This window comes from Miniopterus schreibersii (genome assembly GCF_964146895.1).
Source record: "Miniopterus schreibersii genome assembly, chromosome: 16".
Lineage (NCBI taxonomy): Eukaryota > Metazoa > Chordata > Mammalia > Chiroptera > Miniopteridae > Miniopterus > Miniopterus schreibersii.
The window spans coordinates 21,267,369-21,384,755 of record NC_138116.1 but is presented as its reverse complement, the minus strand read 5'-3'; the positions used below and the strand labels follow the sequence as shown (position 1 = coordinate 21,384,755).

Below are 117,387 nucleotides of genomic sequence, written 5' to 3'. Positions count from 1 at the left end.
GCTCTCCAAACTCTCATTCTAACCAATGTCATGAAAAGCCCGCTTCTAGAAGGGCCAGGCAGGACAAAGTGTTGGGCTAGTCTGATTCTGGAGGAGCCATTCTGGGGCCAGGGTGGAGGTGGCGAGGTGTAATTGAAATACTCTGACCTGAGATCAAATTCTGAGTTCTGGTTCAGGTTGGGACCCAGCAGGGACCTATGGCGAGTTACTTAAAACTGAGTTTGCTCATCTGCAAAACGGGGCATGTGTCAACTGCACTTGAAGCACCGCGGACGCAAAGGCAGTTATTACGCACCAAAATAATACCATTTGATCTTAGTATCAGGTCCTATTGAGACGCCCGAGGGGCCCAGAGAGACCAGGCCTAGAGTGGGCGGGGCTGGGCCGCGAGGGGACTACAACTCCCAGGAGGCACCGGGCCGGCCGGCGCTGGGCGGTGACGTTGCGGGGGCTGGCGCGGGGCGCTGATTCGGTCGAAGCTGCCAGCGGGGTGGCTACGGCCGCGGGTTGTTGCAGCTGCTTAAGCAGCAGTGGCCCCCGCCCCCGGGCACCTCTCGCGGGCCCTCGAGGGCCCTACACCTCCGGCCCCGCAAGGTGAGTCCGAATGGGCGGCCTCGGGGTGGCCGAACCGGGACGCGCCTGGGGATAGAGGTGGGGCGGGAATGGAGGTGGGAGCTGCAGGGGGGTCGCCCGGGGCTGGAGGGGAGAGAGGCCGGGTGAGCGGAGGTGGGGGTGTGCATCGGCCCGAGGGATGCCCAAAGGCGAAAGTGGGGGCCGAGGCCGGGGGTGGAGCGTGGGGAGGAGCGCTAGAGCTCGCGCTTGGGGTGAGGGGCCCGGGGCGGCTGAGCTTCGGGGGTGAAGGTTTGGCCGCTTCCAGGGCTGGGTGAACGCGTGGAGGCGGGGGTGAGGCTCCGGACCTGGCCAGGCTCCGAGCGCGAGGTCCTAGGCTGGGGAGCGGAGCGGGTGGCCCCCCTTTGGTTTGAGGTCCCACTTAGAAAACCCAAACAATAGTGAGGACTCTGCCTCTTCTCTTCGCTTCACCTTCTCGCGGGCTAGTGGGGGTTCGCTCTAGTACTCGCCTTCTTTCTATTTCTACCGCCCTCCGGAGTCCAGAGCTAAGAGGGGAGCTACTGTGGCCCTGCGGGTTGAGGGGTGGGCAGAATGAAAATGGCATTGTGGCGTGCTGCCAGGGACTCCCCGTCGGGGTCCAGTTGCAGGCTTGGGTGTTTTGTGCTCCTTTACCCAGAAGGGAAAAGGTTTGTTACTTAAAAGGCTGCTCTGCTTGAGGGAGAGAATGGGAATCTCTCACCTGGCAGCTGCCCTGGGACTACCTGTGGCCTTGGCTTAGGTGTTTGACAGACACGCTGGGCAGGAATATTTGTGTTTGGAGGCAGGGGGAAGGAAAGGGAGTAGTGGGAAACAGCTACCAGCAAGAAAGTAGTTAACAGAACAGAGTTGCTGCAGGCTCTGGTTGAGGCAGGTTATGAAACCACATCAGGGACTGGTACAGGCAGCCACCTGCCAGCTATGGCCTCTGAACTTTTCAGTCTCAGATGTTGTAGATTTTCTTTACTTCTGCCAGCTTCTCCCCACATCTCTCCTTCTGGGCTAGGGACAATTTTGGTTATTTTACTAACGGAAATGAAATGTATGTACCCTTAGTTACACAAAAGGCTTGGAGTACTTCCTGGCTGCCAGTCTGTTTTCTTAGTTTATTGATCTGGTCTATCCTTTTTTGGGGGAAGAGGTCTCCGGGGATTTCTGCTCTCAGGGCAGTTAGTGTCCAGGCTCACGAAGAAGCTTCCCAGGGTGCCAGCTCCTAAGTGTAGCCCCCTCATAGACTCATCTGGCTTCATTGGATGCCCTCTTTCAGCCAGAAAGGAGTGTAGAGTGACCTGGGATTCAGCAAGGTCCTTGGCATTCCTGGACAAAATACCAGAGAGGGCTAGGGGTCTCTACTTCTACACCCTGTACGTCTAGGTTAGAAGTGGGGAGAGGCAGCAGCTTCTGGTAGACTGGGGAGCTGTTTCTCCTTAGTCAGTAGTAAGTCCTTCAGAGCCCTCAGTTCCTAACCAGCCCCATCTCTCCCCACCTCCCAAGGTGGAAGCTTTTGCATAGTAGGTTCCCAGGAGCTGTGTTGGGGTAACTGAAGCCCCAAGCCCCTGGGAAGGTGAAAACCCAGCCAGTCCTGGTTTTCTAGTTCCCTGAGTTTCTGTTGGGCCCAATTATCCAGCCTAATGGGCTGAGCTGATGTGCCCCAGGAACATCACTTCTTCGGAGATGCACCCTGGGTCATCTCACATATGTTTGCCTATTGGAGAAGTGTGTTGTGTGTCACATTTCCCGTGAGGTCTCTAAGCTTTGAGCTGTCTGAGAAGAGGAAACTCGTTTCCATTATCCTGGAGCTAAGGAACTAATGCTTGAGAAACCTGGTGCCTACACATGCTCGGCTGTGATCTTAGTCAGAGATAGATAGCAACGGAGTCTGGGGGGCTTCACTGCAGCAGGGTGAGGGAGGTGGCCTTCTGGGCACTTCTAGGATATACTTCCATCTGGGACCCCTTTCTGTGTCTCCAGGAAAGATGGGGCTGTTACCATGGAAATGACCTTAGGGTCTTTATCAGACAGGACCTTCCCTCAGCTCAGGAGGTGAACCAATACAAAGGCACCATCTGTTCCCACCTCCTGCTGGTCACAGGGCCCTCAGGGACCTGGCGACAGCAGAGCTCTGGACAAGAGACTGCTCATTTCCTTCCTTACCTGCATCCAGGAGTGCAGCTGAGTTGCATTGTTTCCTGGGCACCAAGGGCAATCCTGGTTTCTCCTACTGCATGCTTCTGCCATCAAAGCTGGGCAAGGGAAGGCAAGGTGCTACGAACACCTGGAAACAGGTGCTGGTGCTGAGAAAAGAGGCTAAAGTGAGCCTCTTTTGGTAGACTTGGGGAACTGTTCCTCTCTCCTTAGTCAGTAGTAAGTCCTTCAGAGCCCTCAGTTCCTAACCAGCCCCACCCCTCCCCACCTCCCAAGGTGGGGGCTTTTGCATAGTAGGTTCCCAGGAGCTGTGTTAGGGTAACTGAAGCCCCAAGCCCCTGGGAAGGTGAAAACCCAGTCAGTCCCGGTTTTCTAGTTCCCTGAGTTTCTATTGGGCCCAATTATCCAGCCTAATGGAAAGGGGGCAGGAGAGAGGCTGCAGGTGTGGTTTGGTGACATTGGGAGGGGTATGTTGATGTGGGTTCCAGCTATTGTGGGAGCTGTAGATGTTGGCCATGTTCTCTCTCCTCACCTCTCTGGTGGGGAAAAGGGCCCTGGTGGTTTGGCAGCAGAGTGGGTCACATCACGAGTGTTAGCCTGAGTTGCTGCCAAGTGGATAAAACATCTGGTTGGGTGGTTTTGTGTCACCAAGAAGGAGACTTCCAGGTCTGGGCAAAGGTTGTCCCTAGTCTGCTGTTTTCTCTTTTCTTTTCTCCCTCCCTCTTTCTATCCTGTCAGCCCTCCTGGGTCTGGATTGGTAGACCCAGTACTGGAAAATTAGGAGAGATGGGTAGAAGCAATGACACCTGCCTCCCCCCAATATTTTATCCAGTGGTCTCCTTGCAGGGCCCACATCCTTTTATTTCTTCTGATGGAGAAGGTGGGGAAAGGGTAGATGTTCCATATCAACCCTCGGTGAGACAGTCCAGCAGGGGTTATGCTGATTGATTTTTTAGGGTACAGGCTTTGTGAGAAGAGGGCCCTTGCGGGAATGCTCTGGACGATGAGACTGAGGGAGGGGTAGTGGTTTCTTTGCTCTGGGGCTGAATGCTTCTTGATGACCTATCCTCCCAGGCAATCTGCCTGGAAGGGGACTGTCCCAGTTGGATGATGTATGGTGTTTATCCCAGTATTGGGAAATGAAGAAAGTTCAGTCCACATGGACTTTCTTTGGCCTCCTTGTTTGTGAATCAAAACAGTAGAACTGTCTGGAATTCTTGGGGAGAACAGGATTTGGAGGGTGTGAGGGGGCAGAGAAAGTGGTGTGACCTGTCTCACCTGTGCTGCTTGTTTGCAGAACAGCGGCAGGAGGGGGCAGCAGGATGAACGTGGGCACGGCACACAGTGAAGTGAACCCTAACACACGGGTGATGAACAGCCGCGGCATCTGGCTCTCCTATGTGCTGGCCATCGGGCTTCTCCATGTCGTGCTGCTCAGCATCCCCTTCGTGAGCGTCCCTGTCGTCTGGACCCTCACCAACCTCATCCACAATATGGTGAGGGCCTGCCTGCTGCCCACTCCGATTGTGTGGGCTGAGGAGTAGAAGGAGCCCCCAGACATGGGCCAGAAGTCAGGGTGACATGCTGACAACATCTGTCACCAGAGTCCAGACCAAGCTCTCTCATCTCTGCCCCACTTCCCCTTCTGGGTTCCAGCCCTGTGCACTCAATGAAAGGACTAAAATCTGCAGATTTCTCCATATCTCCAGGATGAGATAGCTTGTGTACCTGAAAGATGGGCCATTGAGAGCTGAACTAAGGGTCCCAGAGTCCCCAGGACTCAGGCGCCTAGCCTGGTGCAGAAATTCCCCTTCCCCAAATTAGGATCTCAAACCATCTTTGACTCTTGCCTCTCTCTGCTCCCTCACCATCTGCTTGCTACCTTGTACTCTTTTGGTGGACAGGCAGGGGCCTAGTTCCTTCCTACCAGCTTGTCCCCTCCAGGCTGGCACAGGGAGGCTACTGTGGGACTGGAGGGCAGTTCTACGCTACCTCCTTCCATGTGTCTCCTCATGTCAGGCCTGCCCTCTCACCCTTATTCTCTTGCCAGGCTCCCAGCTGCTTCATCCTGACCTCCAGCCCACATGCCCCTGCCCACCAGAGGGAGGCTCCAGATCACCCAGAACCCACTTCTGTGACTAGGGTGGAGAAGCTAAGCTGGAGGGCCTTTTGCCTTTTGTGTCCTCTAATGAAAGCCCCTCCCTCCAGGGCATGTACATCTTCCTACACACGGTGAAGGGGACACCCTTCGAGACCCCGGACCAGGGCAAGGCAAGGTTGCTAACCCACTGGGAGCAGATGGACTACGGGGTTCAGTTCACAGCGTCTCGGAAGTTCTTGACCATCACACCCATTGTGCTGTGAGTGCCCTGGGTAGAGGAGGACTCTAGTAGTCAGGCCAAGGCCTGGGAGACCCTGGGGCCCACCAGGCTTAAACCCCTCGTTAGTTTGGCTCTTAGTATAGGAATGAGGAAAGGAAGGGAAGTTGGAGCATCTCTGGTCATATGTTGGCTCAGGCCTTGCACCTCCCTGGCCCTCTTTCTTTAGTTGGGGCATCCTTCCTGCCAGTGAGGTAGGCCCTCAGGCCTGGGGTAAAGCAGTGGGACTGGGTTGGGAGGGATCTCTCTATCTGGGAGATCTTGCCATCCTATTTCTGTCCTGGGGGCCTTTCCCATAACTTCTCAGCTGTCAGGAATTTGCCTCTCCCCACCCAGGGAGTGAGGGAGGGAGGGGTCCTCCAAACAGAGTCTTATACCTCTCCTTAATTTTCCACCAGGTACTTTCTCACCAGCTTCTATACCAAGTATGACCAGATCCATTTCATCCTCAACACTGTGTCTTTGATGAGTGTGCTCATCCCCAAGTTGCCGCAGCTCCATGGAGTCCGGATTTTTGGAATCAATAAGTACTGAGAGTGTAGCCCCTTTCCCTGCCCAGATGGCAGGAGAGGGGTAGAAGCCTGTGTTGTGTTGCTGAAGACAGAAGGAGCCTCTGGATACTGCCAGAGATGGGGGTTGAGCCTCTGGGCCCTAGTTTCCCCCCTTACTTCCCCCAGTAGCCAACTTGAAGTAGCTTGTAATGGAGTTGGGGTTTCTCCCCACCCCCGCCCCCTGGCCTCTAACCCTTCTGATTTTTTTTATCTTTTTCTTTTGCCTTTTGGATAGAGACTCCTGGGGGGTGGTCATGGAATTGGCTGGGCTTCCAGGCTGAACACAGGCCCGTGAGCTTGGGACAAGAGGCAAGGGAAACCCCCTGCTCACTTTCTCCTTCTCAGATCGCTAAAGCACTTTAACCCCTGTGAGGGGACGGTACAGCTTCTAGATTGTTTCACTTTAGTTCTGAAGCTCTTAGGACGACTCTCAGTGTGTGCTTGTATTTATGAAAGCCAGTGGGTGATGGTGCCTCATTCCTCTGGGTAGAGCACGTCTAATCAAAGCCTCATGCTTTTGGTGGCTCTCCTATAACCCACCCTGGGTAGTGGGTGGGAGTGGGGAGGGTAAGGAGAGGGATGGTAGAGCTGGGTGTGGATGGCCTGGTCCCAGAGGTGAGGGGGCCAGGATTGCTGCCATGCTGCCTTGTTGGAGGCCGGGAGGGTATAAGAGGGGGTGGGGATGGTGAGTTGAGACTCAGAAAAAGGGGATCACATAGCAGCAGACATTGGTGTGAGGGAAGGAGGGTGGGGAAAGAAGCTAGACCCAACCTCACCCTTTGGGAAGTGGTCAGGGAGGGGGGCATGCTTGGAGAGTTAATTTACCTACAGCATGGGGGTTGTAATAGGGAGACTGCTGTGAGTTTGAGGCTCCCAGGTTGGTGTGAGGGGGTGGAGATGGGTGTAAGAGGCCTGTGAGTTGTTATAAGCACAGGTCCAGTTTGACACTGCCTTCTGCAGTATTGTGAGGGGCATGGGGAAACTGGGACAGAAATGATGAACGGTGGGGCCCTTCACCTCACAGCCTCCCTGTGTAGCTGGCACTGGGGCAGGGCCTCTTGTGCGGCATGCACACATGGGGCTTTGAGGCCACCCCCAAGTGGGTCAGTGGGCTGCAGAGTCCTGCCTGGTTCCTGCTGGTGCAGGGCAATGGAAGGAGCAAGGAGTGGCCTGTAGGCAGTCTCCTCACCCTGAGAGGAGGAGAGGTTGGGCAGGAGCCCCAGCAGGGCTGGAGAGGAGCTGCCTTCTCCCTCCCCAATCTGACTAGGGCCTGTGTTACTTTTGAAAAGGTGTGGGTGCCCGTGCCCCTTCCCAGGGCCCCGAGGGACAAGGGGACGCCATTGGCTCTGTTTTCTGCCTCTTGGTCCCCTGGCGCCCACCCCATGTATCATAGGGAACTTTCACCTCAAAATCTTTCTAAGCAAAGTGTGAATAGGATTTTTACTCCCTTTGTACAGTATTCTGAGAAGTGCAAATAAAGGACAGTGTGTTCCTGTTTCCCCTTGAGTCTGGCTTCTGCTTCCTGGAGGGCCCTGGGGCGGGGGCGGGGGGCAGGGGCGTGGGCAGCAGCTCCTGCTGAGGGCAGTGTGGAAGCATCAGTTGGACCGTCTGCCTGGATAGTAGAAGGGACCCTGTGACTGCTGCTCTTCCTACTGTCCCAGCAGAGCAAGGAGCTGTGAGGGAACAAAGCAGCCACAGGCGGAGAGCAGAACTCTGTTCTGTGACTTTACCTGGCTGTTCTAACCTCAGGACAGAACTTCCACCTCTGGGCTCCACTGGTGGCGCTGGCAGGAAGATGGCTTATGCCATGGCCAGGGAGGAGGTAAGTCCAGCAATTGCTTCATAAATGAAGCTGGAGGTGCCCAATCCTTTCCGCTGAATGCCTTCCCCCGTTCTGACTTCTCTCCCGTCAGTCCTCCCTCCCCGGGAGGACTGCATCTCCTCCTGGCCTATGTGTCTTAGAGGAATCCTCATGCCGCTTTTCCCTGCCGTAAGGATGAGTGGGAGGGGAGAAGGTAACCCTCAGGACTTACTTAGGCTCACATGGCCAGGGAGGGAGGAGTGCTTTAGCGAAGGAACTTAGCTCTCTGAACTCTTATCTCCAAGCTTCTTAGTATTTTAGTTTGTTCTGAGCAGTAATCATCTGCTATTCCTAGGACAGGTACAAAGTCCTGGGTATAAGGAAGCGGCTCCTCTCTGGCCCTGGCCCAGCATCACAGTGTCCTTGGAGTGGGTGTCGGGAAGAGTACAGGATCTTTTCCCAGGCCCACCTACCGCTGCTACCCCTACTGCCCCTGAGTGAGGCCCACACAGCACTGGGAGGAGAAATGCAGCCACCTGGGCTCAGTCCTAGAGGTGGGGTGTCTGGGAGCTTCTGTAGACCTACAATAGTGCAGTCAGCGCCCAGCTGGTGTGGCTCAATGGTTGAACATCGACCTATGCACCAAGAGATCGCTGGTTCAGTTCCCGGTCAGAGCACATGCCCGTGTTGCAGGCTTAATCCCCAGTGGGGGGTGTGCAGGAGGCAGCCAAATGGTGTTTCTCACACAGATGTTTTAATCTCTCCCTCTCCCTTCTCTCTCTCAAAAAATCAATAAAAAAGTATTAAAAAAAAAAGTATAGTCCGGCGAGGGCCTGGGACACATCGGCAATAATTGGTTCAAATCCCAGCTCTGCCACTTACTGGTTTTGTGGCCTTGTCAAATTACTTCTCTGAGCTTCAGTTTCTTCCTCTGTTGTATAAAGATAATACCTCTTAGGGCTATTGTGAGGATTAGCACAATGCCTGGCATGTAGTAAACACTTAATACATGATAGGCATATTAGTATGATTACTATTACTACCATCATCATCTCCTGAAATGTTCTTTTTTGAACTGAGGGAGGCAGGGGCCAGAAGACAGGATTATCTCCGACCAAGGGGTGGTCCCTGAGGTCCCTCCCTGGAAAAGGAGGTGGGTAAAGAAGACAGGTGCCTGAGAGGGCCACATGGGAGCATGTGGTGGGAGCGAGGCGTAGTTCTCCCCTTTGACCCAGCCTCTGAATCTTCAGTGTTTCCCACCATAGCATGGCATTTGGGTAATTGTTCTAGCTACATCACTCATATCCCTAACACAGCCATAGCCATTGTCTGCTGGCACTTGGTTGGTACCCACCTGTATTCTATTTATTTCAAACTCACTGAGTTGCATGGCCTAGTGTGCCTTTTTCTGCAGCATTCCCTGGCCCAAGCTTGCCTGCTCACCTAGAATATTTATCAGATATAGATAGAGGTATACCACTTGCTCCCTGGGTTCAAAAGGAGGGGGAAGTTTCTTACCTCTTGCCTTATTTGCCTCCAGCCCAGCCCTAAAGTGGCTTATCTAAAGGTCTGAGAGGTGGGGCACCTAGCCCTACACAGCTTTCCAGTTCCTTTCGATTCCCTTGTTATAGCTTCCTCAGATGCTGTGGCAAGGAACTGTGCAGAGATCTTACAGAAGGGATTCTCATAACCATTTCTGGTGAGCAGCTGAAGACACAGGAGAGGTGGGTAGCACCTGAAATAGGTCTGTGGGCCCTTGGGCACTGCCTTTCCAGACACCCAGAAGAATTCCTAGGTTGGGAGTGAGTTGAGAGTTGGACACCATGATAGGGGCAGGGACAGAAAAGGAAGCACTTAAGGGAATGTGGTCAGAGGAAGGATGGGGAAGTAGAATCCTGGCCTCAGGAGGGAAGCAAAGGAGCCTGAGGGAAGGGAAAGAAATCTCAAAAAGAGGAGTTGCCGAGTGATTGATAGAAGGGGAGAGGGTAAGAAGGATCTGGAGGTAAGAGAGCCTGAAAGGCCTAATGTGGTGGGGACAAAGAGCTACTGCTGAACAGAAACGGGGAGGGAGCAGCTGTGTCAAACTGGACTGGGGATGAGCCTGTGGAGGGTCCCACAGAGTGGGGGACATAGAATGGTTACAGGGGCTACCTGTAGACCAGGAGAGGGTGAAGGGGAAAGTGGGTGGGGGAGATGCCCAGGTGGCATTTTGGAATTCATTTTATTTTACCAAGTGTAAGGAGACTCTTCAGAAGGTGACCAGAAACTGAGGAGAGAGACCTGGAGGGGGGCTGGCCAGGCTACCCAGCTCCAAGCCACTCTTGCACTCCATCCTCTTAACCCCCTCGTTAATCCCCACCCGAGGATATTTTTTCCATTGATTTTTAGAGAGAGTGGAAGGGGGGGGGGAGAAAAAGAGGGAGGGAGGGAGGGAGGGAGAAAAGGTGAGACAGAGACATTGATTGGTTGCCTCCTGCATGTGCCCTGACCAGGGGCCGGGGATCAAACCTGCAACCCAGGTACGTGCCCTTGAAACCTGTCAGCATCAACGATGCTTCTGACTTCAGTCGAACCCGTGATCCTTCGGTGTGTGGGCCGACGCTCTAACTACTGAGCAACATGGGCTGGGAGCCTTTCTCTTTTGTTTCCTTTTGAAGTTTACTTGGGAAATGGTTGGTAGGGGTACCCATGCAACTGCTTTGCAGAAGACAGCAAGGGAGGGAGGCCCAGGAGTCAGAACCAAAGGAAGAAGTAATCATTTGGGGTTGGTAATGTGAGGCCTGGCAGCTATGCCCCTCATCCCTTCCTGGGTCCTCTGTTTATCAACACCGGTGAGAGTCTGGCTAGGGGATGGTGGGCCTGCCTTCCCATCTCTCAAGGTCCCTCTGGGCAAGGGGACAACTCTGCTCTGGGAGATACAGAAAACAGGTCTCACTTTCCATTTGGGACAATCACTATTCCATCCCTCCTCCAGAACGGTTCCATGAGGGGCAGAGGAGAATCAGCATTTGTGGTGATCACTCCTCTTTAGTGTGTAGTGACCACCTTACCTTCTAGAAACAGGGAAGGCAAATAATCCCAAGTCCTGGTTGTCCTAGAACCTTTGGATCTTCCTTGACCCCAAGCTGCCAAAGGTAGATTTAAAAACCTGAATATCTCCCAAACTGAAATTGGCTTTCTTTTCCCAGTTGGTCCAGGCACAATGCCCAGTATATTTGAGACCATCACAGGAGCTGTGGTCCATGAGTTGGATGCTGGAGGCGAGACGATTGCAGCCAGAAGCATCATTGATGCTGACAGGTTTCGTTGCTTCTGTCTGGTGACGGGGAAGAGAAGTTTGTTGGGACGCCGCCATTACTACAGTACAGGCCTCACCCTAGAGGACATACTGGAGAGAGAGGAGGATAAAGAGCAGTTTGAAAAATTGGATTCTGGACCCCAAGGTCAGTATGAGGTACATGAGAGATAACCAGCCAGGAGACTTTGCCCCCGCCTACTCTGCCCCACCCTCAACTCCCCATTGCCAACAACCAAGTCAACCAGTCAACAAAGAAACTGTGGAATTTGTATGAACATGTCCACACACCTCAGTTTAAGAAATACACAGAAGAGCTGCAGGGGAGATGGGAATGGGGGAAGTGGAAATTTGTTTTTCTTGGAAACTATTCCTAACTAGTCTTTTTCGCCCCCATTTTTTACGCCTGGTGGGCATGGGTGTAAAATAATTTTTTTAAAGCTTTGTAAAATAATTAATTAATTAATTAATTAATTAAATATATCTTTATTGATTTCAGAGAGAGAAAAGGAAAGGGAGAGAGAGAGATAGGAACATCAATGATGAGAGAGTCATTGATCGAGCCCACAACCCCGGGCATGTGCCCTGACCAGGAATTGAACCCCGATCGCCTGGATCCTAGGTCGACGCTCAACCGCTGAGCCACGCCCGGCCAGGCTGTAAATAATTTTTTAAAAATATGTTTTTATTGATTTCAGAGAGAAGAAGGGAGAGGGAGAGAGATAGAAACATCAGTGATGAGAGTCATTGATCGGCTGCCTCCTGCACACCCCCTATTGCGGATTGAGGCGAGAACCTGGGCATGTGCCCTGACCGGGAATCAAACCATGGACTCCTGATTCATGGGTCAATGCTCAACCCGGGTATAAATAATTTCTTTTAAAATTAGCTGATGTCTTCCCATGTGTTTATATGTTTATCATTTAAGTGGATAAATAAATAGAGGTTGTTTGCTTAGCAGTTAAGAAAGGCTTTAGAGCTGGGGGCATCTGGTTTCTCAGCCTGGTTCTGCCACCTCCCAGCTGGGTGACCTCTGAACAAGTTTGTTTCTTCATCTGTCAACTCGAGCAGACTGTTGTAAGAATCAAATAAGATAAATTACGTAAATCATTTATCACGGTGCCTGCACAGAGGGAAAACTCAAAGTTCGCCCCAAGCGTCCTGCTGTGGCGGTTATTATTTCATCCCTTCGTGTTCCCTGGAGATCATGACTAAGTGGCTGGTGAGCAGAACTCCCCAAGGGCTTGAGGGGATTCATAGAGGAGTATGTTCCATCCCCTGCCTCACACATAGCTATTCTTGGGGTTTTTTGGATTTGGGAAGCCCCAGGGTAAGTGTTGTTGAACCCTCATTTGGAGACTTATATCAATGTCTCACACCTCATGGAGAGGAGTTTTACAGTTCAGACATCTCGGCTCCCACCCATTTGGGCCTCACCATGAGATGGGAGAGAATTCTAACAGTACCACTGTACAGTTTCAGAGCACCTGCCATGTGCTAGGCACTGCTGTTATGTGACTAAGAACGGTGTCCAGATTACTCAGAGGTGGCGGGTGTTTTCATATTGGAGTTTACTTAGGAAAATTTCAGATTAGCATTTTTCTAAGACTCTGAGTCAATTCTCTGAAAAGCAAATTGCCAAGAGCCAGCTTACTAAAAGCTAGTTCTCAATCAGTTTGCCAAATGACCTGTGCCCTGAAACCAGGACTTAGGATGTTTTGCCACGATCATAGAAATTTGACTAAGTCAGTTTAACTTCCTTTAAGGGAAAGTCTCTCTGTTTGCATAAAACATTCAGAGGCAGAGGTGAAACCAAACTTTAAAAAAAATCCATAAGAATGAAGTGAATTGGTAATTTGAATTTTTAGCAACTTGACCTGCTCCCTTTTCAAATGGGTTATTTTTTTTTAACTACATGGTGCTGATGGTGTTGTTAAAGTGTGCCTAGGTTTTTTTGGTGTTTGCTTGTCCTTACTATCTAAAGTCCATACTTCACTGAGATTATCTTAATTTATCTAAAGTCCCTTTCCTGTTCCAGGGCCCCATCCAAGATATCACATTACATTTAGTCATCATATCTCCTTAGGCTCCTTTTGGCTGTGACAATTTCTTAGACTTTCCTTGTTTTTGACAGTTTTGTAGGATGCCTCTCTACTGAAATTTCTCTCTTGTCTTTTTCTCATGGTTAGACTGAAGTAATAATGGGTTTTGGGAAGGAGGACCATAGAGGTAAAGTGCTATTCTCATTACACAATATCAAGGGTACATACTATCAACATGATTCTCACTGTTGATGTTTATCTTGGTCACCTGTGACCTGCCATAGGCCGAGGAAGTGTTCATCAAGTTTCTCCACTATAAAGTTAGTCTTTTATTCCCCTCTCCATGCTGTACTCTTTTTTTTCCCCCCCTCTCTAACATTTTTATTGATTTTTAGAGGGAGAAAAAGGGAGAGGGAGAGAGACAGAAACATGGATGTGAGAGTGAAACAGCAATTGGCTGCCTCCTGCATGCTCCCATCGGAGATCTCCCATTGGAGATCAAGCCTGAAACCTGGGCATGTGCCCTGACCAGGAATACAACTGGCAACCCTTTGGTATATGGGATGATGCCCAACCAACTGAGCCACACTGGCCAGGGTGCCATGCTATACTCCGTGTGCATAAGGTTTGATTTTCCTTTTCTCTCTGATAAAGTACATACAAACTTTTACACTGCTCAAGAGACAAATGGGTCCTGAGATGTTAGTGTCGCACATACAAGACTGATTCCAGGCACTATTTCCACTTCTGCCATGTCTCGCCAGTTCCAAAATGCATTTTCTCTGGAAATTCAGAGATCAGTGTGACCTTTACCCTTCTCTTTCCAGGTCAAAGGGCTGAGTTCGAAGCTGTGGATCAGGTAGACTCAACGGTGATGTCAGAAGTGAAATTGCCCAAAGACATTACAATTGAAGGGAGCTTTCAGGAGTCCCACGAGCATAACATCATGATTTTGGTGTCCAGGATACCCCAGAAATATCTGAATTCCCTCCAGAACAGGTGAGGTTGGAGGTAGGCAGCAGTGGGGAGAATGAAGAGAAGCCCATTTTGGGCACCAAGAGCACCTGGGGGGCGGGGCAGCCTCACTCCCCGTGCCCAGCACTCCTCCAACCCACTCCTTTCCTCAAGCGTGCTGCCTCCACCTCCAGGAAGTTGTCTCATTCTCCCAGGATCAGCCTCCAGGAAACCTTCTTCTGAAGCCCTCAATTCACTCACATCCCTGCTGCCCTCCAGGGTGACTGATTTCTCTGGCTTGAACCCTAACCTACTGGTTCCAAGAGATCACTCTCCTGTTTTCTTATACTGAGTGCCCAAATCTGTATTTTGTGCTTTTTTCACTCTGCTTTGTGGCAAGCCAGAGGTTTTCATGCCCCTCTCTTTCACTGGACTAGGAACAACTTGTGATCAGGGACTGACTTTACTAACCTCTCTGGGTTTATCCCCAGCATCCAGCAGGTTCTCAGTAAGAGAGCTGAAGAGAAGCGAGCACAGTGAAATTAAAGCACCTCTGTAGAACATTTCCTGCACAGAAAGTGCCACCACCCCACCCCAGTGCCACAGAGGTTCTTCCTCTGTGGAAGTACCTTGGTGATGTCCTTGAAGTCCCTCTGATAGCTAAGGTGCTTCCAAGGGACTTAAAGGACATCACCAGCCTTCCCCTCAGCAATTGTTTTTGTCGCTAGTGTTGATGTTTTCTTCCATAACTGGAATTGTTGGAAACTGTGGAGCAGCTCAGGAAAGGGGGCCTCAGGGTTAGCCCTCCCTGAATGGGTGGATTTGTTTTTCCTTTTTAATTAGAAAATGAAAGGCTTATAGTGAAATTTTACTGGTCCTTTGACCAGTCCTTTGAACTACCTCTCCCCACCACAGTATTGTTGGGAAGGAGTCTTTGGAATTTTTCTAAGGGAGCTCAATTTTTTTCTAGAAGGCCTGTTGTTTCTTGGGTGAGGTTAAGTGGTTTGTGCATATAGAGTTGGGGGGCAGGGTACTAGACAGGTAGAGGAATGTCGGCAGAGGGAAGGATGTAGGTCTTCTGTAAGGGTCTTTGATTGCAAATACCAGAAGTTCCATTAGGCATTTAGTCACAAAATGAATTTCCTTATGGAATTGGAGATGCCTCCTGGAGCCCAAGGGTGGACAGTGTGTCCAGGCCCCAGAAACCAGTTTGAGGAGGTGGAGCCCTTTCTCAGAGAAGGGGATGTTGTGTGCTGGGTAGATGCCTATCTCGGTGTCATGGGAAAGGTGCACACTTTGGACTCATACAGAGCAGGGTTTGAATCCCAGCTCTGTACTTATTAGGTGTGTGACCTTGGACCATTCATAACCTGCCTCCGAGCCTCAATTTCCTCATGTGAAAATGGGTGCAATTCTGCCTGCATCATAGGGTTGTGGTGAGGGTGAAATGAAATGGCATGTGAAGGAGCTTGCAGTGCTGGCACATTCTCCCATAAATGCTAGTGAGCTCCCTTCCGACTTGCCTCCTCTTGCCCCCATGGTGGGTAAAGTGCACTTAATCACAAATAGGAACTGGCTGATTGAGAGCGACAAATGTCACTGAGAGGTGAGGCCCCTGAGATTCTGAACTTTCACCCCCTACACTCCCTCCAGGAAGCTGAAGAGTCAACTACCTCCTTTGTTTCTATCAATGCAGAGAAGGGGAGAAGACCTGTATCTGGTGACAGAAACTCTGGAGACAACAAAGGAGGAAACCCTGAAAAATAAACGACAGTTTACATTTTGGAACCAGCTGAACTTTCTCAGCCTCAAATATGAACGCAAGGTTGGGATCTTGGGGAACAGGGCCTGGGGGGAGAGCCAGCCTGGGCCCACCCACTGCCGGTGGAGGAATCCCAGCCCAGACTCCAGGCTCTTCAGCTCTTCCTCCAGGCCTCCCTGAGCAGGCTTGCTCAGGCCTTCTTAGGACTTCCTTCCTTGCCCAAGAAGATGTGTGTGCATCGCTAAGTTCTTCCCCTGGTACTCTCCAGTGATACCCTGTGCTCATCTGCTCCATAGGGCTTCCCGCGGTTCATCATTACATGGGGGTTTCTCTTATTCATTGTTCGCCCCCTGTTCTAAGAGGTAGGCGGGCAGGAGTCACAGCACCTGGAACAAAACAGGTCCTCAATGAACATTTGTTGAATGGACAGTGGAAACAGCATGCATTTTTAAGGTCAGATGTGTGTTCAGCCCTGGCCAGTTTTGCTCAGTGGTTAGAGCGTTGGCCCTCGGACTGAAGGGTCCAGATTTGATTCTGGCCAAGGGCATGTACCTTGGTTGCAGGCTCGATCCCCGGCCCCAGGTCCAGGTGTGTGCGGGAGGCAGCCAGTCAATGTGTCTCTCTCACATTGATGTTTCTTTCTGTTCTCCTCTCTCTCCCCCTTCCACTCTGAAAAGCAATGGAAAAAAATATCCTCAGGTGAGGATTGGGGAAAAAAAAGGTCAGATGTGGGTTCAAATTTCAGCTTTGCTACAGTTTTTAGCTGTGAAACTGGCTGACCTACTGACCCTCTCTGAGCCTCAGTTCTCTCATCTGTAAAATGGGCATAAAATCTCTACCTCCCAGGATTGTTTGGGAGGTCAGGCAAGATAACTATGTAAAGCACCTAGTAATCAATTAATGGGAGTTCCTTTTTCCTAGCACCACAGGACAGTGACTATCCCCCGAAAGACAGTCCTGGGCTATCGAATAAAGCAGCTCTTCTTCCCCAACATGGAAGGAATGAGTAAGCAAGGCCTGGTGGGGGCAGGGTAGGGGGAGCCTGACACACAAGTGGGGTGGGGGTTGATTCAGCCAGGCTCTGTGTCAGCCTGCAGGGGCCTTGGGCTTGAAGGTGCTCACCAGGAAGGAAGAGGGCGGGTTCAGAGCTGGGAAGAAGGACTAAGGCTCCTTGCTCAGGCACCACTGAACCAAGGATCTGCTCCATCATGACACTAATTCTTCTTTAGAGGCTTTAACTCCCATCTCTCTCCCAGTATTTCTTTATTTTTTTTTGGTGAGGGGGAGGGCGTGAGGACTGGGGAGAGACTAGAAAGAGGAACTTAAAGAAAATTGGTCTTTCTGATAACTGTTCTCTCTTTCTCTCTCTTTTCGTGTTGGTTTAGATATTTGTTTCTCCGGGAAAACAAAATCCTTTCCAGAAGGTGAGTGAGCTTCTGGGCCTGTTCATCATTCCAGAATGGGCAAGGATGCTATTTTTAAAAAGAGGATAACAAATAACAAATGGCCTAGAAATATAGAGTTATTAAGACTAAGAATGTAATAGGATGCACCAGGGGTGGAGACTGTGGGGAAGGCAGGAGAAAAACGTGTCTGTTGGAGAAGCAGATTGGATTGCATGTTGGCCCAGCGTTTCCAGGCTCTGACAACTTTGACTTGCTTTGTGGGGGTCAGTGTGCTGGATCCCCGGGTCACAGCCCTTACTGAAGCCTTATTGGCCTACGAAGCATATTTGAATTACACGGTCAGTGCCCGTATGATAGCACTGGTTGTAAAAGGAGCACTGGATTAGGGAGTCAGATGGCCTTAGGGTCTAGTCCTGTCTCTCTCACTCATTAGCTCTATAGCCTCCGGAGCCATGGTTATCCTGACTTTAAAATGAATGGGTTAGACTAGAAGATCCCTGTGATTCTGAATGTGGCTTCCTTTGGAATTTCAGAGTCTTTCCCTGGATCCCAGGAGAACTGTACTGCCTAATAGGCCTTGGGAAGGGGTAGTGAGGTCTAGGTGTGGTTGAAAATTCAAGAAACTCCCAGGAGTTGTAGAAGTTACAGGTTCAGTCCTCGCAAGGCCTTGCTAGCTCAAAAGGGTGAATCTCTGTCATTCTTAAGTGCTGTAACAGAGGAGTCAGGAGGTGGACTCCAGTTCCTGCTCTGACGCATAGTTGCTGAGTACTGAAGGCATGCCGCACCCTCCTGGGCTGCTTTTTCAGTCATCTAGGCATAATCCTCTGGCTGCCTATCTCTGAGGATGTGGAAATGGGTCTGCAAATATAGTGCTTTGTCATTTATACACAATGATGAGGACACAGGCTCCCTGACATGGGCAGTGAGGGCTCAGAGTCCAGGAATGAAAACTTTCATCACCGGGGGAGAATGTCCACAGGGGGCTGGAAGTGACCTAAAGACTGAGACGACTTTTCCTTACTTTGCAGAGGAAGGTGATGGTTCATCTTGTTTAGGTAAGGATGGGAGCCAGCTATGTTCAGGGTGGCTGCACCCCTTCACCCTTGAGCCCTCTGGCCTCAAGGACTGCTGTTCAGGTGAGGTAGCTGAGTATGTATGTGTGTGTGTATGTGTATGTGTGTGTGTGTGTGGGGAGGGCCCAAAGCATGTTTCGGCTTTAGTCTGGAGGTTGCATCTGTCTCCTCTAAACACAGTGGTTCCATTGGTTGTACATAGACATCACCTGGGGGAACATTAAAAGTAGTGATACCTGAGTCCCACCTCCAGAAATTCTGATTTAATTGATCTGGGGTATGGTCTGGGCATCAGGATTTTTAAAATCACTCCCCAGGTGATGCTCACGTAGTCAGGGCTAAGAACCACTGCTCTAACTTCCTCTAAATCCTCACTACTCTTAGTGTGATCTAAAGACTGTACTTTGAATGGCAAGGACTCAATAAGTTTTGATTTCCTGGAGGTGGAGAAGAATTTGGGGTTGGTACTAGACTGGGGATGAGCTAGGGAGATGGAAGTGGGGCCAGTGCGAAGCAGTGATGGTGGATGTCTGGGAAGAAGGATGCTTCATTTTAGCAGGAAGAGATTAGAAGAGGGGAAGATGCAGGAGTGGTCTCCAGAAGAAAAATAGACGAAGAACAGGGCCTTGGTATGGGAGCCTGTTGGGCTGGGTAGGTTGGGTTCTTAATTGCTGCCTCTGCAGGGAAGTCCTTGAGCTTGGTGGGTTTCAGAAACATGAAGGAGATGATGCAGGACACAGTGAGAGGCCTCCAGGATCTGACTGAAAAGGAGCGAGAAGACATGCTAAGCTGCCTCACTAAGTGCCTCACTGAAGATAAGCAGCTGCTGCAGGATCTAGAAGGAAGGGTAAGAGGCCCAAGAAAGAACTGGGACAGAGAGAGGGAGAATCCAGAGTGGAGGGCCGTGGATACACTGCAGGCAACCTGCTCTAGCAGGACTAGTGCTCATCTCCCTGTCCCCTGGTCCTAGGTGTCTGAGGTCCTGACCTCTGGTGAGCTGCAGATGGAGGGCCCAGGAGGTCATCTCATGAGTAGCCTTTTTAATGCTGCTGGGATCTTGGTCAAGGAACGTGGACAAGCCATTCTGGACTTCCTGGATGCCTTGAAGGGTGAGGAGGAGTCTGGATGGACGCTGGTGTGGAAGACATGCTGAGCCCAGGGGCCTATGGGGAACCAAATCTTGGGAGGAAGGTGGTACACCTTGCCTTTACCTTTGGTGAGGAATAAACCATCACATTTCAGAAACTAGCCACCTTCCCCAGGGCAGAGATTGAGGGACTGCCTCCTCTTCCCCCTTGGCACAGTCTGTGACCTGCCGTAGGCCAACAGGGAAGCAGGAGCCACAGCAGGAGCCCACTTGGAAATACTCCCATCTCCATCTCGTGCTGCCAGGAGTTCTCTGGAACTTCCTCTCATATTTGTCTTGGGTCTGATCAGACACTGAAGCCCTGTCCCACTATGTGCCTCTCCTCTCTGCCAACTGCCCTCTTTTTTTACCCTCAGAGCTGTCTGAGGAGAAGGAGCTTATAGCTGAGACCCTAAGGAAGGGGACCCTACCCCTGTTGAAGGACCAGGTAAGAGAGCCCAGGCTGAGGGCCAGGGTCTTAGTAGAAGCGAATGCCCATGCTCTCAAGGGACCCAGAAGTCTCAGGATTCTCCCCCTTCTGACTTCATAGTTCTTTGTCTGCTCATGTCTATCCAGCTGGTTTGTGGCAATTCCCTGGGCATATAGTTTCCAGGACAATTAGGAATGGGCAGGAGAGGGGGATATAAAACTGTTAGTCCCAGGATGGCAGTTGGCACCATCTCAAGTGCCAAAAGGGTTGGTTAGCAGTGTCTGTCACTGTGCTGGGAGAGTATCAGGCTCTCCAGGCTCCGCAGGAGAGGGCCACACTGGATGACTGTGTCTGCCTTGGGCTCAGGGTTAAGGAGTGTGGCCAAGTATTATCCATTGCTGGTATATTTCTATGTTTCTAGCTTTTACAGTCTGGTGAGTTTCCTTCCAGGTGGAGTCTGTCCTGGTGCAGAACTGGGGTGAGGACCTTGATGTGGATTGTGACCCTGAGGCACAGATCTTCTGTGCCCTTTACGTTGCTGTCTCCATCCTGCTGCAGCTGAGTGAGAAGCCTGCCTCTGTGTCTTCCTGTTAGCTCTTTAACCATCATCCCCACAAACCTCTGGGTGCTCCCCTCCCCGTCCATCCTCACCCCGCACCCCATCCCCCGAGTTGCTAGAATGAGGTCTTTAAAGCAAGCAGCTGGCTCTTCTTCAATTCATCCCATTCCCCATATGATCATGTACAAAACCAGCCTGCACTGTATGCATAGACTTCTGATTAAAAGTGGAAGATTGAGCATATTTATTTCCTCTCCTCGAAGCTTCACTAAATGACAGTAAAGCAATAGAAAAGACATAAACCCACAAGAATAAAGAGAGTGAGGTAGTAGGTAAGGGATTTCAACACATCTTTGGAAGCTAGAGAAACATTAAAGGAGTGCAAGCCAGGAGGTGTGGGACTGCGGGGTGCAGCAGAGATGGCTGCTTTTCCATCATAAGTCTTTTAGTTCTATTTATATCTTTTAAGACAATGCAATTAAAAGTAAAAGACATATGCTTGTTATAAAGTATTTCAAATATTTCTCAAAGTCAAAGGTGAGCCTCTTTCCCCTCTAATATATAACCACTATTAACATTTTGGGGTATGTTAACATTTTTCCTGTGCAACAGTTTTTAAAATGGTAATTTAAACATGAAGCTAGGATGATGTAACATAAATTTGTTTTGTATCTTTTGAACTAGAGTTATTTTTCCTTTTAAGATTATAAAAATATTATATGAGACGGGAATTCTCATACATGCTGCTGGGAGTGTATATTGGTCAGCCACTTTGGAAGACTGACGGTATCTACTAAAGCTAAACATGCCTGTGACCCAGCAATTCCACTTCTAAGGCATGTATCCAAGAGAAATGAGTGCATGTATTTACCAAAAGACATGCACACACAAAAATGTTAACATAAGAGCCCCAAGCTGAAAACTCTTCACATGTCCAGTAACATTAGGATGGATACATATATTGTACATTTATACAATAAAAGAGAACAAATTACTGCTATACATAACAACATGGATGACTCTCACAGACATATGCTGAGCAAATGAAAGAACTTTTAAAAAAAAATTTATTGATTTTATAGAGAGAGGAAGGGAGAGAGAGAAACATAGATTTGTTGTTCCACTTATTTACACATCATTGGTTGCTTCTTGTATATGCCCTGACTGAGGATTGAACCTGCAACCCTGACATATCAGGATGACACTCTAACCAACTGAGCTACCCGGCCAGGGCAAAACATTCAAAAAAGCATCTATCTACCTGCTGACAAAATAAAAGAGCTCAAGCCAAAATGTAAGTATAAGGAGACCCAGGAGATAAGTGAAGTATCAGAACACTAATAAAACTTTACCACAGGTAAAGGGGGTTGAGATTTGCAAATCCAAGCAAGCTGGCCAGTCTTGTGGATTGATGAGTCCAGAAGTCAAGGCCAAGGACCCACCCAAGCTGGGGAGTCTAATAAAAGGTGACTTTCTCCATATTAAAATGGAATCTCATTAAGGTAAGCGTGAATCATCAGTAAATCCACAGCTCTTGCCTCGCCTGCGGGCAACTATAGGGAAGACTTTTGGTATTGAGTAAAGAAGAGGTTTATAAAAAGGAAAGGACAAAAGTTCTGAAATATTGTGGCCATAGGCTAGTCCTTTCACAGAACTTAAATTTGAGTTTCAGAGCATCTCAAATTGCAAACTTAGTTTGTGAGGGAACAGGAGTGGCTGTGTATCTAGATACCTGTCAGAGCCAAACACAAATCTTCTCTGGAGAAAGTTATTTTCATTTCCAAAAAACTTTTAAAGGACAAGAGTGCTTCCCAGTAAAAAAACAACAAAGCATACAACGAAATGACACCATGAACAAGAAGCAGCAGAAACTACAAACAGCTCAGATGTAGATTCTCATGCATAAATGGGCACAATATTTGGGAGAAGTATCATTATAGATTAGTGGGGAAAGGCTAGACTTTTCAATAAATGGTCCAGGACAATTGGATAACCACATGGATAAAAAACAAAATTTGATTCTTACTACACAGCATATATAAAAATTCCAGGTTGATTTTAGATCTAAGTGTGAAAGGCAAAATTATAACTATATTAACATTAAAGACTTCTGTTCATCAAAAGATATAAAGAAGTGAAAAGACAAACCACAGAGTGGGAGAAAGTATTTAAAACACACATAACTTACAAAGCAATAGTACCCAGTATAGGGAGCTTGTATGAATCAATAAAATAAAAAAAATGACCCAGCCCAGCTGGGCATGGCTCAGCAGTGCCTACATTCTGCAAAATTTTCTAAGGAGAGAGGAAGAAAAGTCAACTCACAGCTGGCATCAACAGAAAGCAACAGGTGGCAATCTTGTGGTAGTCAGCACTGCTAAAAGAATGAAGAGACAAGCCACCAAATGGGAAAAATATCTGCAAAACACGTATCTGATAAAGAACATGTCTAAAATATACAAAGACTTCTTAGAGTTCAACAGTAAGAGAAAAAACAATCCAATAAAAGAAATGGACAAAAGGCTGAACACCTCACTGAAGAAGATACACAGATGACAAGCATGTGAAAAGATGCTTGGTGTTGGATGTCGTTAGGGAATTTAAAATGAAAACAACAATGAAATACCACTATATACTTATTAAAATGGCTAAAATCCCCAAACTGAAAATACCAAAAGCTGGTGAGGATGAGGAGCAACAAGAACACATTCACTGCTGATGGGAATGCAAAATGGTAAACCAACTGGGGAGACTGTCAGTTTCTTACAAAACTAAACGTAATCTTATCATAATCTAGCAATCATGTTCCTAGGTATTTATGCAATTAAGTTGAAAACTTATGTCTACACAAAAACCTTCATACAGCCCTGGCCGGTGTGGCTCAGTGGTATAGCGTCGGCCTGAGCAACAAAGGGTCTTGGGTTCGATTCTCAGTCAAGGGCATGTACCTGGGTTGCAAGTTGATCCCAGGCCCTGGATGGGGAGAGTGGCACTTGTGGGAGGTGTCACACTAATGCTTCTCTCTCTCTCTCTCTCTCCCCCTCTCCCTTCCACTCTCTCTTAAAAAAAAAAAAAAAAAATCAATGGAAAAAATATCCTTGGGTGAGGATTAGCAAAAACAAAAAAACAAAAAACCTTCATGCAAATGTTTACAACAGCTTTATTCATAATTACCAAAAACTGGAAGCAACCAAGATGTCCTTCATACATCCATACAATGAAATATTATTATTGTTGTTGTTGTTAATCCTCACTGGAGGATATTTTTCCCACTGATTCTGGAAGGGAGGGAGGAATAGGGGGAGAGAGAGGGAGAGAGAAACATTGATGTGAGAGAGACACATTAATTGGTTGCCTCCCCACATGCCCCGACTGGGGTTGGGGATTGAGCCTGCAACCCAGGTACGTGCCCTTGACTGGGAATCAAACCTGTGACCCTTTGGTGCACGGGTCGACACTCTAACCACTAAGCCACGCCATCCAGGGCACAATGAGATATTATTCAGCAATAAAAAATTATCAAGTCACAAAAAGACATGACAAAAAGACATGGAGGAACCTTAAATACATATTGGTAAGTGAAAGAAGCCAGTCTGAAAAATTTACATACTGTATGATTCCAAGTATATGACATTTTGGAAAAGGCAAAATTATAGAGACAGTAAGAAGATAGTGGTTTTCAAGGATTCTAGGGCAAGGGGGAGAGATGAACAGGTGAAGCACAGGGCATTTTTAGAGTGGTGAAGCTATTTTGTATGAAACTGTAATAATGGTGGACGCATGGCATTACACATTTGTCAAAACACATAGAACTGTATGACACAAAGAATGAACCTTAATGTAAACTATGAACTACAGTTAATACTGTATCAAGGTTAGTTCATTAATTGTACCAAATGTATCATATTAATGCAAGATGTTAATAATAGGGGAAACAGGAGAAATGAGGGTATGGGCTAGATTGAGTATATGGAACTCTGTAATATCTGTTCAATTATTCTATAAATATAAAACTGTACTAAAAAACAAAGTCTATTAATTATGTAAAAAACTAAAAGCAAAGTCAGAAAAAGAACTTTTTGCTTCTAAATATGAAAGTGATATATATGCCTTTATATCATGTAAGAGCGATTTCAAGCAAATTAATATATGGAAAGTACAAAGTTTTTTATTGTATTATACTTTGCTACTCTTCTTGACCTTAATATAGTCTTAGGTACAGAGCAACAGATTCAGGTTGTAAACAAAACATATTTCATTAAAAATCATCCACTAATACACTTTCTTTTGTACACTGGAGATACTAGATTAAATGCCTTCTTAGAAATGCCATGTCAACTATCCTTTTGTATTTTTTTCAGTTTCTAAAATGTATGTTTTCCAATATTTTGGTCTCGTTGATCTTAGTGAAACTATGATGCTCTGGGATGTGTACAAATCTTATGTCCCCCACTTCCACAAGCAAGTAATAATGCTTTCGCCTCTAGTCTTCATACTGCAATTTTTGTTTGAAGTTTAAGGGCAAGCTTTTGCTCCATAGGTAAGGATGGAAGTGCAGATCTGACAAGTAACACCAGCATCAGGATTAAAAGTTCCAGGACTACAAACCACTGCAGAGGAAACACATGGAGTAGATTATTATAATTTCAGTTAGAGGTATTTTATACCAATAATATAAATCTGCCTTTAATATCACAATATTTCTATACCTACGATATACTAAGTAGTGTTCAAATAATTAAGTTGTAGAGAATATTTATGAGTTTCAAACATTGTAATTTAATGATTTTAAAGGTAGGAGAAAGTCAGAATCCTATTTTTTACATTAGTATCAGCATTTTACAATATCTTCTGCAGTGCCCCATTTATGAGTTCCTATTTCTAGTTTTCTAGTTCCTATTCCCAATTCTGTTTTCTAGGTAGGACCATTCTGGTTCTTTGGTGTGTTTTTTTTAATCCTCACCAGAGGGTATTTCTTCCATTGCTTTTCAGAGAAAGTGGATAGGAAAGAGAGAGAGAAACACTGATGTGAGAGAGACACATTGACTGGCTGCCTCCTGCACACGCCCCGACAGGGGCAGAGCCTGCAACTGAGGTACCTGCCCTTGGCCACAATCGAACCCAGGACCCTTCAGTCCAAGGGCTGACGCTCCAACCACTGAGTCAAACCAGTCAGGGCAGGGCCATTCTGTTTTCCTTCACAGTATAGTAGCTTAAGTCTGAACACTATAGAAATATAAGAGTACATTAGGAAGAATTAATATACGTGAAGATAATTATATTTAGAAATTTTGTCTTTGAATTTTTACTTCCCTTTGGCTAAATATAACTTTTGTAAGAAGATCACTATAAAGATTCAGTTCAATTATCCTAAGTGAATTATTCATTTATTCTTCTGACTACATACCCTAAATATTTAAATATTTACATATTTTTAAAAAATTTTATTGAATTTATTGGGGTGACATTGGTTAATAAAAGTATATAGGTTTCGGGTGTACAATTCTATAATACATCATCTGTAGGTATTTATATTTTATAATTACCGCAACAGGTAGCACAATTATCATGTAGACCTTCATTTTTCCCAAAGCCTGGACGACAGCTATCCATACGTGCCATTTGAAAACTGTGGTCTATAAAATGCATAGCTGGTAGAGATTTATTATAGTCATGGTAGAAAATATATGCTTGGCTCCGGAAAAATTCTGCTGTTCGATCTCTTGCCTAGATTTTAAAATACCAGTAAGAAGTACAATGACTAAATTGTGAAGCAATTTCTCCTTCTGCATCAGAGATAATGAAACATAAGCACACTCATGCCATCCATGTTTTTACACAATTAGATGAATTCCTGAAAAGCTGTTTGTTAATACTAAAATTAGTCTAGCCTTGACCTTATCAGTTACTATCAATTCATATGTACAATGGTTAAGAAAAATTAAATTGAGGTTAATGAACTCTTGTTTTGAATTATTTGCAGCATGTATTCCATTTGTAGATGACAGTTATTATTTCTAATTCCAAAGAGCCAAGTAAAATGGAAAGTAAAAGTTTAATCAGCACTACAAACTAATGATATAAATTTTCTTTTATTTTTTAGCATAGAGTTTAATAAGTCCTCATATAAACTCAGTGCTTCGCATAATCCATGTACAATATAAAGGTTATGGGCTCAGAAACTAGACCAGGGGAGTGAAGGGATTTTTTTAGACTATGTCCTTAGCCACTGATGATAATTAGTGATGATAATCAGAGGAAGCAGCAACTATTATTATAATCATAGATACAGTTTTGAAAAAAATCACTGGTTTAACCTAGGATGACCTGATTGTGAGGTTGTTCTTCAAGCTATTGCTTAGTTAACATTTGGGAAACAAAAACCAGGGATCCATCCTCTGTCATAGAAAAATATATAATATTAACCTGGGGAGCTATAAAATATTCCACATGTACTATTCCAAAACAAAGCATCTTGAAATAGCCAAGACTCTCACAATCTCAGTATAAACAACCAAAATCAAAAGTCAATAATACTTTATATTTAAGTTTTTAAATAAAAGAATAATTTAAATCTACTTGCTTAAAATGTCTTTATTATTGATAAATACAACATGGAGAAACAGATTTTTTAAGTAGTTACAAAATTTTAAATAGCTTTATTGACTATTCAAATACTTTTCCCTTATAATGAAATTCTCACCTGGAGGACATTATGATTAGTGATATCTTCACAGCCAACAGAATCATTGCATGCTTTTGGTGCAAAAGGAGTAACTGGAGAGGAAAAAAATTGTATCTTCACTAAAGGATTCTAAAAAGTTCCAAACATTCCAAGAAAGCTCTAAATACTGAATTCAGTATGAATGGGTGCACATGTTTAATCTATCTAATCCTAGTAAGAAAGTTGCATAATTTGAATAATTTATACATTATGATTTTACTCCATCTGGGGGCTAATGGAAGTAACTACAAGACTTTAATAGAAATAAAACAAAAATAAATTTGGTTTGGTTCCTCCCTTTTATTAAGTTCTCCAAATATAATTTAAAATTCTATTAAAAGCTATAGTAAATGTTAGCTGCATAGTTAAAGGCCATATTTATAAAATAATATTGACTTCTAAAAAACAAGCAACAGTATATCACAGTTGAAGGTAAACAATACGTTAATTTTTAAAGCTATAACCAGGCTAAGACCAACAATATACTTTAGTGCTTAACAAACACTTAAGGCCTACTATTTGTAAGACAGCTCACATTAATATGGTAATTACTTTTGTAACTCTGTCATGCTTCAAAATTAAATTCATAAAATTAAAGAAAAGTTAAATTTTTTTTTTTTTACCTTGAAAGGCTATAAATAGCTCAGGTATGAGGCCATGATTTGGAAGTTTGACAAAATGGCATTTATACGATGGTTCTATGATACGGCATGACAAGTCAGAGATTAAATTATCCAAGATTTTCTTCAGCACTGTAAAAAGCAGTTCATTATATTTTCCTACACAAGATTTTGTGGTAAAACGTACAGCTATCTGATAGGAATAATCAGGTTCCCGATAGGCTTTAAAAAAGATAAGAATAAAAACAATTGTGCCTAGCATTAATTTTCTGTAACAATTTTCAAATAACATGTAACAGTAAATTCATCAGTCTTGCAAATCAGCATAGAAACTTATCCAATAAAAAGTTTTATCAGTTTGGTCTCATAAAACTATACAAAGCTAATAACTTTAAGGAAAAAAGTTATTTTCATCTGATATATTATTTACTCAGTACAAGTAAAGAAATGGCTTCTGTGGGGTGGCTTATATATATATTTAACAGTAGCAAGGAAAAAATAAGTTTGGGGGAAGGGTCTTCATTGGAAGAGTGTCGTTGTCAGAACATTTCAATGAAAGGGATCATTAATTTGCTTTTATAGAATTAAACATCAGTTTTTAAAATACCTGTCAAAATTATGATAAAGTAGATTGCATACCTAAACAGTGGGAAGTGGGAGATTGAAGGGGGATTATTTAGGATATACTATCTTAACATTAATTTAAGAGTTTGCCTGGTCAAATACATCCAAAATACTTTGTAAGTTATAATGATTATATAGGGTGTCCCAAAGATGTATACACACACTTTGAATAATTATAAAGGCAGTGTTTATGAAAATACATTTCATTTTCAAAATCGAGCTGTCAGCTATTAAGGTGTATATACATATTTTGGAAACGTCCTGTATATAACTCATTTTCACTAAAGAAACCATACACTAAATTCTGATCCAAACCAAGTATATTAAAATGTGCCTATATTCTTACCAAACATCATAAAGTCATAGCTAAGCTTTACCATCTTTTCTTTTTGGGTTTGTGCGTTGACAATCTTATAAGAAAGAGTACATGTATAAAGTCCAGATGAAGACTCCAGAAAATCTTTCACCAGCAGCTTTCCTGTTTCTGTTATATTTATTCGATAATTTCCTAAACAGAAATAGTAAATTACTTGGTTATTTAATATATAACAATTCAAACATTATTTAGTAAACTTAGGGTTACCAATAAATACAAAAATTTAAAAATTAATGGACTATTTTAAGAATTCAACAAAATCTTAATTCTGTCATATTATTCTATGGAGAACCACATGAGATAAGTACACCTTTGAAATAGGTTTTGGTTTTCTTTCATTCATTTCTTTTTTTTTTTTTTTTTTTTGATCCTCACCCAAGGATATTTTTTCCATTGATTTTTATTTTTTAGAGAGGGTGGAAGGGAGGGAGGGGGTAGAGACGGAGAGAAACATCAAGGTCAGAGAGACATATCAATTGGTTGCCTTCCACTCCCTCCCCAACCAGAGTGGGGGTCAAACCTGCAACAGAGGTATGTGCCCTTGACCAGAAATTGAACCTGAGACCCTTTGGTCTGCCGCCAATGCTCTAACCACTCAGCCAAACCAGCCAGGGTTTTAATTCATTTCTTGGCATCTAATTTCAATTGGTTTATGCCAGTAACTCAGTAAATAAAATTACACGGCCCTGTAATACTATACAATTTCTTCACATAAGACAGAAATTAATGTTTATAATCCAAAGTACTCTTCTAATATCATGAAAATTACATATTAGATACTTCATCTCCTTTTACAGGTGCTATAAGGATAAATTTTAGGTTTTATAAAATTTTTTGAACCAATACAGCTCTGGGGAGTGGGATGCAAAATTACTGCTTCAGTTTTTTTATAAGGAGAAAATAAGGCACAGACCAAGGTATATGATTTGTCTAAGTAAGGAACAAGTGAAACTGAAATTAAAATTAAACGTCAATTTGTTCATCCCAATAAGTGACAGTGCTTCTCTAAAAAATGTTCACATCATTAAAAAAGAAGGTATTAAAATCAAGTAATTTACCTGTTAATATCTTTTCATCAGGCCCAATCCAAAAGTAGGTGGGGTCCACTGTTTCTTTATTAGCAAGTTGTATATCCATACAGACAAGGAATGGGCTATTGTGGTGTAATTCTACATATATCTTCACTGTGACAAGATAAAATAACATATAACATTATATAGCAAAATTAATAAATGCACTACCTACCGTTTTGTCCCAAAGATACTCTGATTAGTTCTTTTCAGATTTCACTACCTATATTTTAAAAATCAGCATATCATTCATTATAACATTTAGAATGCTAAAGCCCTTTTTGTTTCTCATAGTCTTTAAAACTCTAGATTACTAGTCAATAATTTTCTCTTTCTGTGGCATAGTTTGGCTTATAAAAATGTACACGATACAATGTGCAATGTACAAATTCAGAACTCGCTGCAATCATAATTTTTTGAAGGGTTAATGGAATCCATTTAAAGGTCAGAAAAGGGCTTGGGTTTGGTTTCGAAACTATTTTAAAGATGATCATTGTCACCTCTAAGGTAAACTTAATATTTAAGTATAAATGTCGTCTGTTGGGAACAATAATTAAGCTTATATGGAGCATACTAAGTCGATTTTCTGCAATTACCAATTCTGTTTCAGATTCGGTGGCAGCAGCAACAATCTGCTTGGAACCAATGTGGCCCAAGATACTAATTTCAAAGCCTATTGAATGCCAGGTTCCGAACATAGAAAGACGACACCGTCCTACAATTTCTTGGTGGCGGGGAGGGGCAGGGCTCCAAACCTTGAGAGATTCCAAACATGACCAAAGCTATGAACCGGCCCAAAGTGTCTAAAGTTAGCCATGTGACTAATTTTCCATGGGCTGTGTGGGAAAGTTTCATCACAGTGACAAAGGGCATAAAGAACCTTAAAAGATGTGTAGCAGTTCTTCTAGATAATAAGAGGAGAGACAAGGGCGCTCCAAAGAGATTAACTTCCAGTCCTGGAAATTACTCCTCTGAGTGGGCCTGGTACGATGCAAAGCAGCAGAGACACCTGGAAGTGAGGCGGCGTCAGAGAGAGAGATCTGGATGGAATCCTAGTTCCTTATCCTTATGAGCTGTGGGGCTTTAGGCAAGGTGATACAACTAAGGCGCTGCAGGGTCGATGGCGGACGGTCAACAAGCATTCGCTGCCTTTCCCTCTACGGGAACAACTTGAGCAGGTCCACGGCACCCCGGTTCTTCTGATGGGCGGTGCAGGCCACGAGGTCCTTATTACCTGTGTGTCCTGGCTTGCCATACACGAAGCCTTTCTCGGTGAATTCAGAAAAACGCTGCCATCCAACTGCAGAGGAAAGAAACCACTGACATTTTAGGTAAAAGAGGAGCCAGGGCCTCAGAGTGGGGCAGGGCGGGGCGAAGCGCCGGAGGTAGGACCTGCGAGACGGGAGAGTCCTGGAGGCCCGACGGGAGGATACCCACCTCCGACGAGGTGCCAGAGCACCGCGCAGACTAAGACCCACGCTCGCATTGCCGCTCAGGGGCTGGCGTCGCGGGAGGCGTCGAGGAGCCGGCTCCTTCCTACCTTGGCCCCGCCCAACGCCTCCCGATCTCTCCAGCTCAGAGCTGAGCAAACGGCCGCGGTCACGCCCAGGGGCGGGGCGAGCGGGCTCAGGGCGCGAGCGCGGGAGGCCAGCGCCCCGCCCCTCTCGTGCGCACGCAGCCGCAGTCGTGTGGTTGCCTCGCGCCTCCCGTCTGGCGCCATTTTCCCGCGGGATCAGCGGGCGTCTTAGTTCTCTGAACAGCCCTTGAGGGAAGAAAAGAGGAAAGGAGAAGAACCCGAGGCTTGGCGTTTCGGTCACTTCCTTAGTCCAGGGGCTGAACAGTAAGATGAGAAGAACGCTGCGGGTCCCAAGTACGGTGGTGGGATAGGGCGGGTTGAGGATTCGATGATGTTAGGGCCCGGCGATGGGAGAACCTTATGAGAACTTCCTCCTCGGAGGGAGCAGAGAGCATTTCTTATGCCTTTTTTTCTTGTGAACAGAGTCCGAAACTGTGTCACAACCCTTTTCAAACCCTTACATCCAATTTTCACCCAACTGCATTCTTCTACGCACAAAACGAGGAACCCGAAGAACCCCACTAGTGCACCATCATGGCGCCTCCAGGCCTTCCCACTCTAGAGGAACATTTCATCTTCATTGTCAGCTTAATCAGACGACATGAGAGACCTTGCATGCAAATTTGTGTAGGGTTGTGTAGTAAACATGCTCTTAGAAATGGGCCCTGTTGAAAGGCAAGATCCCCAAATCTGCTTTTCCTGTGGGAATCGATAAGGCAAGACCAGAGAGCTCCGAAAGAGACCATGCCCGCGTCTCTCATGCTTCCTTTCTGGCTATTAATTTGGTGGCCTGAAAACCTCTGTGTGTTGTCTGTTTCTTAGCAGCGGGACACCCTCAGTCGTGGTTTTGAGTAGGCTGGTGGGTAGAGAGCCCAAGGTTCAGACAGGGTGCAGAATGATTATTTTGGGTGAGATCAAGAGGGTTTTTTTTTCTTCTTTTTTTTCAGTTTTATTTCCTTCCAGCCGAGTCAGTACTTGGACTATCTCAGATGGTCCGGGAGCAACCTTTGTCAGTGATTTCGTTTTTAGTCACTGTTAATTTTACCTACATAGCATAAGCCATGAAATGTGATTCAGTGAGTCAGATCCACCCCTGTCAGTTACCGTGTCTAGATTCAGTTTAGCCTCAACTGTTCCTTCTTAAGGTGATGATAATGAAGACAAATTATCTTTGATTCCCTAGAAGTTTATCGTTCCAGTTTTAGTCAAAGTACGTTATAAATCCAGTGCTTTATTAGCTTCCAGTTATAAGTAATTGATCCTTGTAAATCCTGTATGAAAAATTTGAATACTATCAGAAGAGACTTAACCAAATTAATAGTAGTTGTTTGTTGAAAGTACCTGTCAACTTTTAAAATAAACTTTTAATTTTAGAGCAGTTTTAAATTTACAGAAAAAAAATTGCAAAGATAGTACAGAGTTCTCATGTACACCCACAGAGTTTTCCCTACTATCAACATCTTACATTAGTATGGTACATTTCTCACAATTAATGAACCAATGTTGATATGATACTATTTTTAAAAGCCCATCCTTTATTCAGATTTCCTTAGTTTTTAGCTAATGTCCTTTTTCTGCTCCAGGATCCCACATTACATTTAGTCATCATGTGTCCCTAGGTTCCTCTTGGCTGTAACAGCTTCTCAGACATTCTTGTTTTTGATGACTTTTGACAATAACAGTTTTGATGACACTGAGCTGACCATAACTGGTCAGGCACTTTGCAGAATGTCTCTCTTGGAATGTGTCTGATGTTTTTCTCATTGTTAGACTGTGGTTGTGGGGTTTTGGTGTGGAAGACTACAGAGGTAAAATGCCATTCTCATCACATCGTGTCAAGTGTACATTCTGTCAACATACCTTATCACTGTTAATGTTACCTTGATAACCTGGCTGAGGTAGTGTTTATCAGGTTTCTCTACTATAAAGTTAACCCTCCCTTCATATGGTACTTTTTAGAAGGAAGTCACTATGTGAAGCCCACACTTAACATGTGTGGAGTAGCTACATAAATTATTTTACCCATTTACTTTTTATCTATTGCCTTAGATATCACTTTCTGGAATCTGAAGTACTCAATTCTGAATTATTTAAAGAGTAGTAACACATTCCAATGTTAGTATAAAGAACATTGTCATGGGAGATAAAAGTTTTTCTATAACTTTTTAATAACCAAATAACTATTCATCCTTACACCATCCCTGTGAAATTTTACAGTTCCTCTTCTGCTACTTTTGATGTGCTATTTTTGCTTTTAGAAACTAACAAACAACAAATTTCCCCTTTCAATACTAAAATTAGACCTGGTGTTTAGAGTATTTCTCTGAAATTGATATTATCCTGTAAAACTCCAACCTGTACAAGTTATAGAGATGCTGCCAGAGTACCATGATCTTAAAACAAAGCCAATCTAAGGTATTCACTCATTCAAAAAAATCACACACATACACAGATATGTGCATATATATACATACATGTACACATATATGTACATATATGTTGACCTATTCCAAGGCATATTTAAAATAAACTAAAATTCATAAAATTGCAAGCATACTTTAACTTGTATGAGTGGGTTTCTTCTGATAAGGTCTGCTGATGCAAACTCCCAACCTTAAGTTTCAGATCTATTTATAAACACTAACAATATAAATTTATACCAAGGGTGGAAGTGACCTTTTTGAGAATTACTCACATGTCCAGTTCAACACACTGGGTATCTTTATAAGGGCTAACCTGAACATGTCCCTTAGACATCAGTGTGGAGAAAAGCTCTGCTTGTGAAAAACTGTTATGTGGTCACTTCCCCTTTCCTTTCCCTACAGTGCTTTACTTCTATAAAGTGGGAAGGATGTTGGGAAAAGATGCTTACAGTACATTTTTGTGTACTAACATCTTGGAGTTAATTTTACTATCTTATCACCCCCCCCCCCCACACACACACCCTTAACTCTACTTGTTAAAATTACTTTTCTGATACATTATATATGTATTTTAGTAAGCTGTCTCAGGTCCTGTTTGGAGGAAAGTAGGGTAATAGAATATTCACAGGCATGGAGTGTGTAGTATTTTGTGAATGATAGCAAATAGACTAAGCAGTTCCAAGAAAGGAAAACCAAAGTGAGAGAATTGCTCTCCCAAGATGAAAAAGTTGATAAAAGTGCCAAAATCCATTTTGAGTTGTGTTAGAACTTTCTGCAAATTTGGACCAAGAACTTTTATCATGGGAAATAAAAAACTGAGGAAGGAAAACATAATACTTAACATGAAGTTAGTTCTCCTCATTATTCATGGCTATTATCCCCGAATCTAGACCAAAAGTTCCAGATCTTGCTCAATTTAAGACAAACCTCTTTTAACTCAAACTTGCAAGAAAGCCATGCAGACTCCCCCACCCAATGTGCTAGTACTCTCCTGGCCATATCCTTCTAAAATAGACAATTTGAGACAATTTACTGATGCACCATTTCCATCCTATGAGGGTTCTCCGTTTTGACATTCAAAAAGGGGATGGAGGCGCGGAACCTCCTGCGCTCTTTGGTGAGCGTCTTTTAAAGCCGCCGCCAGCCAGCGCCGCTGTAACCCTGCGCACCGGCGGGTCGCGGGCTCCTGCCCCTTTCGATCTGCGCCGACGCAGCTGCGGATCCTGGGGACTCCCCGCGCCAGGAATCTCCCGCCAGCTGCACGCTGCATCCTGGCGACGGCAGAAGCACGTGGAGTGGCCGGGTAGCAAGAGCTGCTGCTCCAGCCCAGCCCCGGGAAAAGATGGAAGGTGAGCCTCCAGCCCGCTTGTTTTGTAAGGGGTCGTTGTAAAGCTCGACCAGGGCACGCAGCAGAGAGATTTCCTTCTGAATCTCGGTTTTGCTTCTTTCTTTTGTCAAAATATGAGGCATTTCAGAGGGAAAAACGTGTGGGTTCTCCTGCATCTCTCACTTGCCTCCCCTCGACCCCTTCCCAACTTTGGAAAGTGGTAACTTCTCCGCAATTTTATTTCTTTAGGGGGTGTCAAATATGAGAGGTTAACTATAAGTCTGCAGAGGAAGAGTACTTACACGGGGCGTCCCTGAAATGGCAGCAAACCTGGGTTGGAATAAATAATCCCTTTGGATGTTTTTTTCATCTATGGCCTCAATGTCTGTTGGAATTAGGCTAATCTGAGTGGCTTGTTTAGAAAGAAAGGTGACTTTTTTTCTAAGAATAAATGATGTCACATGGGAAAGGTAAATTTTAAAGTGGTTGGCACTTGCTGGTCCCTTGGAACTTGATCTTCTAATGATCCTTCTTTACCCAAAGCAAAAATCAGGCTCACATTGATTTTAATTTGAATTAATTTTGAAAATCATAAAATTATCTTTGCTTCTCAAAAAGAAATTTTAGTATGTACTTCCTTGGGATAACTAAAGTTTCACTCTACTATTGTAAACTTTTCAATAGTCTTTCAACAAGTGTTTCTAAAATCTTGAAAATGGCAGATGCATCTCAAGTTGGGGGAGGTGGTAATATTTAGAAAATCAGAATTTATGAGAAATGTATTCATTCAATTAATAAATGAGATAGTGGCACCTAATTAAAATGTTAATTTCATAAATAATATTAATAGCATGGATATTTTCTTCGTAAAAATCAAAGGATCTCTTATTGCCAATGAACCTTGATCTTTGGGAGCCTTAGGTTTAGAGTATCTGAAGTTATTGAAGTTAGATTAAATACTTCAGGACATGAAAATAAATATAATAAAGCTTTTGTTTCACAATATAATTGAGTAGAACAGTATGGTCCTAAATCTTCAGTTTGTACATGGGTTTGCTGACAGTTTTTTTAACTGCCTTGGTCCGTATATACTTTTTTATTCTCTAAGTAGAATGCTAAATAATAAGTCAATGAACAATAAGTAAATAAGTATTTAGTGTGTTCATAGAAACTTTAAAATGGCCATTATTGAATAATGCTTCAAGTGTTTTCTCTTACAAAAAATTCTTTATGCTTTTAAATTTTTTAATTATTAGGGTTTAAAAAATAACTTAAAAATTGGCACTTTGAATATTTTTAAATGGTTTTTGAAGTGTAATTTTTAACATGTAAAGGTTTCACTGGCCAAGGACAGGAAAAAATTAAGTTGCTGTACACTATGAAAAAAGAATTTTAAGAACTCTCATGCTTTATTATAAATGAATTGCTGAATTTGTTTTTGTGAAATTATAAATCAGTACTCCAACACTATTTTTTCCTAGTCTTAACCATTTCACTTCTCAAGAATAACATACAGAATAGTATAAATCCGTGGAAACTGGAGTGATTCTCTATAAATGATACTACCAAGTTCATTTACTTAATGTGAAGAAATTATTAACTAAATAACATAATTTAGGAAATTAATGCGATAAATACGTTTAGGTAAGCCTGGATGAAGACTATCTGAATAAGGAAGGAATGAAAACTTATGTAGAATTTAATTCAGAACATACAGACTATATGTGGAAAGAGATACAATGTAGACTATAGATCAGTGATCAATTGTGAGGTTAGACAACTAAATTCATAAGTTCATGGAGATAGATGGCATATAGTAAGCTTAATGCAAAAACTTCAATACTTAAAAAGTAAAAATTTAAAAATGGTTAATGATGTAAATTAGGCTGTTCTAACATCAAGTCCATGAGGACAGCGTATTTAATGTAGTAAAATATCTTGTTCATTCGTAGCCACAAAAATTGACTAATATGGCTCATGTGTGTGATAAAGTATTTTTATATTATTTTGATATTTTGGTCTCAATCTAGCATAGAGGTTTGATCTATATTGTATACCTCTCATTTCTTGACATTGTAAGAAAGTGGAATACTTTATGGAATATCTTTTTTTGTGTGCCCAATTTGTTAGCCAAATTAATATGCTACAGTGTATTGTGAAATGTGAAGTTATATAGTCAGTCATTTCTTTAGCATACAAAATCTTTTTTTAATTCATCTTTTTATTCAACAGACATTTATTGAGACTTTCTTTGTGTGAAAATGTCAGATAAAATAAGCTTTTGAAATAGAAATCTTGTTATATAAAATAGTCAATGCACAAAATAAATCAGAAGCTATAATTTTTTTCCTCACAATCTGTGCTCCTAAATATATCCTTTTGTTTGTTTTTCAAAGTACATATTTTATTTATATAGAATAGTGCAAGGTGAGCACAAATAATGGTTTAAATTCCAATTATACAGCATTATATGCTGGTTATATGTCCTGACAATCCTAAATATTTTCTATCAAAGACTCTTTATGTTGCTAAATTTTGTTATTTGTGTTGTAATATCCCATCTACCTGGTACGGTTGAGAAATGAGGTGTTTCACAAATATGAATTTCACAGGTATTGGCATGTTTCTCATTTAGTATAAAACCTTTCTATTTAAACAGTAATAGAGATCTTTCTAAATGTATTTATTAAACAGCCCCCTGCTTTATAAACAGGTATATAAGAGATAACTTTATCTTGGTGACCCTGGGTCACTATTCTGTCCATGAAGTAATGTATTGTACTATAGTATATTCTCATGGGGGTTTTGAACTATGCAGAGGTGAATGGCCCTACACTAAATAGTCCCAGGTTATTGTGTAATTTTTGTCTCCCTTTAAAAAAAAAAACTTTATTGATTTTAGAGAGAGGAAGGGAGAGGGAGAGAGAGAAATAGAAACATCAGTGATGAGAGAGTCATTGATCAGCTGCCTCCTGCATGTCCCCCACTGGGGATCGAGCCCACAACCCAGGCATGTGCCCTGACTGGGAGTCGAACCGCGATCTCCTGGATCATAGGTTCATGCTCAACCACTGAGCTACTCCCAGCCGGGCTTTTGTCTCCTTGATGTCATCTCCTTACCACGTTGCTTTTGTGGAAGCCATTTTTCATGGTTGAGATTTACAGAGTTATAGCCTTTGAATGGTGGAGTGTACTAGCCCTCCATTATGAGCAGATGAAGGATGAAATGATAAAGTTCAAAGGAACAAAAGCCACAGAAAAGCCATAGGGTCCTGGCAGAACATAATTTTAGAAAATTTCCTATAACCCAATAAAACATACTATTTCACACTTCTATGTCTGCTAAAATTTTCACCCCTTTCTTTACCTGGTTGTGCCAACTCATCTTTCAAAATTCTGCTCGGGCATCATCACCATGATCTTCTTTTGATGACCTTCCCTGGTGCCTTCTGGTAGTTATCCTACCCAGTTCCTCACCTCCCTTAGCTAGGCTAGAGGCCTTTTCCTTTCTGTGCATACTTCTGCCAATTGTACTGAAATTATTTATTGATTTAAGTGTTTATTTCCCCATTGGTTGTTAAGCTTCTTATTTTTGTGCACTCAGTGCCAGGAACAGTTCCTGGTTCATAAAAGACCCTCGGAGTTTATTGCATCCAGTTAAGAAAACAGTGTTGAGAAGTAATCTTCATTATATTTATTATGATGCTTTTTAATTAATTTTTGCAAGTAGGGGATTGGTGCTAGTAATTCTTTGATAGAACTCAGAAAATTCTCAAAATATTTAATAAAATGGTATAATAGAAAAAGAAAGCTTAGAAAACAAAAATGTTACTGTTGTGTTTTTTTTGGCTAGACTATCACTTAAAGCCAAATCTTATCTATTAACTTTACATCACCAGATTTCAGGATCACATATTAGTCCATTGAAATACAGATCAAATATGAGCAGAAATTTGTTTTTTCAGTCGCTAAGATATAGATGGTATCATAAAATTAGCATAAAAATTTCCAGTGATATCTTTTAAATACCTTATTATAGACTTGTTATTAATATATAAATGTATGTATACTTATACTTATTTATGACTAAAATATTATTGGTAGATCTTTTATCAGACATACAATGTTAATTGGCTCCTGACTCAGGCTGTAGTTCTTAGACCATGTATTAGTACAGAGTGATCAACACAGGAACCTGCATATAGTAAGTGCTCAATAAATATTTTTGTGTGCTAAGAATTCATTAATTATTGTGAAAAGAGACCCTAAACATCACAAGGATGTATAGTGCACTCTGCTATCTAGGCTTTTAAAAATACAACTCTCACCCGGCCAAGTGTGGCTCAGCGGTTGAGCATCAACCTAGGATCCAGGAGATCACGGTTTAATTCCCAGTCAGGGTTGTAGGCTCAATCCCCATTCCGGGGCATGCAGGAGGCAGCTGATCAATGATAACTTTCTCATCACTGATGTTTCTATCTCTCTCCTTCTCCCTTCCTCTCTCTGAAATCAATAAAGATATATATATTTTTAAATAAAATAAATAAAAATACAACTTTCCATTAGGTGGTACATTCATAATAATTAAAAATCATAAGGGTGACCCTAAGGCCTTTTAAATCACTACAAAAAGGTGAAATAATATAAAAATGATTATAATACATTTCTATTATACATATATTATTTGAAATATGATCTGTGTATAATTCTATTCATTATTACAATGTAATCTCTCAAAATACTTTAAACCCCAGTGATTATGAATGAGATAATTTATGCAGCTTTAACTGAAATCTGCTTTTTGCATCCAGTTTTTAGAGTCCAAAGTGGCATGGAGTAAGTCAAAATAATATGGAGTTGATACTATATTATATTGAATATCTGTCCCATATAGGAGAGGTAAAAAAGTGTTTACTAATGGATATGAAATAGAATAAAATGCATTTATAGACCAGTATTCTTTACTCATTGCCAATAAATTCAAAATCAGCTCACCTCCTGACATTTTATATCAATGAAATTGGCAACACACATATACATATCACAAATTGTATTTATTAAGTGTTTTTAGAAATGACATTTTTGGCACATCAGGTTATTTGTGTGTTTTTAAAGGAAACTTTTTTTAAAATAAGAGAAATAGAAAACATTTCAATAATACCACAATTCAAAGCTATATTTTCTACTCTTAACTCTTAATTATCTAAAGATTATTTAACGAGATTTCTTGCTTATTTTGGACATTAATATACCTGTAACCTCTCCTAGACTGTCACGTTCCAAAGTGTTGGGATCTTTTTTACCACCAATGATAATTAGTAAACAGCCCAGTCTCCAGCACATAGTAGGAGTGCAGTCATATTTATTGAATGAATTAATAGATGAGTTGCCTGTATGTTCGGTCATTTGACCATTTGTTTGGTTTTTATGGTAAAAAGAGTAAGGAAAATAGTGGCTTTGAAAAGAATTCATTTTGCTCGTTAATTTATCAGAGATACTGTTAAAGATTTGGTGGATTTTGGAATGTTGGCTAAATCCAATAGAATGATTGCTACCATCTTTCTAATCCAACATTGACTCTGCTCTGTGCAAAATAATATAACGCCTTCTAACTTTTGAATTTGCTTTTAAAATTTGCTACATTATTTCAGTGAAGCACTGCAATTTCCACAGTAAACCATTTCTTCACAACTAATATTTTCATTCTTAAAGTTAAGAATAATATATTTCACTTGAATTCTCTATCACTATCAGTTCATTTGCAATGTGATGTCTATTTGGGAGACTATTAATTTATCAGAATATTTGGCATATCAGTGCAATTTCCTGTAATAGTAGTTATATAGACACTGGATATGAAAAAAATATAATGCTTAGCAACCTATAAACATTTCTAAAGATATGTAGTTACATCATAGTGATGTATAATAGTTCCAGTTTGAAAACTGAGGTAACTAATTTTTATAATATTAGCAACAAATCATTTTTGCCATATTTTTTAGTAATTATATATCTGAACTTGTTATAATTATATAAAGATACCCCTTTATCTGTTCTGTGTATGGTACTTTATGTAAGATTTCATTTGAAAAAAATGAAATGCCTCTTTCAAAAAAGTTTAGAAACTACTGGTATATTGTAGTCACTATGGAAAACAATATGGAGATTTCTCAGAAAAGTAATAGAATTACCAAATTACCCAGCTATTCCACTTCTGGGTATTTATCTGAAGAATACAAAAACACTTATTTGAAAAGACATATGCTCCTCTATGTTCATTGCAGCATTATTTACAATAGACAAGATATGGAAAACAACCTAAGTGTTCATCTATGGATGAGTGGATAAATTACACACACACACACACACACACACACAAACAAACACAAACACAAACTCATAGATACAGAGAACAGATTGGTGGCTACCAGAGGGGATGTGGCCGAAATGGGTGAAGGGGATCAACTGTATGGTGATGGTACTAGACTTTTGGTGGTGATAGCTTTCTAGGGTATATAGATGCCAAATTATAATGTACACCTGAAATTTCTATAATATATACCAATTTTGCCTCAAAAAAACCCCCACCAAAACACACAAACAAAAACAGAAAACTAGTATAGGGAAAGATACTTTCCTGCTAAGTAGTCTCTGGAAGCCAGTATTCTCTAAGATTCAGCAAGTTCTGTGGAAATTATGACTGTCAGAAATTAAACCCAGATCCCTTTGGCTATATAACTTTCTTGTATGCCAGAGCTTCCTAATTTTATTTTGGTACTATGGATGTTATGCTGTACCACTCAGAGTTTGAGAAATAGATGCCCCATTGGACTACAAGAAATATTTGTCTAAAGCAGTTATGTGCCATGGATTCAAGGAGGCCAGCTGAGAGATTAATTATAACTTGTATAAACCATTGATTCTCTACCTCTCTTGGTTTGTGAATCATTTCAGCAGGACAAAATAGTGTATGGACCATCCTAACCAACACATTTTGCTTGCCACCATAAAAACAAAATTTCCCATAATTAATAGGAATATTTTTGTAAGTGGACAAAATAATTAGGAGATCATTGTAATGTTTTTCATGCAGTCTAGAAATAAAATTGTGCACTTGTTTGGTAAACAATAAAATAGACCCTTGGCATTTATGAGTATAATCTATTTTGACTCTTTGTGAGTGACTGAAAGAATACAATACATGGTAATTTGTAAATGTTACCATGGCTTTTGTAAAGATTTAAATAAGACAATTGGTATAAAAATCATAGCTCAAATTTGAATTAGTAGGACTGAGAGACTGGAATACACAAATATATAGTTTCTAAGTTAGCCAAGCCAATAGCATCCATGCACATCTTAATAAGAGGAATTTGGAGATTCTCAAAGGACCCTACAATTATCTGTTGTAAACATCAATGACCAAATGTAACCCTATTTGCCCTAAACCTAAACAACTAGAAATTTTTTACAGATAATCTAATTTGGGGATGGAGGCACATTCTATTCAGGGGTGGACAAAAATAGATTAATAATAAATAATACAATAATTAATAAATAGTGATACAAATATAAACTCTGTGTTTTGCATACTCACAGCTGTAAACCTACTTTTGAGCACAGTTTATTCTCGTATTATTTATTGTATTAGTCATTATTATTATTAACCTACTTTTGCCCACCCCAGATAATAGGACAAATAATAATTAAACAAACTGATACTAAAAATTAATATAATGCTTATAAATTTTATACCTATTATTCTATACAGTGATACTTAATGATTGTATGATGGCCCCTTGAGATATTCCATGGTCAGTCTCTCAAGAGTTAGATGAGACATAAAAACAAGACAAAATTTTTTATCAACAGAATGCCCTTTTATATTCAAATCTTATGTGGGACAGATCCAAGTGTGATATTACATTTGAGATGGAGGAAGAGAGCAAGAGACCATTGCTAGGCCTACCTAGCCTGTTGGCTCTTTCCATCCTCTGCAACAGATCAGCACCCGTGGCAGCATCCTGTGTTCCCTGGACTTCCATAGAACACATTTTGAAAACTGCTGATTCAGACTGCTGATGTTTTTCCTACTGGTAACCCTGTATCTAGACTTGCCTCTTTTCATCCATTTTGAGTATTGCTGCCAAAATGATCTTCCTAAAATACCAAGTTACTCCCCTACTCAAAAACCATTTTAAGTATTTCTTAATTGGGCATTTCGGATGATCATTCACAATGTAGCTTCAGTATTCCTTGCCAGTGGTATCCTTTGTCCCCTCATGTTATTCTGGACTGCTTAGTTTTTCCTGAACATGCATTACTTTGCCTAACTCCTCATTTTTCTAATGCTGTTCAAACTCAACAATCCAAAAATGAACTCGTCTCTCCAACCCAAACCAACTTCCGTTTTCTACACTGTTAATATTATCACCATCATGCCAATTGAAATCCTCACTCATCCCTTATGGTCTATCCCAAATGACATCTCTTACAGGAAGCCGTCCTTCATTCTAAGTTGGAATCTCTCCTTGTTTTGATACTCAGTAACATGTATGTCTAATGACTGCTAGAATCTAACTCCATTTTATGTGATAAACATGAAATATTTTTGCATGGTTTTAATACAATCCAAATTGTCTAAGAAGCAACTACTATATAAATTACGAGATGATTCTTGTTTATATCAGAGCCAAGACTTCGGCCCTTATTGATGCAACCTGTATCCTGCATTTTTAGCTCTTGCATTCATGATGATTCTACAAATATGTCTGACTTATTATTATGTCTTCTAGAATAATTGTTCTGGTACATTTACATATTGAAATACAAATTACTTTATCAATTTCACCTTTATATTATAGTTAGGGCTTTATTTTTAAAAACTATGTGTGGATGAGTTATGTTCAATTCATGATGGTAAAAGAGATATTATAAAATATTTTTTCTAAAAGGGTGCACTTGGTAAGGTTGAAAACCACTTTAAGTTTACTGCAAGAGACCAGCCACAGCTTAAATAACATAACATTTATGAAAATCACCTTGCATTATACTAGACACAAAATTAGGGTCCAGCAAATGTAAAGTTTGGTTCACAAATTATGTACAAGGATTCTTTGGACCCTTGTTAATCTAAGTATGGTCTCTAGACCAGCAGCAGGCTACATCTGGGAATTGTTACAAATGCAGACTCTTAGGCCAGACTTGCTGAATAAGAATCTGCATTTTAACAAGGTTCCTAAGGAATTCTTATGCACATTGTAGCCTGATAAGTATTGCCCACTGTTTGAAAAGTACCCATGAAATTTATCACTCTTACAGCATATTATGGATTAGTAGTGGGTCATCTTTAGATACATATTTAGAATGTATTTTTATTGTTTAAATGCTGACTTTAAAAGATAATTGAACAACAAAAGCTTTATAACATTTAATTTTGATGTAATACAACGTAACACAAGACATTTTTATTCAAAAAATATTTATTGAATGCCTGTTACGTGCTATGTATGCAAAAATATTAGCAATACAGTGGTAAACAAGACAGACAATGCTTTTGCCCTCATGGAATTTATAGACAAGTAAGAAAAACAGGCCCCCAAACAAGTAAATAACAAAAGAAATAAAACTATGCTATGTATTATGAAGGAAATTGAAAAAATGCTAATGTGGAGAATAGTAGTGGGGACAGGGGTTGGTGAACCTCTCCTCTAAATAAGAGGCTGGGCTAGAGATAGAAATTTGGTTATCCTCAACATGTAAATGATTCTTAACGCCATGGTAATGAATGGTGTCGCCTAACGAGAGCATGTATTGTGAGAAGGGAGCTCAGAATTGAGGCCTGAGAAACATCTTATTTAGGTAGTCAGGTAGAAGACAAGGGGACAGCAAAAGAGAAAGCTGCAGGGCAAGACAGGAGGAAAATCAGCAGAATGTGGTGTAACGGAATTCAAGAGAGGAGTGTTCCGTGAAGGAGTGGGTGGTCAGCAATGTTGAATGTTACTGAAAAATCAAGTAAGGTGAGGACCAAAAGTGTGGGTTGGTTTTGGCGACATAAAACCTGATAGTGACCTTAACAAAACTGGTTTTTGTGGAGTGGTGGGGATGGAAACCAAATTGAAGTGGTTAGAGCAGGAATGGGAATAGAGGAAGTGGAAACATTGATACAGACCATTTTTTTCCAGAAGTTTAGCTAGAAGGTGAGAAGCAGAGAAGTAAGTGGGGCTGGTGCTGGAGAGAAATGTGAATCAAGAGATTTCATTTGATTGTTTTTAATTTCCAAAGATGAATGGCAAACTACGGGTAGGCTAAGTTTACTGAAAAAAAAATCAAAGACCCCAAAAAATCACATAAAAAATCTTGAAATCTCAATTCTCAGGGAAGTTTGATTGGGGAATTAGCTATCACTGAAACTATCTTCATATTTAATTGTCACATGACATGTAAATAAACTTTCAAAACATGAGAAATTTTAAGATATATAGTGCCTTTTCAGTGGATGGTTATGTAGATATAATCTATAAAAACTATACAAGAATCATGAAAAAATCCTTAAAATTCAAACTTTTTGCAAAAGTTGGAACATACTGCTCTAATTGCATTTCTGAGGTTTGGACTTTTAGATATGTGAGAATGTTTGAATGTTCAATAGATTTTTTTAAAATTAAGGAATAACTTATACAATAAGTACACGTCTTACGTATGTAGCTTGATTCATTTTTACCTATATACACACCTTTCAGATCAAGATATGGAACATTTGCATCACCCCAGAAAGCTCCCTTGTGCCCATTATAATTAATATGTCCCCTTTGCCCCAAGTTAACCACTATTTGGACTTACATCATCATATATCAATTTTCCTGTTCTTGAATTACATGTAAATGGAATCATACAGTGTGTGCTTTTTTAGTGTCTGGCTTCTTTTTGCTCAGTATACTCTTGAGATTCATTCATATTATAACATTTATTAGTAGTACATTCTCATTTACTGTTGAGTAGTATAAATATACCACTATTTGCTTATTCATTCTATTGTTGAGCTGAGTAGTATAAATATACCACTATTTGCTTATTCATTCTATTGTTGATGGACACTTGATTGTTTCCAGTGTTTTTCTATATTATGGAAATTCTTATGCATGTCTTTTGGTAGATATATACTACTCATTTCTCTTGGGTATAGATATAAGACTAGCATTTCTGGGTCATAGGGTAGGTGTATATTTAGCTTTAATACATACTGCCAAACAGTTTCCAAAGTAGTTGGGCCAGTTTACCCTCCCACTAACAATATCTGAGAGTTCCAGTTCCACATCTTGCCAACATTTGCTATTATCAGTCAGTCTTTTTAATTTTGGCCATTTTGGTGGGTGTGTAATGGTATTTCATTGTGGCTTTAATTTGCATTTTCCTGATGAATAATGATGTTGACTACCTTTTCATGTTTATTGGCCATTTGGATATCATCTTTCCTGAAGAGCCTGAATAAGTTTTCTATGCACTTTTTAAAAGTTGGGTTCTTTGTATTTTTAATTGGTTTTGTAGGTATTTAAAAAATATTTTGGAAATGTGTACTTTGTCAAAAGTGTATTGTAAATATTTTCTCCCAGTCTGCAACTTGCTTGTTTATTTTCTTAATCTATTTGATGATTAGAATTCTTAATTTTAATAAAGACTAATTTATCAAATTGTCTTCTTTGGGGATTAAGTGCATCTTATGTCCTGTTTAAGAAATCTTTGCCTACTCCAAGGCCATGAAAATATTCTCCTATGTAGAAATTTGATTTTAAAAATTTTCATTTAGGTATATTACCCACTTCAAATGAATGATTCTGTTTTTTACCCCAGTTATTTTACCTTTTAAAAACTAGGCATTTTCCAGTTATAAAATGAAAATTTTACTAGGAGTATGCTGGATTCATTCATATTAGCAAACATTTTTTAAAAAGTAGCAATTCTTCCTTTTCTCTCACATGTTCATTTAGTGGCATGTGATATCCATGGTAAAATTGAAATATATTTATCTATAACTTCAGAGTAACTGACCTTTCAAGGGAAAATAACACTAGATGTTAAATTTGCTGTTTTAAACCTGTGCTCCACAGTCTATAATTTCTTCATTAGACATTTAACCTAGGAGGAAAATGGAATACTTTATTTTTTAAAAGGGTAAGGTAGGAAGAATTGGAATGGTAACATGGGCTGTATTTGATCTGGTATCCTCAGAAAGTAGTCTTGATATTTCTTAACCTTTACCTTAATCCAAGGAAGAAAGAATTTCATGGTTGGAGGGATTCTCTCATTTTAAGGCATGCTCCTTGTTTTTACATTTTCCTTTTCCTTCAATCGTAGTCATTTAAAGTATTTGAAATTAATTGTGTCTGATTCTCTTTTATTTCCGACCTTCTAAGATCTATAATCTGGTACTGTAATTAAAACATTATTTAAGTTCTTTGAAACAAAGGTAAAACTCAGGAAATTAATCCTGCTTCTCTCCTTAATATGTCACTGACATTGTACCCTTGGACAATTAGGTACATTCTTTGTGTTGTGAATTTTGTCTGTAAAATGGGGAGAATAATAAATGGCATTATACCTGTTTATCTTCCAGAAATGCTATGAGATAATATGAAATTTCATTTGCACTACTGGGCTAAGTGGTTGATGCCACCTTTTTGGAGGACCACAAGCAAACAAAACCAGGTTGAGAAGAAAACTCTCACCACGGTTAGGGAACTGAGTGGTAGCATCTGAGTAATAACTTATCTTGTATGTTCCCAGAAAGCTGAACTAGGACCTGAAATGGACATTTCAGCAAATATGAGTTCAGCTACATTTAAGGAGGAACTTTTTTAACCATTAGAATTTTTCTGAAATGGAAAAGAGTAACTTCTATATTATTGGAAGTGTCTTAACCAGAGGCTGACAACCCAAATAGGGAGATATGGGAGGAAATTCAAGGATCAGGTGGCAGAGGAAGGTCACTTTCGCTAGTTAAGATACCCACTCCATTTCTAATATTCTAATTTCATCAGTTTTAGGGATCATTTTTCATTATCAGAATGCAGAATTGTTCTTGTGATGCCAAGATTCCAGAAATTGATTATATGTGCTAGTAATAAAAAGAAATGGTGAAGGACCTTTCAGAAATAGTAACTAACACTTCTGTCCTGAGTGTTAATGTTGCAATTGTGAATACATTTTTGTAGTGAGTGGCTCAGTGTCCAAAGCTTTTGGTTAAAAAGTAAAAGTGGACATTTTAGATAAAAGAAACTATTTTTTTCAAGAGGCATGGGGATTGGGGAGTCAGTTTACTCTTACGAAGATAAAAAGGGATGTCAGCGTTCAGAGACAGATTTCTGGCAGCCATCAGGCACCAGTGCTGCTGGCAGCTGGCAAAGTCAATGGAGGAGTCTTTCTGAGATTTTACATTTTGCTCTCCTTTACTACCTACACTTCCTACTGGGAAAACAGAGCAGCCAGTGGAAATCTGATCTCTGAAACTTAAAGTATAATTTTGTTAGCTGGTATTCTCAATTGAATAATAATTACTTAATAGTATCAAAAATGAAGCAAATTCATAACCATTCAAGTTAAAAATATAGTCACAAATTTTGTTGCTAATGTAAATATTTGGTTTTGTTAATAGTTTGTATTAGAGCAAAGAAGTTAAAACATTCACATGTGAATTTTGATGAAATCTTAATTAACCAGGATCTTTCCATTTCCAAATTTAAGTTTTAGTTGTAATTTACTCCCGTTAATTTTGCATCACAAAATGCTAGAATCTCTGAGAAAAATATCGGTATCATAACAAAAATTCTAACTAGTGAAAAATTTTAAAATGGCATCTTTGTCAATGAAAAGAGAATCTGAAGGAATAAAAACAAATTTGAAATTGTCCTCTCTCAGTAAGCATGTGATGAAGTCTTGTTTTCCGTACTGGTAGAAAACAACTTGAGATTGCTAGTAAAGCTTTGTACCTGGGAAGTGCTTTGGAAAGCTACAAAAGAAATAGCCTTTAACTTTTATAGTCTAATATATGTGTCAACTATCTTAGTAATAGAACAGTTACACCTTTTCCAAGATTTGTTATTTAAGAGGTAAGGTGTCAGTGGAAAACACTATGATCTAATTAAACCTTAAAAAATATTAGATTGAGTATTTAGTTGTGGGAAGGACAGGAGGGCACCTAATATGAATGAGTGTTAACTAGGGTTTTCTGCTAGTTTATAATTTTGGCTTTTAAATGAGATAAGAAAATTTGTTTTATCTAGTGATACCAAAAAATCCTAATGGAAACATGATACTACATATATATTTGTACACACACATATAAGTGCATTTTAAAATATTTTATGTGTGTTTTTTTTTTTAGCATCTGAAAAGTCACATTAATTTTTCAGTTGGTCACATTTGTAAAATACTCTGTATGAAAGGTGCTGTCTAGGTGATTTGTAACTGCATTAGGAAATCACAACTTTTCCCTAAAATTCCAATTATAAGAATTTTAGGAATATTGATAGGAAATGGACATTGTGAAGCTGTTTCCTTGGTTGATATTTAATTTTTTACATGGTTTGATTTACTTTTTTTTTAATCCATAGTTTTCATGTTTTTTTTATAGTGATAGCTTTGTAGTAGTAGTATCCCAAGCAGCAGTGAGATATTCTAAAATCTATAACGCACTGTTGGGTAGAACTCTCTGAGATGATCAAAATGTTCTTTTTGCTGTCCAATAGAGTAGCCACTAGCTACATGTTCTTTGAGCACTTAAAATGTGGCTGGTGTGATTGAGAAACTACATTTTTAATTTCAATTAAATTTAAACTTAAATACCCCAAGTGCCTAATAACTGCTTTATTAGACAGTACAGTATTAGTATTAGAATAGTATTACTAATAGATCTAAAGCAGAGCTTGGCAAACTTTTTCTGTAAAGGACCAGATACTGAAAGTTTTAGGCTTTGCAAGTCATATAGTCTCTGTTGCAGCTACTCGACTTTTCCGCTGGAGTATGAAAGCAGCCATAGACAACATGTCAGTGAATGGGTTTGGTTGTGTTTACAATAGAATTTCATTTATGGACACTGAAATTGAAGTTTATATAGGTTTCAAGTGGCACAAAACAATATTTTCTGATTTTTTCTAACCACTTAAAAATATAAAAACCGTTCTTAGTTCACAGGCCACACAAAAACAGATGGTAAGCTGTAGTTTGCAGAACCTTGATTTAGAGTGTTCATAAGGATCAAGAGATGTAAAAAATCATGCCCATCATGAGTGGGCACTATTTTGGGAGCTAAAGACACAGCAGAAAAGCAATAAAAAATACAGACAACATCCCTGTTATCATAGATCTTACATTCTGGTTGGGGGAGACAGATAAAAATAAAAATGACCAAAAATATGTCAGGAGGTGACAATTAAGAAATTTTATGAAGAAATATAAAGCAAGGTAAAAGAAAACAAAGTGACAATGGAAGATGACATTTTATATAGGGTAGTTAGGTAAAGCTTGTTTGGTAAGGTGACTTTTGAGCACACACCTGAATGAAGAGAGGAAGTGGGCCAGGTAGCTAGCTGGGGGAAGAGCATTCTGTTAAGAGGGGAAGGTAAGTGCAAAAGGTCCTGAGCCAGGAGCATGCTTTACCTATTCAGGTAACAGGATATATATATACCCAATTGATTTATTTTTCAACAAAATCAACCTACTTTGCAATTCTCCCCATCATCTGTACCAGATATGCATAAACATCAGTACAGGAACTATATTTCTATCAAAAGCAATATATGGACTCTTCCTCCTTAGTTTTTTAGAGCGTTCTTTTGGAAAATATTTTAAAGCTATGTTGACTGCCAACATATTAAAAGACTCCAGTAAATCCCATCAAATGGAAACTTTTTGAGGGTTGTTTGTTTTGTTTTCTTACTTAAGTATAAGAAACTACAGAATGGTCCGTTAAAAACTAAAAAGTTTTTGCTGCACTTAAAATATTTAACAGGATTCTGGTCTTCAGTTGGGAATTTCTTTACCATATATCCACTACTGGACTTCATATTTTTTATAAAGACCTTGAGTTCAGGGGGAGAAAATGTACTTCAATCTATTTTGTTCTTGTGTTTTAAGTATTTTTTAGTACTTAAGAAGAACATCATGTAGCCTGATTATACATGGTTTTAATGTCTCCTTTAAGTTCTGAATACTAAGGTAGTCAGAATCTTCTCTTATAAACTATACTCAGTTACTTCTGGTGTTATTTACATCACACAAAGGCTCTTGAAAAAATATCGAGAGCTATTTAAATGTCATTATCAGAGGATTTAAAAAGTTCAGGAGACCAGGACCTTTTCCCTGTAGGTCACCAAATCAAAAGCCATCTTGCTCTGTAGTAACTAGAAGACATTTTCACATGAAGGTTGTTCATGTGAAACCTTTGAGCTAGGTTTCTTTCTTTCTTTCTTTTTCTGTTAAGAATCCCTTTAGTATGCAATTAAAAGTTTCACAGGTACCTTTTTTTTTTAACTTTAAAAAAACACACACTATCAAACTTACAGAAAAGTTGCCATACAGTACAAAAAAATGATTTTTTCCGGAAATTTTGAGAGCAAGTTGCTGACATGTTACCCTATCACCCTTGAATACTTTAGTATGTATGTTCTTCCTTCTCCTACTAAACAACTTCAAGTCAGAAAATTAACATCGATACATTATTACCATTTAATCCTTGGACCTTGTTCAGTTTTCTCCAATTGTTACTCTAATGTTCTTTACTGCAAGAGGATTCAGCTCAGAATCACACATTGTATTTAGTTGTCATAACTCTTCACTCTCTTTCAGCCTGGAACAGTTCCTCAGTCTTTCATCACCTTGATACTTTTAAGAATTATAAGTCAGTTATTTTTTAAAAACTTTAATTTTTTTACTTTTTAATCCTCACCTGAGGATATTTTTTTCATTGCTTTACAGAGAGAGTGGAAGGGAGAGAGAAAGAAACATTGATGTGAGAGAGACACATCATTTGGTTGCCTCCTACCTGGGGGATTGAGCCTGCAACCTAGGTACATGCCCTTGGCTGGAATCGAACCTGAGACCCTTCAGTCCGAGGGCTGAGGCTTTAACCACTGAGCCAAACTGGCCAGAGCTACAAGCCAGTTATTTTGTAAACTTTCCCCCAATTTGAGTTTAGTTTGCTTTCTCCTGGTTAGGTTTATGTTATGCATATTTGGCAGGAATATCACAGAAGCGATGCTGTATTCTCTTCGTTATCAGGTGGCACATAATTTTCATTTGTCCCATTACTGATGATCACTTTGCTCAATTACAGTGGTGTTTGCTAGTTCTCCATTTTATGGTTACTCTTTTCATCTTTGTAATAAGTATTTTGGGAAGAAGCCCTTTGAAACTATATAAATATTCCCATTTGTCTTCAGACTTTCCATTTATTTACTTATTAATGTCAGTATGGACTCATGAATTTCTGTTTGTTTTAATGAGTTATAATCCAATACTATCATTATTATTTTGATGCTCCCTTGTCCCAGATTTGGCCAGTGGAAACGCATTCAAGATGATTTCTGTGTCCTTTTAACATTTCCTCTTCATTTTTGAACACTTCCTTGCTTTCTGACACAAAATGTTCCACACTCATCTTGTGCTTTCCCTACCCCAACCCTGGAATCAGTCATTTTTCCAATGAGCCTGGTTCCTTTAAGTGGAGAATGATATTTAGAAGTTAGTGTCTGGATTCTAGAAGCTGTTTGTGTCACTGCTCCCCAGGTGCTTTCAGTGGACAGGGCTAGGGACTATATGTATATGTACCCATACATACACATATACCTACATTTACACCTATATTTTATATCTTTATATATAGTAGAAGTCATGCGTTTATGCAAGTACCTCCATTTCCAGTACAGCACCACACATTTTCATATTTGTAACTCCTCTGACAGAGAAAAACCTGGCTCTCATTATCATTATTTGTTGTTGTTGTTAATCCTCACTTGAGGATATTTTTCCATTGCTTTTTAGATAGAGTGGAAGGGAGAGAGGGGGAAGAGGAGGTGGGAGTAAGACAGGGTAGTGGGGTGGAAGGGGGAGAAAGAAACATCACTGTGAGAAAGACACATCGATTGGTTGCCTCCTGCACACACCATGACCTGGGCTGGGGATCAAGTCTGCAACCAAGGTGTGTGCCCTTGACTGGAATCAAACCCACGACCCTTTGGTGCTCCTGCCAATGCTCTAACCATTGAGCAACACTGGCTGGGGCACATTATCCCTAATATTGATACTTATTTGATCAGCCCTCCTTTATATAACCATCCATTGCCACTACCATATCCTTCTCAGTGTAGATGCTCTCCTTGCCTCATTTGGGTTCTGACATTCTGTACCATAGCCGCTGTTCTGTGTGGACACACTTCTCAACTGCTTGGATTCTGACGTGCAAGGCTTACTCTAATATGTGGATGCCCCTTTCAATGGCTCCTTCACCCAACTCAAGTTCTGACACTTTGCATTGGGCTACTCCCATGCATAGAGGCTTTCCTCCATTTTGGTTCTATGGTGCCAGCCTCCACTGTCCCATGTGTGGGGGTCTTGCTCACCCTGTTTAGGCTCTGAGACTCTACACCAGACCACCTCCATGCATAGATGTTTTCTTCACTATACTCAGGCTCTGACTCCTCAAGCTAATTTGTCCTTTAGCTTGGTTACCCCCTTTATCCCTTTCGAACTCCATTACTCCAAGTCAGGCAGTTCTGCCTGAATGCCCTTCTTACCCTGCTCAGGCTCTGACTTTCCATGTTATCTTCCCTCCATGTAGAATCCCTCCTCTCTTCATTCAGACTGCCCACCCCACGTAGGCACACTCTTCATGCTGGTTTGTCTCCAGCAGGCTGCCCTAGATTGCCCTCATTCCTTGCATGGACATTCCTCTCACCTATCTTGGGTTTTGATACCCATACCAGGCTATATTTTGCTCATTTTTAAAGTATGTGTACTTTTCCTGCCTTTATGTTTTGCTGCTAACATCTAATGGTGATGTGTTAATTTTTAAAATTTAGAAAATATAAGTACAGCGACTATATATTTCAAAAATTTGGAATATGACTGCATTATACTATGTAATATTTGAAATGAGTATTATCCTGAACATTTTTGGGTATATGGTTACCCTTAAAATAAAGAACAAAGATTATCAATTTTTTTCTTTTTTAAAATTGAATTTATTGGGGTGACATTGGTTAATAAAATTATATAGGTTTCAGGTGTACAATTCTTTAATATATCATCTGTATATTGTATTGTGTGTTTACCACCCTAAGTCAGGTCTCCTTCCATCACCATTTGTCCTTCCTCTTCTACCTCCCCCGAAAATTTTCAATTTCTGGTAATGGAGGAGTACCTCCTATTATTGAACCAAACTTCCAACAGATAACAATTATGGATTCTGGACAAAATATGAAAAAAAAAATCTATTATCTGAAAGCATTGAAAATAACAAAACCAACTTGTTTTTATAGCTTTTTTTTGTCTAAGTGCAGGCCCCAGTTTTAGCCTCAGGGTGACCAAAACTTGGGTAGATAATCCACAGATTTACTGGCTTAAAAAACCATAGCAAGCCTGGCCAGCATGGCTCAGTGGTTGAGCATCAACCTATGAACGTGGAGGTCACTGTTGGATTCCCTGTCAGGGAACATGCCTAAATTTCAGGATCGATCCCCCTTGTGGGGCATGCAGGAGGCAGCTGATCTATGACTCTCTCATCATTGATGTTTCTATCTCTCTCTCCTTCTTCCTTCCTCTCTGAAATCAATAAAAAACATATTTTTAAAGAACAAAAAAAAAAATAGCAAGGCCCTGGCTGGTGTGGCTCAATTGGTTGAGTGTCATCCCATGTACCAAGAGGTCAGGGTTCAATTCCCGGTCAGAGCACATGCCTGGGATGTAGGCTCAATCTCCAGTAGGGGGCATACTGGAGGCAGCTAATCCATGTTTCCCTCTCATTGATGTTTCTCCCCCCCTTCCTCTCCCTCTAAAATCAATAAAAACATTTAAAAAAAAATAACAAAAAAGAACATAGGAAGCGCAGCAACTGGGAAGTAAATAAGGAGAAATCCTGGAATGAGAAGGCAGGGAGAGCTTTTTTTGTGTATAAATTCTCTGGCTGATGCAAGTCTGTAGCTGATCCTTGAACTACACTTAGATGAGTCACAGTCTGAGCAGCCCATCTGAACACGTTCTGGGAAACACTCAATCCTAGGCATACTGGGACATCTGTTTACCCTAGCTGTTGCCTACCACAAATGAGACAGAATTTGAGCTTGAATCCAGACAAGTATTTGCTTTAAAAAGTAAAATAAAGAAAAATTCTCATACTCTTCAAAGGAATATAATAGAATCCATAAGTTCTGTAACATCATTTACAATGTCCAGGGTATTAGCCAAAAATTTTAGTTCAAATAAAGAAGGAAAATGTTACCTGTACTCAAGAGAAAAGGAAATCAGTGGTGACTGACCTCAAGATGACATAGATATTGGAATTGGAAGACAAGGATCTTAAACAGCTATAACAATTATACTCAAAGATGTAAAGGGATATATGTATGTAATGAATTAACAAATAGGAAATTTCAGCAAAGAAACTATAAAAAAAGGAACAAAGCAGAAAGTTTTAGAACTAAAAATTATAATGTATGAAATTTCAAAAAGTTCATTGGACAGGCTTACCAGCAAATTAAGATGACAGACAAAAATAAGTGGATTTGAAGATCTATCAATGAAACTATTCAATTTGAACAACAGAGAAAAAAACATTGAGGGAAAAAAGAACAGAGCATCAAGGAACTGTGGGGAAATATGAAAAAGCCTAACATACATATGCAGTTGAAGTCCTAAAAGGAAAGGAGCAAGAGAATGGAGGAGAAAAATTTTTGAAGAAATAATGTTTGAAAATTTCTCAAGTTTGGTGAAAAACATAATTTTACAGATAAGAAGTTCAATGAACCCAAGTAGGATAAATTCACATACAATCACAACTAGGCATATCAAACTGCTGAAAACCAAAGGTAAAGAGAAAATATTGAAAGCATTCAGAGAAAAAGAATAATATATAAATATTATCACTAACTTACCAGAAACAGTAGAGGCTAGAAGATAGTGGAATGCCATTTTTAAAGTGCTAGAAGAAAACTGTCAACCCAGAATTCAATATCAAGTAAAAATATTTTTTAAAATTGAAGGCACACCCTGGCCAGTGTGTCTAAGTGGTTAGAGCATTGGCCAGCGCACCAAAGGGTTGTGGGTTGGATTCCAGTCAAGGGCACGCACCTTGATTGCAGATTCAATCCTCGGCCCAGGTCAGGGTGCATGTGGGAGGCAACCAATCGATGTGTCTCTCTCACATCGATGTTCGCTCTCCCCCCCTCCCCGTCCCTTTCATCCTAAAAACAATGGAAAAATATCCTCAGGTGAGGATTAAAAAAAATTAAAATTGAAGGCAAAATAAAGATATTTCCAAATAAATGAAAATTAAGTTGTCACTCACATTGTGGCACTACTAAAAATGCTGAAGGAAGCTCTTTAGATTGATAGGAACTCGGGTCTTCATGGAAAAAAATCAGAAGCACCAGAAATATTAAGTACGTGGGTAAATGCAAAGCACTAATTTTTCTTCTTAATCTCTCTCTTTTTAAAAGGACAATGTAGCAAGTTTTTCTTTTTTTTAAAGTTAATTTTAGAGTGGGGAGAGAGAGAGATAAAGAGGGAAACATCAATATGAGAGAGAGATGTAGATTGGTTGCCTCCGGCATGCACCTCTACCAGGGATGGAACCCGAAACTTAGGTACATGCCCAGACCAGGAATTGAACTGAACCCACGACCTTCCCTCATGCATAGGACAACACTCCAACCAACTGATCCACACCAGCCAGGGCTCTTCTTAATCTCTTTAAAATACAATTGCTGTGTTGCTAATACCTTTTATTCTCCTCAAGGCACTTTTTTGGGGAGGATATAGAGAAAGAATAGTCCTGCTCTGAAGAGGAAAATCTGCCGCTAAAGCTTCCAAAATGGTATCCTTATTAATTTTAGGATCCTCAGATCTGTAAAAAATTTACTCTAGGCAGCTAATATTTATCATATTTTTTCTTTTCAGATATAAAACCAAATGTAGAACTGAAAAGCACTCAGGAGCAGTCTGTGGCCACAGGTAACATCCGTTCTTTCCTATATAGAACTATAACTTTACTGAAAATACTAAAAAAAGAGGAACATTTTGATTGCAGTAAACCTGAGATCCTCTGGTTTCTGGGCCAACGCCCTAACCACTGGAGCAACACTGGCCAGGGCAGTTTGCTGTTTATTAAGCATGCTTTTATTATGTCTGCTCTTTCTCACTTATGAACTCCCATAACACTATGTATTTCCCTTAATCTTTTGTCAGAGTCTACCTTATAGACTTCTATTATTTCTTGTCTGAGTCTTATATTACAGTTGTGGGCTTGTCTTACCTATATTTGCAGAGTATAAGCTTCTTGGGCACAGGAATTATAACTTACTCAAATCTGTGGCTTTGTCAGCATTTAGTACATATTTGAAGAACTCAAGGAACTTGAGGACCGATATGTTTTCCACAGAATCACATTTATAATGTGAACAGAAAAGGAAAATAGGAAGCTTACAGGCTTCCTCTAAGGAAAGCATCTTTCCCAAATTGGGTTGTGTTAGTATTTCTCATCACTGCATATCAATACTTCTTGGTCATAAATAACAATAACATCCTACTGAATATTGTGAGACATCCAAAAGGAGAGAGAATTTCTGTACAGAAGGAACCTGAGTTCATTTTAACTCAGGTGGAAGAAATAGTCAAGAAAATCATGTCTAATGGAAAGGTGCATGATCCCTGGATATATTTCTAAACCTCAAGAGTTTTCACATATATCCTACTTGGGGTATATGTGAAAGGGATACTATCACTAAGGGTTTATGTGAAGCTGAGATGGGAAACTACTTAATACATGTTTATAAAATTTTTTTAAAGTTGATTGCATAGTTAAAATTCTTTTTATCTCCTAGAAGGTCCAGTGATTTTAAATGACTACAATTTAACCAAACCTCATGAAACAGAAAATGTGGACAGTGCCGAATGCCCAACCAATGAAGATGAAGATATAGGAGGTGAGCCATAGTGTACAGACTAATAACTAATGGTTATAGATATGGTCAAGACTAAATATGAAAAAGAAATCAGGAACCCTCCAAGAAAAATTTGCATTTGTGGGTTGAGTTGGGAGTAATTCATTTTTATTAATTTTACAAGTAATTATATTTAATAATTTGCTATATAGGATATTAGCAAATCTTGAGAACCTAAGGTGTTTATTCAGTGTTCAAGTTATAATACATTTATTTTTTAAATGTTATTTTTACTCTTTTTCATTATAAAAATTATACATGATCATTGTAAAAAGATTTGTCTGCGGTGTTTTCCAACACCAACAACCAGTTCTCCAAACCTTCAGACACCAACTGGGCACCCAACAATGCAATTTTCATACTAACTCCTGGAGTTAATGCTGAACCCACAGGCTAAGTGGTCAGTTTTACATGACTGCCCTCACTTCAGATGCCAGTTGTAAGTACCAGGTCCCCTGCTTACCTGCACTTCTTCCAGCTTGGCTACAAATTCAGGGTTTTCCACAAACCTCTCTCAGATTTGATAATTTGCTAGAATGACTCACAGAACTTAAGAAAAGTGACTCACTTGACTTACTATTGCCAGTTTGTTATAAAGGGTACAACTCAGGAACAGCCAAATGGAAGAGATGCATAGAGCAGAGTATGGTGTGGGAGAGCTTCCATGACCTCTCTGGGCACACCTCAATGTGTTTATCAACCCAAAAGTTCTCTGAATCTCATTGTTCAAAAGTTTTTATAGAGCTCAATCTACAGTCCCTTCTCCCCTTCTTGGAGGTTGGTGGATAGGGCTGAAAGTTCCAACCCTATAGTCACTTGGTCTTTCTGGTAACCAACCTATCTTGAGGCTATTTGGTGTCTCCACCTTAAGTCACCTCCGTAGTGTAAACTCAGGTCTGACTGAAAGGAGGTTGTTATGAATAACAAAATATACTCCTATCACTCAGGAAATTCCAAGAGTTTAGAAACACTGTGCCAAGAACTGGGGACAAAGACTAAATATATTTTTGTACTATACCACAGTTTGATAATTCATAGAAGTGGAAAGAAAAAAGAAAAACCCACCTCTGTCCTACCACTCAAAGATAGTCTCTATTAGCATTATGGATTATTTCCAGGCTCTTTTTGTGAATTTTAAGCACAATATTCATATCAACATTGCACACATTTCGTGTTAATATTTATGTTGATAAATCTGTTCACTGTTGCTTTATGAATGTCACTCAGATCTCATCTTAGATCTCATTTCTTCAGAGAGATGTTCCTTGACAACCCAGTCACTCTTTTTTTTTTTTTTAAATATCTTTATTGATTTCAGAGAGAGGAAAGGAGAGGGAGAGAGAGAGATAGAAACATCAATGATGAGAGAGTCATTGATTGGCTGCATCCCGCAACCCGGACATGTGCCCTGACCAGGAATCGAACCCCAATCGCCTGGATTCTAGGTCGACGCTCAACCGCTGAGCCACGCCCAACAGGGCCCCAGTCACTCTTTTGACACAGTACTCTGTTTTAATTTTCTGCATGGCACTTCCCATAGATAATTTTGGAGTTTTATTTATTTGTTTATTGTCTTTCTCATCCTACCCTTTATGAAGTAGGATCTTAGGCTTTTTTCTTTTTGACTGCTAGGTATTTGCAGCCTCTTGAACAGTACTTGGCCCATAGTTGGTGCACAATAAGTATTTGAGTAAATGCCTAAATGAATGCCTTAGTTTAATTGTATGTATTTATATATGTGTTTATTAAAGGAATAAAAGAAAAAAGTGGTTTCTTGGGATCTTTTTCCTTTGTGTTAGATTCTTAAGGGATCAAGAAATAGAGTTCTATGTCTAAAACTTCTGAGATTCAAATCACAGCTTCAACTAACATTCCAGCTCTGCCTAGCTATACTTTAATTTGTACCAGTTCTTAACCACAGAGACTGAAAAATGCTGCCTGGCACAGGATGTGGTCATTTGTGCTGAGGAAAGGCATATGGTGTTCTACCAGCTTCATGCAACTTCTTGAAGGTGACATCCATGGAGTCACACTCAGAATGAGGCAAATGATAACTGTGCCTTCAGCTTGCATTTTTCTGACTTATAGTTTCTGAGTTCTGGTAGGTAATGCCATTAAGTGTATGTTTGAAATGATGGTCCCTATACAACATTTGGTCTGGGAATTTATAATTTATGTTAGAATTTGCTCTGGGATCAGAAGTAGTTATGAGTTTTATGTTTTCAGATAGTTGGCAGGAAAATAGGTTAAATACCCAAAGTAAAAAAGAAACCAAATAATTTCTATTCAACAGTAGGAATTTAAAACAAATATAAAAACTCATGTGGTTCAGCACTTCCCTAGGAATCTATACAATAGTTTGCAGGCCTCTGAATTTGACCCTGCTCTAGAAGTGCTTCCAAGAAGAAAAGAGAGAGATTCAACCCCTGTGGTTCACTTGTTTTGAAGTCATCTTCAACTGCTGTAGCTGCCTAAGCCATTTCTATCACCTGACCTCTAATACATGTCAGTGGATTGATGGTATATCTGTGAATTTTTCCTCAGTTGTTAGGGCCCTGGGAGTGTCATGCAGTTCTTGGTATAAACTAGAAGATATAATCAATCATTCTAAATAATTTGGGAAAGAGAAAAAATTTTTCTTTTCTCTAAGCCTGACTTAGAAAGAAATGAATAGGTTAACTTTAGTGTTGAAAAACAAATCCATTATTTCATGATTAAATTCCAAACTGATTATTGTACTATTAATGTTGGCATTTAATCTGGATCACATACCTTTGGAAAGGGTTGTAACCAGGCCCCTGCCTTTTGTGAACAGCATAATCAAATTATACATGCTAAATTATAAAATATAGAATTGAAAAGTAGCATTGCCTGGTATACTATTGCATAAGTAACTTCTGCAACATGCAGCATAGGGAAACATTAAGACTAGAGTTAGAATTATACTTTTAAAGGTAATTGGGGAAATTTAGCTATAATATAATAATGATTATAAATAACTTTAAACATGCTTTAGAGTATTTTATTCTGTTTAAGTTTAATGGAAGCATTTTTAATGTCCTCTCTAAAGTTCTAGAAACTAAGACTAAACTAAAACTAGAATGTTTTAAATTCAGTATAATTGTAATCATGTTTAATTTATATGTTAAATAAATGAAATGTCATGTGCATCTTTCCCAATTTCCAGCCCTTAGAAAAATGTTTTATAGAAAATTTCAGGCTCCAATAGCTACAGTCACTTTATTTTTCTCTTGTGGAAAGACAGGTTAAATTTTTAGGTGGAAAAAGTCTACCTAACTAGAATTGTTGTTTGAGAAACAAAATAAAAGATTTGGAAAAAACTTTTTAAAAGTATTAATATTTAACATAAGTTCACTTATTTCCCACCCTACGGATATAGATATATTTTTATATATTCCTAGGATACTAGTGCAGGAGTTAGCAAACTTCCATAAAGGTCCAAATAGTCAAGATCTTAGGCTTTGTGGTTCATATGACCTCTGTTGCTGCGTCTCAACTCTGCTGTTGTAGTATAAAGCAGCCGTAGAAGATACATAAATGAATGCAGGTGGCTGTGTGCCAGTAACTTTATTTACAAAAACAGGCAATGGGTCAGACTTAATCTGTAGGCCATAGGTTGCTGACTCCTGGTCCAGTGTGTACATTTGTTGTGTGATGAGCTCAGAAAGCTTTTGGTCCTTGAAAGGAACAATGTTCATATAAACATTTTGAAAAGATATCAGTGGGGAGTCTAACACCATTATTTTTAAAATTAGGAAAAAAAAGTATTATTAACAGCTCTGTTTATCACACATTGAGAGTGTATATAGCTCTGTGTCACTGCAGGTTACATAACTTAATTGGTCACAAATAAAACCATATGTGGATTAAATATTGTTTTACCATTGAGATGGCTCCTCCTTTCTTTATGAAAATTTAAATCTCATAGACTAATGCACTGGAGATATTTACATCAACTCAAATTTATTTTCTCCATGAGGCCTTCTTGCACTATCCCAGCTTCCCGAAGTGTAGTGTTAGAGCTGAGTTTTTGGACTGTGTTTGATTGGTGCTTGTTTAAGCACCTAATTATATTCTGTCTGGAATTGTTTGTGCATGACAAACTTTCACCCCTTATAAACTTAAAAAAAAAAAAAAAAAGTCCTAATAGCCCACATTTGTATCTTTCTAAAATACTCATCTATGAAGTGATATAATCTACCTGAATTGAAAAGCACAAGAAACGAAGAAGTTCAGAGTTCATTTTCCAGCCTGTTCATTGACCCCTATGAACGATTATTATTTCTCTTGTTAGTTGTGACCTACTGTAACTGTTGTCAGACTGGTCTTGAGCAGTAAGAAATAACCCAGGGATTTCCAAGTCTTTGTTTTTCTGTATTGTTGGATGAACGCTGGGGTATCATAGACATTTCACTGAATACAAAGGATATTGGGACCTTCCTATTGGATCTAAAATGTCATTGAGGCACCGTAATGTCAAAAGCAGAAGTTAAAGCAATATTTAAAACAAATCACGAGAAAGAATATTCCTACTATTGTATCTGACTTGTGTTCACAGAGGAACACAATAAAATAAAAGCCTCTGGGTAGTAGGGCTAGGGATAAGATATGTTTAATGGTAGTGTACACAGGGGTATAATTAGGTAAAGATGAGACACAAGATGATGGAACATCATCCCAGCAAGGCCCTGTAAAAGAGAAATGCAGTTAAGGGCTGCATAACTAAGGTAGAACCTCAGCTTTTTGTTGTAATCCTTCCTCTGAAATTGGATCCTCATCTTTGCCATTTCCCACTTAGAATATGGAAAGAAAGATTATGTCCTGGACATGATTGAGGTTGTGATTCTACATGCATATGCTGGTGGCATTACTTTTCTCTCTTTGAATAATTAGGGAATATGTATTTGGCTACCAGCTCCCTGCGTTGAACACTTGAGTGGCCCCATTTTCAGCAGCCCCCTACCAACCACCATCCCTTCCTACTTATACTAGCCGTTTGTTCTGGAGATACTGTGGGGCAAAAAGTACACAGTGTACCTCAATATCCATCACCATCAGCTATTTACCCTTCCTAAGTTGCACATTTACCCTTTGTTTAGTTTCATAGGGCTTCTACAACAAATTACCACAGTGGCTTAAAACAACAGAAATTTATTCTCTTACAGCTCTGGAAACTAGGAATCCCAAATCAAGGTGTCAGCATGGCCATTCTCTCTCTAAAGGCTCTAGGGAAGAATCCTTCTATGTCTTTTTCTAGCTTCTGGTGGCTCCCAACAATCCTTGTTGTTCCTTGGCTTGTGGTAGCATAACTCCAATCTCTGCTTCTGTCATCACATAACCTTCTTCCCTGTCTTCTCTTCTTGTAAGAACATCTGTTATTGGATTAAGGGCCTATCCTAATCGAATGTGACCTCATCTTAATTAATTACATCTATAGTAACCCTATTTCCAAATAAAGTCACTTTCTGAGATTCTTGACAGACATGAATTTTGGGGGGACATTCAATGCACTATACCCTTCATCTCCTGAATCTACAACTGAATATAAAACATACTTGGTACTCATTATAAAATAGATTTCTTTTAAAAATTGTATACAGTGGTGATCAATGAGTGTATTTATTGAAGTACTTTTGTTGTCTAAGAGTTAGGATCGTACCTAATTCCATGAGAAAAGTTGAATTTGATATTTTGAAAGGCCTTTTCTTTTCTCTATTGTGATACCTTATATGAAGCTTAAAGATAAGAACTGTAATTAGAAAGTTTGCTGAAAAAATAATTTTTTCCTCTTAGGAGATGTAGCTCCCATCTTCAGTAGCTTTCCATGTCAGTCTCAGTCTCTTTTGAGCTGTACAACTTTTTTGCACTCATGAGAAATACAAACTACTTTGATGCATCTGAAAAGGGGAAAAAAACCCCAAGCCACATTTGTGGTTTATGGATGCTAATTACTGCTACATTCAGATGTGTGAAGGAGGGGCCTATGGCTGGAGCAAGCTGGGAGAGACCAAGTCAGCCTCGCCTAGGCGCTCACTGAGGTTCCAGCGGTACCGCTCATACACGCAAATATATGCTTCTAAAGGAAGTGCCGTTTTTTATCAAAATATTACATCTCTCAAGCCCAGATCAAGACCTGTCGCTCATGGGATGCAGGGGTTATCTTACAAAATCAGCAGTACTTTGCTGCAGAAGTTCACTCACAGGGGATTTCTGTAAGTACTCACAATGGGCAGAGAGGCTTTATGGCTTCTACTGTGTCAGATGGGTAAATTCTGTTGGCGATAAAACCCAGACACTGCTCCTTAAATTTTTTTTAACAAAAAACATCATTTCTGAATTTTTCTTAACCAAGTTGTGTGAACTAAAAGGAACTTACAAGAAGATATTTGGCATCTGCCAAAGAGAAATGGACTGCTGTAATGGTTGACAGAAAAATGGGTCTTTCCACTGTCCTTAGTGGGTCCTCCAAGACTCTTCCTCTCCTTTTACTTTACTTTAGCTGTGGAGCAGTAGTACTGGTGCCTCCTTGCAGTAGAAGCAAGATGAGTGTGAAATAAAATGGATTCCAGTCCAGTTGGTTAGTGGTTTGTGAAACACCCATATGTTCCTGCTAAATTTCACAGCATCAGCTCTTGCTAAGTGCTCAAAGTTTGACACCAAGCATGGTGTCCTGGGCCATTGTGTACCCTGGTACAGTTTGGTAACCACATGAAGGCACTCTGCTAAGAGATAAGTGAGGAGTCCTGGTGGTGTGCCAGAGTCAGCTCATAATCAGTTATTAAATTTTCAGGAATTTTGTGAGCTGGCTGACTTCACATTAGTAGCTTGAAATGGGCCATGGTATTTATACCACTGACATCAGCAGATGCTACAGAAAAAAAGCTCTTCCTCCAATCTTTGATAGTTAAGCATTTACCAGCACACTGCTGGGCTGAGGAATGAAATCCTGTTCTGGCTCACTAGGTCATTGGTTTTCACAATTTGTCAGAGGGGCTTTTTTTTTTTTTTTTTTTTTTTTTTTAATTTTCACGAAAGAGAATAGTTTTTGAGATGAGATGATTATATGAGATCTCTCCACAAAATGGTAGATAGGATTTAGAAATTTTATCTTTAAAACATGGGGATCACATTACTGTAAAGTTAATGAAATGTAGTTTTGGCTAGATACTGTTAGAAAAAGCATAAAGCAACAACAGTGAAGTTTAGACTAGACAACTGACCATACATCAAATTTAAAAAGTCCCAAGTGATCATGAGGCAGTTACTTCCTAGTGAATCCCATAAAGAATTTTAGCTTGCTCCTGTCAGAAAAGGGAGGAGCAGTGGATAACTGGAGGCAATCACCAACCCTGTTAGATCCAAATTCATACATATCACATTGTGTCAGGGCCTCACTGTACTTCATTGTCTCCCAAAGTGTTGAGATGACAAGGACAGAGGTTTTTTTAGTTTTATTCTTCTTTTATGCTAGAAATTGGAGTATACAGTAAATGCTCAGTATTTACCCATTTTTCTTTCTGCCTTTCCACCCATTCATTCATCCATCCATCCATCCATCCATCCATCCATCTGTTCATTCATCCCCTGCATTGTTCCAAGTGCTCACTAAATCATTGTTGATTACGTAAAGTGAAGAAGAGTATCTGCATACAACTTGGCAATGGGATCTTTTTTCCAGTGTTCTTCAAACTGCAATAAATGGAAGACTTTCCAAGAATTATGTGAGTGTGGATAATTTTAAGAGAATCAATTGCCAGGATTTTTATTTCAGTGTGTTTTCTTTCCTAAAACACTCTGCCTTATAAGGATGCTATAGTTGAGGTTCTCCTTTCCCTCCTCCCCTTTCACAATGATCCTTCTTCATTCTATAAAGAAAGGCATCTCTCTCACCCATCCCAAATCTTACTTCTTTGCCATGAAGTGTACATACTTCCAGGATGCCAAAAAATGGGTCAATTGGGTAATTCCTTGAATCAAAAATCTTTCATAAGTGCATTTCCCTTCATCCATCTCATTAAGAGATACATTCCCCAAATTTTACTTTTTATATTTAATAATTATTGATCAAGATTTGTAATGTACCTATATTGTTTTATCAATTATATGCTAATAATTATAATAATAAATCCAGAAGAATTTTTTAACACACAGTTCTTCATGTAGCAAATATATATATATATATATATATATATATATATATATATATATATATAATTATTGTTGTAGAGACATGTGATAGGATGAGCAATAGAAGACTCAAGCCTAAAAGAATAGTATAAGGATAAAATTCTGTGAGGAAAGTGAAATGAAAATAAAAATTCAAGGAGAAAATTTCTGATTTTTTAAACAACTTATTTATGTGTTTTAAAATTTATGATTGAGTAGATCAAATCAGTAAAATTTATGTTCCATTAGATACATTTGAAAGAGTGCAGTAACAGTTTAAACCATCATTATTTACAATAAAAACTTTTGTTTTATAATTTTTTCAAATTATGAATTTAGATGGCAACTTAATATCCATTTAATGTTCACTCTATATAAGGGAGAAACATAATTTTTCAAAATTCTTTTGAGGTACTTGAACAAAAAATTTAAAGGCTAACCATTGTCATATAAAGTATATAAAGTATAGCACAGAAAGCCTTCAATTTAAACCTCTGCCTATTTAGATGCCTAACACAAAGATTCTCAACCTGAGATCTCAAGGTTTGAGAAACCTATTAAAACTGTGAAATTTTGTGTTTATGGACATGTGTATACTTTTCTGGGCAAAGAGTACAGTTCTCAGAGAGGTCCAAAACCCAGAAAAGATTAAAAAGCTCTGACCAAAGTGTGCAAGGTCTTAAGGCTTTTTGACTTTGCTGTTTTTGTAATAGTTTCATATGTAATATGTAATGGACTATAGAACTGCTTCCAGCATAAATAATTTTGGCTCAGTTTTGTGTGGGCATAAAATAATATATACTAATTATGAAAAAATCTTGTGATAGGCACAATCCCCCTTTCTTCATCACCGACCTGAAACCTGTCTTAGAGCAGTCTTTTGATTTTGTTCCTTGCTGATTCAAAAGTCTTTTCTTTTTCTTAATTTTGATGGGGAAAGTTGCAGATGCTTCATCATTAGTAAAAGGCTAGCGTGACTGGGCTTGGCTCAGCGGCTGAGCATTGACCTAGGATCCAGGAGATCGCGGTTCAATTACCTGTCAGGGCACATGCCCAGGTTGTGGGCTCAATCCCATTGGGGGCGTGCGGGAAGCAGCCGATCAATGATGACTCCCTCATCACTGATCTCTCTCTCTTCCTCTCTCTCTCTCTTTCCCTTCCTCTCTCTGAAATCAATAAAGATATGATTTAAAAAATAGTAAAAGGCTAGATGGAAATTTGGAACAGTTTTGAAAAGAATAGACATCACCTGCCTCTGACAATTCTGTTATGTGGTTTCTTCCAGCATCTAATACTCAGCAGTCTAGTAATAGGTTGGCATAATGTTCAGGCTTAGAATTAGGAAAATTACATTTGGAAGTTAGTGACAACACGGTAGTATTAAAGCTTTGGATTTTAAAGTGTCACACACATAGCAGATGAATGAAGATGTCAGAGCCAGGCCTAAAGGAGGACCCTGGTAATCCACCCCTTGGTGTATAACCTTCAAATACCAATAAACAAGATTATCTGGATTAACATGTGACCTTTCTCATTCTGACTGGTAGGTCCAGATGTTTTCTCATTCAGTTGCCTGGTTGAAATCTGCTTTTTAACCGACAATTACAATTGGATCTAGATTTGAGGTTGCAGGAATGACAGTATTAAAAATTTGATTCTGCAGTGGGTGATGCTATCTAAACAGTAATATATGGAAACCCATGATTTAATAATTAAAAGTAATTTATGACCATTAAAATATTTGTTAATTATGTCAACTGAGTATGGGATCGTAGTAGATATTTCACTATATTAGTCAGTCTGGTGGCATTAAAGACATTGACAAGATTTGTTAGAATCAGCTTTTTCTGCACCTGCGTCTACAGAAGCAGAAATCCCAGTCATGCTTTTGTTATCCTTTGTTAACCTCAAGGAAGTTCATAGCAGCCCTAGAGAAAATAGGAAAGGCCCTTAATTAGATTCTCTTAAGTCAGTCTAGGCTTGTGGCTATGATTCTCAGTCACCAAAATTTGGACACAACTTAATGTACCTTTGTTACCTCTCTTCATTGCTTGGAGCCCAGAACTATTTCTGGCATTTGTATATGAACTGTTCCGTACTCATCATCATCTTGATTTTCTGGTTCTAGTTTTTCAGGTTGTACTAGTTCTCTGAGACTGTATAGAGAAGATAATTTTTTATTTTCTTCTTTTCTTATGGGAGCCTGAGTGAACCCTCAGAGAGCTTCACCATGGGCTTTACACTACTGCTGACTTGTAGGTCAAAGGTAGTGCTCATTAATTAAATAATAATCAAAGCATAGTGAAGCATACTAAGTTATTAAGAGTAGAAAGTGAGGCATAAAAGCACACAAAAAGACATAAAAAGCACAAAATATTACAAAGAAGTAATATAATTAGAAAAATATGGATGTTTGTGGATTTTAGCAAAATTTAAAAAGAGCAAAAATCAGTAATTACTTAGATATTCTCTGAAGTTGATAATAAAGTAATTAAGTATGGGAGATGTACCGAAGACAACTCTCTTACAGTTGATTATTTCAGCCTGCACCTTCTGCAGCTTGTGTTTTTTAATGTAACACTTAACTAATTCCTTTGAAAAGGGCATGAAATCAGTTGTATAGGAATAAAAGGAGTTACAGATAGTCTTATGAGGATTTGTAATATGGGATAGCTCAAAAGGCTACACTTGGTATGATGTTTCTTATAATAGTTGGTGAATGAGTAGCTAGACTCTTTTGAGACACAGTATTATCTATCAGTTTGGTTTTCTAAATCCTTTTAGGGGTCTTCTTCTTTTTTTTTTTTAACAGGTTTAGTGTGGTTATAACTTACATACTTTTAAGTGTTCGATTCACTGATTTTTTAGTAAATTTATAGGATTGTGCAACTAGCACTGTGTTTTAAAACATTTCTTTCACCAGTTTGTAGTCAATCCCTATTTTTACCCTTCTGCCCCAGGCAACCACTCATCTGATTTATGTCTCTATAGATTTACCATTTCTGGCCATCTCTTATAAAAGGAATAATAACAATGTGTAGTCTTTTTCTTCTGGCTTTTTTTCATTTAGCATAATGTTTTATTTAAGTTTATCTAAGTTGTTGCATGTATCAGCATTTTGTTTCTCTTCTTTCTTTTTTTTTTTAAATCCTCACCAGAGCATTTTTTTTTCCTATTGCTTTTCAGAGAGAGTGGGAGGGAGAGAGAGGAGGGAGGGGAGAGAGAGAGAGAGAGAGAGACATTGATGTGGAAGAGATACATGGATTGGTTGTCTCCCACACATGCCCTGACCGTGGCAGGGGATCGAGCCTGCAACCACGGTACATGTCCTTGGCCAAAATTGAACCCAGGACCCTCCAGTCCCAGGGCCAATGCTCTAACCACTGAGCAAAACTGGCTAGAGCTCTCTTTATTTCTTATTAGTATTCCATTGCATTGATATAGTACATTTTGTTTATCAATTCACCAACATTCTGATTGTTTCCATTTTTTGGCTCTTATGAATAATCCTGCTGTGAATATTTGTGTACAGGTCTTTGTGTGGACATATGTTTTCATTTCTTTTGAGTGGATACCTAGGAGTGGAATTACTGGGTTGTAGAGTTAATTTATGTTTAATTTTATAAGAAACTGTCTATATTAGTGCCCTCTGCCAGGTAGTTCAGTTGGTTAGAGCGTCATCCCGATACGCTAAGGTTGCGGGCTCTATCCCTGGTCAAGACATATACAAGGAGCAACCAATGAATGCATGAATGAGTGGAACAACAGAATGATGTCTCTCTCTCTCTCTCTAAAATATTAATAAAAAAATTTTTTAAAGAAACTGTCTATATTGGTTATCAATTGCTATATAACAAATTACCCCAAACCTTAGGAGCCTAAAACAATACAAATTTATTATCTCAGAAAAACAGTCACAGTTTATCTGGGTCCTCTGCTTCACAGTCTCTCACAAGGCTGACATCAAAGTATTAACCTGACTGTGGTCTCACTTGAAGGCTTGAAGGGGGAAGGATCAACTTCCAGACTCACTCATGTGGTTGTTGAGATTCAGTTCCTTGAGGGTGTTGAACTGAGGGCCTCATTTCCTCACTGGAGGCTGGCTAGTAACTGCCTTCTGTTCTTGCCATGTGGGCTCTCTATCTTTGTCAGAGAAGCACCAGAGAGAGAAAATAAGAACAAGTGGAAGTCACATCTTTTATAACCTAATAACAGAAATTATTTCCCATCACTTTTGCCATGTCCTGTTAATTGGAAGCAAATCACTAAGTCCAGCCCACATTCAAGTGAGAAGATTATACAAGGATATGAATTCTAGAATTCAGGGATCATTGGGAACCATTTTAGAAGGCTGCCTACTCTACTGCCAAACTTTTTCTAAATGGCTGCACCGTTTTACATTCCCACTAGCAACACATTAAGGTTCCATTTTCTTCACATCCTCACCAACAATAATTGTTGTCTGTCTTTTTGATGGTAGCCATTCTAGTGGGTGTGAAGTGATGTCTCATTGTGGTTTTAATTTACATTCCTTTAATAACTATTGATGTTGAACATCTTTTCATTTGCCTGTTGTTCATATGTATAATTTCTTTGGTGAAATGTCAATTCAAATTATTTTCACAAGTTTTAGTTTGAGTATTTGTCTTACTGAGTTGTAAGATATTTTCATTTATGAATCATGCTTTTGGTATCAAATCTAAGAAATCTTTGCCTAGCCCAAAGTCACAAAGATATTATGTGTCAGCCACTATCCTAGGCCTTTACATACATTACTTTGCCTAATTTAATTACTGTAACAACCTTATTAAGTGTAGATATTATCATCATTGAAGAAATGAGAAAATTCACAGAAGTCAAGAGACTTGCCGAGATCACACAGCTAGTTAGTACAACTTGAACTTACATTTTGTCTTATTCCAAAGCCCATGTTCTTTCATCAGAACTTTAAAAAAAAGAAAGACATTCAAATCTATTTTTAGTGGGCAAAGGGAGAGGGAAATACCATATTGTCCCTTCCTTATAATACCAATACCTATTCTGATGCTATTTGAATACTGTTAGGAGAAACCTCTCTATCTGTGATCTTAAAAGTTGCCTTTTGAAATGAAAAGGGATGTGTACTCTAGTTTGTTAGTTAGATTTCATTCTAATTTTATTCTGCCAATGTTTCCTCCACAGTTTCTGGTGGAGCTAGGATGCATTTCTGCTTGCAGTCTCGAATTGTTACTGGGCAGCTGTTAAACAGTTGTTATACTTTACCTTCAGGGATGAGCATGTTCCAGTGACAAGATAGCTTATTCCTTTATGTGCTTTTAACATTGTACATTCACCTAAGACAAGTCAGTACTGAGTTTCTTTCATGTTTCTTAGTGCTCTATTCAATTATTTGAAAACCAGAGAGAGAGAAATGGAGGAAGCAGAGAGGAAGAAAAGTCCAAATAATATGTAGCAGATGGTATAAATTTTATATTATTTGTAAATATTTTGGCTTTTACCCCAGAACCTAAAACACTCTCCTTATTAGAAAAGATGTTAAGCCATGCTCCCAATAAAAAAGACTTGTTATAAGTGATAGTTGAAGTCCTTGGGCATCCATTGACTTCATCCAGTGTGACCACTGAAGAATCTTAGATTTGTCTAAGTACTGAGCGTGGTTGCAACCTGAGCACACCAGTTGTCAATGTCATCTGTCACTAAAGAGCAACCAATGGGATGTACGGCTGCTGCTGTTGTTTGTTTGTTTTTAAATTGATTCTAGAGAGAGAGGAAGGGAGAGAAAGAGAAATAGAAACATTGATGTGAGAGAGAAACATCAATCGGTTGTCTTCTGCATGTGCCCCAACTGGAGATTGAACCTGCAACCTAGGTAGGTGCCCTGATCAGGAATTGAACCCGCAACCTTTTGGTGTACGGGATGACGCTCCAACTGAGCCACACTGACCAGGGCAAAAAAGAGCAACAATCTTTTAATTCTTAATTCTTATACTCATTTCCATCTCTTCCAAAAATCCTTTATACCCTTTGGATTTGGTTGACATACCTTAATTTAGAAATGCTATTTGTTTTCCTCTGCTGTGGCCTAATATGGTAGCCTTAGGCAAAATTACAATCCTTGAAATTTTTTAAAAACACCTCTAACCTTAATTTTGTACTTGAAGTAAAAAACAGAATAATTATTTATTCTGCCTTCCTTCTTGCCTTCTTTCCTACCTTCTGTTCATTTGATAAGTAGTCACTGAACTGTATGCCAACCACAGTACTAAAGGTTAAGGTGCAAGTGGAATAATATTGACATCAAGCAGCCACTATGTAGAGGGAAAATGGGGAATACTATAGGACAAGCAGATTTAGAAAGGAAGTAAAAAGGAGAGAAATAATGAACTAGGTTGCAATTTTTTGAGTGTGAAACAAGTGTAAGAAATCCAAGAAATGATTGGAGATATCTATTGGGCTCAGCAAGAAAGACTAGGCTGGAAATACAGATTTGAGAGTCATCAGCAACAAAAAGTTGAATCAGGAGAATATGTAGAGTGAAAAGACAGAAGGTTCAAGAAACAGTCCACTGGAAATCATTCATACCTGAGATGGAGAAAGAGGAGTAAACAAAGGAAATAAATAGATGAGGCAGGAATAGAACTAGGCATGGATAGAGCTCAGGGAAGAGGTTCCAGAGGCAGGGGCTGGTCAGGGGCATCCTGTTCCAAAGTGGTGGAGTAGGAGAGGCAGACGCCAGACCACTTCTGGCACGGGAGTCAACTGGAGAACTGGCTGTCACTGTGGGGCTTGGGCCTTTCTGTGATGAGGGGAAACTCTACATACTACAGCTCACTTTTAAACTGTTGTATAGACAAGTTAGGGAGTGGTACACCAAATTGACTTACTACTTCTTCCCTGCCTGGTCTTTTTATCATTAAATTGGTTCAAGTTGTCCAAAGAGTTCATTCATTCATTTATTCATTCAATATCTATAGTAGCTGGGCCCTCTGAAAGATTCTGGGGTCACAGATATTAAAACCTGGCCCCTGCCTTGAAGATCCTCCTCGTCTATATGGGAAATAAACATGTTAACTGCCATATAACACAACACATACTATGTATATCAAGAACTTCTTAATGCTCTGGATATAGAAGATATTTTCATTCCTCCCCTTACTCATGATCCTGAGTTTGGTGTCGTGACAATGTTTTTAGCCAATTTAATTATATTCGGATGACAATTTTTTGAAGTTTTTTAAGAATTATATTTTAATATGCTTTAAATTTTTAAATTGAATTCTGTTCAAAGAAAGAGTGAATATTCTCTACAAGGTTATTATGAAGGAAAAGAAAATTTTTTCCTCTAGATTTATAAATGAAATATGTACTAGGTGCGTACTTTAGTCTTTCCTCCACTATGTTAGGCAACAACTAAAATCTTAATCTTATTACATGTTTTTTCATTCATTAATTTTCAATGGATAACAGTTTTCAGAATAATATAATACATAGGTTAAATGATCAATAGAAAAAGTTTATAGTTATAATGGACAGAAATGAAAAATACTTTATATCTGTGTACTTTTTTATAGTTTAGAAGGAACTTTCACACCATGTTTTTCAAGCCACACAATTCAAGATAAAGAATTCACTTGGTCCCATGATATCTGAAGAGCTTAGCCCAACTGAGCTCAAACCTTACCTACTGCTCATGTGTAATGTATTCCTGTTGTTAAAAGTAATAAATCTTCTCTTGTCCAAATGAGAAGTCAAAGAATTGCATTGAAATTATTAAACAAAATTATTTTTATTATTATGGCAATGAATGAGCTATTTGATAGTTGGATAATAAAACGAAGATGAGCCTGGCTGGAGTGACTCGGTTGGAACGTTGTCCTATGCACCAAAAGGTTGCCTGTTGATTCCCAGTCAGGGTTGTGGGTGGTACGGAAGGCAACCAACCGATGTTTCTCACATTGATGTTTCCCTCTCTCTCTCTCTCTCTCTAAGCATGTCCTCAGGTGAGTATTTTTTAAAGAAGACAAAGATTAATGTCTTTAGTAAAATTGCAGGTGGTTCCTTTGCAACTGAAACTTTCTTCATGTTCTCACATTAGGGTTCTTGAATTTGCAGTGACATGCTTTACTAATTACCAGTTTAAATTCTTTAAGGGCAAATTTAAAAGTCAATGTTTTAATGAGAACTTAAGAATATGTTTTAATGAGAACTTAAACCAAACTAAATTTATACTGCTATCTCTTATTTCACCATGACTGAGATATTAATATTTTATCTCTTATTGCTCTGATTCACCTTTTACAGTTTTTTCCTAACTTTAAAATAGGTGTTTTAAAAATTACTAGATGTCATTTTAAGTGATAAAGAAGAGAAAAATGAAAACATAGTGGATAATATAAGCCAATAACCAAAAGTTTTATTTTCATTGAAGCTTTATAATTTTACTGGTTAACAAATATTAAAACTTCTTATTCTTTAGTTCTCAAAATATCACTGGTTTTTTTTTCCTCCTCACTTTACACATAAAAATGTAAATTAGAAAATGAAAATGACCCATAATTTCAGTGTTCTTGTTCATAATACAAAGAGGCTATTGTGGGAAAGGAGTACGGACATGAATTTTATAAGGAAAACTGTTCTAGTTCGTCTGTTTATGCTATGTTGGGTCACAGCAACAAACTCTGTAGACTAAATGCCTACAATCCATGTATCTCCCATTTTGCTCTTTAGTGCTTCGAGCTTCTAAATCCTATTAACAGCTGTCAAAACCTGGTAAACTATTTAGATGCTTTCACAATTTGTTTAATTGGATAGTTAGAAAATGGCATGCTAGAAAAGCCCACCCCCCTTTCTTTTAGCCTGGCTGAACATCTGTAGCATTAGGGCCTCATTATCTCTGAATTGGCATAGCAAATCAGTGGCATCATTAAAATGCCACATTAAGATGATTAAGCTTCTTTGTTATCCAGTTGACTTTTGCATGTGCTGAGGATTTCATGGTTATGACCCCCAATCCTTGTAAAACACTTAAACAACATCGCCCTTTTGTGTCTTCCCTGCCTAACAGCCTCTCTTGTTTTGTCCCCTCACAATATCTCTGGCAAACATGAGGCTGTTACTCCAAACTTTGTCCTTCTTTGAGTTGGATTCTGAGATCTCATAGTTCAGAGTGGAAATTCAGAGCCCGTTTTTACACTGGGAAATTCCTACTAACAACATGTTTTCCAAGACACCCAAGTTGCCTCTGTTTTCCATCTTTGATAGGTTCTTCTCTTTTCAACTGAGCATTTTATGTGCCTGTAAAAACAAACTGAGGCACAGTTGGCTGAGACTGCTATTGCCCCTGAAGGATTTAGATGTTGGATCCTTTCCAATACCCATTGTTTTTGCAGTGTCTCAGGTGAAACCAAAAATGTCTACTCTGGAGTGCAAGCCTTTCATGTGATAACCATCACCCCAGGAAATGAAACCATGTGCATCAGCCCCAGTGAGCCAAGCCTTTGTTCTCTTCAGCCTACAAAATTGTCTCTGGGGTGTGTGTGTGTTAGTGTGTGTCATCGTCCTAAGAGGCCTCCAGAACATAGACAAAGATGGGAGCAATTGTACCCCAGAGTAGCTCCTTTAGAAAGAAGTTCAGTTTAATCTAATTTTCAATGGGTTAGATTCAATTTAGACATCTTTTGCCCCCCTCTGGGAATGTTTAGCAATTACCTTTATCAGCAATTTGTGGTTTGTTGATAAGTTTCTTTTTCTTTTTCTCCATAAGTTCAATTATAAAATAATTATTCAGGAAGCCTTTAACATTTTTTATTATGGTATGTATCATACATACAAAAAGGCAAATATAAATATGTGTATAATTTAGAGAATAACAAAATAAGCATCCATGGACTCACCACCTGGCTTAAGAAGCAAAATATTGCTAGAGCCTATGAAGATTCTTGATAGTCTTTCAAGTGGCAATTTTAGTTGTATGTCTAAGAAATTTGAGACATTACAAGAGACTGGAATTTACAAAATTAAAGTTATTCAAATTACAAAAGGTATATTCACTTTACAAAAGACTTCAGGATACTGTAGGGCAGTTCCTCGTGTATACACAAGTATTTCTTGCTAGATTTTAAAAATTTTCTGCTTTTAGGTGTTACTAGTCACTGCCAACTGAAAACAATGAAAAATGAAGATAAACACACCTCTGAATGTATAATGTAAATCAGTGGAACAATATTATTGGTTTTACATGTAACATTTTATGAACACATCAGCTATACAAGGAGAATCTGTAGAGGTTAATAACATCATGCTTAATATAAAGTAGAATGAGGTAGGCATATGAGAAAGCACAGAAACCAGATTTTTTTTTTTCTAGTTTAGGGTATCAAAGAAGACTGCATGGAAGAAAAGGCATTTAAACAGCATCTGGAAGTTTGAATAGAATGTTGATGTGCGGGGAAGACTGGAGAAGAGGCTTTGAAAACTGATTAGTCACATTGCTACTGTGCTTCTCAAACTTTAATGTGCATAAGAATCCTTGAGGATCTTTGATAAAATGCTAATTCTGATCCAGGGGTTTTGGGGTGGGGCCTGACGGTCCGAATTTCTAACGAGCTCCTATGGCATGCTGGAACTGCTGATCCAAGGACCTCACTTTGAGTAGCAAGGTTCTAGTCTTGGGAAAAGGATGATTCAAGGAGACTAGTGAGAAATGAGATGATTAGATAGGGTTGGGGCAGGTTCTGGAGAGGCCCTTGAATGTCTCTAAGGGGTTTGGAACTTATTCTGTAAGCAAAATGAAATCATTGCAAGTTTCTGAACTGGGTGCAACAGGATGGTTAATCTGGCAATAGGATATCATATAAATAGAGGTCACATACTCTGTGGGCCAGTTAGGAGGTTAGTGCTGTGATATATTCATGTACTAAGTGTTTATTTGTATGTACTTTATGCAGAACACTATGTCAAACTCTAGAGCAGTCTAAAATGCCATTGTGCATAAGATTTACCTAGAGAGCATGTTTTAAGTGTAAATTCCCAACTAGTAGATCTATGGTGAGACCCCAAAATTTCTATTTTAAAACTACATAACCTCTGGTCTCACATATATAGGTTAAGCAATGTTCTAGGGGATACTAAGTTAAAAAAACAAGCAAACAAAAACCTGTGTATCTTCTAATCTCAGATAATTTCCATGTCCATTCAAGAGATGAGGCGAGTTTATTACTAACTCAGAGAAAGAAGGAATAGATTTTTTTACAGCTGAGGGAAGGCATAGTGGGGGGAAATGACATATTAGTTTGGCCTTAAAAGATGTGTAGGATTTAGATCTGTGGCAATGTGGGGAAAGACCTTTTAGGCAGTGGAAATAATAACATCAAGAATACTTAGAAGTTGTTTAGTTTGGTTAAAGACATTTAGTAATCAAAATCAATATTATAAAGATCGGTTGGGGCAAAATATTGAAAGGCCCTTTAAAGTCTTTGTTTCTGAGTTTGGATTTTATTTTGTTGACAATGCAGAATATTGAAGAATTTTGACAAGGCCATGATATACCAAAGCTATCATTTAGGAAGAACTACATTTAGTGGTAATGTATAGTATGACCCGGAAAGGAGAGAGAAAGGCAGAGAGGACAATGTGGAGGCCACCACAATAGATTATGGAGAAGGTAATCAGGTCTGAGATTTAGGATAATGGGCATGCAGATTGGAGAGAGGGTGCAAAAACAGAAGCCATAGGTGATTAAATGTGGGACACAAACAAGAGAAAGGAAAGATGACTAAAGATTCTAGTCTGAGTAACTGAGAAGATACCAGAAGGCCTTTGGGACTAGAAGGAGAGAGAGATTACACCTGGAGATGTATATTTGGGGATTATTCATATAAAATGCTAGTTGAGGCCTTAAGAGTAGATTAAATTACCATAGAGGAGAGGGTGTAGAGGGAAGAAAAAAGAGCGTTGAGAACAGTATTTAGGAGGCAGAGAGAGGAAAAGGAGCTATAAAGAAGCAATCTGAAAGGTAAGGAAAGAAGGTAGTTTCATTGAAGCAGAAGTAGAGGAGAACAAGGAATAGTGATTTATAGTGTCAGGAGATACAGAGAAGTTGGGGAGAATAGCACACAAAAGGCCATTGGATTTAGGAATCAGGAGATTATTGATTTTCAGGGGAGCAGATTCAGTGAAATATGCAGGTTGGAGCCAGATTACAGGGAATTTTATACCAGTATTGAGGCTGTAGGGGCAGTAAGCATAGATTACTTTTGTAGTATGTCATCTAGAAAAGAATAAATCATGTAGAAAAGAATGTTGAGAGAGGATGAGTGTAGATATGATGAAATGATAGGCTGAACTAAATTGCAAAGGGAATGGAAAAGGGGAATTGGCATCTAGAGAGCCTGAGGACATAGAATCGATAGGTCCTGGAGACTGATTTGATGTGAAAATTGAAAGGAAAAGAATTCCAGCTTCAAGACTTGCAGACTGGAAGAAGGAAAATGCCGTTTGTAAATATAAAGAAGTCATACATTAGAAGCAGGTTTGGGTTCAAAGATGGCAAGTTTCATTTTAGATACATATTAATATTTTCAGGAGATATTAAGTAGAATGCCCTCTTTTCCTCTGTTCCAATAAGTCTACCTCCCAAGGGATGGAATGACTCTCTTCCTTAGAGCAGTCTAGTGCCTTTCCTGATAGTTTTGGTGAACTATATTTGGAGGCTGGGTGCTAATCCCAATAATCTCTCAGGAATACCAGTTATATCTCAGATACTAATGTATTCTAATATTTAACTCTGTTTACCTTCACATGGTAAACCACAATGAATTGTTGATCCCCTGTAACCATACAGAGAAGCCATCTAGATCTTTTATTTAAAATTGGTAAGACCCTAGCCCTGGCTGGTGTGGCTCTGTTGGGGCATCATCCTCTACGCAAAAAGGTCACAGGTTGAATTCCTGGTCAGGGCACATACCTGGGTTGTGGGTTTGATCCCAAGAAACTTCTCTAATGCCTGTCCATTTTCCTTAGGTCTTCCTTGTTTTACAGCTAAGTCCTAAGGGAAAAGTGCCAAGATTTTATCCTGAGCCTGGTCAGTGTAGCATTGAGGTCTAAGTCAAGTTCATCAAAGCCAAAACCCTGAGGGAAGGAGCCAACTCATTGTGTTTTCAGAAAGACCCAACACATTGATCTTACTCATTTTTAATTGTCACTGACCATGGAATGGCCTAAGTCTGTTCATATTAACATTTATAACCCAAATTAAAAGGATCCTTTTCTGCTGGCCCTTTTCTATTTGCTGTGTTTTGGTTTTCTGTAGCTGAAGTTTTCCGTTGAGGTTCTTTTCAACGCCTACATGCAAACTGAAGAGCACTCAAGCTTTGGTGGGATATCACCCACAGCTGGAGTGATGGAGGAAGGGAGGAGAGTACACACCTCAGGTGCATCCTTCTCTAAAAAATTTTTTAAAAAAACAACAAAAACCGCTTAAGCAAACAAATTCCACTTGAAAGCAGGCAAGACCTGTCCAGAGAATGGAATGAACCTTTTTCCATCTAGCAAAGGGATATCAATTCATATATAATTCATATGCATAGGATGAGCAAATTTGAGACATGTTGGACTTATCGTACAGCCCTGCATCTCTTTTAATCGAAGAGTGAGAGGTTGTGAACCATGAACCGTGGTGAGAATCAGTGGAACAGTGTTGCAGCAATGGCTCCTCTGTTGGTGGTTAGGCTCTGTCTTGCTCTATTAAGCAAGCACAGTTAATATAGATGAAAGGTAAGCTTGATAGAAGTGAAAATTGAAACTTGGTTGAAGGTAGCAAGCCAGGCACAGCTGCAGTTGTACTTCCTCCTATGTGGCAACAGGAGCTGCACTCACTGGTGTTTTTGAAGGGATATATTTTTTTTAAATAATCTTTTCTTCAGAGTGTTTTGGTTTTTAATGTCTACACCATCGATGGGAGAGTGTGGAATATGTCAGTAATGAGCCACTTAGACTTTATGTGTCTGATGTGTGAGGTCAAATCCAAGTTCAGCATTCTAATCCTATCTGTTATTAACTGGCCCTGTAACCTTAAACAAATAACCAAAACCATCTCCGTTTCCAGATTTTCTTATCTGAAAAACAAGAGGGTTGGATTAGATAATCTCTAAATTCTCTTCCAGTCCTAAAATTCCATTGATTTATGTTTCTTCATGGAGAAGTACAACTTCCAATTTCTAAGAACAAATGTTTGAAAAAGTAAGCACTTATGTAGCGTGTTTTAGATATGAAAAATCCCTTACAAATGTTTATTATTATCACATCAGGCAAATATTTAGGTTTTTGTTAGTGTCAGTACATAAATTTGCTTGGTTCATTTCTTATGTTCTTACGTTGCAACTCTTTTAAAGATAGTACCTGGTCAGCCAACTCACTTGGACCAGACCCTCCTTCCTATCCAGTCCTACAATTCTTGGATCTTGAGTTTAGCTCTCCCTAACGTGGGTATAGGTGCCCTTCCCCTTGCTTACATTGAGCTCCATTTACCTATGTCAATGAAAGTGATTCCTCAGAAGGCTATGTTAAAGATTACTTCTCCTTTTATCTTTCTCAACAGTATTTCACTAGTACTGCCAGCTTCCTCTACTTTTAATGTTGTCTCTTTATCAGTTCCAAGAGAGATAGATAAGACTCATTTTAGCAGTTCATCTACATGGAAGGGGAAGAGACAAAGTATGGCTTAAAATCAGAAAAACTGTAGTAACTATTCAACTCTCAATCTTAGTGGCTTAAAATGGATGCATTGGAAGAACTAAAACAGTATTTTCTTCTTGAAACCAAAGAGCACATCACATTGCCTTTTAATTGAAGCCACCAAAACAGGTACTAGATCTGAAAACCTTTCTTCTCCCCCAGTACTGGATAAGAGTTGCTCAAAATGATTTTTTCATAGATTCTTTGAGAAGTCATATCTAAAATCTATTACATCTAATTTTCTGGATGGCCTAAAATGCTGTCGTGTGCGTGTGTGTGTGTGTGTGATGTGTGTGTGTTCCCCTGACTATGGTTCTAAATTCCAATGATGAGTGATCATCTTAATGGTGTTTTCTTGTTTTATATATGTACAATATTATGTTAGCTTCATTTGGTATTTAATTGTCAGTTGCGGGTCTGCTCTCTGAGCTGCTTTGATAGATCCAAATACAATCATTGTTCATTTTTGCATTTTCCTTCCTGCAGATGATTCGATGAAAGTGAAAGATGAATATAGTGAAAGGGATGAGAATGTTTTGAAGCCAGAGCCCATGGGAAATGCAGAAGAGCCTGAAATTCCTTACAGCTATTCAAGAGAGTATAATGAATATGAAAACATTAAGTTGGAGAGACACGTCTCGTATGATAGTAGCAGGCCGGCCAGTGGCAAGATGAACTGCGATGTGTGTGGATTATCCTGCATTAGCTTCAATGTCTTAATGGTTCATAAGCGGAGCCATACTGGTAAATAGTCTCCTTTATCCATTCTTCTGAGAACTGTCCTAATGCAGCCATGTAAGAAATGAAGGGTAGAATGTGGGATGACTTTTGATTACTTTCATTGATTTTTGCTATAATTCTGATGTATCTCTCTCTCTCTGCATTTCCATTTACCCAGTAATTTTTATTTCTGCTTCACATGCATTTGGCAAACATTATAAATGCTATGAATAACAAAAGGAGTGTGTAGAGAGCAGTGTTCTAGGTCAGCCAAATATTTTTTCTTCAGTTAATAAGTAGGAGTTGAATTGTGCGATATACTTCTTAAGCATCTTTCTTAGATTTTTTACATAACTTTTATGAAAAGCAGATCTCATTATATTGGGTTCAAATTTGGTAGATGAAAGGATATCATTTTTATTACCAGTTTTTAAAAACTTACCTTCACCCAATAAACAGGCTATAGAAATGCGTACAAGTATAATAGTCCCATTGAGCCCAATAGATTTCCATCTGTTATGAATACTTTTAAAAAGCATTTCTGGCCCTCAGTAGCTAGTCTGTGGCTCTTTTTTCAGATTGAGATTATTTTTAAAAAGAATGCTAAGTAGTGTAAAAATTTACATCTAGAAAGCTCTTCTAGAGCTACTCTTGTTTTTGTTTTTTGCTCTGATTCAAGACAAGGTGATACCTAAAATAGCCTTACTAGGTGAGTGCTTTTTCTCTTCTAGAGGGAAGTTTCCATAAGGAAGTCTTATGTTTGCCTGGAAATACAGCTCCCAGCTGACCCCAATAAGAACAGAACTGTCTGAAAGATAAGCTTTTGCCATAGGCGTCTAATCTGTGCACAGGCTTAGCCACTTGCCAGTGATCAGAAATCTCCTTTTTGTCCTTTTTAAAGGTGAACGCCCATTCCAGTGTAATCAGTGCGGGGCATCTTTTACTCAGAAAGGTAACCTCCTCCGCCACATTAAACTGCACACAGGGGAAAAACCTTTTAAGTGTCACCTCTGCAACTACGCATGCCAGAGAAGAGATGCACTCACAGGTCATCTTAGAACACATTCTGGTAAGTGAGAGCAATGAGCATTCCATATCTAGTAAATGTATGTTCCTCAGTGCCCATTGCGAAAATGAGAAAGAGTTAAATATGGAGGTTTTCATCTGTCATTCCAGTTCTGAAGGGTTACAACAGCAGAGACCTCTAGGGCTAATTACACTTCCATTAAGGCATTAATTGCTCTCCGTCTGGCTCAATGGGGATGATCATCTCCTTACCATTCTTGCTGCCCTAGAGAACAACACCCGACAGGAAGAGCCTGCCCTATAAAAATGCCTTTTTAATTTTATTTTTGGTGCCTTTTTAATTTTTGCGAAAAAATGATAGCCATCAGTATTCTCTTATGGTGAACTTTATTAAAAGATTATTTTCCTTGAAAACACACACCTTTCATTCAAAAGTCTGGGCAACTCAATGTTGTGTAGTTTGTAAATTATGTAAAATTGTAAACTGGATATAAATCATTGGTAGGTGGTTACTTTTGGCTATTCTGAGCTAAATTTGGGGTTTTTTTTTGGGCCATTCTGGGCCAAATTTCTTTTTTATTGAACTGTCATTGGCATAATATATCATTGTATTAGTTTTAGGTGTGCATGGGCTAAATTTCTTAAACCCAGCTTTCTTCTTGATCAGCCCATTTATTTTTAATCTCTAAAAGAGGAGTAGAAATAAGAATTCATACAAAACAATGTTCTGTCTTAATGTTTTTCACTTCTGATTTTAACCAAGCAAGATAATAAATTTGTTTTCAACATTTAGAATTTCCCTCCTACAAAAATAAAACTGACTTTATTTTTCAAATTTGGGACCTCATGTTCTTGATGTTATCTGTCAAAATTTTAATTGAAGAAAAAAAAAGATTTGTTTTTATGCCAATCCACATACTGCTTTGACTAAAACCCAGCCCCAAATCCTCAACTGGTCACAATTCAGAGACTAAGGATTAATCAAGTCACCCCCAACAAAATCCACCGTAAGACGTCGTAAGTGGCAAAAGAAGAGTTTTGCTCAAAGCTCAGTGTTCAAAGTAATGAATCTGTTCCAAAAAATTAGAATAGTTCTCTTCTGTTGCTTTTTTCAAGTAAGATCTAACAGTATTAGTCATTTTTAAGACAGATTCTAGAAGACACCAATTTATGCAGAAACTTAACATTTTTAGCCCTGGCAAACCTACATTTATTTTAATTTGGGATTCCATATTAAAGGATCTTTTAGTGCTTTAAGTTCCAAAGGTTCTGTTTTATTTAATTTGGGATTCCATATTAAAGGATCTTTTAGTGCTTTAAGTTCCAAAGGTTCTGTTTTAAACAGAGCAAGAGGATTAGAAAATAAAAATCTCAGTTTCTAAAACTCGATGACAAATTTATAGGGTACATTTTATCAACAAATCATAAAGACCAGCCTTGTACACAGAGTTGAAGTTGTTATTTACATGTTTTAAGCAATAGAACATTTGGAAGAGTTGGGACTATAAAGGGCCTGAACTGTATGGATCAACTTTTGAGGAAACCTTTATTTTATCTTAGAAATTAAGGTGAAGTTATTTTTGCAATTTGTTCTTATTTCTAATTATTCAAAATTATCCTTAGTTCATTGCTCAGTTTTTGTTGATTTAGTCCAGACTTTGCTATAACCACTTGGCAATGATGAGCTGAATTTATCCAAATATGTCAATGCTCTAAAAAGGCTATCAATTTCTAGCTGAATGGCTAACTCTCACTAAGTACAGCATTCTTTACTTACAACCAGATGGACATCACAAAATAAGTGGCCCTTTTCTGTTTCACTCTTAAACCACACTAACCTCCTTGAAGAATAAAAAAGCCCCATGTTATTCTCCAAAGAAGCAAGATTGGATCTGGAGTCAAACCTCTATATTCAATAATAATCATTAAGTCTAAATCCTTTCATCTGTGAAAGGAGACTGTCCTTTTGAAGAATACTCTGACATAATAATCCATCGTAGACCTTAACCTTACTTCAGTTTACTAAATTTAAAAGTAATGCAGATGCAGAAGTATCCAAATTCTCTGGCTGCCCTCAGCAGTCTCATTCCTAGTAGGCAGTTTTCACAGAGCTCCCATACACTATTTGTTCTAATCCTGAGGATCACTGAGTGTCCCCTGTGCTCTCCTTATAGTTGAGAAACCCTATAAATGTGAATTTTGTGGAAGGAGTTACAAGCAGAGAAGTTCCCTTGAGGAGCACAAGGAGCGCTGCCGTACATTTCTTCAGAGCAGTGACCTGGGTGAAGCCGGTGAGTTTATTATGCAACACTCATTCTTCACACATCTACTGTTCTGGGTGGTGGGATACAATAGTAAATAAAAAGACCAAAAAATCTTGCCCTTGTGGAGTTTAATATTTTCATGGGGAAAGACAAACCATGAACAAAGTAAATAATGTATACAGTGTATTAGAAGGTGGTAAGTAGTATCAAGAAAAATGATGGGTAGGGGGAAGATAAAGAGTGTAAAGGGGATCAAATATATGCTGATGGGAGGAGACTGGGCTTCAGATGGTGAGCACACAATAGAGTATACAGAAGTTCCATTATAAAGCTGTACACAAAATTTATAGAATGTTATTAACCAGTGTTACCCCAAAAGATTTAATAAAAAATAAATAATTGGGGAGGGGGGGAATGAAGCAGGTACTGGGGGCTGAGGGTGAGTCAGGGAAAGCTTCAACCAGGTGACATTTTAACAGGCTTAAAGGGAGGCAGAGAGAGCCCTGTGGATAACTAGGAAATAGCAAATGCAAAGGCCCTGAGGCTTGAGTTTGAAGAAGTATAAATAGTCCTGTGTGGTTGAAGTGAGTAATAGGACAGGAGGCCAGAAAGGAAATGGGAAACCAGATCTTAACAGGCCTTGTAGGCCATTGTAAAAACTTTTACTCTAAGTGAAATTGAAAATCTTCAGAGGGTTTTGAACAGAGGTGACATGATTGGGCTTCTCCTTTGAAAAGAATCACTCTACTTGCTATTGAGAATAGATTGTATTTGGGGCAAGATTGGAATTTGGAGAGTCTGTTTAGGAGGCCATTGCAATCATTTGAGCAAGAGAAAATTGTGTCTTGGTTGTGGTAGGAGCAGTGAGAAGTGTTCTAATTCTATATATATTTAAAGGTAGCACCAACAGGATTTCCTAACAGATTGGTGTAGGATGTGATGAAGAATGCAGTTGCCATGAACTGAAATAGGAAAGATCGAGAGTAGAGCAGCCTGAAGGGTGGCTAGGGCAGAGTTGATTAAAACCGCAAGGATTTCTTTGCGTAAGGCCCCCAAATCATATACTTCTCTAGTCATATTTTATTCAGTGTTTTGAATTATATGCCTACCAATGATAGGTTGAAACACTAGATTCTTTCCATATATTAGTTGTGGTTTTATTTCCTTTTCATTCTTCAGTGGAAACAGCCTGAAACTTTTTGTGTTGCATCTCTGCAGCTGTCCTTTGTCCCATTCCATTGACCATTAGCCTGGTTCTGCAGCTTGGATTGTGTGACATTTTTATTCGGTCACTTGAACCACTTGCTTAGGTATAAATCCTCATGAGATTTGATGTTTGACAGTAATAGTTGCAGTTGAATAGTTTGGACATTCTAATGCAGAAAGATTACAAAAATATGACAGAAATAATGTGGAACTCAAGGAAAATGGATTGGAAATCATGAGTTTAACTGTACCCATTTTGAGTGAGAGGAAACTTTTATTGTATTAGGAGCTGGCCAACTGAATTCTGTTGGTTTACACTGCTTCTGCTTTTTATTCTGATGGCATCTTTGGTTTTATCAAGGAGTTGGATTTCCTCCTTATTTCTAAAGAGAAACATTTACTCTCCTTAAAAGAAACCTACCCAAAATGTGGGTTTTGACATCTTAAGTGACATGCTTAAGGTTAGTCAGGCAATACCTGGGCATCTTTGCTTGTAGTTCCATATTTCAGACCATAGACAAAGCTCTTACTGTGAGAAATTCCCAAGTTATGAAAATCTATTATATTCCAAATAGATCATTAATATTTAAAGCTAGAAAGATTAAAGAGAGCATCTAATCCTACCTCCTCATTTTAGAGGTAAGGAAATTGAGATTCATTAAAAATTCAGTGACCGACTAAAAATTCACTAGAACTTTCATTGTTTTCATGATTAACAATATTTTTTATTTTCAAAAATTTATGGAAAGCCTTGGCTGGGCAGCTCAGTTGGTTAGAGTGTCATCCTGATAAGCCAAGGTTTTGGGTTTAGTTCCCGGTCAGGGCACATATAAGAAGCAACTAATGAATGCATAAATAAGTTGAGCAACAAATCAATGTCTCTGTCTCTCTTTCTCCCTTCTGCTCGCTTTCTAAAATCAATCAATAATTTTTTTTTTAATTTATGGAAGAATAATTCACATACCAAAAAATTCATACTTTTAAAGTGTACTATTTAATAGTTTTTAATATATTCACAAAATTATACAACTATCACCACTAATTCCATAACATTTCATCACCCTGAAAAGAATCCCTGCCCCTATTAGCAGTCACTCCCCATCTCTCCTCTTTCCAGGCCCTGGCAAGCACTAATCTGCCTTCTGTCTTTATGGTTTTGCCTATTCTGAACATTTCACATAAATGCAATTGTATAATATGTGGCCTTTGATGTCCAGGTTCTTTCACTGAGCATGTTTTCAGGGTCTGTCCATGTTGTAGCATGTGTCAGCACTTCATTCCTTTTTATGGCCGAATACTATTCCATCCTATGGATTCACCATGTTTTATTTATTCATTCATTGGTTAATGGACATTGGGGTTTTTCTACTGTTTTCACTTTTGGAAAACATGGCTATATTTTTAAAAGGTTATATATTATTTGATTAGCAAAATAAATATAGTAACACACATACTAATAGACACATACATATGCATATATGTATGTCTTAATTCTCCTGGAAGTAGGGGGAAAATCAGTACCCTACCCTCTATGAACAGTAAGCTCAAAATTATTGATTTTGAAGTAAGGTTACCACCTTCTCACTCCATTACTTTTTTTAGGAATTTCAAATTAGAATGTTATCAAAAGAAATATTTTAGCTATCTTCTGTGGTAGAAGGTGATTCAGGAAATGCTAAAATATAAAGGTTAATTCGCATTTCATAAAGGTGGTTTGATGGATGCATGCAGCATACTTTAAGTCTCAGCAAAAAAAAAAGGGGGGGGTTAACTAAGCAAGTTTTGATTTTTTTTAAAAAACCAAATATGTTGTAATGGCAGTTTCAGGTTACAAAGTGTATAAAGTCACAACTTAATCAGGTATAATAAATACTGCATGTCAGTCAATATATTACTCTTATATTTCAAATAGTTCTTATGATTTTTCCTGAAGTTCAAAATGTAAAGAATGTTTAATGCAACACAAGACAATCATTTAATTATTGCCACTTCTCTCTATATGGTTTCCTTTTCTGTCTCCTAAAATTGGGAGTTCCTGTCTGGACGTGGTGTTCCATTCTGAGCCTGATGATTAGAGTATCACCAGTGGTGCATCTTATCCCTTCATCCCTGACTTTTAAAGTGATGATGCTCCATATTTACTGTGAATGCAGCACTTATTCATCAAGTGCTTATTGTAAATTGAAGTCCAGCCTAGTGTGAGAGCCCAACCTTGGGACCAATCTGCCCCCATCAAGAAGCAGACCATTATGGAAGCAGAACAGAAAAAAGGCCTCAGACTGGAGTCTAGTCTGCAAAAGAAAGCTGTGCTGAGCAACAGGACCTCTGGCCTTACTACTCATTTTTCTTTTATTCAGATAGCATTTGTTGTATTCCCTATGCGTCAGGCTCTGTGTCAGAGCTGTTTGTAAGGATAAGTGAAGGTTAACCCCTACTCTTGAAGAATCACAATCCAACAAAGGAGTGGCCACTTGATCTATTGATATAATAGAGATGTGTGATATTGCTACTTCAGCCACGTTTCTTCACCAGATGTCACAAGTGACATCATGAAGGTACTCAAATTCTGCTGTCTTAATGCAGTATGTATGAAAAGAAGAACGAATATAGAAGCCCACAGGTTTTATTTTCTCATTAGTTTGATCCTTATTCCAGAAAGGGACTAACAGCTGGCATAGAGATTCATTAGCCTCATTTCACACAAATTATGAGCACTTGGAGCAGGACATATTTTTGTATGACAAGTCCTAGCAATAAAAAGATTTTTAAAGTAATTGTATAATTATATTTATTAATCTAGGAGTCAAAACCTTTTATCTTCACTCACATTGTTTCAGTTGAGCTAATACAAGCATGAGAGTTTCCAAATAAACTTATATTTTTTCCAAGTAGCAGACCAAAGAAAAAGTTTTAAATGTTTTAAAAGTCTATTTTCCTGCCCTGGCTGGTACTGCCTAGTGGTTAGAGCATCAGCCTGTGCACCAAAGCATTGTGGGTTCGCTTCCCGCCCCCCTGGTCAGGGTGAGTGCCGGACACAACCAGTAGATGTGTCTCTCTCACATCAAAAAAAAGGTCTATTTTCTTAAACTGATTATTTTGCTTAAAAATCGATACTATCTTACAGGTGATATTCATTTTACTTGCTCAAAAAGGCAATGATTTTTATGTAACATTTTTGTTAGAACCTGCCCCAGTCTTTGATAGCAATCTCTTGTTAGACAATTCTGATTGCACAATAACACCCCTTTGTTCCACTCTCCATTAGCTACTGACACCATAGAAGAGACAGGAAGCATGCCTCTTATTTGAGCTCCATTTAACACTTCAAGATCTAATGAAGGATTTTGAACAAAAACAAAAATACAACAAATTACATATTTAAACCTGCAATCACTTTGAGATAGAAATGGCATCGTGGGAACAGGTAACTAAAAACCAGACAAACTATTTCAGACTTGCACAGAGATTAAAGGTAGTAATCTATTTTGTAATTAAGACTTCATATTCATTTTATTATTTTTCTTCAACATGTCTTTTAAATAATTTTGCTGATGAAAATTGATATAGCCACTATACAGTAGGCAAGTGGAATGAAGGGGAATTGATCCAGAATTACAGTCCTACTCCTGTGCTTACTCGTGAACCAAGTGTGCAGATAGTTCCTTGCCACCATCCCATATCCCCACACCCACCCCCTTGCAACATTAAACTGCCAAACACCACCCAGGAACGGATTTCCTATTTCGTCATTTAAACCCATTATCTTGTTCCCTTACTATCTTGCCAAACTAGTTTCCCTCCACTTACATTTCTGAGACACGATGCAGCAAGATAACAAGTCTAGACTGTTTGTATAAATAGACAGTTGGGTCTTAGAGTGAAGCAGAGGACCAAAAACCAGTAGTCTCCTTTTCCTTTCTTTTCTGTTATTGCCTAAACTCTTTGTACCCCAAAGATTGTCTAACTCTATAGCATTTCTTTATTTTAAAGGGCACTCATTTAATGGTATCGCACAGCAGCTGTACAAGAATTGCAAGGCAAAGACTAGCAGTTTGGGAAAGAAAATGAGAGTGCAGAATATTCAATTAAAAGTTTAGCCTTTGCCTTGGCCAGTTTGGCTCAGTGGTTGGAGTGTCAGCCCTCAGACTGAAGAGCCCTGGGTTCATTTCTGGCCAAGGGCACGTATATCGGTTGCAGGCTCCATCCCCAGCCCTGGTCGGAGGTGCATGCTGGAGGCAACCAATAGATGTGTCTCTTTCACACCTATGTTTCCCCCACCTCCTCTCTCTCTCCCCCTTCCATTCTCTGAAAAGCAATGGAAAAAAATATCCTAGGGTGAGAATTTTAAAAAAAGTTTAGCCTTTGCTTAACTTGCCAATTAGAAAACACAGTTAACTCAATAAAAATCTCTAGAGTGTATTCACAGGTACAATGAGAGTTTGGCTCTTGGAGTTGGTATTTTGAGTGAGGGTATGGGTGGATGAAGTCCTCTAGTTGAGTTTCAGATTTCTTTCAAACTAACCAGAATTAGGAAAATGGAAAAGTCTCCACCCATGCCTCAAATTACCTGTCTATCCATAACCTCCAGAAGTTTGTGTTTTAAATGTGAGTCATTTGGTCACTGATTTACAGGGTAAGATTTATCTAGAAATAACTGTCAAGACAAGCATGGTGAGTAAACAGGGATAAAAAGGTGATGTTATCTCGGAGGGCTGCCATTTAGTGACATGCCCTAATTACATTATTTAGGTCAATGTGTCCCCTGCTTTAGCATCCTCCCAGATATAGAGGATATTGAGTATGCGTCCTCAGACAGCTGCTGTGGTAATTGATAGTGACTTTGGTAAAATGTAGACAGTGGCTACTGAGAGACAAGGGGGAAAACTAGACTAACAGCAGAATGCTTGGAGAAAGGCCTGGGACTAAACGGACATACCTCTGGGTAATGACAGGGCCATTAGAGGAGAGACTGAAGAGACTAGTAAGAATAGTGCTAAAATGGGGATAAAGTTAAAAATTTCCAAAGTACTGTTACTTTATTCTCATTTCACTCTAAACCTTTTTGATCATAAATACAGAGTGGTCGGGGGAGACTTACCTGGATTTAATCCTCTTCAGAGATGTTCAAACCAGGATGAATGTCCCCAGTCAGACCACAAACTTAGCTGCCTGTCTGATGCTTCTGAGAAAAGGCCTCCATCTAATAGCCTCAGGAACTTACTTCAAATCCCAGGCCTTTGTCTTTCATCTCTCTGCTCTTGGGGATCTGGATACTACCACATCTGGCGGTGGTTTGTGTGAAAGGAAATTATATATATAATAGTTTCCTGTTTGGTCATTTAAACTTATCCCTGTGCTGGACAGAATTTGATCCACTTCACTCAACAGCAGTGTCCTGTCACTAAAGTGACAGTTGTTTACAACGGTTGTCAGCCAAAGTTGCAATACTTCACCACTAGCCCCAAAGCTGCCAAGCCTCTTACTCTGACCCTGTTTTCATTACACAAACAGTATTGTTGATAGCTTAAACTGGAGTCTGGGATTTATTTCTTTAGAGCATAGAATTATTTTTGATAGGAAACTCACAAAGTCTAAGTAAATATGGTCATTACTATCATCCTCTTAATCATTTTTGGAGCCAGATTTCATTTTATTTCTGATTTTTAAAAATTCTGAGTTTTATAATTTATTGTGTAATGTTTGGCATAGGGTTTTAAAAAAACAAAACCAAAAACATGCCAATAATAAAATAAAGAATATTTAATACTTTGATTTATCTTTTTCTAATTTGTCTTTTGTTCTCTTGCCCTGACCATACTTGACAGCCTTGCCCTGGAGGCCTTTTTGTCTCATTTACTGCAGATGTGACCAGTGTTCTCTTTGGATATGTCCATTTGTGGTACTGAATGTCTGAGATACCATGGAATTGGTGACATTATTTCCATATATTAGAAACTCTTCACACAGCAAACTCTTCAACTCCAGAACAAGCACTGACAGTTCCTAAGTCTGTATATATAGCTGGGGGGGAAATCTATTCTGCAATCATCACTTGCTTTTTACTATCATCATTTAATTTCAGTGTCTTCTTCCTTAAAGACATTAGAAATGTATGGATCCTTCATTGTAATTAGGACCTCCTGAAATGCTTATAATGAAACAGAGAGAAATGTTTGTAGTATTACAACATATTTGCTTAGGGCAGGAGTGAGCAAACTATGACCCTCAGGCCAAATGTAGCCAACAGCCTGTTTGTATACATGGGTTTTTACATTTTTAAAGGGTGGTGGGTTGGGTTAAAAACAAAACAAAACAGAGACTGTCACCCTGACAATATGTGTTCCATTAAAGTTTAAAATATCTGGCCCTTTGCAAAAAAGTTTGCTGATCTCTAGCTTGGGTTAGCATCATGTGTTAAACTTTAAAGCCTTATATTTAGAGCAGCTTGTATCTCTGAACTTTAAACATGAACTCTTATTGGGGACTGCTTGCTGTACAAGGGTAAATTATACTATATTCCTATTAACTATTTAGTTGATTAGATATTCTTCTAGAGGTTCTCAATTCTGGCTGCATTTTAAAATCATTTGGAAAACTTTAAAAATACTGCTGCCTAGGCCCCTACACCAGAGATCCTGATTTAATTGACCTAAAAGAGGGGCCTGGCCATAGGTGAGTCTTACATGGCCTTTAGGTGGTTCTAATGTTCAGGCACGTCTGAGAACCACAGGCCTACACAACTGGAAGTTCTGTTCATGGATTGATAATTAGACCACTTTCTTAGGCAGTTTTTATTCACATTTTTCATTAGAAATGTAATAAAAATGCATTATACAAATTGCTCTTTAATTTCAAGACAGAAGTGTTGCTCAGGGAAGTTTTAACTGAGACAGAGAAATAGAATTTTAAAAGATAGGAACTGAAAGAAGCATGCTGGAAAAAAAAAAAGAAAAAAACCACTCAGAATTTCAATACACAAATCACTGAGTAGATTTCTTGCTGTCTGGGTAAGTGTATCTATTTTCAAAAGTGCTGTTAACATAAACAGCAGTAAATCTGGGGCACCATACTTTTTTTTTTCAAAGTTGTTAAGAAGAATTATATCAGTCTGCAGGTGTCACACGCAGTTACTCAGAATCAGAAAGAAGGCTGATCGGAGGTTAGAAGATCTCTGTCTATCTTTTTGCAACCAACCACGTCCAGTCTGTTTATTTAATACTTCCTCTTGCTAATGAAGGTACTGTTTGGGGATGGGTTGGGCTTTCCCATCTCAGCATAAGGACTGCAAGATTTGAATGTGCCCTGGTGCTGGCTTCACTGACCACAGCAGGTCCCTCAGGCAAGAATCTGAGCAGTAATAACCGGTAACAAGAGTGTGCATCAGATCTCTGACACTTTTCCTTCCAGTTTATTTCTTCTGCTCCCATTTACCAACCTTTTTTCCCCTCTTCTTTTTACATTTTCCCAAACCAGCAAGTGCGGAGGCAAGACACATCAAAGCAGAGATGGGAAGTGAAAGAGCTCTCGTTCTGGACAGATTAGCAAGCAATGTGGCAAAACGAAAAAGCTCAATGCCTCAGAAATTCATTGGTAAGAATAAAACCCTTTTTCCTGCTGCTGTTAGCAGATAGTTTGAATGAGATAACATAGGATGCTTACTACACAGGCCCTTCCTAGCTTAATCTCTGTTAAAATAAGGCAATTGCTTTTTCATTGTACACGTTTATTCTTCATGATTCATTCTGATAACTAGAGCAAATAGAATAAAATGTTTTAACTAAAGAATCTTTACAGTTGAAGACAGGAGTATTTGGTATCCAGTTTCCTAAATGGAGTTGGTGTTATAAATGCTGTTCCTTCTTCTTTATTCTGAATGACATATGTTGCATGAGTTTATGCAGTGTACACCAGTAAGATGTGCAAGATAACATTTTTGTAATTATATTTTACAAGTTGGTTACATTATCATGCTCAAACTTTTTTCATGCTTTAAAATGTATTGGCATATTTTCTTGAATTTGATTCAAAATTGGCTTTAAGAGAAAGTGGTTGGGAAAACATAGATTTAAATAATAAGACTTGATTTAGTCATTTATCTTACTGGAGTTAATTTTTATGCCATTGGTTTTCACATTGTCAAAAAATACAACATAAGGAGATGGCTAAGAAATAATTATGTCCATTAAGGTATTAAGACTGCCGAAAGGCAGAGATATTTTGCTGAACTCTCCCAGATGCTTACAAAAATGTGACCATGATATTTAAAATAGATTTGTATTTGTGAAGTAGGCAGCTAAATTGAATGTATCAATTTTGCTATAAATTGAAAGTCAGTGCTATTGAACAAAAATAGTTATCACATGAAAATAGACCTCCCTCAGCACCGATGATATTTTAGAAATCTCTTGGTCTGTTTTTCCAAAGCTGCTGTTGCTGTTGATTTCTGACTCCCGTCCTTTCGTGTTTATTCTTGCCAATAGCTTTTACAGATATGAAGTGCCTGTCTGGTTAAATCTGGTTAAATTTTATTCTGGTCTAGATAATTTTTTACAGGCTGGTATTTTATGTGAATTATAGAGATATGTTGAAAGAACCCATATATTTCAAAATTACGTAGTTTGGTATTTATGCTTATTAGTTTTGAATAGCTGAAAAGCGTTTGCACCCTTTTAGTCACTTTAAGAATAAATCATGTCAGACTAAAGTTGTTGCGTTTCAGTTCGGGGAGACCCCCTCCTCCTTCCCATCTTTCCTCTCCTTGGTGAGAGATGTCAGGGGGCATGTATGGGCTTCCATATGGAGTTAGGCTCAGTGGACTTAATTGTGATTCCAAGACATTATCTTAAGATGTTGCTCATATCTCTCTTGAGCTTTACATGTATAAAGTAGTTCTGACTGGAGTACAAAAGAAAGCTTGAATTGTTATTCTATGCCATGAATGTAACTTAATTTGGGGAAAGTTTTGAGTCTAGAAATGGCTGTAGCTGATGTGGGGAGGGACATGGGAGAAATGGGCAAGAAAAAGGATGTAAAGTGACTTAATTTCAACCTAGTCATGGTCAATTCATTTTGGTCTGAGAGAACTAAAATATGAGAGAAGGTACCTAATTCTTATAGCTGCCCCATGCCTATTGTTATGCTAAGGCCCTACTTAATATAATAAAAGTTGCTTTGGTATTTTCATGGATTTAAAAACACATGTTTCTTATGTCCAAGTCCATGCCATTTTACTCACTGCATCAGGGACTCATGTTCCATTTGTTTGTTACCATTATGGCCAGAGGATTTTTATGCCACCATTTACAGACTCATGAGAGATGCTGATCTTATAGGTTGATTTCTCTCATCTTCTGAACCATCGTCACATTCTCTCTGTGTGGAATCAGGAAACCCAGTAGCATTAGCTCTCGATTTGCACTGAGGTGGCAACTTCAGGGCTTCGGGGACTCCAAATAACTGGGGGAAATTTTTTTCGGTAAATTGTGGTATAGTGCAATAGGAAGAACCCTGGATTAGAAGCCAAAAGACCCAGGTTCTGATTCTAGCTCAGTCATTTCTTAACTGTGTGTGTGTTTAGACAAATCACGTAACCTATCTGGGCCTCTGTTTACTCATCTGTGAAATGAGGAGACCGAATAGGTGATGGAGTGATCAAGAAGGTCCCTCTCTACGAGTCTGTGAGATGAGTTAGAAAAGGCAGTAAGTATGAATACCCTTTGTGTTTATCAAGCCCATTTGTGTAACTTCAGATAACTCTTTTCTCAAGGTGGTACAAATATGATGTTTATGTTAGGAACCATATCATATATTTTAGGGGTTTTTTTTAGTAAGATGAATCTGAGATTCTATAAAACAGCTATGTTAGCTCAACAGTTATATATTTGACTTAGGGCATCACTATTTGTTCATTCACTCTTTCATCCATTCGTTCATCCTGAAATGGTTATAGAGCTCCTGCTACGCCTGTGATATTCCTGTTCCTGAACATTGCTCTAATCTTCTAGCATTAGCTTATATCCTGAACCTTTGTTTTAGAGATATTTTTTAAAATAAATAAAGCTCTTGAGTCATTTAACTGAATCAACCTTTTTGATAGAAAATAGAAATATCAAGGGGGGGCAGGGGAAGGAACACTATGACAGTGTGATATGAAGTGATGTAAAATATATGGGGCTAATGTTTCCCTCCTCCCCTCTTCTCTTCTCTCTTCTTTCTCCTATATTTCCTCTCCAAGTCACCATTTTCTGAAAACATCAGCTGCCAGGGAAATGGCAATGGGTAAAGTGTGAAGGAAGAATGAGTCACTACCTTTAATCCTTGCTGACAGTTGCACAGCACTCAGACCAACCTTGGCTTCCCTGACCTCTTGAACTGTGAGGGTAAAGGTGAAATTATACCATCAGGTCAGCCTGATGCTCTCCCAGCAGGCTAGAGATAACTACCAGTAGGTAACATTTCTCATCCATTAGAATCAAACTGAGGAAGAGGGACCTATTGGATTAAGTCTAAATGCATTTAGAAACAAACAAAAAAATGCATGCCTCTATTGAAGAGTAAGAATGCAATTAAATTGCCCAAGTAGGAGAAAAATAAAATCATTTTCCTAATTTTCTAAGAAATTTTGTATCACGTTCTCTAAAATGGGGAATAAATTGATACACATTCATTAGAAACCAGTATCTTTCCATCATCAAAATAATTCTTCTTAGTTGTTCTTTTCAAAGGACAAGAAGACCTTACTTTTAGTGCCCAACCCTTTTATGGGTTGTCTTTTCTCTGAATCTTATTCTCCTGTTATAAACTTGTTGGACTATAATTCTAACTAGGCCATCTTCAAATACTTGGCTCAAAATAGAGGCCAGATTTCTCTCCTGGGGGGAGGAGGAAAATGACTTCATTTCTGCATATTGCTTTTTCTGATTTTCATTCTTTTTCCAAAAACAGATGTGTTATTCAGACCAAAGTGGTTACCATAGCATCTCCTTATTTTTATTTTATTTTATATATTACTTTATTAAAGGAAGTTTTCATGTCTAAACGAACATGAAAAAAGATCTCACTCACCTGCGGTAAACATATGAGTGAGGTTTTGACACTTCAACAAACACCATCAATTCCCCCTGTGAAGTAGCTAAAGAGAAATTGTCCGCTTTGGTTAACAGAGTGACAGGAAGCAGTTTTAATGCCTGTTTCTAAGAGCACAAAGTATCTTCTCCCACCCCTTCCCAAAAGGCTGAAATCCATAATCCTATATGCATTAAAAAATCACAGCATTTTAGAGCTTGAAGGGATATCAGGAACCATCCAGTGAAGTTCTTTTACCAAGAAGGGAAAGGGGAGGAGATAGGTGGAGAGACAGAGCAGGGCCAGAACCTAAGGCTGGAAAGTGCTGCAGTCTAAGGGAGGTCACCCAGAGCAGTGCATGTCCTGTGTGGGACACAGGGCCTTTGCACAGGGAGGAGTCTAGTCATTGAAAGCTTGTGGGGAAAAAACTCTGAAGAAGGGCAGTTATTCTCCCTGTGTTTTCATTTTTTTATTAAATTGAATTTATTGGGGTGACATTGGTTAATACATTATATGAGTGTCAAGTGTACAGTTCTATGATACATCTGTGTATTGCATTGTGTGCTCACCACCCAGTCTCGTCTCCTTCTGTCACCATAATTTTGGCCCTTTTACCCTCTTCATCCTCCTACCATGGTGTGCTTTCTTGAGAAAAGAAGTGTCTTCTGCTGGTGATTCCATCAGGACAGACAACATCCAAATAGCACTTCACTGTGTCTCACAGAGGACAAAGGCTTCTGCAGCAGAAAAAAAAAAATGTGGTCTCCAGCTCAGTTTTCCTCACAGCCACCCCCACAGCTCTCTCTGTTCTCTCTCCTTCCTGCTTCTTGTTCTGTGGCTCCCCTCTGCTTTCCTCCTCCTGGAAGAAGTGTTAGTCACTTTAGTCTCATTTAGATTGAAATCAGAGGCATAATCATCATCAGATATTCCATCTACCCCATTTACCCTACTTACCTGCCTTTTTTTTTCTTTTTTGGATATATGCTTGCAGTAAGTGATAATACACATAGGAAATTATATGAAGGTAGCAGCAAATAAATTCAAGTGACTCAAATAACTTAAATACAAAGCAAACTTGAATATTTCACATTACCCATCATGATGATGGCAATATTGGAATTGTGTTATTTTTATAATGTTTAAATCATTTCTCCCCTTCTCAACCACCCCCCCCCCACACACACACACACAAAAGCCAAAACACCTTTCAATGCTTCCCCATTGGAATAAAATCCAAACCACTGAGGCAGTCTGAGACTTCCACATTCTGTCTCCAATTTGCCTTTTCTAATATTATCATTTCAGCTAACTACTCCTTTAATTCAGCCACAATGTACTCCCACTTCTATGTAATACTTTTCTACTTCCATGTAATTGTTCTTCCCATGCTCTCTGTCTGAAATGCCCGCCCTCACATCTGCCCTTAAAGGTACACGTGGTCTATATTCATCTACTCTCCTGAGCTCTCTCTTGGCTCTGTTCTCCCTCTGCACTCAAGGCAAGATTAACCGTCTGCTTTCTGTGATATATATGACTGTCTCCACCACCATCACTACCACCACCTCAGATTACAAAGGAGACTTTAAAGAAAATAATAGATTGATATTTGTCACGTATTATGTGTGGCGTGTTTGAGAAGTGGTCTGTATTTTTCTCTCTTCACTCTCTTGGCTACTCTATACTCAGTTTCACCACATCATATTAAGGATATTGATTTGTAATGAAATTGTGTAAATGCTGCATCTCCTATTGGATTGCAATTATGTCTATATTCCTCAAAGTACCTAACATGGTGTGATGATGATGATGGTGATGATGATAGATCCATCACTTAATTGCGTGCTTACATATGCCAGGCACTCTGTTGTGCACCATATAGACATCATAGCTGTGCATCATAGATATTTCTTGAATGCGTGGTGCTGGTCCCTATGGAACAAAGCACAGTTGCTTTTCCCTGAAGTCACTTCCGGTCCTGGGATTGTGCTGACACAGGAAAGGTAGCAGCAGGAAACAGCAGTTAATGCTCAAACACATACTTGGATTGCATCCTGGTTCTTCATTTACCAACTGAGCAGCCTCAGCAAGTTAATCAACTTGTTTGCACTTTAGGTTCTTCATCTGACTAAGAGATGATAAGTCATCTTAGGTAAAATGAGACAATATGCAAAGTACCTAGGACAGCACTGGGTATATAGTAGAGACTCAATAAACAGTAGCTGTTCTTATTAGTATTACCTATAAGGCACAGTACTAGGTACTGTGAAGTATAAAGACCAGAAGTAAACAGATTAGGATGGTGGATCTTGTCCTTTGTCCCCAAAGGCAGAGGACTGAATCCACATGCTCAGTGAAGGTCCCTTTTTAGCTCTAGGCTGTAATTCTGTACTTTGAAGTTGGCACTTAGAAGGCAACAGCCATATGCCCTGGACACACTGCAGCAATTCAGACAAGTGGTTGCTTAGTAGAGTTACCAAAGCCTAAATATTAGGGATTGACACCTTTAAAAAGGATTACAGGTAGGGGATAGCCCAGCCAGGCAGCCTTGGTTTCTAAACTTACAAGTTGCTGCTGCCATTTGTATTTTCATTGGAAGCAAAACCTCTAATTCAGCCTGAAGCTGCTATCATTAGTCATTCAAAGGTGTGGTATGATTTTGACTAGAAGCTGGACTAGAGGCTCCGTGCAGGTTTGGGAGCAGTTACACTGTTGTGGTTTGACTAACCTTTTTTTATGAGTGTGTTACTAAAGAAACGTGAGCTGTTGGCTTTTCAATTACTGTAGCTTACCCTTCTGAGTTTCATACACATTGAGTCATCGAGTCTACAGGTGACTGATAATCATCTGCACGACTCAAGTTACCGTAACTCGGAGATGAGGGATCTGATGACTGCAGGGTGCATGCACGTGAAGATCTGAGGCTCTCCCATCTTCTTCACAATGAACAATGGTCTGCGTTAACCGCAGAACTCAGTCACCTATTTCCACTCATCCAGGGGTTCATTTTCCTCTTAATGTTTTGCCTCTTACAACTTTAGCACTCAGCTGTTTTCTGACATGTGCTGCAGGTGGTGTAGGTTGTGAAATTATAGGCCTAATTAAGTAAAGCCAACTCTTGGGAGAAAGGATAAAAGCAGAGTTTGTGTTTTACCTGCCCCACCCCAGAAACTTTCTGGAGCCTCTCTTGTTGGGTGAAAAGATAAAAAGATTCTCAGGAACCCCTGGTATTTGGGGAGTTGAGCAGAACTGGCCACACTGGAAAATCATCAAGAACTTGAAAAGGCCAAGAAACCAAAGTTCATCATTTCTGTGTCACTCTCAGGGGAATGAACATGGTGACCTTAGCTGGTTTTCCTGTTCTCAGTCTCATTCTTCCAAACAGCCTTGATCAAACAAAGGTGCATCCAATCTAGAAGCTGAAAATAAGAAAGAACCATTGATCACGTTGGTAAATGTCTGCTTTTCTGTTGCTTTTTATTGAGTTGCCAAGGCAGGGTGTTTTTCTTTTTCTTAAGTATATCTTTATTGATTTCAGAGAGAGGAAGGGAGAGGGAGAGAGATAGAAACATCAGTGATGAGAGAGTCATTGATTGGCTGCCTCCTGCACACACACCACCCCTGCACTGGGGATCGAGCCTGCAACCCAGGCATGTGCCCTGAGCAGGAATTGAACCACGATCTCCTGGATCCTAGGTTGATGCTCAACCGCCGAGCCATGCCCAGCCAGGCAGCAGGGTGTTTTTCTTTGCATATTTTTTCTCTCAGATACTTGTCTAGAAACTATCAGGTTGGCCTTAAGATAGTGGGGATGCAGGACAAATCCATTTGATTACATTAAATCTTTTAGCCGGTCTCTCTGGCTCCAGTTTCTCGCTGTTCTGGTTCCTCTTCCACATTGCTGTTACATTAATATCCTGAAAATAACATTTCGACCACAAGCCTCCCTTGCTCAGGGGCATGTAGTGGTTTGCTCTTTGTTCAAATCCAAACCTTATGGTTGACCATTCAGAATGCCCACCATGTGGTATCTTTTTTCAGTATCTCCCAAAATGTGGGATGCAAAATGCCAGGAGGCCCACAATGCATTTAAAAACCTTAATCCACATGGCAAGAAAATTACTTTCTTTTTAGTTCTCTTTCAATCTCCCTGATTATACCAAGGAGAAAGATTGAAACTTATTTTGATGCTAGTTGTTGAACATTCACCTCACACTTGGTGATCTCTGTTTTGAACAAAGACGGGGGATCTTTGTCTCAAGTACTCACAGTAGAGTCTGATCACAATTGAATCGATTGCTCTGTTTCATCGTCTTTATTTTTCATAGTTATCTTCTATTTGTGGCAAGTGATTCTGGTTTTCCGTTTATGTTAGTGATATGAAGTTTCCTTAAAAAACATTTATTTTAACCAAAAAAAAGAAAGAAAGGAAACTGATTCAAACAAAACAAAAAACCCTGATGTTTACCAAGCACTTTCTATGTATCAGGTACTGTTCTAAGTGCTTACCAGTGACCCTGTGAGGTAGATGCGATTATTATCCCCATTTTACAGGAGGGCTCGGAGCCATAGATAGGTTAAGTAACTTGACCAAGGTCATACAACTAGTAACTGATGAGCCAGCATCAAATCCAGTCCATGTGACTCGAGCACTCATGCTGTCAACCACCCTGGTGTGTGAATATTGCAGAATGTGAAGGAATAAGTGAAGTTTGAGAAATACTTTACTTCATACTTCTTGATATTAGCTATACCCAGACTCTTAGTCTTTCCTGCTCAAGGCACATTTCTCTGCCTTCATTCATGCTTCTCCCTCAATTAGGATGTCTCATCTACCTCTGAAAATCTAAATCCTACCATTTCAAAACTCTTCTCAAAATTTAGGTTTTCCAAGAATGATTTCCCTTCCCCAAGTACTTCTAAAATTTTCGCATTCGCTTAAGTAAATGATTTGTGTCCATACTACCTTGCCCATGCCTTATAATTCTTTTTACAGAAGACATATTACTATCCTGCTTAAATCCTTCAAGCATGGTATTTAGAATAAAACCAAAGGTGTCCATAGGATGCATCCCTTTCACAACTTTTAACATTTATTTTTCTCCAGTTCCATATGTACAGGTCTTATTTCTCTCCCAGTAGGTTGGAGAGACTTCAAGAAAAGGAACTCATTCTTCCAGTTCTTTTGTTTTCTTATGTTGTTGTTGTTTTCATTACTGAACTCTTTACCGTATGGTGGTGACAAATTTTGGAACCACAACATGCCTAAGAAATGTTACAGAAGAGAGGATATGGTTCAGCAAATCTCTCTAGAATCCAATGTCTACAGAACGAAAAAGCATCAGCAATAACCTCAGGCCCACTTCCAGCTCTTGACACATCCTCGCTTTCTCTCCCTTCAACCAGCCACTCACCACTGAGCACATCTGCCATCACTGCAGACCCTGTGCCTGCCTTCCCTGTGGCCAGAGAGCCTCAGTTTTCTAACACACGACACCCACACACCCTGAAGGTGGCTAAACTCTGTTTTCAAAATTTCTCAGCAGTTTGACATGAGAAGTAGGAGAGGGTGACCACAAATAAATTTTTCAGTTAAGTGTGAGATAGGTCCTAATGATCACATTTTTTTCAAGCAAAAGAATCACACACTCTATGAAAGGGGCAAAGATTGTGATCTTTCATCAAGAAAGCTTTTCTAAAACTTTCTATATTTGAAGCTCTTTTACTTGAATCTCAGTCTGACAACTGATGTGTTTGGGGAGTGGCAAGTGTAGGGAGTGGGGGGTTTCTGGGGCTATTATTTCTACCCCTGTAGCTATTTTAGAAGCTGCAGGCCAGTCACAGATCATCCCCTCTTTGGCAATGTTTCTGTCTCCCTTGCTCCTTAAGTTACCAGCAGAAAATGACAAGCAAATAAGAGTTGGGGAATTGACTGTGTCTTAATAGTTCATGAGCAGAAATGCAGATGCCCCCATGCTCCTGCACAGGGAGCCCCCTTAAAAACCTTGTCCTCGTGTTCTCTGGCTTTGTTTCCGCCAGAGTTCCCCTCTAACATGAGCAGTGGAAACAACTCACATTGTAGTCAACTTAATGACATCTCTGACTCCTCCTTTTGCCTGCTAACCTAACTTATTTTGACTGCCCAAACATGTGCTGTCAAACACTGTCCCCTGAGACTTTGGTGCCATATGGAACCATTCTGCCTGGGCTGGGTGTTCCTGAGCAGGCAACATGTCCTTTCTTACTTTTCAAGGACTCTGGAAAATCATTTTATAAATGTTCTGCCTTTGTGTTTTTCCTTTTGTAACTCTTTCACTTGTTCTAGGTGAGAAGCGCCACTGCTTTGATGTCAACTATAATCCCAGCTACATGTACGAGAAAGAGAGTGAGATGATACAAACCCGGATGATGGACCAAGCCATCAATAACGCCATCAGCTATCTTGGTGCCGAGGCCCTGCGCCCCTTAGTCCAGACACCACCTGCTCCCACCTCAGAGATGGTTCCAGTTATCAGCAGCATGTATCCCATAGCCCTCACCCGTGCCGAGATGCCAAATGGTTCCCCCCAGGACCTGGAAAAGAAGAACATCCACCTGCCAGAGAAGAGCCTGCCTTCTGAAAGAGGCCTCTCCCCCAACAATAGTGGCCAGGACTCCACGGACACTGACAGCAATCATGAAGAACGCCAGAATCACATCTACCAGCAAAATCACATGGTCCCTCCTCGGGCCCGCAATGGGATGCCACTTCTGAAGGAGGTCCCCCGCCCTTATGAACTCCTCAAGCCCCCACCCATCTGCCCACGAGACTCCATCAAAGTGATCAACAAAGAAGGGGAGGTGATGGATGTGTATCGGTGTGACCACTGTCGAGTCCTCTTCCTGGATTATGTGATGTTCACCATTCACATGGGTTGCCACGGCTTTCGTGATCCATTTGAGTGCAACATGTGTGGGTATCGAAGCCATGATCGGTATGAGTTCTCATCTCACATAGCCAGAGGAGAACACAGAGCCATGCTGAAGTGAACATCTGATCCCGGAGATGATTCACGCCTGAGCATTCAACATTGTTTTTAAAAACTGATACCCCTGCCTAACAAGTCACTCTCAAAAACAAACTCAGTTCCAAACTCTTTTCCATACCACTTTTATTTGGAGAGTCATGCTCACATGGGCAACAGAGAAATGCTGTCTCCATTCAGAAGTTGTTTGCAGATAATGCCAATGTTACTACTTTTGTGAAATCTTTGTTTTCCCATCAGGGACTTGAATTTTATGATATTTAAAAACCAGAGAAGTATTTGGTCACTCTTTTGCATCAATAGAACAGGCATTCCTTGGAATTTGTTGACAGTCAAAAGAGTCCCCTGTAGTGCTTCATGAGACACTCTTTCTGAGATATGTCAGCCATACGTGCAAAAGCCTTTGGATCATGAGCCCAGGTCCACACAGAAGAAGAGCTGACCAACTGACCTTGTTGGAAGTCTTGTCCTTCTGCACTTAACAAAAAGTGGAAGGGTTAGGATCTAATCTCCCCATCCCACTTAGAGTCTAATAGTAAGGAAAAGAATAGTCATAAAATAAGTCATAAAATAGTCATAAAATAAGAATAGTCATAAAATAGTCATATAAATAACTGAAGACTCAGTCTTGGAGCATCAGATCCATTTCTTATCACATAAGCAAAGAAAACAAACCCAAGTCACCTGATAATACATCTGCTTCTACCCTTTACCTTCTCCAATTAAAAGCTGCTTTGGGTTAAAGCATTCGCCTACAGGAGAAATTCTGTACCAGAAAAACATGGCTTTCAGTATAGACTGTCATGGAAACTCCAGGAAGTTGTTCACCATGGGCTACGGCATCCATTTCCTGTGATCAAGATGGGCAGAGCTGGGCCTTGGCCAGTGTTCTCAGTGGTTAGAGCGTCAGCCCATGCACGGAAGGGTCTCTGGTTCCATTCCCAGTCAAGGGCACATACCTGGGTTGCAGGTTCGACCCCCAGCAGGAGGCAACCAATCTATGTGTCTCTTTCACATCAATGTCTCTCTCTGTCTCCCTCTCTCCTCCCTCCCCCCCCTCCACTCTCTAAAAATCAATGGAAAAAATATCCTTGGATGAGAATTAAAAAAAAGATGGACATAGCTGGGCTCCGAGGAGGAAGAGGGTTAGCAGCACCGCCAGGGAGGAAAAACAGCAACACCTGCCTGAAGTTCTTGGTCCCCTTCACGGAGTATCAGTGTATAGACCCAAAACAAACTTGCCAACAATTTAAAAACAAAAACCAAAGAAAGTATGACTTAATCTCCCTCTTCCCCACGGGAGAGGACTCAGGGGTAGACACCATGAGTGTCGTTTAGATCAGGGCTGAGCTTCACGATGGGGTAAGGGGGGGACACCTCTGCTGGCAGGCTCTTCATCAGGCAGGTTGGGTTTTTTTCTTCCCATTTTAAATGGAGCTGCTGTATTCCTCAGAGATTCCTGAATGTCTGCCTTGGCTCTGGTCATCTTTATCCTTAATTATTGGAGGCATGCTATCAAGGAAGAGCTCTGTGATAATTGTACAATTAGCACTGGAGTAGGGATCACAGAATCTGTTTGCTAATTCCACTTTTGCCCCTAATTAGCTGTAGGACTTTGGGCAAATTACTTAACTGTTAAAACTAAGTTGCCTCAACCGTTGGATAAGAGTTGGATTTAGACATTCTCTAAGGTCCCTTCCAACTCTAAATTTATGTGATTATTCCATAACCACTTATTTTTCAAAGCTCTTAATGTATGGGTATTAAATACCCACGAATGTTTGAAAAAGTTAGCATTTGTGCAGCATTAAGTATTAAGCAAAAAAGTCTGTATATGAATATCTGTTTCACATATCTTGGTGTGAAAATGGTAGTGTTGTTAAGTTTTTCCTTTAACCACTGAGTTGTGAATGTGAAGAGGATGGTGGAGGGGAACAAAAAACAGGAAGGTATTTTGATCTTCCCCAAAGTGTACACACAAACTGGCACCTGCAGCTGCTTGCCAGAGCCTTTTTTTTTTTTTTTTTTTTTTAGAGCTTGTGTTAGGGAAAATAAATTCTGCTTCCAGGGACAATTTTTACAGAGCATATTTACAAATTAAGAGTCAGCTTCATGAACATTTCTACCAGAGCCAAGAATCCCAAATTCCTGGTAGATTCGCGTTTTATGTATCTGCCTTGATATTTCTAAAGGATTTATGCACTAGGCTCAGACTCGTTTATGTAATTAAAATGTTCCACCTCAGACTGCGCAAATGGCTTATCCCTCTTTGTAGCATGGCGTCTGTCTCAGGAAAAAAGATGGTGTGAAATTCCATGGCAACAGTCCCAACATGTTGGAGATTTCTGCTAAAAGACTAGATGTGTTTCGGTGTGTAGTCTTCACTCTATCACTGTGTTTCCATAATCCTAGACTCCAAGCTGTGCCAGGTTCCTTATACCCATTATGAAAGAGGAGCTGCTTATTATATTCTTGAAATATCACACATCCTGTTGATTCTTCAGGGGACAAAAGAAAGAGAACCTGGAAGTAAGGATTAGTAGGAAAGAAAGCTAGGCAGAGCCAGCATTTCCGCCAGGTTACTGGGAAAGTCTTCACTGAAGACACCAACATTTGCACCCTAAGTAGTGAAACTAAGGCCCATCCCACCCACCTGAGATGCTTTTTGTCGCTATGACCATCATTTTCCCTGTGACTAATGGGTCTTCTGAATGATTTCCAAAGGCTGCACTTTTATTGTAGCATTCTGAGCCTTGATGGGGGCACATCCAGTCCAGAGAAAATTTATATGTGGGAACTCCACATTCTTAAATCTTAAAGTTGAGCCAGGTGGTACGTAGTGGTTACTACCACATAGGTAAACACTGCCTTCTGTAGGCACTTCTACTGACTAATGACCCCCACTCCCCCACCCTCTGCTGGGGGTAGCACAAGAGGGTGAAGGAGAATCTTAGCAAGATTCCCAGAGAAAAGGGCTGGGTCCGGACTCACACCTTCCCCTGGTGGACAGGGAAACCCTGTAGCAGCTTTAGGCAGCACATTTACCTTCTCAGCCCGAGTCTTTCTGGGCATGAGCCTAGTAGGTCTCTCTTCCTCATCTCCCTCCAACCCTCTTATCAGGCGGGGCTCCCACCAAATACCCAGGAGGCCACAACCTGAGAAACATCCAACCCCGTGAAAAGTTCCCTTGCAGCCGAGGTGACAGAATTGGGGTGAGGGTGGAAAAGGAAGAGAACTGGCTCCCCAAATGTTCTTTTTCATTATGTGAAGTGTGTCCTACTGGTAGAGAAGTAGAGAGAACTGTCTCCCCCGTTAACGTCCACGACAGTTATCAGGGGAAAAAATATTAATAAATCTACCAGTCTTTACATCCCTTAAGTCACTCTCCCAAAAAGATATGTGCCTTGGTACAGATAAGCTAGCTAATCTTCTGCTTTGTTACCTCTGAGCCGTTCCTGACTCAGCTTCTGACTTTGTCAGTGACAAAACTTCTCACCTTTTAAATGCAGCACGTATCATTTTGCTAGGAGGCCCATTCTCACTGTGGCCCAGATATAAAATGACCTCAGATTTCTTTTTGACCTCAGACATTTCTTTTGCAAAGAAAAAAATTTAAAAACACAAAATTTCACTCAGTTGAAACACTGTATTATTTACAAAGCTCACATCAGCATAAAGTTTTCCCAAACAGCCTCTGTATCACTCTTCTTGTTCTCCTTTGCTCAGTGTGAGGTTTAGAATGTTTTACGGGGAAAAGCACTTTTTATATATAGAGTGTCCTCCAAAAATGTATACACACACTTTGAATAATTATAAGGCAGTGTTTATTAAAATACATTTCATTTTCAAAATTGAGCTATCAGCTGTTAGAGTGTGTATACATTTATTTGAGGACACCCTGTATATCCCAGGGCGAGCAGTAAGACCATAATGGAAATGTTAAATCTTTTAAAGTTCTAACTTTTAAAGTGTATCCCACTGGGAGCAGGTATCTTGATCTCTAGTGGAGATATGGAAACTGAGGGACACTCAAGATTTGAGCCTTCAGATATGTCCAAGTTCTTTCACAAAGACTCTATATTAGGAGTTCGTGAGTTCAAGAAGAGTAAAAAACGAGATGAAAGTTTTGTCCTAGAACATAGCATCAGGCTGTGCAGAAGAAGAGAGGTATACAATGATATCTCTCTCTTATGTTTTTATTGAATTTATTGGATTGAGACTGGCTAATAAAATTATATAGGTGTTAGGCATACAATTCCATAATACACCATCTGTATGTTGTATTGTGTGTTCACCACCCAAAGTAAAGTCTCCTTCTGTCACCATTTATTCCCCCTTTACCCTCCTCTACCTTCCCCCACACCCCTTTCCCTCGGGTAATCACCACACTGTTGTCTGTGTCTGTGGCACAGTGATATCTATGGCTTATCTTTTAAAGAACTGGTAACTATTTTTGTGCCTAGACAGAAAGTATAGTTCAGAGAGACTGTATAGGCAGAGCTCAGAAAAGCAGAATAGTTGGGTATTTAAGTGCCTATAAAGAGGACAATTGTGACCTGAAACCAAAGGCTAGACCTGGACCACCCTAGGAAAAAGACTCTGTCCTCTAAGACTAAAGGACTGGACAGTTCTGAGAATGATCAGTGAACCCAGAGTTGGGGACTGCTGCCTCTAAGGACTACGGACTCAAAAGAGGTGTCGGCCTTAAACTTGCGCGAGCTCATAACACAAGACTGTATGTCTGTTTATCCAAGCTGTATATAGTCTGTACTCCGCCTGCCATCAATATGATAGACGAATCTTTGTACTTGGAAGAAAATGAATGCAAGTTTCCTTTAAATATCATAATAGTGGATATTGTTATTTGAAACTAGAATGTTGATATTTTGATTAAAAAATGTAAGGTCATAATGATATCTACCCCCCAAGAATGTTGTGAGGTTTTATGTAATTTTGTCTATGGGGTAATGTTACTTTTTTTTTGAGGGGCGGGGGAATTATGTTGGATGGTTGCAAATTTTTCACTAGACGTGCCGTATCTGGATTTAAACACATGGAAAGTGTTCAAGGATCATACTAGGACCATAATAGTAATTCAGTTGCCAATGGAGGCAACCGATCTCTAACACACAGTTTCTTTCATGTTGTTTTAATGCATAAGAGTAAAGGATATGTTGAGCCAATGTGAGTTAACCACATGCTACAGGTACTTCACGGCATTGCAGCCAGGGAAGTAGAATAGCTTTGCTGCCTCACCGACCTATGAGCCCTCAGCCAGTAATCCCCCAAGCACTGAAGAGGTTCTCCAAATGGTCCTCGCTGTCCATCTCCCACTGACCCACCCTGGAGAGCCATCCCATAACGCCTCTCCCAAGCCCATGCCCTGCATCTCTGGGGCCTAGCTCCTATTCTCAATGCAAGTGCAGCTTTGCTTCTTCCTCTCCTATAAAGACGGAGAGCATTTTCACATTAGGAAAATGGGGCAGCCTTAAAAATGACTGATCCCATTGCCAATGACTCATTTGTACAAGGACTCTTCCAGGTTAGCAGACAAGGCCCTTTTCGGTGGACCTGCTTCTGTGGGTTCGCAGAAACCAAATTACTGTGGGTTGCAAAGAATTAGCAGGTCATTTGAAAAGCAGACATCCCTTCACCCAGACTGTGGTTTTACATGCTCAGGTTCTCAGTCTGTGAGCTTTGGTGAAGGATCATTTTGGCGGCTGGAAAAACCATAGCTTATTTTTAATTTCTGGTTGCCAAAGCTACCACATGTGTGGTCTGTGGATGACCCTTGTCTGCAGAATGACAGGAGAGGGAGGGAATGTGGTTTGGGGCTCTGGGTGGCCTTTCCACCAGGAGCGAGGGAGGAAGACTTTGCCGAGCGGTTTTGACACAACCTGTGCTCACAGCATTCTCATCTGGGTTTCTCAGAAACACCCTCCCTGCCCAGTAGTGACCTTCCCCTCTTGACTTCTCCTGAGTTTTCCCTGGAGCCCAACCTTTTGGAGCTCTGTAAGGTGCCCTACTCTTCATAAAGCATTTAGAGCCAGCTTCTGAAATGTAGCGATGCTAACCTTGCCAGAACCGTAATGAGTGCCTCCTCGCATCCAAAACAACCCTGCTGATAGTTTTCAAGGTTTCTTTATCATGTTTGATTTTTACACTGAAAAAAAATAAAAAAAAAAAATACTGGTGTGTTTAAAATTAGTCACTGTGCATGCCTATCATTTGTAGTTGCTGCTGTCAGAAAATGGAAGGGTTTAATTTTGCCTCTAGGAGTATTTCCTAATTTAGCCCCTCTGGCTATTGCTTAAAGTCCAAGTACCAAGACAAAAGGAATTATCTACCAACATAAAGCATCCCACCAGACACCTTGCCGAGCATGCCACTGGTATCCTGCTGCTGGCCTGCGTCCCCATGGTGAGGTTCTGGTTCCACTGGTCCTTAATTCACTAAGGGAACCCAAGGAGTTTGTAGCCTGGACCTGACAGGATCAATACACTGAGCACAGTGTCTCCCAATTAATTCCAAGACACTACTCTGCCCTCCCTCCCAGTAGGGATTCTTCCTAAAAGATAGGCAAGTCCTGACTTCATCTCTTGGGTCTCAGAAACATCCATGTTGGGAAACTCAAGTTGCAATTGCTGAACCACATTTAAACATAGTCTTTAGACACCTGGAGGCCCACACCTAAGGTGCTGGGAAAGCGCCTAGAAAAATGGCATAGGGATTGTACAGGTTTCTTCCTATCTTGATGCCTTCTGTTGTCTCTTAGAAAACATCAGAAGAGAGTCTGAGAGGTGGCCTGGCCTTCCGCTCATCCCCATCCAAAACACATTCCCTTTCCCGTCTCTGCGGAAGAGGCAGGAGGAAGACACTTCTGAGGTTCAGAATTAGCAAACGTGGGGCCAGGTTAGTGGCAGCTTTCACTGGCTTTACCTTCAAGCACCATCTCCCTCCCTTCAGCACCACCAGACTGTTTTGAGGATCTCCAGCAGGTTTTCCAGTCTCACTGCCAAGGGCAAGGAGAGAGGATTGGCATTGCAGCCCGTCTTTGTATTGTAACATTAAACACATTAAAAAATGGCCTCGCGGTAGCTGATTCTCAGCCGTGGAGAGAATAGTGGGCGGGCATCTCCATCCACACCCCCTTCTCAAAGCAGCTCAGGGAGAAATGAGAGAGCAATGAGTAGCAGAGAGATCCACCGCCGGCTGGTGCTGGGGTTGCAGCTGAGTGGACTTCCAGCCTGAGGACAGTTTCCTAATTCTCAGGAACTAATTTGATGATTTAGGGCGGTGGGCCCGGCAGTGGCGGCCACCCCACACCTGCGCCCTCTTCCTCCCCCTTCACTCAGCACAACCAGGCCATTCACACAGGCTGTGGTGCCCAAACCTCCACCTGCAGGCAACTGCCACCCAAGGGCAAGCAGAGGGATAAGAACTTCTCTGTCATCCCTGCGTCCCACCTCCTAGCATCCAGAGTTCGAGGAATAGTGGAGGTGAGAGCTCTGGGAAGGCCAGGAAAGCTGAGGGACGGTGGAGGAGTGCATGGGGCCCAGGACACCAGTTCTGGCTGCAGAGCATTCCTGGGTCAGACAGTTGTTTGCATAAAAGCCAAAAGCCACTGCACCTGGGGTGGGGAGGCCCTCTGGGGAGGTACTCCCTGGCTTGGGGGAGAGGGGGGAAGGAAGGTGTCATGGAAAGTCCCTGAAGGACACGGGGTGTTGAATTTGCTGTGGTTTTGTTTTTAACTCTGCCTTGACCTGTGAAATAGGCAGCTGCCTCCCTTCCCCCCAATTAACAGACCTTCCCCCAGAATAACGTGAACATACCCAAGGAAAGAGCATTGCAGTGGAAAGAATGGAGGTTAGAGGGTGATGTAAGCTGCCCCCCTTCCCCGGGACTGAGGGGGCAGGAAGCCCCAGAACAGCCTTTCCCATCACCTCCCCTCCCCCCTCAGCCCTCTGGCCCCCTAGCCCAGAAGAGCTACCTAGTCACATAAACCACAGCCCTGGGGTGGCTGATGGATGGGAACTAGGGGGGCAGATGCCACCTCCTCCCCCAGGCTCATCCTTCCACTGCTTAATCCCCATGCCACCCCCACCCCCACTGGAATTACATTCTCAGCACCTCCACCTCCCTCTCACTCACAGGCCCTAACTGCCCTCCCTAGTCCTGTGTGTGTTGGGGGAGAGCAGGCAGAGTCCATGACTCCAGAAAAGCTCTGAAGGCTCAGTAAAGCGAACGACTGCCTGGTGCAGGCTCCAGCTGGTTTGGGCTCCTGGGTTCCCATCCCAGCCCTGCCACTCTCTCGGTACCCTGGGCACTTTGCTTTCCCTCTTTGGGCCCTGATATTTTTCCCTGTTGTGGGACCTTTGAAGTTCCTTCCAGCTGGGACTCAGCCTGGTCTCAGCCCCATGGCTCCAGCCAGGCCTTTTCTCTACCTCCAGAAACAAGAACAGCAGAGGAGGTCCCTTCCCTCTCCCTTCTCTCCCCACTCAGGTGGTGCGCTGGAGCAGGGTGGCTGTGATTTTCCCAGGTGGTCGCTTTTTTTTAACCGTTGGATGAAATTCCAGTCCTGGTCCACAGGAGTGCAGGGAACGGGGAGGCGACCGTGGGAGGCTCTGAACATGGGCAGTGAGGCTGGGTCTGAACGCTCGGCCTCTGTCCTCTCTCAGGATCTCCTCTTATTCTGCGTGAACCCAGACACCAGATTCCCGGGTGGGGGTGCCTGAGAGAGGAAAGCTGAGGCCCGGCCAAGGAGGGAAGGGGTGCGGTGCGGTGCGAGGTGGGAGTTGAGGGGGGTGTGAGGGGAGGGGCAGCTGCACTTCTGAGAAACAGCTCGGCGTCTCAGCAGCCCGCAGCCTAACCCCCTCTGCCTGCGGCTTCACAGCTCGCTCCTTCTGCCGCCCACGCCGCTCGGGGCCTCTCCGGGGGTCGGCAGCCCCCGCGGAGGCGGCGGCGGCTGGGGCGGAGCGGCAGCTCGCGGGACAGCCGAGTGGAACCCGTAGGGCGATGGAAAATGAATGGGGGCGTGGAGCGCGTAACACCCAGTAGTGAAAACCCACCCCCAACTCGGGGTCCCAAGCACTGGACCTCGGCCCGCCCACGTGTCCCCGGGCCCCCCCGGCCCCCCCCCCCCCATGTTCTCTCCCATCGCACCCGGGGCAGGATCCAGAAGTGAAACTGCGCGAGGTCACAGCCCAGCGCCGGCGCTGCGCCCCGCCCCGCCCTTCCGGGCACTGCAGCCCTGCAGGATCTCCCAGCGCTCGGGCGACTGCAGGGAGGAAGCTGGGGGAGGGGAAGGGGAAGGGCCCCGCGGGACAGTCTGCAGAGCGCAGCCTTCCCTCCCGGGGGTGCCCGCTGGTAACCACGAGTGGAAACCTCGAGAGGCGCCGACCTCACGCCGGGAGAGGAGGGAACAGCGCTTGCACTTCCCTCCACGGCCGCTGGGTGTCACTGCAGCCGCGCGGCTGAGCCGGCCCGGGCGCGGTGGGGAGGCGCGGGCGCGGGCGCGGGCGCGGGTCCCTGGGAGTGCGGGCACCTGAGCGCGCTGCGCCCGCGAGGTGTTGCCTGGCCTTCGCTGCCCGACGCCCCACGATGCTTGGATGCGGCGCTCAGGCTTCCCAACGTCGCCCTGGTCTCTGGAGGCTGCCACCCAGCCCACCGACTCGCAATAAACAAACTAACCCCCTGGCCCCGCGACCCATGGGCGCATTGCTGTGGCGCCACGGGGGCCTCCTCTCGCCGGCCCGGGGACCGACAGCGCTGAGCGCCGGGCACCGCTCCCCGCCACCCAAGCGCGCCCCTGGCGAAGCAGACGGGCCTTCCAGTCGCAGAGACTGAGGTGGCTCTGCCGAGCTGGTGCCTGCAGCCCCCCACAGCCCAGTGCCCTGGGTGGCATCCACCGCGTGCAGGCCGGGTTGTTCCAGAGGGAGAGGGGGCGGAAGGGCGGGCACGGGTGCGGATCGCATTCCGCACGTGCTTTGGTGCCAGGGAGACTGGGGATGGGTGCCACGGTGCATCCTCACTCCCACTCCAGGCTCGCCTGACTCAGGTCATTCCCTACTCACCCAGCCCGTCCTCCCCACCTCCCAGCTCACCCCTTAGATGCGTGGGACGGGGCGGCTCAGTTTGGGAGAAGGTAACCGAAAGGGGGGAACCTGTATGGGGACTGATGGGTGTAAGAGGGCTCTGCGTGAGCCAAGGCTGGGAGAAAGGAGCTTACGAGGAATGCTTTGGAGAACTGGGTTAGCCTGGTGGGAACACCCACTTCGTTTTTCTTTTTTTAAAATATATCTTTATTGATTTCAAGGAGAGGAAGGGAGAGGGAGGGAGAAACATCAGTGATGAGAGAGTCATTGATCCGCTGCAGCCCGCAACCTGAACCCCGATCTCCTGGATCCTAGGTCAACGCTTAACTGCTGAGCCACGCAGGGCTGGGCAGGAACGCCCACTTCTGCCCTCCCCTGGATCTAACTCAGGGCCCAGGTTGGGCAGGTAGGTGCAGTGGAACATACAAGTTGGCTGTGGCTCTGCGGGGGTGCAGGAGGCCCATTCCATCCCTGCGGAGAGCTTCCCCTCCAACTCCAAGGTCATAGGGCCCAGCTCCATTACAGGGATCCTAACAGGATCCATGTGTTAGCCCTAAAAGAATAGCATTGGCCTCCCAATCTCCCAAGATAAATCCATACCATGAAAACTTAGCTACAGCTAAACAGCCCCGGAGCCTAACAAAGAGAAACCTGTCCCTGACTTGGGCCAGATGCAACCCTGCAAGGGAGCACCAGAGGCCATCATAGTTCAAAGTGCATGGAATTGACTGGCAGACCTCGTTAGGGCCAGGTAGTGGACAACCCTTCTCAGCCCAGATAGTATCCCCACTTCCCGACACCCCTTCCTGTAGGAGATCCTAGGGGACCCCTAGGATCTCCCACTCCCTTGTGGCTCTAGACTCCAGTCTGCAACATCCAACTCCTCCAAGAGCCAACTCCCTCTTTTCCCCCTCTCTCCACCCTAGCTGGAAGCTAAGAGTCTGCTATCCTAAGAGGCCTCACTCTGGAGCCCCCAGAGCTGAGATTGTGACAGGAAAGCCAATGCCACAGACCCCGCCACTGTGCAAGCTGGGCCAACTCCTGACCTCTCTGGCTCCCCTTCACTGTCTGCTGGCCCAGATCAGTGGTTCAGTAGTGGAGGCCTTTTTTCCCAAATATACTGGGAAACCAAACTCCCAGATATAAAGGCAGTGCCCCCCCAATCCCACCCCAACCTGGCCCCCAACCCCTGCTGGAACCCTTGGACTCCAGGAAGCCGTTAAAAAACTGCTTATGTAGACAGTTCAAAAGAAAAGATAGTCTCTGGCCTTGGTCTCCCCTGTCTCCTTTCCTTCCCTCCTCCTTCCCCAGGAGGCACTGGGGCACAAGGAAGGAGCCAGGCATTGAACCCTCGGACCTACACAGGCTGCATAGATTTCATTGAACAGGATGTCTGGGGAGCAGGGAGAGTGTGAACTGTCCAGAGCTTTGTCTATCTGGATGCCCCACCCAAGGCATCCTGGAAAGGTGGGCTCCCCTATAATCATGCCCACCCATTCCCAGAGTCCAGAAAGTTGGCACCATCCTCCCTTCCTTCCACACTTGGGAAGCTGGGGTCTACATGTGTTGACCACTTAGGACCACCCCCCGGGATGTGGGCCCCGCATAACCTTCTCTCAAAGCCTGGGTTCTCTTCAGCATTATGGGAAATTTTCTTTTCCTAAGTCTTTATCTGATTTCTGGAGTGCCTTTAAATAAACACCTATAATTTTAAAAATCAAACTTAATAACTTAATATTGAAAAGGCACTATCTGTGGCACCAGCTTCTACCTTCTCCACAATGTCCCTGCCTCCCTTCCACCAGTCCAGATTTCTTCCGAACCACAAGCATCCACTATTTAGCACTTCAGCTACCCTTGGCAGTTCCTCCTGCTATCTGACCTCAGTGGGTCATGCTGCAGCCTCGTTAGTGGTAGAGCAGCAGCCTTCCCACATCCTCAGAGCTGGGGAATCTTGCCCTGGGTCCCTCTGCGAGCTGGCCCAGAGGGGCTCTTATCCCCACACTCAACTGCTGTTTCTCCTCCAAGAAGCCAGAGATCTCAGCCACTCACCAAGAATGTCCAACTGCCAATTTCCAGTACCCAGCTCAGGGCCAAGCCAGCTGCCACCTGTAGAGCCCCCTGGCAGCCCAGGTCCCTCATAGTGGCCAGCACTGAGAAGGGAGGCAGAAGAAAACAAAGGGCAGAGCAGGGAAGGGTTGTGTTCTATCACCAGCAAGATGGGCTGAGTCTCACCTCTGTCCCTAACTCCATCTATGACCTCTGGCAGATCACTCCCTGAGCCTCAGCTTCCCATTTATAATGTTATCTGTCTCATATACTCTGATTAGCTGGTTGACATGGAAGGGTTTTGTCTCTCATGCCCAGTGCCGCAGGTTGTGGACACTGGGTTGTTTTTATGTGGTTTAAATCTCTAGACATGCTTATGAGGTGACTCATTCTGACTACCTCACTCTCACCCCAGCTTGGACCCTAGCACCCACACCTTGGAAATGGCCCTGGGCATCCATGGCCAGCCACACAGCCAGCTCAGGCCCAAGGAGTAGCCAGTGATAGCACAGTTCTGAGAACCATGGGAGGTGGCAGGTGACAGGCAGCAGGTTGCACTGGTCCCTGCCTCCTCAAGGCATGCCAAAAAGAAACAAAATCCACACCCCTCTCACATCTGGGCTGCAGTAAGTTCTTCAGGGTAAATCCCTAGCAGGTTCCAGGCTGGAGGGTGGATGAGGCCTCTCTGCCTTCTATCTGACAGACCTGGCTGCCCAGCCTGGGATTAGCCATCACAAGTGGCTGCTGGGGCTGCCAAGCCTGGCCCAAGGGCTAGCTGTGGTGGCTGGTCCTTCTCAAGGTCACCTCAGGACAACCCCCCAGCCAGAGACCAGGGCTGCAGAGAAGGGAGAATCTCTCCAGGGGAGGACCCCCTTCTGGCCACTTGGAAGTCAGCCAGGCAGGAGCAGCAGAACAGTCCAGACCTGGTTCTCAGACCTGGGCTC

At 40.7% G+C, this 117,387-nt stretch overlaps 4 protein-coding genes across 7 annotated transcripts; 3 read left to right on the top strand and 1 right to left on the bottom strand.

Annotated features, from left to right (window-relative positions):
• The first annotated feature begins 425 nt into the window (after positions 1 to 425).
• ORMDL3 (ORMDL sphingolipid biosynthesis regulator 3) lies at positions 426 to 7,177 on the top strand. 3 transcript variants are annotated; one of them, XM_081162980.1, is made up of 5 exons: positions 458 to 594; positions 2,771 to 2,891; positions 4,049 to 4,247; positions 4,960 to 5,111; positions 5,528 to 7,177. In XM_081162980.1, exons 3-5 carry the CDS (start codon positions 4,074 to 4,076, stop codon positions 5,661 to 5,663), a joined length of 462 nt encoding a protein of 153 aa, XP_081019106.1. In that variant the 5' UTR covers positions 458 to 594; positions 2,771 to 2,891; positions 4,049 to 4,073; the 3' UTR covers positions 5,664 to 7,177. The 3 variants fall into 3 exon arrangements, with proteins under 3 accessions (XP_081019105.1, XP_081019104.1, XP_081019106.1); XM_081162979.1 differs by lacking the exon at positions 2,771 to 2,891 and having other exon boundaries at positions 426 to 594; positions 4,054 to 4,247; XM_081162978.1 differs by lacking the exon at positions 2,771 to 2,891 and having other exon boundaries at positions 439 to 594.
• Positions 7,178 to 10,675: 3,498 nt separating this feature from the next.
• On the top strand, positions 10,676 to 20,780 carry GSDMB (gasdermin B). The gene is made up of 10 exons (XM_081162977.1): positions 10,676 to 10,924; positions 13,646 to 13,817; positions 15,426 to 15,597; positions 16,456 to 16,540; positions 16,920 to 16,958; positions 17,969 to 17,995; positions 18,697 to 18,860; positions 18,984 to 19,122; positions 19,517 to 19,587; positions 20,020 to 20,780. Exons 1-10 carry the CDS (start codon positions 10,684 to 10,686, stop codon positions 20,161 to 20,163), a joined length of 1,254 nt encoding a protein of 417 aa, XP_081019103.1. The 5' UTR covers positions 10,676 to 10,683; the 3' UTR covers positions 20,164 to 20,780.
• Positions 20,781 to 24,643: 3,863 nt separating this feature from the next.
• Positions 24,644 to 31,028, bottom strand: ZPBP2 (zona pellucida binding protein 2; the record flags this gene model as incomplete). The annotated part of the gene is made up of 8 exons (XM_081162527.1): positions 24,644 to 24,738; positions 25,675 to 25,855; positions 26,832 to 26,905; positions 27,476 to 27,694; positions 28,443 to 28,604; positions 29,531 to 29,656; positions 30,777 to 30,842; positions 30,980 to 31,028. 8 exons carry the CDS (start codon positions 31,026 to 31,028, stop codon positions 24,644 to 24,646), a joined length of 972 nt encoding a protein of 323 aa, XP_081018653.1.
• Positions 31,029 to 34,727: 3,699 nt separating this feature from the next.
• Positions 34,728 to 105,545, top strand: IKZF3 (IKAROS family zinc finger 3). 2 transcript variants are annotated; one of them, XM_081160962.1, is made up of 8 exons: positions 34,728 to 34,890; positions 57,036 to 57,089; positions 57,959 to 58,060; positions 81,485 to 81,742; positions 82,620 to 82,787; positions 84,919 to 85,035; positions 93,688 to 93,804; positions 103,601 to 105,545. In XM_081160962.1, the coding sequence occupies exons 1-8, from the start codon at positions 34,884 to 34,886 to the stop codon at positions 104,302 to 104,304; spliced, it is 1,527 nt and encodes a 508-aa protein (XP_081017088.1). In that variant the 5' UTR covers positions 34,728 to 34,883; the 3' UTR covers positions 104,305 to 105,545. The 2 variants fall into 2 exon arrangements, with proteins under 2 accessions (XP_081017088.1, XP_081017089.1); XM_081160963.1 differs by lacking the exons at positions 34,728 to 34,890; positions 57,036 to 57,089; positions 57,959 to 58,060; ... (1 more) ...; positions 82,620 to 82,787; positions 84,919 to 85,035 and adding an exon at positions 93,344 to 93,451.
• Positions 105,546 to 117,387: the final 11,842 nt, after the last annotated feature.

What these genes read in the sequence shown, in the direction of transcription:
- GSDMB (XM_081162977.1), top strand. Translation starts at nt 10,684, where the DNA reads ATGCCCAGTATATTTGAGACCATCACAGGAGCTGTGGTCCATGAGTTG. An exon ending in GCCTCAAATATGAACGCAAG is followed by an intron (nt 15,598 to 16,455) that starts GTTGGGATCTTG and finishes CCTTTTTCCTAG; the next exon opens with CACCACAGGACAGTGACTAT. An exon ending in AACAAAATCCTTTCCAGAAG is followed by an intron (nt 16,959 to 17,968) that starts GTGAGTGAGCTT and finishes CTTACTTTGCAG; the next exon opens with AGGAAGGTGATGGTTCATCT.
- ORMDL3 (XM_081162979.1), top strand. Translation starts at nt 4,074, where the DNA reads ATGAACGTGGGCACGGCACACAGTGAAGTGAACCCTAACACACGGGTG. An exon ending in CCAACCTCATCCACAATATG is followed by an intron (nt 4,248 to 4,959) that starts GTGAGGGCCTGC and finishes CCCTCCCTCCAG; the next exon opens with GGCATGTACATCTTCCTACA. An exon ending in ACCATCACACCCATTGTGCT is followed by an intron (nt 5,112 to 5,527) that starts GTGAGTGCCCTG and finishes ATTTTCCACCAG; the next exon opens with GTACTTTCTCACCAGCTTCT.
- IKZF3 (XM_081160962.1), top strand. An exon ending in TGAAGATGAAGATATAGGAG is followed by an intron (nt 58,061 to 81,484) that starts GTGAGCCATAGT and finishes TCCTTCCTGCAG; the next exon opens with ATGATTCGATGAAAGTGAAA. An exon ending in CAGTGACCTGGGTGAAGCCG is followed by an intron (nt 85,036 to 93,687) that starts GTGAGTTTATTA and finishes TTCCCAAACCAG; the next exon opens with CAAGTGCGGAGGCAAGACAC.